The 144,179-nt window shown below is 40.7% G+C and overlaps 1 protein-coding gene across 3 annotated transcripts; it reads right to left on the bottom strand.

The window, feature by feature from the left end:
• Positions 1-34,605: 34,605 nt before the first annotated feature.
• On the bottom strand, positions 34,606-137,442 carry traf3ip2a (TRAF3 interacting protein 2a). 3 transcript variants are annotated; one of them, XM_079831517.1, is made up of 10 exons: positions 137,214-137,442; positions 136,887-136,936; positions 122,279-122,806; positions 109,542-109,659; positions 96,660-96,829; positions 96,079-96,167; positions 95,894-95,962; positions 92,350-92,454; positions 37,440-37,514; positions 34,606-36,813 (listed from the first exon to the last, which is right to left on the bottom strand). In XM_079831517.1, exons 2-10 carry the CDS (start codon positions 136,900-136,902, stop codon positions 36,667-36,669), a joined length of 1,317 nt encoding a protein of 438 aa, XP_079687643.1. In that variant the 5' UTR covers positions 136,903-136,936; positions 137,214-137,442; the 3' UTR covers positions 34,606-36,666. The 3 variants fall into 3 exon arrangements, with proteins under 3 accessions (XP_079687643.1, XP_079687645.1, XP_079687644.1); XM_079831519.1 differs by having other exon boundaries at positions 96,115-96,167; positions 137,214-137,286; XM_079831518.1 differs by lacking the exon at positions 136,887-136,936 and having other exon boundaries at positions 137,214-137,290.
• Between the last annotated feature and the right edge of the window lie 6,737 nt (positions 137,443-144,179).

The raw sequence follows: 144,179 nt of genomic DNA, 5'->3' as shown, positions 1-144,179 counted from the left end.
ATTTTCTGGACTCTCTAGATCAATAATTATCGAAAAAAAGTTGAACTTTGGCATTTGCGTGGCTGTAACAGGGTCATTTAGAAAAGGGGCGTGGCAAAATACACTAAAAAGCCTATAAATCCCAAATGAAAACTCAGAACTTCACCAAAATTGATAAGCATATGTGTCAGAACATGATGAGGAAGCATGCAGAGTTTCATGGAGATCGGAGAATAGGTGGCGCTATAACTGGCAAAAAGCCTTCATTCTTATTAGGGGTTCAAGCATGAAATGCTGAAACCCTATTGTAATTGTAAGGATTCGTAAAACGCATCGTGCAGGCCAAACCGTAAGGCCTAGAGACATGAAACCTGGCCAGATGGTAGGCCTCAGTTTGGGGACAACCTATCAGAGTATGACCCCGAATGGCCCATAGGTGGCGCTACAGCAACCAACAGTTCAAAATTGCTCATAACTCTTAGACTGTTTGTCCCAGGATCAAGTGCCTTATATCCTAGGAATCCTTGGCTCAGGGCGGACAAAATGGCTATCTCCGATTTTGATGTAGGCAGGGAAAATTTTCTGCTATGTCGAATTTTGTCCAAAACCTACTTTTGCGAACTAGTCCCTGGTTTTTCGCCCGATCGGAACCAAACCAGTCTAGAACAATTTTCTGGACTCTCTAGATCAATAATTATCGAAAAAAAGTTGAACTTTGGCATTTGCGTGGCTGTAACAGGGTCATTTAGAAAAGGGGCGTGGCAAAATACACTAAAAAGCCTATAAATCCCAAATGAAAACTCAGAACTTCACCAAAATTGATAAGCATATGTGTCAGAACATGATGAGGAAGCATGCAGAGTTTCATGGAGATCGGAGAATAGGTGGCGCTATAACTGGCAAAAAGCCTTCATTCTTATTAGGGGTTCAAGCATGAAATGCTGAAACCCTATTGTAATTGTAAGGATTCGTAAAACGCATCGTGCAGGCCAAACCGTAAGGCCTAGAGACATGAAACCTGGCCAGATGGTAGGCCTCAGTTTGGGGACAACCTATCAGAGTATGACCCCGAATGGCCCATAGGTGGCGCTACAGCAACCAAAAGTTCAAAATTGCTCATAACTCTTAGACTGTTTGTCCCAGGATCAAGTGCCTTATATCCTAGGAATCCTTGGCTCAGGGCGGACAAAATGGCTATCTCCGATTTTGATGTAGGCAGGGAAAATTTTCTGCTATGTCGAATTTTGTCCAAAACCTACTTTTGCGAACTAGTCCCTGGTTTTTCGCCCGATCGGAACCAAACCAGTCTAGAACAATTTTCTGGACTCTCTAGATCAATAATTATCGAAAAAAAGTTGAACTTTGGCATTTGCGTGGCTGTAACAGGGTCATTTAGAAAAGGGGCGTGGCAAAATACACTAAAAAGCCTATAAATCCCAAATGAAAACTCAGAACTTCACCAAAATTGATAAGCATATGTGTCAGAACATGATGAGGAAGCATGCAGAGTTTCATGGAGATCGGAGAATAGGTGGCGCTATAACTGGCAAAAAGCCTTCATTCTTATTAGGGGTTCAAGCATGAAATGCTGAAACCCTATTGTAATTGTAAGGATTCGTAAAACGCATCGTGCAGGCCAAACCGTAAGGCCTAGAGACATGAAACCTGGCCAGATGGTAGGCCTCAGTTTGGGGACAACCTATCAGAGTATGACCCCGAATGGCCCATAGGTGGCGCTACAGCAACCAAAAGTTCAAAATTGCTCATAACTCTTAGACTGTTTGTCCCAGGATCAAGTGCCTTATATCCTAGGAATCCTTGGCTCAGGGCGGACAAAATGGCTATCTCCGATTTTGATGTAGGCAGGGAAAATTTTCTGCTATGTCGAATTTTGTCCAAAACCTACTTTTGCGAACTAGTCCCTGGTTTTTCGCCCGATCGGAACCAAACCAGTCTAGAACAATTTTCTGGACTCTCTAGATCAATAATTATCGAAAAAAAGTTGAACTTTGGCATTTGCGTGGCTGTAACAGGGTCATTTAGAAAAGGGGCGTGGCAAAATACACTAAAAAGCCTATAAATCCCAAATGAAAACTCAGAACTTCACCAAAATTGATAAGCATATGTGTCAGAACATGATGAGGAAGCATGCAGAGTTTCATGGAGATCGGAGAATAGGTGGCGCTATAACTGGCAAAAAGCCTTCATTCTTATTAGGGGTTCAAGCATGAAATGCTGAAACCCTATTGTAATTGTAAGGATTCGTAAAACGCATCGTGCAGGCCAAACCGTAAGGCCTAGAGACATGAAACCTGGCCAGATGGTAGGCCTCAGTTTGGGGACAACCTATCAGAGTATGACCCCGAATGGCCCATAGGTGGCGCTACAGCAACCAAAAGTTCAAAATTGCTCATAACTCTTAGACTGTTTCTCCCAGGATCAAGTGCCTTATATCCTAGGAATCCTTGGCTCAGGGCGGACAAAATGGCTATCTCCGATTTTGATGTAGGCAGGGAAAATTTTCTGCTATGTCGAATTTTGTCCAAAACCTACTTTTGCGAACTAGTCCCTGGTTTTTCGCCCGATCGGAACCAAACCAGTCTAGAACAATTTTCTGGACTCTCTAGATCAATAATTATCGAAAAAAAGTTGAACTTTGGCATTTGCGTGGCTGTAACAGGGTCATTTAGAAAAGGGGCGTGGCAAAATACACTAAAAAGCCTATAAATCCCAAATGAAAACTCAGAACTTCACCAAAATTGATAAGCATATGTGTCAGAACATGATGAGGAAGCATGCAGAGTTTCATGGAGATCGGAGAATAGGTGGCGCTATAACTGGCAAAAAGCCTTCATTCTTATTAGGGGTTCAAGCATGAAATGCTGAAACCCTATTGTAATTGTAAGGATTCGTAAAACGCATCGTGCAGGCCAAACCGTAAGGCCTAGAGACATGAAACCTGGCCAGATGGTAGGCCTCAGTTTGGGGACAACCTATCAGAGTATGACCCCGAATGGCCCATAGGTGGCGCTACAGCAACCAAAAGTTCAAAATTGCTCATAACTCTTAGACTGTTTGTCCCAGGATCAAGTGCCTTATATCCTAGGAATCCTTGGCTCAGGGCGGACAAAATGGCTATCTCCGATTTTGATGTAGGCAGGGAAAATTTTCTGCTATGTCGAATTTTGTCCAAAACCTACTTTTGCGAACTAGTCCCTGGTTTTTCGCCCGATCGGAACCAAACCAGTCTAGAACAATTTTCTGGACTCTCTAGATCAATAATTATCGAAAAAAAGTTGAACTTTGGCATTTGCGTGGCTGTAACAGGGTCATTTAGAAAAGGGGCGTGGCAAAATACACTAAAAAGCCTATAAATCCCAAATGAAAACTCAGAACTTCACCAAAATTGATAAGCATATGTGTCAGAACATGATGAGGAAGCATGCAGAGTTTCATGGAGATCGGAGAATAGGTGGCGCTATAACTGGCAAAAAGCCTTCATTCTTATTAGGGGTTCAAGCATGAAATGCTGAAACCCTATTGTAATTGTAAGGATTCGTAAAACGCATCGTGCAGGCCAAACCGTAAGGCCTAGAGACATGAAACCTGGCCAGATGGTAGGCCTCAGTTTGGGGACAACCTATCAGAGTATGACCCCGAATGGCCCATAGGTGGCGCTACAGCAACCAAAAGTTCAAAATTGCTCATAACTCTTAGACTGTTTCTCCCAGGATCAAGTGCCTTATATCCTAGGAATCCTTGGCTCAGGGCGGACAAAATGGCTATCTCCGATTTTGATGTAGGCAGGGAAAATTTTCTGCTATGTCGAATTTTGTCCAAAACCTACTTTTGCGAACTAGTCCCTGGTTTTTCGCCCGATCGGAACCAAACCAGTCTAGAACAATTTTCTGGACTCTCTAGATCAATAATTATCGAAAAAAAGTTGAACTTTGGCATTTGCGTGGCTGTAACAGGGTCATTTAGAAAAGGGGCGTGGCAAAATACACTAAAAAGCCTATAAATCCCAAATGAAAACTCAGAACTTCACCAAAATTGATAAGCATATGTGTCAGAACATGATGAGGAAGCATGCAGAGTTTCATGGAGATCGGAGAATAGGTGGCGCTATAACTGGCAAAAAGCCTTCATTCTTATTAGGGGTTCAAGCATGAAATGCTGAAACCCTATTGTAATTGTAAGGATTCGTAAAACGCATCGTGCAGGCCAAACCGTAAGGCCTAGAGACATGAAACCTGGCCAGATGGTAGGCCTCAGTTTGGGGACAACCTATCAGAGTATGACCCCGAATGGCCCATAGGTGGCGCTACAGCAACCAAAAGTTCAAAATTGCTCATAACTCTTAGACTGTTTGTCCCAGGATCAAGTGTCTTATATCCTAGGAATCCTTGGCTCAGGGCGGACAAAATGGCTATCTCCGATTTTGATGTAGGCAGGGAAAATTTTCTGCTATGTCGAATTTTGTCCAAAACCTACTTTTGCGAACTAGTCCCTGGTTTTTCGCCCGATCGGAACCAAACCAGTCTAGAACAATTTTCTGGACTCTCTAGATCAATAATTATTGAAAAAAAGTTGAACTTTGGCATTTGCGTGGCTGTAACAGGGTCATTTAGAAAAGGGGCGTGGCAAAATACACTAAAAAGCCTATAAATCCCAAATGAAAACTCAGAACTTCACCAAAATTGATAAGCATATGTGTCAGAACATGATGAGGAAGCATGCAGAGTTTCATGGAGATCGGAGAATAGGTGGCGCTATAACTGGCAAAAAGCCTTCATTCTTATTAGGGGTTCAAGCATGAAATGCTGAAACCCTATTGTAATTGTAAGGATTCGTAAAACGCATCGTGCAGGCCAAACCGTAAGGCCTAGAGACATGAAACCTGGCCAGATGGTAGGCCTCAGTTTGGGGACAACCTATCAGAGTATGACCCCGAATGGCCCATAGGTGGCGCTACAGCAACCAAAAGTTCAAAATTGCTCATAACTCTTAGACTGTTTGTCCCAGGATCAAGTGCCTTATATCCTAGGAATCCTTGGCTCAGGGCGGACAAAATGGCTATCTCCGATTTTGATGTAGGCAGGGAAAATTTTCTGCTATGTCGAATTTTGTCCAAAACCTACTTTTGCGAACTAGTCCCTGGTTTTTTGCCCGATCGGAACCAAACCAGTCTAGAACAATTTTCTGGACTCTCTAGATCAATAATTATCGAAAAAAAGTTGAACTTTGGCATTTGCGTGGCTGTAACAGGGTCATTTAGAAAAGGGGCGTGGCAAAATACACTAAAAAGCCTATAAATCCCAAATGAAAACTCAGAACTTCACCAAAATTGATAAGCATATGTGTCAGAACATGATGAGGAAGCATGCAGAGTTTCATGGAGATCGGAGAATAGGTGGCGCTATAACTGGCAAAAAGCCTTCATTCTTATTAGGGGTTCAAGCATGAAATGCTGAAACCCTATTGTAATTGTAAGGATTCGTAAAACGCATCGTGCAGGCCAAACCGTAAGGCCTAGAGACATGAAACCTGGCCAGATGGTAGGCCTCAGTTTGGGGACAACCTATCAGAGTATGACCCCGAATGGCCCATAGGTGGCGCTACAGCAACCAAAAGTTCAAAATTGCTCATAACTCTTAGACTGTTTGTCCCAGGATCAAGTGCCTTATATCCTAGGAATCCTTGGCTCAGGGCGGACAAAATGGCTATCTCCGATTTTGATGTAGGCAGGGAAAATTTTCTGCTATGTCGAATTTTGTCCAAAACCTACTTTTGCGAACTAGTCCCTGGTTTTTCGCCCGATCGGAACCAAACCAGTCTAGAACAATTTTCTGGACTCTCTAGATCAATAATTATTGAAAAAAAGTTGAACTTTGGCATTTGCGTGGCTGTAACAGGGTCATTTAGAAAAGGGGCGTGGCAAAATACACTAAAAAGCCTATAAATCCCAAATGAAAACTCAGAACTTCACCAAAATTGATAAGCATATGTGTCAGAACATGATGAGGAAGCATGCAGAGTTTCATGGAGATCGGAGAATAGGTGGCGCTATAACTGGCAAAAAGCCTTCATTCTTATTAGGGGTTCAAGCATGAAATGCTGAAACCCTATTGTAATTGTAAGGATTCGTAAAACGCATCGTGCAGGCCAAACCGTAAGGCCTAGAGACATGAAACCTGGCCAGATGGTAGGCCTCAGTTTGGGGACAACCTATCAGAGTATGACCCCGAATGGCCCATAGGTGGCGCTACAGCAACCAAAAGTTCAAAATTGCTCATAACTCTTAGACTGTTTCTCCCAGGATCAAGTGCCTTATATCCTAGGAATCCTTGGCTCAGGGCGGACAAAATGGCTATCTCCGATTTTGATGTAGGCAGGGAAAATTTTCTGCTATGTCGAATTTTGTCCAAAACCTACTTTTGCGAACTAGTCCCTGGTTTTTCGCCCGATCGGAACCAAACCAGTCTAGAACAATTTTCTGGACTCTCTAGATCAATAATTATCGAAAAAAAGTTGAACTTTGGCATTTGCGTGGCTGTAACAGGGTCATTTAGAAAAGGGGCGTGGCAAAATACACTAAAAAGCCTATAAATCCCAAATGAAAACTCAGAACTTCACCAAAATTGATAAGCATATGTGTCAGAACATGATGAGGAAGCATGCAGAGTTTCATGGAGATCGGAGAATAGGTGGCGCTATAACTGGCAAAAAGCCTTCATTCTTATTAGGGGTTCAAGCATGAAATGCTGAAACCCTATTGTAATTGTAAGGATTCGTAAAACGCATCGTGCAGGCCAAACCGTAAGGCCTAGAGACATGAAACCTGGCCAGATGGTAGGCCTCAGTTTGGGGACAACCTATCAGAGTATGACCCCGAATGGCCCATAGGTGGCGCTACAGCAACCAACAGTTCAAAATTGCTCATAACTCTTAGACTGTTTGTCCCAGGATCAAGTGCCTTATATCCTAGGAATCCTTGGCTCAGGGCGGACAAAATGGCTATCTCCGATTTTGATGTAGGCAGGGAAAATTTTCTGCTATGTCGAATTTTGTCCAAAACCTACTTTTGCGAACTAGTCCCTGGTTTTTCGCCCGATCGGAACCAAACCAGTCTAGAACAATTTTCTGGACTCTCTAGATCAATAATTATCGAAAAAAAGTTGAACTTTGGCATTTGCGTGGCTGTAACAGGGTCATTTAGAAAAGGGGCGTGGCAAAATACACTAAAAAGCCTATAAATCCCAAATGAAAACTCAGAACTTCACCAAAATTGATAAGCATATGTGTCAGAACATGATGAGGAAGCATGCAGAGTTTCATGGAGATCGGAGAATAGGTGGCGCTATAACTGGCAAAAAGCCTTCATTCTTATTAGGGGTTCAAGCATGAAATGCTGAAACCCTATTGTAATTGTAAGGATTCGTAAAACGCATCGTGCAGGCCAAACCGTAAGGCCTAGAGACATGAAACCTGGCCAGATGGTAGGCCTCAGTTTGGGGACAACCTATCAGAGTATGACCCCGAATGGCCCATAGGTGGCGCTACAGCAACCAAAAGTTCAAAATTGCTCATAACTCTTAGACTGTTTGTCCCAGGATCAAGTGCCTTATATCCTAGGAATCCTTGGCTCAGGGCGGACAAAATGGCTATCTCCGATTTTGATGTAGGCAGGGAAAATTTTCTGCTATGTCGAATTTTGTCCAAAACCTACTTTTGCGAACTAGTCCCTGGTTTTTCGCCCGATCGGAACCAAACCAGTCTAGAACAATTTTCTGGACTCTCTAGATCAATAATTATCGAAAAAAAGTTGAACTTTGGCATTTGCGTGGCTGTAACAGGGTCATTTAGAAAAGGGGCGTGGCAAAATACACTAAAAAGCCTATAAATCCCAAATGAAAACTCAGAACTTCACCAAAATTGATAAGCATATGTGTCAGAACATGATGAGGAAGCATGCAGAGTTTCATGGAGATCGGAGAATAGGTGGCGCTATAACTGGCAAAAAGCCTTCATTCTTATTAGGGGTTCAAGCATGAAATGCTGAAACCCTATTGTAATTGTAAGGATTCGTAAAACGCATCGTGCAGGCCAAACCGTAAGGCCTAGAGACATGAAACCTGGCCAGATGGTAGGCCTCAGTTTGGGGACAACCTATCAGAGTATGACCCCGAATGGCCCATAGGTGGCGCTACAGCAACCAACAGTTCAAAATTGCTCATAACTCTTAGACTGTTTGTCCCAGGATCAAGTGCCTTATATCCTAGGAATCCTTGGCTCAGGGCGGACAAAATGGCTATCTCCGATTTTGATGTAGGCAGGGAAAATTTTCTGCTATGTCGAATTTTGTCCAAAACCTACTTTTGCGAACTAGTCCCTGGTTTTTCGCCCGATCGGAACCAAACCAGTCTAGAACAATTTTCTGGACTCTCTAGATCAATAATTATCGAAAAAAAGTTGAACTTTGGCATTTGCGTGGCTGTAACAGGGTCATTTAGAAAAGGGGCGTGGCAAAATACACTAAAAAGCCTATAAATCCCAAATGAAAACTCAGAACTTCACCAAAATTGATAAGCATATGTGTCAGAACATGATGAGGAAGCATGCAGAGTTTCATGGAGATCGGAGAATAGGTGGCGCTATAACTGGCAAAAAGCCTTCATTCTTATTAGGGGTTCAAGCATGAAATGCTGAAACCCTATTGTAATTGTAAGGATTCGTAAAACGCATCGTGCAGGCCAAACCGTAAGGCCTAGAGACATGAAACCTGGCCAGATGGTAGGCCTCAGTTTGGGGACAACCTATCAGAGTATGACCCCGAATGGCCCATAGGTGGCGCTACAGCAACCAAAAGTTCAAAATTGCTCATAACTCTTAGACTGTTTGTCCCAGGATCAAGTGCCTTATATCCTAGGAATCCTTGGCTCAGGGCGGACAAAATGGCTATCTCCGATTTTGATGTAGGCAGGGAAAATTTTCTGCTATGTCGAATTTTGTCCAAAACCTACTTTTGCGAACTAGTCCCTGGTTTTTCGCCCGATCGGAACCAAACCAGTCTAGAACAATTTTCTGGACTCTCTAGATCAATAATTATCGAAAAAAAGTTGAACTTTGGCATTTGCGTGGCTGTAACAGGGTCATTTAGAAAAGGGGCGTGGCAAAATACACTAAAAAGCCTATAAATCCCAAATGAAAACTCAGAACTTCACCAAAATTGATAAGCATATGTGTCAGAACATGATGAGGAAGCATGCAGAGTTTCATGGAGATCGGAGAATAGGTGGCGCTATAACTGGCAAAAAGCCTTCATTCTTATTAGGGGTTCAAGCATGAAATGCTGAAACCCTATTGTAATTGTAAGGATTCGTAAAACGCATCGTGCAGGCCAAACCGTAAGGCCTAGAGACATGAAACCTGGCCAGATGGTAGGCCTCAGTTTGGGGACAACCTATCAGAGTATGACCCCGAATGGCCCATAGGTGGCGCTACAGCAACCAAAAGTTCAAAATTGCTCATAACTCTTAGACTGTTTGTCCCAGGATCAAGTGCCTTATATCCTAGGAATCCTTGGCTCAGGGCGGACAAAATGGCTATCTCCGATTTTGATGTAGGCAGGGAAAATTTTCTGCTATGTCGAATTTTGTCCAAAACCTACTTTTGCGAACTAGTCCCTGGTTTTTCGCCCGATCGGAACCAAACCAGTCTAGAACAATTTTCTGGACTCTCTAGATCAATAATTATCGAAAAAAAGTTGAACTTTGGCATTTGCGTGGCTGTAACAGGGTCATTTAGAAAAGGGGCGTGGCAAAATACACTAAAAAGCCTATAAATCCCAAATGAAAACTCAGAACTTCACCAAAATTGATAAGCATATGTGTCAGAACATGATGAGGAAGCATGCAGAGTTTCATGGAGATCGGAGAATAGGTGGCGCTATAACTGGCAAAAAGCCTTCATTCTTATTAGGGGTTCAAGCATGAAATGCTGAAACCCTATTGTAATTGTAAGGATTCGTAAAACGCATCGTGCAGGCCAAACCGTAAGGCCTAGAGACATGAAACCTGGCCAGATGGTAGGCCTCAGTTTGGGGACAACCTATCAGAGTATGACCCCGAATGGCCCATAGGTGGCGCTACAGCAACCAAAAGTTCAAAATTGCTCATAACTCTTAGACTGTTTGTCCCAGGATCAAGTGCCTTATATCCTAGGAATCCTTGGCTCAGGGCGGACAAAATGGCTATCTCCGATTTTGATGTAGGCAGGGAAAATTTTCTGCTATGTCGAATTTTGTCCAAAACCTACTTTTGCGAACTAGTCCCTGGTTTTTCGCCCGATCGGAACCAAACCAGTCTAGAACAATTTTCTGGACTCTCTAGATCAATAATTATCGAAAAAAAGTTGAACTTTGGCATTTGCGTGGCTGTAACAGGGTCATTTAGAAAAGGGGCGTGGCAAAATACACTAAAAAGCCTATAAATCCCAAATGAAAACTCAGAACTTCACCAAAATTGATAAGCATATGTGTCAGAACATGATGAGGAAGCATGCAGAGTTTCATGGAGATCGGAGAATAGGTGGCGCTATAACTGGCAAAAAGCCTTCATTCTTATTAGGGGTTCAAGCATGAAATGCTGAAACCCTATTGTAATTGTAAGGATTCGTAAAACGCATCGTGCAGGCCAAACCGTAAGGCCTAGAGACATGAAACCTGGCCAGATGGTAGGCCTCAGTTTGGGGACAACCTATCAGAGTATGACCCCGAATGGCCCATAGGTGGCGCTACAGCAACCAAAAGTTCAAAATTGCTCATAACTCTTAGACTGTTTCTCCCAGGATCAAGTGCCTTATATCCTAGGAATCCTTGGCTCAGGGCGGACAAAATGGCTATCTCCGATTTTGATGTAGGCAGGGAAAATTTTCTGCTATGTCGAATTTTGTCCAAAACCTACTTTTGCGAACTAGTCCCTGGTTTTTCGCCCGATCGGAACCAAACCAGTCTAGAACAATTTTCTGGACTCTCTAGATCAATAATTATCGAAAAAAAGTTGAACTTTGGCATTTGCGTGGCTGTAACAGGGTCATTTAGAAAAGGGGCGTGGCAAAATACACTAAAAAGCCTATAAATCCCAAATGAAAACTCAGAACTTCACCAAAATTGATAAGCATATGTGTCAGAACATGATGAGGAAGCATGCAGAGTTTCATGGAGATCGGAGAATAGGTGGCGCTATAACTGGCAAAAAGCCTTCATTCTTATTAGGGGTTCAAGCATGAAATGCTGAAACCCTATTGTAATTGTAAGGATTCGTAAAACGCATCGTGCAGGCCAAACCGTAAGGCCTAGAGACATGAAACCTGGCCAGATGGTAGGCCTCAGTTTGGGGACAACCTATCAGAGTATGACCCCGAATGGCCCATAGGTGGCGCTACAGCAACCAAAAGTTCAAAATTGCTCATAACTCTTAGACTGTTTGTCCCAGGATCAAGTGTCTTATATCCTAGGAATCCTTGGCTCAGGGCGGACAAAATGGCTATCTCCGATTTGCTCGCCCTTCAGGCGCCAATTTCGAGTAAATTGCATTTATTTGAAAAACCTATTTTTGCTGACTTCTCCTAGATTTTTGGCCCGATTGGAACCAAACCACTGCAAGACTATTCTCTGGGGTCTGTCAATCAATAATCATCCAAAAAATTTAAAATTTCAATTAACGGTCGATAAGGGGAACCAAAATCTCTGATGGCACTTGGGCCATTTTTACTAAAAGGGTTATAAATTGTGAACGGAAAGAGATTTTTTTGCTAAACTTGGGATACATGTTCATGAGCTCATTTTGTGGTCACGTGAAAAAAATCGCAACAATTGGCCACTAGGTGGCACTTTAAAACGGTTATAACTTGTGAACGGAAAGAGATATTTTCGCAAAACTTGGGACACATGTTCATGAGCTCATTTTGTGGTCACGTGAAAAAAATCATGAAAATTGGCCACTTGGTGGCGCTATAAAATGGTTATAAATTGTGAACGGAAAGAGATATTTTCGCTAAACTTGGGACACATGTTTATAAACTCAATCTGAGTGACATGAAAAATATCGTGACAAATAGCCACTTGGTGACGCTATAACTGCAAAAAATCATGAAAATAGATACAAGCGCACCCAACTGTTAGTCTACTGAAAATTGGCATGCAGTGTCTTTGTCCAGGGTGCCATAATAGTCTATGAGAACATTGGTGTATCTAAAAAAACTGAGAATACGTCATTGGCACAATGCCTTGAAGGAGCCTTAGAAGTTTCAAGCCCGTGTTTTTTTCACAGGAGTGGCCTCCTTAGAATCCTTGCCGAGTCCAACAATACCAAACATGCCAGGTTTCGCTTTATGGTTTTTGTAAGTGTCATTTAGAGCTTTAAAAAATGTTGGTTATCTTCAAAGCCGTTAGTCTGTTCGAGACAACAACAAAAAAACAAAGTAAATTTGAAAACATAGGTAAATAGCTAAACAATAACGCCAAAATGTTAAAATTATGATAGGAACTGACAAAAAAATTTATTAAATCCAATCAATTTCACCCATGGATCATTTTGATGCTCTCACATGTTTGAAACGAACAATGATGGGACTGGTAGAATCCCCGTCCATACTGTCAATGACCGTTCGCAAAGACCCGCCCACTTTAGTTACTGTTGCTATGTCTGACAAGCGACGCCACTCTCACACCACACCAAGTTCTCACGCAGTGAAAAATAAATAGCGGATCAGAGAAAAGACTGCGCGCTGACAGACAAGTACTTTTGATATGAAACAAAGTCTCACCTATCAAATGTAGTCATTTTTAGAGACATTTAAACAATAAATACCATTTTGTGACTCTTTAATGTGTCTGATAGATCGCTGTAGACTCGAGACTCAGTTAAAGCTGCTTGTGAACCGATCATCTCTTCCTTCTAGTTAATTTATATCATTAAAATAAACATGAATGAACATAAAAGGAATGTTGTTTTAAAGTGCTAAGACGTCAGTACACTTTGTTTTTCAAATTTAAATCCTCCTATGTTAATCTACTAACTTTCCTGACTGCTTTGTTGGACAAAATGGCGGATTATGATTAGTCAGATCGCCTGTCAATCAAACTCCCTGCGAAGTGTCAATTGAGAATAGGCTTGTTTGAGATGAGCAAAATCTGTGCAGAACCGATCACCGGTGATCAGCGCGAGATGCATGCTGGTTACAAATGTGTCCGAGTGCGGTCCGCCTTGCTCTGATGTCATGCTGACGTATGTCAAAAATATCTTGCGAGCGCAAGGCGCACGTGTCAGATTCTGCAGTCGCGCGCAGTTGCTCTCCACCGACTGCGCTGATCAAAAGCATGATGGGAAACGACTTGCTGACGACAGCTTAATGCTCATTGGTTTAAACAACTGTGATGTATTGTTCTCTTTTAAAATGTTTGATTTTAAAACTCTAATATCATGTTTTATGTGTATATGTTGTTTGTGAATATTCCCAATCTATCTGACAGTGCGATCTCTTTGGGTAATGCAATTTATTTTTTATAAAAAAATAAAATAAATAAAAAAAACATGTATGTATTAAAGAAAGAAATATTGATAAACATGTATTTGGAATGGAATTAAATAACAAGTACTTTGGGTGTCTTGTTCATTTTATTTATTTTCATATAAAAGCAACATAACTTGAATTTCATCCAGTTTATTAGCAAAACTGTGCACGAGCATGAATCGCGTGAATCCCGCGATATCCATCTTTGATTTCGCAGGTGTCAGATCCACTGTGAGTAGAGAGAACTGTCCGGCTTGCCTGCGCTTTTTTCACTCCTCCCCTCACTGCAGCCGCCTACTCTCGCATACATTTCAGGCGAGGCAAGGCGCATCTCAAACAAGCCTATTGCCTGTGCGCACAATCCTGATCTAATCAACACATAGGAAAGCCCGGAAAATCCCACTATAATGTAAGAGAGCATCTTTTTTATGTATTTGGACCTAGGCCTAACAATGTTTTATAGTGCGCTGTCCCCATTGTTTTTTTGTTGTTTTTTTGTTTTGTTTTTGGTGAGCGTAGGCTACTCATGATTTTGTTAGTAATCTCATCTCTTATATGCTGTGTATGATCATATCCTGCCCTATTCATGGTAGCCTACTCGCGGACATTGCGTCATCAATTGCGTCATCAAGGGGCCCGCCTTGATAATCCTACTTAAGGGTCCGGTGTTGGCTCGTTCGTTACGCCACTGAATATAATTGTCTAAACTCCTTATTAAAATTACATATTTACAACAAATCTGACACATATATACAGTATGGGCACACTTTGAGTACTACTAATAAAAGTGGTGGAGATCAGGCAAGACTATAAGAAGACTCAGGCAAAAGGTGCTATAACTGTAAAAACGCTTTAAAACCATATATTTCCTATGGTAAACTGCCTGTGTAGGCTGTAAATCGACTTTTTCATCTATGATGGCAGTTGTTAAATGCTTGCTAAATAAAACTTAATGTCTTTTGATGCTTGTGTGTTTAAAGGCCTTAAAGGCCTTAACTGCTTGAACCCCGATAAATGCTGCTTGCAGCTTTAATTATTATTATTATTCTGCCGTAAAACGCATCGTGCAGCCCAAACCGTAAGTGCTGGAGCTTTGAAACTTTGTCAGATGGTAGTACAAAAATCGAGGAGAGGTTATCAAATTATGAGCCAGATTGGCCTATAGGTGGCGCTATAGCAATCAATTGCGCGAAACTGCTCATAACTCCTAAACCGTATGTCGTAGACTCAATTGTCTTATATCATTGGAAAGGTGAGTCCCTGACGAACAAAACGTATATCTCCGATTTCATTTCCGTCATAATAGATTTTCCGCCATTTTGAATTTTGTCAAAAAACTACTTTTGCGAACTAGTCCCTGGATTTTTGCCCGATCGGAACCAAACCAGTGCAGAAATGTTCTCTGGAGTCTGAATATCAATAATTATCGAAAAAAAGTATAAATTTCGCTTCAAGGTCGCAAAGGGGCGGAAAACGAATGTTGTGGGAGGAGCCTATTTTACTAAAATGGCTATAACTCAAGAACAAAACGAGATATCTTTACCAAACTTGGTACACGTATGTATGGGCTAAGTCTTTGGTCACGATAAAACAATCGCGACGATTGACCACTTGGTGGCGCTATAACACGAAAAAAACATGAAAATGGCTATAACCACCCGACCGCTAGTCCGATTGACTTGAAAATTGGTATGCAGTGTTTTGGTCCAAGGTACCATATATGTCTATGAGGACATTGGCATATCTCAAAAAACATGGCTGCTATCGGCTAATGAAGTTTGAGCACCTCTAAGACAAGGTTAACGGAGGCCGATCGGAATGAAACTTGGTGGGCATCTTTGACTCATGGCCCTAGAGGTCTGTAAGAATTTTGAAAGAAATCGGCCACTAGTTGGCGCTAACGAGTTTTATGGCTCTGTAATCACGTGGTGTTGCACACATCAACCAAATATACACATCATATGATAGGTCTCCTCATGTTGAACAACTTTGCCTCTAGAAGCATTGCTGTCAATCAAACCGTTCATTAAATATCCGCGATTATGTTTCAAACCTACTTTTGCGAACTAGTCCCTGGATTTTTGCCCGATGGGAACCAAACCAGTCTAGAACAATTCTCTGGACTCTCTAGATCAATAATTATCGAAAAAAAGTTGAACTTTTGCATTTAGATGGCTATAACAGGGTCATTTAGAAGAGGAGCTTAGCAAAATACACTCAAAAGGCTATAAATCCTAAAGGAAAACTCAAAACTTCACGAAAAATGTTAAGTATATGTATCATAACATGCTGAAGAATCCTGTAAAGTTTCATGGAGATCGGACCATAGGTGGCGCTATAACTGTTAAAACGCTTTGAAAACCATGTATTCCCTATGGTGAAATGCCTGTATTGGCTGCAAATGGTATTTTCCATCTCTGTAATCAGGTGGGGTTAAAAACATCCACATAATATGCATAAATTATGATAGATCTCCTCATACTGAACAACTTTGCTTCAAGAACCAATACTGTCAATCAAATCGTTATTTAAACATTCACAATTATGTTAATAACCTCATTTTGCAATCTAGTCCTAGATTTTTTTGCCCGATCGGAACCAAACCACTGTAGTACGATTCTCTGGACTCTTTAGAGCAATAATTATTTAAAATAAAGTTAAACTATTGCATCTGAATGGCTATAACATTATTTCAAGGTGTGGCCTTGGCCAAGTGTCCCCAAATGCCTATATCTATTCAATGAATGCTCAGATATTCTTAAAAACAAGTCAGAACATGTGTACTATGCCTCTAAACAAGCATGAAACATTTCAGACAGATAGGACAATATTTGCCTCTATAACAGTTAAAAAGCTGAAAATTATGAAAATAATGGTATATTAAGCCAATAAGTGGTTGTTTGCTGCCCCCCGCTGTTCATTTTATTGTACTACACTCTAATATTGATCTACAAGTCATATTCAGCTTAAAATAATTCACTATTTTAACATTTGCAATCACATTTAGTTAAAATTAATCTATTAAGTATTACTATTGACAATTGTCACATTGAGAAATGTGAATCTTGAAGGAGACTTGCAGGAAACATTTTGTTTAATGCAACATCATATAGTTAAAATGTCTGTATCTACAACAAAATGTGTGTGTGTAGTCCTATGTTTCTGAATACATTTTTAAAAATCTGATTAATAGTTACAAAGAGCTATGTTAAATGATTATAGACCATAGCATTAAAAAAGTGTGTGTGTGTGTGTGTGTGTGTCTGGCCTTGACCAAGTGTCCCCAAATGCCTATATCTATTCAATGAATGCTCAGATATTCTTAAAAACAAGTCAGAACATGTGTACTATGCCTCTAAACAAGCATGAACATTTTCAGAAAGATCGGACATTATTTGCCTCTATAACAGTTAAAAAGGTGAAAATTACAGGGTTCATATGACAATAATGGTATATTAAGCCAAAAAGTGGTCGTTTGCTGCCCCCCGCTGTTCATTTTATTGTTCTGCACTCTAATATTGATCTATAAGTCATATTCAGACTTTAAAAAAATCACTATTTTAACATTTACAATCACATTTAGTCTAAATTAATCTATTAAGTATGACTATTGACAATTGTCACATTGAGAAATGTGAATCTTGAAGGAGACTTGCAGGAAACATTTTGTTTACTGCAACATAAAGTTCAAATGTCTGTATCTACAACAAAATGTGTGTGGGTGGTCCTATGTTTCTGAATACATTTTTAATAATCTGATTAATAGTTACAAAGAGTTATGTGAAATGATTATAGACCATAGAATTAAAAAAGTGTGTGTGTGTGTGTGTGTGTGTGTGTGTGTGTGTTTGTGTGTGTATAAGCATGCAGAATGGAATTAACATGGAAGACCAATTTGATATATAAGTGATTTTATAATGTCTATTGCAAAGCAACTGTGAAAAGACTTTATTAATAAGTAGAATGTCCAGCAGAGGGCAGAAGAAGACCACTTATTGACTCACTTTCCTTTTAAAGTTAATAATTTTCAACAGTGACAAAAGCAATTACTATTATAACATACTCATATTTTGTCAGATTTTATCTCTTCATTTGTACTGTCACTTCACATAATTACTAGCAATGTGGTAAATCATGGTAAATCACATTAGAATCATGGTTAATCATAGTAAATAATACTAGAACGGGGTGTATTTCACAAAAAAATGTGACATGCTCATAGACCATTAAAATATATTTTCACAATAACATATTACAAAAACATTGTGTGTGTGTGTGTGTGTGTGTGTGTGTGTGTGTGTGTGTGTGTGAAAGCATGCATAATGTAACAACTGGTTTGAAGCCTGTTTCAGAGTCTATTTTACTAAAAGGGCTATAACTCAGGAACGAAATGAGATATCTTCACCAAACTTGGTACACATGTGTATGGGCTGAGTCTTTGGTCACGGTACAAAGAATTGTGAGGATTGAACACTTGGTGGTGCTATAACATGAAGGAAACATGAAAAGGGCTATAACCACCTGACTGCTAGTCCGATTGACTTGAAAGTTGGTATGCAGTGTCTTGGTCCAAGGTACCATGCATGTCTGTGAGGAAATTGGCGAAGCTCAAAAAACATGGCCGCCATTGGCCAATGAAATTTGAGCACCTATTAGACAAGGTTAACAGGATCGGAACAAAACTTGGTGAGCATGTTTGACTCATGGTCCTAGAGGTCTGTAATAATTTTTTAAGAAATTGGCCACTAGTAGGCGCCAACGAATTTTATGGCTCTGTAATCACGTGATGTTTCACAAATTCCCACAATATTGATATAATTTGATAGATCTCCTCAAACTGAACAACTTTGCCTCTAGAAACATTGCTGTCAATCAAATCGTTCATTTAATATTCAAAATTATGTTAAAAACCTACTTTTGCAAACTAGTCCCGTTTTTTTTGCCCGATCGGAACCAAACCAGTCTAGGACAATTCTCTGGACTCTCTAGATTAATAATTATCAAAAAAGTTGAACTTTTGCATTTGGATGGCTATAACAGGGTCATTTAGAAAAGAGGCGTGGCAAAATACACTCAAAAGCCTATAAATTCTAAGGGAAAGCTCAAAACTTCACGAAAATTGGTGGGCACATGTAACATTAGATCCTTAACAAGCATTAAACGTTTTATAGAGATCGGACCATAGGTGGCGCTATAACTGTTAAAAACCTTTTAAAACCATGTTTCCTATGGTAAATTGCCTGTAAATTGACTTTTCCATCTATTATTTCAGTGTTTAAAATCTTGCTAAATAAAATGTAATGTCTTTTGATGCTTGTGTGCTTAAAGGCCTTAAAGGCTTGAACCCCGCTAAATGCTGCTCGCAGCTTTAATTTTTATTATTATTGCTGTTTTGGAATTACTAACCTGGTTTTCATTGCTATCACTACTGCTATAGTTAAATCAATTGATTATTTCCAATTCCCCCCTAATCTTTTCATGTGTTTTTAATGCACCACAACGTAGAAGAAAAAAAAAAAAAACCCATAATATATATATTTTTATATATATATATATATATATATATATATATATATATATATATATATATATATATATATATATATATATATATATATATATATATATATATATATATTATATTATTATTATTATTATTATTTTTTTTTTCTTCTACGTTGTGGTGCATTAAAAACACATGAAAAGATTAGGGGGAATTGGAAATAATCAATATATATATATATATATATATATATATATATATATATATATAGGAGTAAATAGGGACTGAAGAGATGTGGAGGAGGGTTACCTTATATTCTCTTATTATATTATCTTCTATTATTAACTTACTATCTAAAATGAATTTATCTATAGAAAGTGGTGACAATGGTAATCATTACATAGGATTATATTTTTTTTTTTACTAATACAATGATGGCAGTATGATGGTAGTGAGGAGTGGTGGTGGTGATGGTAATGAAGATGGTAATAAATAATTAATGGTTACTTTGCTTATGCACACACACACACACACACACACACACACACACACACACACACACACACACACACACACACACACACACACACACACACACACACACACACACACACACTCACATTCACCCACACACCTATACATTTACACATTTTTATTTCACTTCTGGAATTATGGAATTACTAGATTGTTTGTTACTGCACTATTTTGGTCTGTATGTCTGTCTGTTAAAAAAAAGAAAAAGAAATGTTGGGAGTGTATAGTACTGAATACTGTATAAATCTGATGGGGTGTGAAAATTAGACAACCATTTTGCTTATCAGAGACATGAAAGCAACAGCGTAGAGTAGAAATGATTTCACTTGCTTTAAAATTCTCATTGGTTGCCTATGCAGTAAGAGAGGAAATTTTATTTCGGTACTCAAAAGAGGTCTGTAAATTAAAACCCTAAATTCTGAGGAAAAATGTCCAGTTACATTTGTTTATTTGCTTTGCTGCAACAACACAACAAAGGGAAAAAACAAATGGTCACGTTAACTTGTGAATGAAATCTTGTGAGTAGATGAGCTAAAATATCATTGAAAAGATCTTACTGAAATCCTTTGTGTGTAAAATGTGAAGGTGGACAAAACTGGTTCAGGTCTGATGTCACAATTATAAATGTCTTATAAAATATAGCGTTTTACTTTTTTTACTTTTACTCTGATTTGTAATCGCTGCACTTTTGTGTGTTTATAAGTGTCTCAAAAGAGAAAATTAACAGACCAAAGAGAATCTTTGTCTTTCTCCATCAGACCTGTGGTTGTCAAACCTTCCTTTTCATATGCAAATAGATTCTCCAAAGAATGCAATTGATAATTTCTCAGCACAAAACAAGAAAATTGTGCCCAATTCTATATTGTGTAGTCACAAAAATCTTTAAATTGAGCAATGATTTGACCCGTGCTCTCAGTGTTTGCAGTTTATTGAACGTCGACAGCAACTAAGTTTATAACTGGTTTCCAGTTTGGTCTTGTTGCGGTGCACACAATTGTAGTGGACAGCACATTCCAGGGCCCAGTTTATAGCCGGGCCACTCTCTGTCCATAACAGTGGACAAACGTTTGCTACATTTTGATTGGATCTTGGTAGACTGAGACAAACAAACTGTCCAACGCCATCAGATAAGATGCTATGACAACATCCAGACACCTCTTAGAGGCCAAAAAGACCAGCTCTTGTACCAAGCCCAGGAAGGACAAGACATCTCATTGGCCCACATGCAGTTTCTGGCCTTCACCCACATCCCTAATGTCCTGGTCTATGACTGCCATAAAAATTCCACAGGACCTCAGCTTTCTTAGTGGGTGAAAGAAAGACCAAAATGATCTATCCAAATCCAGTCATAAATATGTTTGGAAACCTTAAGACTGATGTAAACTACACACATCCATTTCGTACTTATTCAGAGAAATAAGTATTCTCAGTGACAGCTATTTGTAATCCAACATCTTACACAGAATCAGCTGTTCATGAACAAATGAATGAACAGTTAAATCTTTTCCCATCATGTTTGGTTTCTATTTGTTTAGAATATTGCCAAGGGTATTCTGATGGTGGTTTGGAAAGTGAGAAATGCATTGGTAAACTTTAAAGACACTTTAAAGACTTCTAACTGTGTACAGTATGCAAATGAGTTCCACAGGAGAAAGGAGGTTGAGTCTCACTGTGGACCCCCTATGATGCCAACAGCCAATCACAACACTGGAATGGAGAAGCGCCAAATTGCAATCTCCTCCTATTCGGAAAAGGATAAAGGTACCCTTTCAACAGACACACCTTGTTCTGAGTCTCCCCAGCAAGGATGAGACTGTAACAGTTCACCACGTTCTGAGTTTCTCCAGCGAGGATGAGACTGTGACAGAGCAACCAAGTTCTGAGCCTCTGGTTCATCCAGAGAGACAACAAAAGATCTGAGGATCTGAGTCTACAGCTGGTGAGGAAAGAGACATTACCACTACGTTCAGAGTTTTAGTCCAGCGAGACGACTACAGCACGTCCAGAGTCTCCATGCCAGAGAGACAAAAGGGGATTGACCAAGTCCTGAGTGTCTGACCCACAGAGTCAGAAGACACACAGAGACATTTGCAACAAGGTTAAGCTCAGGAGAGCAAACCTTCACTTTGAGGTTCCTTCGTCTGCGTGTTCCAGATTAAGGACCTTCTGCACCTACTTCAGGGCCTCATCTGCGTGTTCCAGATTTTAGGACCCTTTGGTGCTCCAGGAGATCAGCATCCCACAAATCTTCGTGTTCGAAGCTGTTGAAACAGATTCCAGCTCCTTTCCCACTGCATTGTTACCCAGCACAACCAGTGGAAGAAGTTACCTCCATCTGTCTGCTTACTCGACCAAGTGGAACGTAAATATCACTTAACCAAACCTCTTTCCAGAAACCTTGGCATTGTTGTATATTATCAGTATATGATTTTCTAATTTACATTAGAGGTAACTTAACTGATGCTAGTTGATAACAAATAATCTTTCGTTTATTTGTTTGATGCATAAAAAGGTTCTTCACCTTAGTTTCAGAGAAACCACAGTTTATCTTTCCATAAGATAACGCAACTCTTCCATAGCCACACTCAACTTAATCACATGTATTTTATGCATCTTATGCACTTTATTCCTTTATCATTCATTGTATTCACTTAGTAGTTGTGTTAGTTATTCTTGTTTATCTTTTGTTAATAAAATCTATTTTATTACAATTGTGTCTTACTTGTGCTGATAATACAGAAAAGGCTCTACAAGTTAGAAATCTCACCAATCTTTCAGATAAATCAGCTGACCAACTCTCCCCTCTTTACATTCAATCTAAAATGATTGAACCGCCTCCCGTTTGGAGTGTTCTCATAGGGCCAAAGACCTTGACTAGTGTCCCAAACTAAGAGAGGGGGAAGGTGGTCATCTGATGTACTCATAACCACACCTTAAGTGACATGTGATCCAAAAATCACAACGTCAGCGGTGACGTGAGTACCAATCACTACCTTACTTAACGTCCTTGGATGGACGAAGGTAAAATCACTACATAATTGGCGTCCCTTGACTGGGCCCAGAAGTGAAATTATTACATAATTGGCGTCCCTGGGTGGGCCCAAAAGTGAAATTATTACACAATGATCAGGCCCGCACAGCAGTAGCTGCAGGGCCAATCAAAAGATCAGTGAGATGATAAAAAATTATTCTGGACAAATGACTCTCTTGAGACCAGCAAATACAATTATTTTTAAAATTCATACTATTTTAATATAATATGATTTATATTATGATCACATTATAATGTAAATTATATTATAATGGCCAGGAATGGTTTTTAATCTCATGATGATTCAGCATTATTTAGCAGAGGAAAGAATGTTGGGAAAGTATGAGAAGGGTTAGAAGGTAGAAAGATAGGATGTGCAAGTAGGGAACAAGACGGCAAGAGCACTATTAGTGTTGAAATGATGGGAAGGAGAATATAGATGGTTAAAGAAAGAACTGTTAAGGAAGAAAATTTAAATGGAAAACATAAAGAGAGAACGTCTTTACCTTCTATTTGTGCAAGAATTTAAAAGAGAAAAATTACAACGCCCAGTTAAATGATTAACCTGATTGCTGGAACTTGAATAGGCTGGATTCAGTCAAGGCCTAACAATTTACATTTCTGTCAGGGTTTGTTGAAGGGAAAGGAGCGAGGACTCAGAGATGCAGAAACATGGGCTTTTTAATGATAATAATAAAATAAAACAAGACAAAACAAACTACCCCGAGGGGGCGGGGTGGGGCGGGGCGGGGCTTGGCTGGGCTTGGGCTTGGCTTGAGCAGGGAAACATGAGGTACAATCGACAATGATTCCACACAGGACTGCAAACACAAGGATATTAAATAGAGAACAAACAAAAGAGGGTAACGAGGGAAGACAGGTGGGGCAAATGAACCAATAATCAGGAAACAAGGTGGGCGGGGTTAGACAATAGACATGAGCACATGGCACAAAGAAACACTTGACAAGACATGCTCACACCAAACATGACATGAACATGCAGCTAATAAGAATGTCTTGGTTACGTATCTAACCCTCGTTCCCTGAGGAGGGAACGGAGACGTACGTTAGTGACTAACGAATTGGGGTTTTGCTTAGAAGCCAATCATCTTCGAGAATTTAACAACGCCCAATGGCAGTGCCAATGCCATGGGCATGCAGAATTTGCATGCGTAACTCCACCCCACCGTGTGGGTATATAAGGAAGTACGCTGGCAACATCGTATTATGTTACTGCTGCGGAGCCAAGACTGAACTCCGCGTTCCAGCAGCACAGCTGATGTGGCAACGGAACGTATGTCTCCATTCCCTCCTCAGGGAACGAGGGTTACATACGTAACCAAGACGTTCCCTTTCGTTCAGTCACTACGACGTACGTTAGTGACTAACGAATGGGGGTTCCAATATAACAACGCCACTCAGCTGTCTTCCAGTGCCCTGCGTAAGTGTGAGATCCCGCTGTATAGAGCCGAAGGACTCCCACTTATCACAGGAATACCAAGGTACACTGGGAAGAATATTCCAGTGGAGATATGCCAAGAGTGCCTACCCGTAGGGAGGACTTAGAGAGTACGCATATGACCCGCTAAGGGCTGCATATGGAAGAACTCTAGGGTACCAGCCGAAGGTGGATTTTTAACCCTAGGGGTGGCAGGGGCTTGCCAAGGGAAAGACACCTGCTCACTGAGGAGGCTTACGGTGGAATACTCGTGTGGGGGTCGCCGGAGGGGAACCATGCACACGGGGCACCTGGCCGGACATGAGGGTCAGGGCTCGAAAGGGCAGACTGAACTGATGTCGGCGTAGACAGTGCTGGAGGAACTCAGGGCTCTCGGGAGCTCACCTGAGGAGAATATCGCACGTATCCAGTCCGTGGAGTGGAATGGCGAGCAAGCGAAGACACCTGAGCCTGGTCCATTACCGGCCACTAGTAGAGGCGAGTACATAGCCGGACATGGCTCCACTCGGAGATTGTAGAATCTGGCAAATGTGTTAGGTGTCGCCCAGCCTGCAGCTCTGCAGATGTCTGTTAGCGAGGCGCCATGCGCTAGATCCCAAGAGGAGGCCACACTCCGGGTGGAGTGTGCCCTCACACCAAGGGGACATGGTCGACCTTGCTGCTGGTAAGCCAAAACAATGGTGTCCACTATCCAGTGAGACAACCTCTGCTTTGAGAGAGCTCTTCCCTTCCGCTCTCCACCATAACAGACAAAGAGCTGGTCTGAGGTCCTGAAACACTGCGTCATGTCAACGTAAGCGCGGAGAGCGCGTACTGGACAGAGCAATGCCAAGGCTGGGTCTGCCTCCTCCAAAGGCAGCGCTTGCAGGTTCACCACCTGGTCTCTAAATGGGGTGGTAGGAACCTTGGGCACATATCCATGCCGGGGTCTCAGGATCAAGTGAGAGTTAGCCGGCCCGAAATCTAGGCACGCTTCGTCAACCGAAAATGCCTGCAGGTCCCCAACCCTCTTAACGGAGGCCAATGCGATCAGCAGTGCCGTCTTCATTGACAGGAACTTAATATCAACCGACCGCAAAGGCTCAAAGGGAGGCCTCTGCAGAGCACTTAAGACTACTGAGAGGTCCCAAGAGGGAACGAGAGGAGAGCGAGGAGGATTCAGTCTCCTCGCCCCCCTCAGGAACCTGATGATCAGGTCGTGCTGACTTACCTTTTTGTCCCCCAAGAGATTGTGGTGGGCAGATATTGCAGCCACATACACTTTAAGGGTGGAGGGAGACAGCCTTTGCTCCAACCCCTCTTGGAGAAACAAGAGCACGGACCCGATCGGGCATTTCCAGGGGTCTTCTTGGTGGGAAAAGCACCAGGTGACGAAGAGGTTCCACTTCAACGCATAGGCATGCCGAGTGGACTCTGCCCTAGCGGAAGTGATGGTGGCGACCACCGCAGGTGCCACGCGGGTGCCATAGGGTGCCCCGTCTCTGAGTAAGGAGGTCCGGTCTCAGAGGAATAGGCCAGGGAGGGGCTTGTCGCAAGGAGTAGCAGTTCTGAGAACCAGGTCTGGCCGTGCCAATACAGGGCGACCAACATGACCTGCTCCTTGTCCTCCCTGATCTTGTACAGTACCTGTGCGAGAAGGCTCAACGGGGGGGAACGCATATAGCAGCCATATCACCCTGTAGCCAGAGACTGGTTTCCCACTGAAGCTAAGCAGGGCTGAGCCTGGTTAGTACCTGGATGGGAGACCAAATTGGGAAAACTAGGTAGCTGCTGGTAGAGGTGTTAGTGAGGCCAACAGGGGGTGCTCACCCTGTGGTCTGTGTGGGTCCTAACGCCCCAGTATAGTGATGGGGACACTATACTGTAACAAGCACCGTCCTTCGGATGAGACGTTAAACCGAGGTCCTGACTCTCTGTGGTCATTAAAAATCCCAGGATGTCCTTCGATAAAGAGTAGGGGTGTAACCCCGGCATCCTGGCCAAAAAAATGTGCCCAATGGCCCCTGTCCATCATGGCCTCCTAATCATCCCCATATATATATATGATTGGTATCATCCCTCAGTCTCCTCTCCACCAATCAGCTGGTGTGTGGTGGGCGTACTGGTGCAATATGGCTGCCGTCGCATCATCCAGGTGGATGCTGCACATTAGTGGTGGTTGAGGAGATTCCCCCCTTCTATGTAAAAGCGCTTTGAGTGAGTGCCTAGAAAAGCGCTATATAAATGTAATTAATTATTATTATTATTATATAAGCGTAGGCCCCGCGGCTAGCTGTGCGCCAGTGCATCCGTGCCGAGCGTGCCCTCGGTCAGGGAATAATACAGGCTGCAATGGGAAGAGTCGTGGGAGGCAAACAGATCTACCTGTGCGTCGCCGAACTGTTCCCAAATCAGCTGGACCGTCTGGGGATGGAGTCTCCATTCTCCAGGAAGTGGCTGAACCCGTGAGAGCTCGTCGGCTGCACGGTTCAGGTCTCCCAGGATGTGGACAGCACGAAGGGACTTCAGGTGCTTCTGACTCCATAGAACGAGATGGCGGGCGAGTTGAGACATACGGCGGAGCGTAGACCGCCCTGGTGGTTGATGTACGCTACTGGCTGTGTTGTCTGTCCGGACTAGTACATGTTGACCCCTCAGCAACGCTAGGAAGCGGTGAAGGGCGAACCGTACTGCCAGCAACTTGAGGCAATTGACATGCAGAAGGTGCTGGGGTCCCCAGCCCGTGGAGGAGGCATCTGTTGAGACAACAATATGCCTGGAAACTCGTCCTAAGAGCCCCCGGCCCGTAGAAATGAGGTTCGGCCACGGGGTGAGGGTCTGCAGGCAGGCCCGAGTCACTGGGACCCGGAGCATGCCCGAATGCCATGCCCATCTCGGGACTCGATCGCGAAGCCAAAGCTGAAGCGGTCTCATATGAACAATCCGAGCGGCGTTACCGCGGCTGCGGATGCCATATGCCCCAGGAGCCTCTGAAATAACTTCAGTGGAACCGCACTCTTGCTCTCGAACTAACGAAGGCAGGTCAGCAGTGACTGTGCGCCCTTGCTGGTAAGCAGCACGCACATGGTGACCGAGTCGGAAACCATACTGAGAAAAGAGATCCTCTGCACGGGGCAGAGTTGCTCTTCTCCCAGTTAACCCGAAGGCCCAGACGGGCTAAGTGCCGGAGCACTTGGACTCTGTGTTCACACACCTGCTCTCGAGAGTGACCCAGTATGAGCCAGTCGTCGAGGTAGTCCAGGATGCGAACCCCGTGCAGCCTGAGGGGCGCAAGGGCTGCCTCGATAGACTACGTGGAGTCACGAGGGGACAGAGCTGAACCGAATGGAAGGACTGCGTACTGAATGTCTGCCCCTCGAAGCAAACCGTAGGAATGGTCCGCATCGAGGAAGGAGACATGGAAGTAAGCGTCCTTCAGGTTGATCGCTGCAACCAATCTACCGGACGAACGCGTCTGAGGAGGCGTTTGCTACCAACATCCTGAACGGAAGCCTGTGAAGGGATCGGTTCAGGACGGGCAGGTCCAGGATTGGCCGTAACCCACCGGTTTCCTAGGGTACAATGAAGTAAGGGCTGAGGAAGACGGACTTCATTTCGGGTGGAGGGACAGGCTCGATCGCACCCTTCGCCAGTAGGGTGGCAACATCCGCACGCATGACTGGGGCCTTTTATGGGGAAGCGGGGAGGAGCCTGTGCGAACTGAATCGCGTAGCTGAGCCTGATGGCCTTCGCGACCCAGCGGAGAGTCCCTGAAGCTGTAGCCAGGCTCCCAGGAACTGACCAGCGGGGTCACTCGAACCCCAGACGTACCCCGAGTGGGGCAGCGAGGCAGCGTGACTGGCCCAGACGTGGGAGGCGTAGCGTCCCGGTGTGGGGGCACAGTCAGCAGCTGCGTCCTGACAGAGGAGACCAGGGAAGGACGCATGTTCCACTGGGGTCTGCTCTGAGAGGAGGCTGGCGACAGAGAGGGATGAGAGCGGCGCGGCCCGGGGGGTGGCACACACTGCCATCACCGGTCTCTGGGACCTCAGAGATGGGGACACCAGTCCTTTCCAAGTGGGAGGCGTAGCGTCCCGGTGTGGGGGCACAGTCAGCAGCTGCGTCCTGACAGAGGAGACCAGGGAAGGACGCACGTTCCACTAGGGTCTGAAAAACCGCCCTCAGGTCACCCTGGCCACCAGCCAAAGTACCACCTCTCTTGGAGACGGTAGATTGGGGTGTGGCAGAGGGGACTCTCTCTCCTCACGGAGATCACGGAGTCTCGACCGCGACTTCGTGATTGTCACGTTCCCGCATTGGGAACATGACACATCTACAAACACTGCCCGAACGTGCTGAAGCCCAAACACATCGAGCAGTGAATGTGCCCATAGACAGCAACGGAGATCGATCGCACCCGGAAGTGCACAGGCGATCCGTCTTGAAAAAGACGTGCCACGTGCAAGCTCTTTTTGTGAGAGGAAAGCTCTGCAGAGTGCCGAAGCGCCCAGGGCAACACACACACAGCTGTTGCAGATCACTGCACAGATCAGCAGGCAGGCAATGTGAGATCGCTGGAACGCGCTGTCACACCAACACCCTGGAGAACCGCTCGTCTCGAAGACTGAAGAGAGAACTTCAGGATTCAGGCTTGTAGGAGTGAAGAGATGCTCTTGGCTCCAAAGCAGAAACATAATGCGATGTTGCCAGCGTACTTCCTTATATACCCACACGGCGGGGCGGAGTTACGCATGCAAATTCCGCATGCCCATGGTATTGGCACTGCCATTGGGCGTTGTTAAATTCTCGAAGATTATTGGCTTCTAAGCGAAACCCCCATTCGTTAGTCACTAACGTACGTCGTAGTGACTGAACGAAAGGGAACTAATCAGCTGCATGTTCACATAAAACATGACAACATGAAAGCACGCAGCCAGTGGAAAAACACCAGCCACGTGCTACACAACATTAGACAAAACATAACAGGAAAGCACGCGGCCGATGTAAACAGGAACCGCGTGCAACACAGAACACAACACACACGGACAAAAGAGCGCACACTCACACGACAAGACAGAGAAAAAAAATGCGGAGCATGAATGTCCGAATCCCAACACAAAACGGAAACCCAAACTAGACCGAAGTGCTGGGATCCGAACACCACGCCCTGCACACAACTCACAAGGACAGAAGAGCACGCAGCTCGAGCATGCTCAAAGCTGCACGCTCACACAAGACAAACAATACAGGAGTGTCAGGGCTCTGTCACAAACCAAGAGTAAACTAGACCAAAGTGACAGAACCCTGACACATTTCACTGATCTGCAACCCAATGAGAAAGGAGAGGTACAAGTTTTCCATCGCAATGAAACTACAAACAAAGTGCCGCAAGTGTTAGCAAATTCCTCTCTGTGAGCGTCAGATTACATGGGACTTGATTGGGGAAGTTATTTTACTGGGAATGTAATGAAAGTTGTGTGTTATGTTAACTTAAGGTATTCACTCTACAGGGTTACACACCACAGAGATACAAATTGTCAAGAGTTTAAATGGCACCATAAATACCAGGTGACCTGATGCTCTGAACAAAGATCTGGCTTGTATAAACAGCATCATTTAAAGAGATTGCACCCAGGGGACCTGGGTGTGATAATGATCACAAGACAGCAGATTGTGTAAACTGCAACAGCAACTTAAGGTGCAGCTGGTCTGACTGCATTTACACACAGTCAGATCTGACCATTATGAATCAGTTTATTTGACCTTTTTCTTTACAGAAACATGATCATGATTGTAAACTAAAACAAATTGTATCTGGCATAAAACCTTAACAGGTTAAAGCCATCTACAACAACTATCTGGCTAAGTCAAGTCAAGTCAACCTTATTTATATAGCGCTTTTATCAATGCAGATTGTTTCAAAGAAGCTTTACAGTGTTAAACAGGAAAATAATGCAACATAATTTTATTCAGCCGTATAGCCATTCTGGAGAAAACGGTGATGTCATCAGTTCATTTCAATTATCATACAGTGACAGTCAGGGCTTTAGATCAGTAATTTAGTTTATATGGTTAATTTAGTTTAATAATTAGATTTATTTGGATATTTAGTTGAAAAATTTAGAAAAATTAAGTGTCCCCAATGGCTAAGACCATTAAAGAAAAAATAAGATTGCACCATCTATCTTAGTGTGTTTGTTTTCCTTTCAGGCTAATGGCTGCCACCCTTCAGACCCAGATTCCACAAGGGTCTGAAGCTCAGGACACACACACAACTTAACATGTAGGAGATGGGAGTGAAGAGACTTCATGAAGCCATTCACACCTCACAGCACACATAGTAACATGGCTTCCCAGTATAAAAACTGGAAAAAAATTATACAACACAGATTATGGTAGGATAGACACCACCCATCTCCTATACACATACACACATACACAACACAGACCCTTAATTCTATCACTGCACAACATATTTTTCCTGGCATAGATCATGGGACTATCCAGGCCAAAATGTATTCGCATAATGCAAATTTATCATACACTGTTAATCTTCATACATACAGGACAAAATAAATTATTTTCATAATTCCCTTTTTAGTTGTGTTGAACAATTTTACGGCTTACAGCCATGTCAACTTCCTGTATGTAAACACTGCAAGATGCATAAAACATGTGCATGGCTTTGTCACACATTAATTGATTGACAATTAATTGATCAGTGAACTGATGGACAAAATGTTTAATATGTCCAGTCCTTAGTATTGTTGAAAACTGGAAGGGCCCCTAGTTTCCAACATATGACTAACGACAATAAAAAATATATCTAAAGAGTTAGATCTGGACTGCAGGCATTTCTAAATGAATGAAACAATTCTCAGTCAGACCTGCATCATTGAGTGTGACTCCGCCTGTGCATCAAATGCGCAGAAGATGAGTGCCAAAGTTTAACTAGAGATTTTAAATCTCTTTTTCTGTAAATCTCATTCTCTAAGTAATCTGATTGAAACATAAGAATTCAATGATGATTTGCATTTTAAACAACTGATTCAATTGTGTATTTCGATGTTTAATTATGTGGTGTATTTTAATTATGCATACTGCTGGTAAATATACTGTTATATTGACGTTTTGATACACTTCCTTTAATTCATCCAGACCATATTTAAATTCCACTTCCATATCACAAGTGGTAGTGAAGAATCTGGCGATCAAATGAGACCTACTTTGAACATTGGACGTTGGTATGCTGTTATTTTTTTTTATTATTATTATTTTATGTGTATTGTTATTGGATCATTTCTATCTATCTATCTATCTATCTATCTATCTATCTATCTATCTATCTATCTATCTATCTATCTATCTATCTATCTATCTATCTATCTATCTATCCATCCATCCATCCATCCATCCATCCATCCATCCATCCATCCATCCATCCATCCATCCATCCATCCATCCATCCATCCATCCATCCATCCATCCATCCATCCATCCATCCATCCATCCATCCATCCATCCATCCATCCATCCATCCATCCATCCATCCATCCATCCATCCATATCTACATACTTTAACTGATTACAAATTCAACATATACAAATATGAAAGAGACAACATTTAGACATTTATTTTAAGATTTTTATATTCCACCTTAATGCATGTTTTTTTTTTTTTTAAAGGGAAACACATCGGCTCTTGAACAACTGTAAATCATTGATAATTACATAATTTACAAAACAATCTAGTGAATGATATGTCAACAACAATTGATAAGGTCTTAGAATGTGTGACTGTTGAAGTTAAAATTGAAAAACAAAAAAATGTAACTGTTAGTTGTACATATAGGACTCCTGGTTCACCACTTGAAACATTCAATGAATTTATATCAGACTTGTATCAAAGGTAAAGTGGAAACAGGACCTATATTGTCTGTGGGGACTTTAATGTTGACCTGCTTAATCCGGGAGAACATAAAGGGACCACAGATTTTATTAACACCTTCTATAATATTACATTATTTCCAGTAATAGTAAAACCAAGTAGGATAACAACATCATCAGCAATATTAATAGATAATATTTTCACTAATGAAATGGATCAAGTAGAAGCAGGTCTCTTAATAACTGACATTAGTGACCATCTACCTGTTTTTGCAAATTTTCCAAAATGTACTTAAAGTCAATTCTAGGTCAACATATGAGTCCAGAATTGTGAGACATAGAACACCAGAAGCAATAGAAATATTTAAAGAGGAACTGAGCAGGCAAAATTGGGATGAGGTCTATGGTTATGAAAACCCAAATGAGGCTTATGATATTTTTCTGGAAAAAAATATAAAAAATCTATGATAAATGCTGTCCACTTAAAGTAATTAAAGTTAATCATAAAATACAGAAACCTTGGTTTACTAAAGGCATTATAAAAGCATTTAAGAAGACAAATATATTGTATAGAACATTTTTGAAATTTAGAACAATAGATGATGAAAATAAATATAAAGAATATAAGAATAAATTGGTAAGTATAATTAGAAACAGTCAAAAAGAAAATATACAAGGAACATGGAAAGTGCTAAATAGTTTAATACATAAAAGAAAATATAAGGGGGAGTATCCAAATCATTTTCTTAAAGATAATAGAATTATAAAAAAAATATTAATGAAATTGTAAATACGTTTAATGATTATTTTGTCAAAATTGGTTATAATTTAGCTAATAAAATGGTGCATCCACAAAATAAATCCATAAACATCGATTCTATCCACAAGAGTTCAAACTCATTTTTTTATGCCCAACCAACGAAAACGAACAAAATCGGTAGATAAAAATGGGTTGGACATGTGTATAGTTAAGAAAATAATGTATAATATTGTTCAGCCTTTTACTTTCATTTGCAACCAGTCATTCAAAACTGGTATCTTTCCAAATGAAATGAAAATAGCCAAAGTTCTCCCGCTACACAAAGATGGTGACAAGCAATTGTTTTCTAATTATAGACCCATTTCTTTGCTTTCTCAATTTTTCAAAATATTAGAAAAGTTATTTGTTAAAAGGCTGGATAATTATATAGAATTAAATAATATTTTAACAGAACAACAATTTGGTTTTAGAGCACAGAGGTCCACAACAATGGCAGTTGTTAATTTAGTTGAAAATATTACACAAGCAATGAATAAAAAACAAATGAACAAAACACATCCCAAAAACAGAAGGCCTTCGATACAATAGATCACAATATCTTATTACGTAAATTGCAAAATTATGGTTTCAGGGGGATAGCACATTCTTGGGTTGAAAATTATTTAACAGTGTCAGTATGTACATATAAATGGTGTAGAGTCTAATTAGCAGAGAATAAGTTGTGGAGTTCCGCAAGGTTCGGTGTTGGGACCTAAGTTATTTTTGCTTTATATTAATGAGATTTGTAAGGTATCTGATGTACTCAATTATGTCTTGTTTGCTGACGACACCAATGTTTATTGCTCAGGTCAAAATCTGGAAGAGTTAGTAATGGTAGTGGAGAGAGAACTGTACAAACTAAAGAGCTGGTTCAACTCAAATAAATTATCTCTGAATTTATCTAAAACAAAATTCATGGTATTTGGTAATAAAATGATAGATAATGATATTAAAATTAAAATTGATAATAATATAATAGAAAGAGTTAATTACATTAAGTTCTTTGGAGTGATTATAGATCATAAAAATGCATGGATATACCATATACAAAATGTCCAAAAGAAAATATCAAAAACAATTACAATTTTATATAAATTGCAATATATTTTGAACAAAAGTGCATTATATATATTGTACAGTACTCTCATCACTCCATATTTAACATATGGAATAGAAATCTGGGGAAATACATATAAATCTAGAACTACGCCAGTTTTTCTACTACAAAAAAGGCCATCAGATAAATTACACATTCTCCATATAATACCCCAACGAATTCCTTGTTTATCCAGTTGAAAACATTAAAATTCTACGACTTGGTAGATTTGTACACTACTAAACTTGTGTATAAGGCAAGACAACACTCCCTCCCTCATTCCTTACAAGCTATGTTCAGCTTGAGAGACAGTAATTACGACCTTAGAGGGACATGTATGTTTGATATACCATATTGTAGAACTCATTTAAGAAGAAACTGCCCATCAAATAAAGGTGGTTAGCTTTGGAATAGCTTCCCTGATGATTTAAAAAAGGTTAATTAATTAATACAGTTTAAAATACTTTATAAAGGATTGGTAATGAAAAGATATACTGAATAGTGATGATGCTAATAATAGTAGTACTAGTGATGATGGTAATGATGACAGTGTTGGTAGTGGTAATGGTAATAATGATAATAATAATAATAATAATATTAATAATAATGCATGTTTTTTTAAATACACATTGAGAATTTCCTATTTTTGGAAATTGCTGGTGGTGCTTGTGTGGAGTTAAGGGTAGGCATCATAAGCTTTAGCTTCAGCCTACACCTTTCGGTCAATAAGAATGTAAACATTTTTGTTTATTTTAATTTTTTTATGGTTATGTATGGGTGCTTGTATATACATAATTGTATGTACATACCTGTATGCTTTCCTGTGTAACATGATTGCAAATGGAATTTTGCTTGTTGACCAATAAATAAATAAATAAAAATAAATAAAACAGATTTTGTGGCTCAGATAAGGTCCAGTCTGGTTTATTCTGTGCTCTTGGCTGACGTGGCATTGCTATGGCCTGCTTGTGACCCAGATCTGGCAAACAGTAGTGGACGACTCAAGGGCCGTCATTCCAGGGCCAGATCATCATTCCGCATGTGCCAGATGTGGGCCGGATCTGACACAATGTTGCTATGTGGGTTGGTTTGTGAAGTAGCTTCGCATGTTCGTTTCACCCACTGTCGTGTCACCCACCTCTTCCTGCAGAGTTGAATGCAGTGCTTCAAACAGCAACACAAATTGTAAATTTCATCAAGACTTGTCCCATAAAATCAAGATTATTTGGCCTGTTGTGCAAAGAAATGGGGTCAGAATATGAATCGTTACTTTTGCACATGAAGGTAAGGTGGCTCTCCAGAGGGAAAGTACTGCAGTGGATATTTTCATTGAGTGACGAACTAAACTAATTATTTTACTGACCGAAAGTGGCTCACAGATCTATATATATATATATTTAACCCTAAAAAGTTTGGCAATGCGTGTTACAACAAAGCCTGATGAATAAGCATGATACTCAACAAAAAAAAACAACATATGCATATATTGTATTGTCAACGTTAATGTGATGCACCGCTCCAAAAAAGTAAAAACGTGTCTATTATACGGGGACCACAAGCACTGTTATTGGTCTGCTGGAACCCCTCCCTCAGGGGTTACACATGCTCCCTCTGAATGAGTAATTGCAAGTCGATGCGGAAAACGAGGCAGAAGTATAAACGAAAACTGACGCGTAGCCTACGGCGCAGGTCCGACGCAGAAGTATAAATCAGCCTTAAGGATTAATCTATATTTAATTTATAATTTATGCAGTGTAGACTGTTAGATAACTATTAAATTTCTATATATGTCCTACTTGTTAGACAGGTAGGAAGGGCACAGGTAAATATGAAATTTATTGTGGGTTTATGTGAGGATTTTTTCAAGTTCACTTAAATTAAAAGTTGTTATAGTTTTTTAAGCCTAATAAACATTAACAAAATTTGTTAGCTTTCAATTAAACTGTAATGTTGAATGGCTATAATTATTTTTTGCCAGTGAAACTTAATTTATAAAAAGATGCCATTAAACAAAAGATTAACGATGCATTTATTTTCACAGGCTTTTTTGTTCATATTTACAAAGGGTACCCACAATTTTGTCCATGCATCAGACTTTTATGACTCATATATGCAATTCATTGCAAATCAATGATAACTGAGAGATGGACAAATTAATGTGTCTATACCAGACAAAAGCAAACAGAACCCATTAATATCAGTGATGCTGTCTACACTGGATGCGTCGCGATACGACAAATTCAGTAAACTGACACCCTGTTTTATTTCTGACATACTCCTAGAGCTCTTTCACAAAGGACAATTTTACTTGCAACATTCGGTTTGTTGCGTCCAGTGTAGACAAATTTAACAAGGTATATCTCACCATCAGATTAAAAGTACAACGGTGGGTAATGAAGAGAGATCACAGTCTGATGTGTGCCTCAAAATATTAGCTTCCGAGTAAATTAAGATGCCACTCATAAAAGACTTCACATCACAAACACAAAGAGAAGCCCATTGAAGTTGATTAGTTGTAGTACTGTACTAGTGACAATGTTTCAAAAATAGGATTTAGCAAGTAAGCTCATGTCTGAGGGTGTCTTTATGTAGGTGCACGTACACGTTTAGGAAAAAGTTTAGGAACCACTGTAATCCAGTAAAATTACACTGCAGTAATGAGAATCACTATTGAGAATTAAGTTCAGTTTTTTTGCTGCAATATCTTTGAGGGACAATTTCCTTAATTCTCATGAAAAAAATGGTCCTAAAATAGGCTTTTCTATTTTTTCCTTTTGATTTTGGGGTGAAACATGATTTGGACATGCTGTAATGAGATAAACTCTTATAGGGGTTTGATAGTGAGCATCAGCTCTTTGCCCAGCGGAGGGACAATGTATTTTTCTTCTCTGAGTAAACGCAGCAACAGGTCCTTAGCATCCTCGGGCCACCGGTACAGACGAGTGCTCTGCAGCCACAGCGGAACATGACTCTACAGAAAAAGCAACAGATTTTAAACTTGATAGTTTTTATGTATGTACACCGGTCAAGCATAACATTATGACCACCTAATATTCCTAATATTGTGTTGTTCCCCTTTTTCTGCCAAAACAGCCTTGACCCGTCGAGGCATGGACTCCACTAGACCCCTGAAGGTGTGCTGTGGTATGTGGCACCAAGATGTTAGCAACAGATCCTTTAAGTCCTTTAAGGCTTGCCTTCTTCCCATAGTGCATCCTGGTTCCTTCCTTGGACCACTTTTAATACTGACCACTGCAGACTGGGAGAGCTGCAGTACACCCCACAAGAGCTGCAGTTTCGGAGATGCTCTGACCCAGTCATCAAGCCATCACAATTTGGCCCTTGTCAAACTTGCTCAAATCCTTATGCTTGCCCATTTTTCCTGCTACTAACAGATCAACTTTGAGGGCAAAATGTTCAGTTGCTGCCTAACATATCACACCCACTAACAGGTGACATGATGAAGAGATAATCAGTGTTATTCACTCCACCATAATGTCATAATGTTATGCTTGATCGGTCTATGTATTTATTTACTTTCTAAAAATGTATTGCATTTCATGAACATATCACATAAGTTTTTTTTTGGAGACTTACTTGGTTAGCTTTGGGAAACAGCACTGGTACCAATCTGAAGTTCAGACATCTTTGCAAAATGAATTCATTTTGGATCTGAAAAAAAGGAAACAATCAAAAACATGCAGAGCTAACCCAAAGAGGAAGAACATTTATATATAACATTTATATATACAGTATATACACACACTCACCTAAAGGATTATTAAGAACACCATACTAATACTGTGTTTGACCCCCTTTCGCCTTCAGAACTGCCTTAAGTCTACGTGGCATTGATTCAACAAGGTGCTGAAAGCATTCTTTAGAAATGTTGGCCCATATTGATAGGATAGCATCTTGCAGTTGATGGAGATTTGTGGGATGCACATCCAGGGCACAAAGCTCCCGTTCCACCACATCCCAAAGATGCTCTATTCGGTTGAGATCTGGTGACTGTGGGGGCCATTTTAGTACAGTGAACTCATTGTCATGTTCAAGAAACCAATTTGAAATGATTCGAGCTTTGTGACATAGTGCATTATCCTGCTGGAAGTAGCCATCAGAGGATGGGTACATGGTGGTCATAAAGGGATGGACATGGTCAGAAACAATGCTCAGGTAGGCCGTGGCATTTAAACGATGCCCAATTGGCACTAAGGGACCTAAAGTGTGCCAAGAAAACATCCCCCACACCATTACACCACCACCACCACCAGCCTGCACAGTGGTAACAAGGCATGATGGATCCATGTTCTCATTCTGTTTACGCCAAATTCTGACTCTACCATCTGAATGTCTCAACAGAAATCGAGACTCATCAGACCAGGCAACATTTTTCCAGTCTTCAACTGTCCAATTTTGGTGAGCTTGTGCAAATTGTAGCCTCTTTTTCCTATTTGTAGTGGAGATGAGTGGTACCCGACGAGGTCTTCTGCTGTTGTAGCCCGTCCGCCTCAAGGTTGTGTGTGTTGTGGCTTCACAAATGCTTTGCTGCATACCTAGGTTGTAACGAGTGGTTATTTCAGTCAAAGTTGCTCTTCTATCAGCTTGAATCAGTCGGCCCATTCTTCTCTGACCTCTAGCATCAACAAGGCATTTTCGCCCACAGGACTGCCGCATACTGGATGTTTTTCCCTTTTCACACCATTCTTTGTAAACCCTAGAAATGGTTGTGCATGAAAGTAACTGAGCAGATTGTGAAATACTCAGACCGGCCCGTCTGGCACCAACAACCATGCCATGCTCAAAATTGCTTAAAATCACCTTTCTTTCCCATTCTGACATTCAGTTTGGAGTTCAGGAGATTGTCTTGACCAGGACCACACCCCTAAATGCATTGAAGCAACTGCCATGTGATTGGTTGATTAGATAATTGCGTTAATGAGAAATTGAACAGGTGTTCCTAATAATCCTTTAGGTGAGGGTATATATATATATATATATATATATATATATATATATATATATATATATATATATATATATATATATATATATATATATATATGAAGACTTCAGATGCAAAAGCCTCTAAGTCCGTCTGACGTTTTTCTTTAAAATAAGCATTTTTGTCAGGCTTCTATGTATAGGTTTCTACCTAAGTACCGGTACTTCAGAATGGGCTGAGGCTGGGATTTAGTGGGTTTGAAGTGAATTGTGGTTTTAGAAGTTTGCTGATCCGTGTCCTAGATATTTGACACCAGGGGGACACACAAGCTGTGTGTTTACTGCCTGGGAGAAGAGCATGCACAGTCAGTTCTTGAGGGAGCTGCCTATGCAAATTGTGAGCATTTTCCCTCGAGAACGCTCTGTTCTTGTCTGGCTCTCTTCTCGAGGGAGTCCAGCATCTGGGACTGATAGTGTGGGTCCCGCTCGTGCTGAGGCAGAGCGCGCATCATGGGGTCCCTAGATGGAGCTCGCCAAACGTCTTGAGAGGGGTGTAATCCTCTCAGATGATCCGGCGGCTGATGAGGATGAGCTGCTGTGGGAGGAGGCAGATATTTCCTCCAGCCCAGCAGCGAGTGCTCTTATGGATGAGCAGGAGATGGCTGTTGAGGGTGGTGAAAGCCAGGTGTATTCTGAATCCTCTTAGCCACCCTGCCCTGTGTATAGGGAGCTGGTAGAGGTAATGGAACGTGCTGCAGACAGACTGCAGCTGCCGTGGCAGCGCGTTAGAGGAGAGATCACTCGTGGCCAGCTTGACGATCAATTTCTCTACGGCCATAATCCTTCAGTGAGCCTTCCATTCCTTCCTGATCTGCACAAGGAGGTCGAAAGGGCATGGAAGAGCCCATATTCGGCCCGTATTCACAGACATCAGCGGGCTAACTTCGGTGATGTCGAGGGGATAGGGAAGTAAGGGTATGTGTCTCGCATCTGGGCAGGCATCGACACCGAGAGCTGGGCCTGGGCCCATGATGAGTGGAAACAATATTCTGACGGCCCACCTGGGCTTGACTAGTGAAAGTGCCCCTTTCAGGCTGGTAAGGGTGATAAACCTCATGTTTATAAAAATGAGTTGGTGAGTCTTCACTCTGCATGCCGCAGGATGTGCTGTGTAGGTCTCCTTTTTCATTTATATGGAAATAAAAATAATGCTGCAGACCTCCGTTCCTTGTGTAGAGTTAGGGGAATGGTGTGTTCAAAAAAGAGAGAGAGAGAGAGAGAGAGAGAGAAAGGAATATTAGGGCCCTGAAGTTCCCCTGCTAGATGGCTAGAACAATAGAAGCACCAGTAATGGACTTCGTATGTGAGTATGAGTTGGCTTTTCCTTTGGTGAATTCACTGGTTGGGCCACCGCTCATTTTTTGCTGTGTGCAATGATTAGGCTTCCTCTCAGTGTGACAGTAGTTTTGAGGCCACCGTTCATTCCTACTGGCATGTAGGCGTCCTCCCTGACGAAGGGTGACTATTTTTGTGTTTGAACCGTTTTTTTTCCCAAAGCTTCTGGCACCTGCGTCCATCTGCCACGAATGAACTGCAAATGCTTTAAAGAACAGTGAAGACGAGCAGAAATTAGATCTACAGCTCTCTACGTCAGTCACGGTCGCTAGGAAAATGGGTGAAACTCAAACAAACACACATTTTTATCAAATCATACATCATTAATAGCGGTTCACTTCCGCGATTTAGTGTGATTGCATTCACATCACCAGCGAACCGTACCGGAGTTCACATGAACCGAACCCCAGACCACCTTTTCAAGCAGACACCTTTTCGGAAGACAGCATTCACATTATCCAAACGAACCGAACTCTGACGTCAATCGAACCCGGGTGCGCACAAAAAGTGCTAGTGTGAAAGCACCCTAAGAGTAGGTTTGATGCAGCCGCATTACATCTGCGTATTTTGAGGAAGTATTGAATAAAAAATACTCCTCTGTTTAGAAATTTGACACAGACATATGAGAATCTATCAATAAAAGCCCTGAGGGATGTTGATTTGTCGCGAGTCTTCGTGACGAGAATAGAGGAGTTTTTTTATGAATGAGAGCAGCTGAGGCTCATATTACAATCAAACTGTACCGACACGGTTTTCATATTCATAACTCCTGACACATATTAACAAATTACTGTCACTATAAGACTTTGAGAATAAAACAGAGGTAAAAAATGGAAGCTTGACTCTTAGATCTTTTAAATGATGTATAGTTTGTCCCTTGTAATTACTTACATCTGACAGTCATTTGAGCTAATTTAAACAAATAAAGCTTAAGGACGAATGCACCCTCAATCCGGTTAAGAGGTTATTCCTCCTCTGCTGAGACCTTAAGAGATTTTATCTTCAGTTGATTTCATCTAAGGCTGTGGCTGAAGTCGGTTGTAGTTCTTGTGTTTCTTTTTCCTTCAGTGATTCTGCTCATTATCATCAGGTGTTCATCACTAATGATCAATCATCACTTAATTATCTTATTCACTTCAACTGCTTCAATGGTACTTTAACTTAGTAGTGAGCACACGCACAAACACTAAGAAGTGTTACTTTAACATGTGCGTTTTGCTATGTACTATTACATAAATCTTACCCATTTCATTCACATATGACTGGCATATAAATCACATTAAGTTTATTAATACAATTATATACATCTTAACTTTTTCATTTATGTATGACTTAAATATGAATCACATTAAGTTTATTAATTTGTTTGTGTTAAAACTTTGTAATCCAAATGCATGGAAAATGTATGAAATTCAAATACATAAATCTTATGTTTAGACATGAATTTATATTACATATTACAGTATACTGTAATTTAGTATACTGTAATTTATTGGCAATTTTAGTTTCCAGGTAAATACTGTAATTGAGTGAAATTACAAAAAAATGCTGTAAAATATATTTACAGGATTTTATTGGCAACTTTATTGCCAGGTAAATGAGTATGTGAAGTAAATACTACAGAAAATCAAATGTAATTTCTACATCAAAAAGTTAGTTCAGGCGAGAATAAAAAAAAACTAAGTAAATTCTATATTAGTACTCTATTTAGGCTTGTAGAAATTAGAGCGTAAATATCAACTATATAAAATTAAGTAAAACTACTCAACTTTCTGATACTAGTATTACCATCATGCACTAATTAATAAGGTTGATTTTTTTTGTGTGTTTTTCCAGCTGTATTATCATTGCTTTTATTGTTAGGTTTAGTAACTTGTGATTTTGTGACATCTGAAGTTCATTTTCTACTCAAAACGACACATTCAAATCGATCTATCGAATGTTACCGTCATTGTGTATTGTGTACCAAGTATTGAAGTCTCTGTGTTCATGGGCTGCATTATTTTCTTCTATTATATTGATATGGTGTCTACCTGATATCTATTGTATTATTTACTTAGATGTTTCAAAGTAAACTATTTACTCAATTACTTCATGAATGTTAAGTTCAATAGTAAGCAGATTTTATTTGATAACAATGGGTTAATAAAGAGCAGTAGCAGTGATATTTACTCAAAATGTGTTACTTAGCGATGGCAAAATGAGGCTTCCTGAACCACTGAGACCTCGCAGCCCATTGCTTCACCAAATGGTTAACCTCTTAACCTGCACCCCTATTTTTGAGAATTTTTTGAAAACGACATGCAGCTCTTAAACCCTATGGTCTATATTCATAAATCTGGTCTTATTTTAAACTAGACACTTGAAATGTTGCTACCCAAAAGTCATAATAACTCAAAGTAATATGGGAACAGAGTAATATACATGTAAATATACATGTAAGTGACTCACTTTTCTTTCTTTCTTTTTTTTTTCACTTAGGGAATTTTTTTTGAGAATGTAATGTTAAGAGCCTGAAAATAACTTAAATATAAAACTGAATGTCTAATCAAGTCATGATTCAAATATGAGGATTATTCTCTCAGTAATGTAGCTTCTGTAAGCTTTTATGTCAAGAAAAGTCTAGGCGTCCTTTCAAAAAGGCCATTTATTTCAGAACATTTGCAAATGTAAAGAGTAGTTTTTCATTCAAATAAATCAGCAATAAACTGCGAATTATAATGGATAAACAGTTACTGAAAAACTAAAGCAACTATTTACAGAAAATATAGCTGCAAGCAGCCATTATCGGGGCCAAGCGCAAAAAAGAAGACAAGACATGCCAAAATTGCTGGCAATGTCAGATCAACTGCAGCAATGAGCAATCAAAGACCTATTAAGGTGATTTTAGGCAAAATAGCTGTAAAATGATAAATACAGTCAATAATAATGATTTAATGATTTATCACTTTCAACCAATAGGTGGCACAGTTACGAAATTGATGTGGTGTGGTCAGAATAAGGGAACAATGACATGCAAAGATTGGTGTCAATATATCAAAGCAGGGTGTCAATATAGTGTCAATATGTCATTGCAGAGATTTAGCCTCAAGAGGCCTTTTCATTATAAGTATGGACCACATGGCGGTGCTGTTTTGAAACCGTTTAAGCAGCTTAAAGGCATGGTGCTGATGGCCAATTTCAAGTTTCGTAATGATACACCAATTCATTTGTGAAGCATAGCATTTTATATCATAAAACTGCATTGTAGTCAATGGGAATTTCATGTTTTGTTCTATTATAGCGCCACCAAGTGGCACAATCCTATAATTTTTTTATGTGTCCTTGGAGTGAGCCCATACATGTCTGTGTCAATTTTGGTGAAAATATCTTGTTTAGTTTTGGAGTTATATACATTTATATGAAAAAACACATAAAAAATGACTGACACCTGACTTTGATTGGATTTTACACCCCCTTACTATCAATATTTTGACATTTGGTTAGTAGCGTATAGCTATCGACCTATGTTTTCGAACTTCTGATGCTGGTTTCGTCTCGATCGGACTAGCGGTTTCGAAGATATCAGCTAATGTTTTTAAAGTGCTAAATTACAACGCTGCACAAATAATACGCCGAAACCTGGCAAGTCTGGTATCGTTGGACTCTGCGAGGATTCAGGACACAAAAAAAGTTACTCTCATGAAAATAAGTCAATCTCACCTAAAGTTATAAGCATTTGAAAAAAAAAATTATCCACTAGGTGGCGCTGTTTCGAAACTTCTTGGGCTCATTCAGGGCACCGTGTTGATGACCCAAACCGAGTTTCGTAACAATCCGTTCATGTGTTCATAAAATACAGCATTTTAGCACTTAATTCAAAATGGCCGAAAGCCAAAATGGCCGATATGGTAAAATTGAATATCAGACGACTCGGCATGCCGTCCTGAATCTAACGAGAACACTTTTATGATTTTTGGACAAACGGTTCAAAAGTTTTAAGCAAAAACAGCCATTTTTTGTATCTCCAGACCAGTAGGTGGCGCTGCGCCGAGACGCTGCATGTTACTTCATGTTATGCTTGTGATGACATGTACCAAGTTTGGTTTGAATACGATAAAGCATTGCGGAGATATTGCCTTAAGTGTGTTTTTGCAACCGCTACGCAAAATTTGTTTGCGCGTTTATCGCAAATGATTTGACGAATCAACTTGATTTGCGAGATTTTTTGTCAGCATGGTCTGAAGATGATCTGGTTCAATTTTCGTGCAAATCGGATGAACCGTCTAGGACGAGTTCGTAAAAGTAGGTTTTTCGGAAAATTAAAAATGGCGGGAAAATTTTATGACGGAAAATGACGTCATATGGTGCAATCAAATCGTTTTGAGCCAAGGAATCAGAGGAATAAAGAATTTTGTTTCTAGCCCTTATTGTTCAAAAGTTATTAGCATAAACATGAGTCAAATTTTGGACTGATGGTGGCGCTAGAGGGATTGAGTTAGAGACTCCAAATTTGCTATGGTGACTTTTCAGACTGTCCTCTATGAGTGTGCCAAATTTCACAACTTTTTACCATACGGTTCTATGGGCTGCCATAGACTTCGTGGCGGAAGAAGAAGAAGAAGATGAAATATATCTGCAAGCAGCAATACCGGGGCCAAGCGCAAAGAAGAAGACAAGACATGCCAAAATGGCTGGCAGTGTCAGATCAACTGGAGCAATAAGCAATTAATCACTTTTTAAGATGATTTTAGGCAAAATGGCTGATACATTATATAAAGATTCACTGATAATATAAGTTAATGGTTTATCACTTTTGACCAATAGGTGGCACAGTTACAAAATTGATGTGGTGTGGTCAGAATAAGCGAACAATGACACATGCAAAGTTTGATGCCAATATGTCAAAGCATTGCAGAGATACAGCCTCAAGAGTCATTTTGGCATCATGCCTCAACTTCGTCGCTGCGGTTTACAAAAACGGTTTCATCTATTGATGCAAAATCCCTAACTTTTTGTTGACACAGTCTGAAAATGATACGATTCGATTTTGGTGGAAATTGGACAACCGGTCTAGGATGAGTTTGAAAAAGTAGATTTTGATCAAATAAGAACATTGAGGACAGTATGTTTGACCAAATATGGCAAAATTAGTATCTATATTCTTGGCATGAGCCAATAAATGTATTTTGACCCGTTTCATTAAACTAGGCTAATTTAATCAAAAGTTATTAGCATTTTTGTAAATTTTGTTATAACCTTTGACCACAAGGTGGCACTACCCCAAAACTTTTTGAGTACCTTCAAAGCATGGTGCGGAAGACCCATACCAAGTTGCGTAACGATAGACTAATGCGTTTGTAAAATATAGTATTTTAGCACATAATTCAAAATGGCCGAGAGCCAAAATTGCCGATATGGTAAAATTGAAAATCAGACAACTCTGAATACCGTCCTGAATCTAACGAGACAACTTTTATGATTTTTGGACAAACGGTTCAAAACTTATAAGCAAAAATAGCCATTTTTTTGTATCTCCGGACAAGTAGGTGGCGCTGCACCGAAACGCTGCAAGTTGCCTCAAGTCATGCTTGTGATGACATGTACCAAGTTTGGATTGAACACGATAAAGCGTTGCGGAGATATAGCCTTATGAGTGTTTTTGCAACCGCTACGTAAAATTTGTGTGCACGTTTATCAAAAACGATTTGACGAATCAACTTGATTTGCAAGATTTTTTGTCAGCATGGTCTGAAGATGATCTGGTTCAATTTTCGTGCAAATCGGACAAACCGTCTAGGACGAGTTCGCAAAAGTAGGTTTTTTGGAAAATTAAAAATGGCGGGAAAATTATCATGACCGAAAATGACGTCATAGGGTGCAATTGAATCGGCATGAGCCAATTAATGTATTATGACCAGTTTCATTATACTAAGCTAATTAAATCAAAAGTTATTAGCATTTTTGTCAAGTTTGTTATAACTTTTGACCACAAGGTGGCACTGCCCCAAAACTTTTTGAGTACCTTCAGGGCACGGAGTGGAAGTCACATACCGAGTTTAGTAACAATACACTAATGCATTTGTAAAATATAGCATTTTAGCACATAATTCAAAATGGCTGACAGCCAAAATGGCCGATATGGTAAAATTGAATATCAGACAACTCGGCATGTCGTCTTGAATCTAACGAGACCAGTAGGTGGCGCTGCGCCGACACACTGCATGTTGCCTCAAGTCATGCTTGTGATGACAAGTACCAAGTTTGGTTTGAATACGATAAAGCATTGCGGAGATATTGCCTTAAGAGTGCTTTTGCAACCGCTACGTAAAATTTGTTTGCGCGTTTATCGCAAATGATTTGACGAATCAACTTGATTTGCAAGATTTTTTATCAGCATGGTCTGAAGATGATCTGGTTCAATTTTCGTGCAAATCGGATGAACCGTCTAGGACGAGTTCGCAAAAGTAGGTTTTTCGGAAAATTTAAAATGGCGGGAAAATTTTTATGACGGAAAATGACGTCATAGGGTGCAATCGAATTGTCTTAAGCCAAGAAATCAGAGGAAAAAAGAAATTTGTTTCTAGCCCTTATGGTTAAAAAGTTATTAGCATAAACATGAGTCAAATTTTGGACTGATGGTGGCGCTAGAGGGATTGAGTTAGAGACTCCAAATTTGCTATGGTGACTTTTCAGACTGTCCTCTATGAGTGTGCCAAATTTCACAACTTTTTACCATACGGTTCTATGGGCTGCCATAGACTTCGTGGCGGAAGAAGAAGAAGAAGAAGATGAATAAATATAGCTGCAAGCAGCAATACCGGGGCCAAGCGCAAAGAAGAAGACAAGACATGCCAAAATGGCTGGCAGTGTCAGATCAACTGGAGCAATGAGCAATTAATCACGTTTTAAGATGATTTTAAGCAAAAGGCTGAAAATGCATTGTAGTCTGAGAGTGTCAGACCAACTGCAACAATTAACAATTATACAGTTTAAGAAGATTAGGCAAAATGGCTGAAATATCATATATTGAGTCACTGATAATGTAAGTTAATGGTTTATCACTTTTGAGCAATAGGTGGCACAGATACGAAATTGATGTGGTGTGGTGAGAATAAGCGAACAATGACACATGCAAAGTTTGATGCCAATATGTCAAAGCATTGCAGAGATACAGCCTCAAGAGTAATTTTGGCATAATGGCTCAACTTCGTCGCTGCGGTTTACAAAAACGGTTTCATCTATTGATGCAAAATCCCTAACTTTTTGTTGACACAGTCTGAAGATGATACGATTCGATTTTGGTGGAAATTGGACAAACGGTCTAGGATGAGTTTGAAAAAGTAGGTTTTGATCAAATAAAAACATTGAGGACAGGATGTTTGACCAAATATGGAAAAATTAGTATCTCTGTTCTCGGCATGAGCCAATGACTGTATTATGACCAGTTTCATTAAACTAGGCTAATTTAATCAAAAGTTATTAGCATGTTTGTAAATTTTGTTATAACCTCTGACCACAAGGTGGCACTGCCCCAAAACGTTTTGAGTACCTTCAAAGCATGGTGCGGAAGACATGATTTTTGGACAAACAGTTCAAAAGTTATAAGCAAAAATAGCCATTTTTTGTATCTCCGGACCAGTAGGTGGCGCTGCGCCGAAACGCTGCATGTTGCTTCAGGTCATGCTTGTGATGACATATACCAAGATTGGTTTGAATACGATAAAGCGTTGTGGAGATATAGGCTTATGAGTGTTTTTGCAACCGCTACGCAAAATTTGTGTGCGCGTTTATCAAAAACGATTTGACAAATCAACTTGATTTGCAAGATTTTTTGTCAGCATGGTCTGAAGATGATCTGGTTCAATTTTCGTGCAAATCGGACAAACCGTCTAGGACGAGTTCGTAAAAGTAGGTTTTTTGGAAAATTAAAAATGGCGGGGAAATTATCATGACCGAAAATGACATCATAGGTTGCAATTGAATCGGCATGAGCCAATGACTCTATTATGACCAGTTTCAATATACTAGGCTAATTTAATCAAAAGTTATTAGCATTTTTGTCAAGTTTGTTATATCTTTTGACCACAAGGTGGCACTGCCCTAAAACTTTTTGTGTACCTTCAGGGCATAGCAAGGAAGTCACATACCGAATTTAGTAACAATATACTAATGCATTTGTAAAATATAGCATTTTTTGACAAAATTCAAAATGGCCGACAGCCAAAATGGCCGATATGGTAAAATTGAATATCAGACGACTCGGAATGCCGTCCTGAATGTAACGAGACCACTTTTATGATTTTTGGACAAACAGTTCAGAAGTTATAAGCAAAAATAGCAATTTTTCGTATCTCCGGACCAGTAGGTGGCGCTGCGCCGAAACGCTGTATGTTGCCTCAAGTCATGCTTGTGATGACATGTACCAAGTTTGGTTTTAATACGATAAAGCGTTGCGGAGATATTGCCTTAAGAGTGTTTTTGCAACCGCTACATAAAATTTGTTTGCGCGTGTATCGCAAATGATTTGACGAATCAACTTGATTTGCAAGATTTTTTGTTAGCATGGTCTGAAGATGATCTGGTTCAATTTTCGTGCAAATCGGATGAACCGTCTAGGACGAGTTCGTAAAAGTAGGTTTTTCGGAAAATTCAAAATGGCGGGAAATTTTTTATTTTATAACTTTCCCGCAAACGGTTCTATGGGCTGCCGTAGACTCCCATGGCGGAAGAAGAAGAAGAAGAAATATAGCTGCAAGCAGCCATTATCGGGGCCAAGCGCAAAGAAGAAGACAAGACATGCCAAAATGGCTGGCAATGTCAGATCAACTGCAGCAATGAGCATTTAAAGACCTATTAAGGTGATATTAGGCAAAAAATGCTGTAAAATGATAAATACAGTCAATAATAATTATTTAATGATTTATCACTTTCAACCAATAGGTGGCACGGTTACGAAATTGATGTGGTGTGGCCAGAATAAGGGAACAATGACACATGCAAAGATTGGTATCAATATATCAAAGTAGAGTGTCAATATAGTGTCAATATGTCATTGCAGAGATATAGCCTCAAGAGGCCATTTCATTATAAGTATGGACCACATGGCGGTGCTGTTTTGAAACCTTTTAAGTAGCTTAAAGGCATGGTGCTGATGGCACATACCAAGTTTCGTAATGATACAACAATTCATTTGTAAAGCATAGCATTTTATATCATAATACTGTATTGTAGTCAATGGGAATTTCATGTTTTGTTCTATTATAGCGCCACCAAGTGGCACAATCCTACCATTTTTTTGTGTGTCCTTGGAGTGAGCCCATACATGTCTGTGTCAATGTTGGGGAAAATATCTCTTTTAGTTTTGGAGTTATAGACATTTATATGAAAAAACACATGAAAAATGACTGACACCTGACTTTGATTGGATTTTACACCCCCTTACTATCAATATTTTGACATTTGGGCATTAATGTATAGCTATCGACCTATGTTTTCGAACTTCTGAAGCTGGATTCGTCTCAATGGGAGTAGCGGTTTCGAAGATATCAGCTAATGTTTTTTAAGCGCTAAATTGCAATGCTGCACAGACCATATGCCGAAACCTGGCAAATCTGGTATCGTTGGACTCGGCAAGGATTCAGGAGACCAAAAAAGTGACTCCCATGAAAATAAGTCAATCTTACCCAAAGTTATAGCCATTTGAAAAAAAAAATTCTGCACTAGGTGGCGCTGTTTCGAAACTTCTCAGGCTCCTTCAGGGCATCGTGCTGATGACCCATACCGAGTTTCGTAACAATCCGTTCATGAGTTCATAAAATACAGCATTTTAGCACATAATTCAAAATGGCCGACAGCCAAAATGGCCGATATGGTAAAATTGGATATCAAACGACTCTGCATACCGTCCTGAATCTAACAAGACCCCTTTTATGATTTTTGGACAAACAGTTCAGAAGTTATAAGCATAAATAGCAATTTTTCGTATCTCCGGACCAGTAGGTGGCGCTGCACCGAAACGCTGCATGTTGCCTCAAGTCATGCTTGTGATGACATGCACCAAGATTGGTTTGAATACGATAAAGCGTTGCGGAGATATTGCCTTGAATGTGTTTTCGCAAGCATTACGTAAAATTTGTTTGCATGTTTATCGAAAACGATTTGACGAATCCACTTGAATTCCATGTTTTTTTGTCAGCATGGTCTGAAGATGATCTGGTTAAATTTTCGTGCAAATTGGATGAACCGTCTAGGACGAGTTCGCAAAAGTAGGTTTGTCGGAAAATTCAAAATGGCGGGAAAATTTTCATGACGCAAAATGACGTCATAGGGTGCAATCGAATCGTATTGAGCCAAGGAATCATAGGAAAAAAGAATTTTGTTTCTAGCCTTTATGGTTCAAAAGTTATTAGCAAAAACATGAGTCAAACTTTGAACAGGTGGTGGCGCTAGAGGGATTGAGTTAGAGACTCAAAATTTGCTATGTTGAAATTTCAGACTGTCCTCTATGAATGTGCCAAATTTCATAACTTTCCCGCAAACGGTTCTATGGGCTGCCATAGACTCCCATGGCGGAAGAAGAAGAAGAATAATAATAATAGGAACGCTAACGGTTTCAATAGGTGCCTTCGCACCTTCGGTGCTTGGCCCCTAATAATAATAGGAACGCTAATGGTTTCAATAGGTGCCTTCGCACCTTCGGTGCTTGGCCCCTAATAATAAATATAGCTGCAAGCAGCAATACCGGGGCCAAGCGCAAAGAAGAAGACAAGACATGCCAAAAATGCTGGCAATGTCAGATCAACGGCAGCAATGAGCAATTAAAGACCTGTTAAGGTGATTTTAGGCAAAATAGCTGTAAAATGATAAATACAGTCAATAATAATGATTTAATGATTTATCACTTTCAACCAATAGGTGGCACAGTTACGAAATTGATGTGGTGTGGTCAGAATAAGGGAACAATGACACATGCAAAGATTGGTGTCAATATATCAAAGCAGAGTGTCAATATAGTGTCAATATGTCATTGCAGAGATATAGCCTCAAGAGGCCTTTTCATTATGAGTATGGACCACATGGCGGTGCTGTTTTGAAACCGTTTAAGCAGCTTAAAGGCATGGTGCTGATGGCCAATTTCAAGTTTCGTAATTATACACCAATTCATTTGTGAAGCATAGCATTTTATATCATAAAACTGCATTGTAGTCAATGGGAATTTCATGTTTTGTTCTATTATAGCGCCACCAAGTGGCACAATCCTATCATTTTTTTATGTGTTCTTGGAGTGAGCCTTATACATGTCTGTGTCAATTTTGGTGAAAATATCTTGTTTAGTTTTGGAGTTATATACATTTATATGAAAAAACACATGAAAAATGACTGACACCTGACTTTGATTGGATTTTACACCGCCTTACTATCAATATTTTGACATTTGGGAATTATCATATTACTATCGACCTGTGTTTCCGAACTTCTGATGCTGGTTTCGTCTCGATCGGACTGGCGGTTTCGAAGATATCAGCTAATGTTTTTTAAGTGCTAAATTACTATGCTGCACAAATAATAAGCCGAAACCTGGCAAGTCTGGTATCGTTGGACTCGGCGAGGATTCAGGAGACAAAAAAAGTTACTCTCATGAAAATAAGTCAATCTCACCTAAAGTTATAAGCATTTGAAAAAAAAAATTCTCCACTAGGTGGCGCTGTTTCGAAACTTCTTGGGCTCATTCAGGGCACCGTGTTGATGACCCAAACCGAGTTTCGTAACAATCCGTTCATGTGTTCATAAAATACAGCATTTTAGCACATAATTCAAAATGGCCAACAGCCAAAATGGCCGATATGGTAAAATTGAATATCAGACGACTCGGCATGCCGTCCTGAATGTAACGAGACCACTTTTATGATTTTTGGACAAACAGTTCAGAAGTTATAAGCAAAAATAGCCATTTTTCGTATCTCCGGACCAGTTGGTGGCGCTGCGCCGAAACACTGCTTGTCGCCTCATGTCATGCTTGTGATGAGATGTACCAAGTTTGGTTTGAACACGATAAAGCGTTTCGGAGATATAGCCTTAAGTGTGTTTTTGCAACCGCTACGTAAAATTTGTTTGCACGTTTATCGAAAATGATTTGACGAATCAACTTGATTTGCAAGATTTTTTGTCAGCATGGTCTGAAGATGATCTGGTTCAATTTTCGTGCAAATCGGATGAACCGTCTAGGACGAGTTCGTAAAAGTAGGTTTTTTGGAAAATTAAAAATGGCGGGAAAATTTTTATGACGGAAAATGACGTCATAGGGTGCAATCGAATCGTATTGAGCCAAGGAATCAGAGGAAAAAAGAATTTTGTTTCCAACCCTTATGGTTCAAAAGTTATTAGCATAAACATGAGTCAAATTTTGGACTGATGGTGGCGCTAGAGGGATTGATTTAGAGACTCCAAATTTGCTATGGTGACTTTTCAGACTGTCCTCTATGAGTGTGCCAAATTTCACAACTTTTTAACATACGGTTCTATGGGCTGCCATAGACTTCGTGGCGGAAGAAGAAGAAGAAGAAGAAGATGAATAAATATAGCTGCAAGCAGCAATACCGGGGCCAAGCGCAAAGAAGAAGACAAGACATGCCAAAATGGCTGGCAGTGTCAGATCAACTGGAGCAATGAGCAATTAATCACATTTTAAGATGATTTTAGGCAAAAGGCTGAAAAACGCATTGTAGTCTGAGAGTGTCAGACCAACTGCAACAATTAACAATTATACAGTTTAAGAAGATTAGGCAAAATGGCTGAAATATCATATATTGAGTCACTGATAATGTAAGTTAATGGTTTATCACTTTTGACCAATAGGTGGCACAGATACGAAATTGATGTGGTGTGGTCAGAATAAGGGAACAATGACACATGCAAAGTTTGATGCCAATATGTCAAAGCATTGCAGAGATACAGCCTCAAGAGTAATTTTGGCATAATGGCTCAACTTCGTCGCTGCGGTTTACAAAAACGGTTTCATCTATTGATGCAAAATCCCTAACTTTTTGTTGACACAGTCTGAAGATGATACGATTCGATTTTGGTGGAAATTGGACAAACGGTCTAGGATGAGTTTGAAAAAGTAGGTTTTGATCAAATAAGAACATTGAGGACAGGATGTTTGACCAAATATGGAAAAATTTGTATCTCTGTTCTCGGCATGAGCCAATGACTGTATTATGACCAGTTTCATTAAACTAGGCTAATTTAATCAAAAGTTATTAGCATGTTTGTAAATTTTGTTATAACCTCTGACCACAAGGTGGCACTGCCCCAAAACGTTTTGAGTACCTTCAAAGCATGGTGCGGAAGACATGATTTTTGGACAAACAGTTCAAAAGTTATAAGCAAAAATAGCCATTTTTTGTATCTCCGGACCAGTAGGTGGCGCTGCGCCGAAACGCTGCATGTTGCTTCAGGTCATGCTTGTGATGACATATACCAAGATTGGTTTGAATACGATAAAGCGTTGTGGAGATATAGGCTTATGAGTGTTTTTGCAAACGCTACGCAAAATTTGTGTGCGCGTTTATCGAAAACGATTTGACAAATCAACTTGATTTGCAAGATTTTTTGTCAGCATGGTCTGAAGATGATCTGGTTCAATTTTCGTGCAAATCGGACAAACCGTCTAGGACGAGTTCGTAAAAGTAGGTTTTTTGGAAAATTAAAAATGGCGGGGAAATTATCATGACCGAAAATGACATCATAGGTTGCAATTGAATCGGCATGAGCCAATGACTCTATTATGACCAGTTTCAATATACTAGGCTAATTTAATTAAAAGTTATTAGCATTTTTGTCAAGTTTGTTATATCTTTTGACCACAAGGTGGCACTGCCCTAAAACTTTTTGAGTACCTTCAGGGCATAGCAAGGAAGTCACATACCAAGTTTAGTAACAATATACTAATGCATTTGTAAAATATCGCATTTTTTGACAAAATTCAAAATGGCCGACAGCCAAAATGGCCGATATGGTAAAATTGAATATCAGACGACTCGGCATGCCGTCCTGAATGTAACGAGACCACTTTTATGATTTTTGGACAAACAGTTCAGAAGTTATAAGCAAAAATAGCAATTTTTCGTATCTCCGGACCAGTAGGTGGCGCTGCGCCGAAACGCTGTATGTTGCCTCAAGTCATGCTTGTGATGACATGTACCAAGTTTGGTTTAAATACGATAAAGCGTTGCGGAGATATTGCCTTAAGAGTGTTTTTGCAACCGCTACGTAAAATTTGTTTGCGCGTTTATCGCAAATGATTTGACGAATCAACTTGATTTGCAAGGTTTTTTTGTCAGCATGGTCTGAAGATGATCTGGATCAATTTTCGTGCAAATCGGATGAACCGTCTAGGACGAGTTCGTAAAAGTAGGTTTTTCGGAAAATTAAAAATGGCGGGAAAATTTTTATGACGGAAAATGACGTCATAGGGTGCAATCGAATCGCCTTGAGCCAAGGAATCAGAGGAAAAAAGAATTTTGTTTCTAGCCCTTATGGTTCAAAAGTTATTAGCATAAACATGAGTCAAATTTTGGACTGATGGTGGCGCTAGAGGGATTGAGTTTGAGACTCCAAATTTGCTACGGTGACATTTCAGACTGTCCTCTATTAGTGTGCCAAATTTCACAACTTTTTACCATACGGTTCTATGGGCTGCCATAGACTTCGTGGCGGAAGAAGAAGAAGAAGAAGATGAATAAATATAGCTGCAAGCAGCAATACCGGGGCCAAGCGCAAAGAAGAAGACAAGACATGCCAAAATGGCTGGCAGTGTCAGATCAACTGGAGCAATGAGCAATTAATCACGTTTTAAGATGATTTTAAGCAAAAGGCTGAAAATGCATTGTAGTCTGAGAGTGTCAGACCAACTGCAACAATTAACAATTATACAGTTTAAGAAGATTAGGCAAAATGGCTGAAATATCATATATAGAGTCACTGATAATATAAGTTAATGGTTTATCACTTTTGACCAATAGGTGGCACAGATACGAAATTGATGTGGTGTGGTCAGAATAACGGAACAATGACACATGCAAAGTTTGATGCCAATATGTCAAAGCATTGCAGAGATACAGCCTCAAGAGTAATTTTGGCATAATGGCTCAACTTCGTCGCTGCGGTTTACAAAAACGGTTTCATCTATTGATGCAAAATCCCTAACTTTTTGTTGACACAGTCTGAAGATGATACGATTCGATTTTGGTGGAAATTGTGGTCTAGGATGAGTTTGAAAAAGTAGCTTTTGATCAAATAAGAACATTGAGTACAGGATGTTTGACCAAATATGGAAAAATTAGTATCTCTGTTCTCGGCATGAGCCAATGACTGTATTATGACCAGTTTCATTAAACTAGGCTAATTTAATCAAAAGTTATTAGCATGTTTGTAAATTTTGTTATAACCTCTGACCACAAGGTGGCACTGCCCCAAAACGTTTTGAGTACCTTCAAAGCATGGTGCGGAAGACATGATTTTTGGACAAACAGTTCAAAAGTTATAAGCAAAAATAGCCATTTTTTGTATCTCCGGACCAGTAGGTGGCGCTGCGCCGAAACGCTGCATGTTGCTTCAGGTCATGCTTGTGATGACATATACCAAGATTGGTTTGAATACGATAAAGCGTTGTGGAGATATAGGCTTATGAGTGTTTTTGCAACCGCTACGCAAAATTTGTGTGCGCGTTTATCAAAAACGATTTGACAAATCAACTTGATTTCCAAGATTTTTTGTCAGCATGGTCTGAAGATGATATGGTTCAATTTCTGTGCAAATCGGACAAACCGTCTAGGACGAGTTCGCAAAAGTAGGTTTTTTGGAAAATTAAAAATGGCGGGGAAATTATCATGACCGAAAATGACATCATAGGGTGCAATTGAATCGGCATGAGCCAATGACTCTATTATGACCAGTTTCAATATACTAGGCTAATTTAATCAAAAGTTATTAGCATTTTTGTCAAGTTTGTTATATCTTTTGACCACAAGGTGGCACTGCCCTAAAACTTTTTGAGTACCTTCAAGGCATAGCAAGGAAGTCACATACCGAGTTTAGTAACAATATACTAATGCATTTGTAAAATATAGCATTTTTTGACAAAATTCAAAATGGCCGACAGCCAAAATGGCCGATATGGTAAAATTGAATATCAGACGACTCGGCATGCCGTCCTGAATGTAACGAGACCACTTTTATGATTTTTGGACAAACAGTTCAGAAGTTATAAGCAAAAATTGCAATTTTTCGTATCTCCGGACCAGTAGGTGGCACTGCGCCGAAACGCTGTATGTTGCCTCAAGTCATGCTTGTGATGACATGTACCAAGTTTGGTTTGAATACGATAAAGCGTTGCGGAGATATTGCCTTAAGAGTGTTTTTGCAACCGCTACGTAAAATTTGTTTGCGCGTTTATCGCAAATGATTTGACGAATCAACTTGATTTGCAAGATTTTTTGTCAGCATGGTCTAAAGATGATCTGGTTCAATTTTCGTGCAAATCGGATGAACCGTCTAGGACGAGTTCGTAAAAGTAGGTTTTTCGGAAAATTAAAAATGGCGGGAAAATTTTTATGACGGAAAATGACGTCATAGGGTGCAATGGAATCGTCTTGAGCCAAGGAATCAGAGGAAAAAAGAATTTTGTTTCTAGCCCTTATGGTTCAAAAGTTATTAGCATAAACATGAGTCAGATTTTGGACTGATGGTGGCGCTAGAGGGATTGAGTTTGAGACTCCAAATTTGCTACGGTGACATTTCAGACTGTCCTCTATTAGTGTGCCAAATTTCACAACTTTTTACCATACGGTTCTATGGGCTGCCATAGACTTCGTGGCGGAAGAAGAAGAAGAAGAAGAAGAAGATGAATAATAATAATAAGAACGGGAACGGTTTCATTAGGTGCCTTCGCACCTTCGGTGCTTGGCCCCTAATAATAATAATAGGAACGGGAACGGTTTCAATAGGTGCCTTCGCACCTTCGGTGCTTGGCCCCTAATAATAAGAACGGGAACGGTTTCAAAAGGTGCCTTCGCACCTTCGGTGCTTGGCCCCTAATAAATATAGCTGCAAGCAGCAATACCGGGGCCAAGCGCAAAGAAGAAGACAAGACATGCCAAAATGGCTGGCAGTGTCAGATCAACTGGAACAATGAGCAATTAATCACGTTTTAAGATGATTTTAAGCAAAAGGCTGAAAATGCATTGTAGTCTGAGAGTGTCAGACCAACTGCAACAATTAACAATTATACAGTTTAAGAAGATTAGGCAAAATGGCTGAAATATCATATATTGAGTCACTGATAATGTAAGTTAATGGTTTATCACTTTTGACCAATAGGTGGCACAGATAAGAAATTGATGTGGTGTGGTCAGAATAAGGGAACAATGACACATGCAAAGTTTGATGCCAATATGTCAAAGCATTGCAGAGATACAGCCTCAAGAGTAATTTTGGCATAATGGCTCAACTTCGTCGCTGCGGTTTACAAAAACGGTTTCATCTATTGATGCAAAATCCCTAACTTTTTGTTGACACAGTCTGAAGATGATACGATTAGATTTTGGTGGAAATTGGACAAACGGTCTAGGAAGAGTTTGAAAAAGTATGTTTTGATCAAATAAGAACATTGAGGACAGGATGTTTGACCAAATATGGAAAAATTAGTATCTCTGTTCTCGGCATGAGCCAATGACTGTATTATGACCAGTTTCATTAAACTAGGCTAATTTAATCAAAAGTTATTAGCATGTTTGTAAATTTTGTTATAACATCTGACCACAAGGTGGCACTGCCCCAAAACGTTTTGAGTACCTTCAAAGCATGGTGCGGAAGACATGATTTTTGGACAAACAGTTCAAAAGTTATAAGCAAAAATAGCCATTTTTTGTATCTCCGGACCAGTAGGTGGCGCTGCGCCGAAACGCTGCATGTTGCTTCAGGTCATGCTTGTGATGACATATACCAAGATTGGTTTGATTACGATAAAGCGTTGTGGAGATATGAAGCTTATGCGCAAGTTCTGGCAGGAAGATGCAATGTTACGTCACTTATCACATTCAGACCTATCCAATCAAGTCATAATTCTCAGAGTATAAAAGATCGGTAATTAACACATGTCTGAGTTCACAGATGCTGACGCCAGCATTGCAGTTGACGATCCGGACGTTCCGTGGCGGTCGATCGCTGGTCCTAATGTGCAATACAGTGGCATTCAAAGTCCATGTCAGCCTATCATTCTGTTCATTGGGCTGTCGCGGCAACAGACACGCGTTTAGATGCGGAACAATCACTTTCAATGGAGGACTATCTGGGCATGTTATCAAAGACATGGACGATCTTCATCACCATTCTGGCTTCATCACTTCATCACCATTCATCACAGTGATATGTATATGATTATGCATTTCCGATATCGATCGGGTGTAGTATTTTTCTCTTTCTCAAATTGTCGCAAGCATGCGTGCACGAGACGCGCACCTGCTTGTGCGTTGCTCGTTATCGCTTGCTCGTGTTGTAAACTATCCACAGTGCCTCGTAAATGATTCGCATGACACCGGTTACCGTTAACGATTGTATTTTGTTTAGAAAAGCTGAAACCGAACAGCTGGCACAGCATATTAGCCTCTATCAATCTCCCCACGAATGCAAGGGATCCAACACGGGTTTTAAAGCGACATGCACCCATTAATCGGGGCTTCATGATTAACAGAAGTTAAGCTGAAATCGCGATGGGTTCAGTGTTATCAGATCGCTAAAGTTGAATTAACTATGCTAATTTGCTCAGCATATATTTTTAAGTACAGCACCGACATCAGTGCTTGATCCGTCTCATTCAATGGTGCTATTCATCTTGCAAGCGCTGTGAGTTCGTCACATACAAAATGCAATTGAAACTGACACCATAGTTTCAAGCTTAGAAGTGTTATGGGCCTGTCATCCAGCAGAGTACATATTTTGCTCAAACATACAGGGCACCCAGTGTTGAAATGGCTTCCCAGATAGCAAATATGCCGGCTCCTCGCACTGGTGTCGTCCGTGTTCTCAACCCAACACCGATGCATTTTCAATCATATTTCCCAGTCAACTATATGTCGATGATTTTTCAACAACAGGTCGTTGCCCAGTCAACTATAAATCAATGACTTTTCAACACATTGGCAATCGCTCGGTAAACCAAATATCAATGCTTAATCAATCATAAAGATAACTATAGATCAATGTTGTTCCAATATTGTTGCCATCAACATTAATAACGTCAGGTTTCATCGATATGGCAATGGTGATTCAACATTTATTTTGCATTGAAATTTCGATATCAACCATAATGATGATTCAGATGGAAAATCAATATTTATTCAATGTTGGCTTGCTGTCTGGGTTCCTTGTGTGATTCAACATGGCTTCCTTTACCATGAGGAAGAACCGTAGCGTTCTGTGCTCTTATAAAGGTGCCGTTGCTTATTGCTTTATAAATATGCGCTTCATATTAATAAATTAGTTCATTAAAGCAAACATGTATAGTAATTGTGCTTTTGTCTTTGCGTTACTCCAGTTAATATGACTCTATTTGTGTTCTATTCCGCTACTGATATCTGGATGCCTCTGTCTATTTTTAGGAACTTTAGAATTTAGTGCTATGTCTCATTCGGTCCTTCTGTACTACGACGCCATGGTTACAATTATGAATTAAACAAAGTGTATCTCGCTAGTACTCAAAGCACCATATGTCAAGTAAGGTTTGCTTAATAAACAAGGTTTGACTGGATATTCAATAGCAGTAATTTAATTCCGTACTCAATCCGACCCATTTCTAATAAAGATTGCATCTTGTACAGCAACTAAATCGCAGCACGGGAATACAATTATTCAAATCTTTTATGAATATAGTAAGTGAGCAGAGTGCGTTTCCTTTATAAATGCATGAAACCATCAAATGCTTCAGTTCAACTAAACTCGGACACTAGTGGAAACCGTTTCGGTCAATCTGACTAAACCAAATCATGCATCTATAGCATGTTCTACTCTTTGTTGGTCAAACGTGTGCACTAGAAGGCAGAATTGGTCAGTGAACAAGCGCTGAGCCATTCTATCCTGATTGTGTATGTGTCGTGTTGGCTCCTCCAATTGGCCATTGCATTCAAGCGCTCCACAGACATTTACATTTACGCATTTGGCAGACGCTTTGGTTCAGGGCGACTTGCATTGTATTTAGGGTGCACATTTGGTATTTTGTCGGATCTTGCTTTCCCTGGGAGTCGAACCCATGGCTTGGCGTTGCTGGTGCTACGCTCTACCGTTTGAGCTTCAGGAAAGACGTGTCTGTGATTGGCTACGCTCGCATTGTAAACACCAACATTTGTCAGTCTATCGAGACTAACACAATATACGGGGAGTAAATATAGTGTGACTGTTTGACAAAGTCTGCACATGCGTACTGATTTCTGCAAATTACGAGCTCTCTCGCAGTGAGCTTTTTGTATTTCTCGTCACCAAAGCTGGCACACACGGTGCGGCTTATAATCATTGTGAATCGTTGCTTTTCAGACTGTGATCCTGATGTCACACTGTGGGAACTCCGCTGCATTAATGTCAGACTGCATGATAATCAAACGCACAAGAATTTGTCTGGAGGTTACATCAACCCACTCACATTTGTTTAATTTACTTCAGGTTACAATTTTATCATGGCTGTTGGTGAGTATGTCAAACATGTTATCAAAGACACAAGATTTTAACCTATGGTCAAAAGAATTTAGGATTGCGATATTTGTCTCAGACTGCCAAACGTGGATAGAAAAAAAAATAAAAAAAATAAATAAATAATCATCATACAGTGTGAACTTGGCTCAGGTTATCAAACGATGACTCTCACATTGATTACTGTTTTTCATTGATTCGGTTGCTTTGCAGGGTTCTATAGCCAGCTATGGTTTATTAGCTAGTAAAGCGTCTTCTAAAACATTCTTATCCTTCTGCAAGGGCATTTGTTTGGTTTTCAATTGTCAGTTATGTATTTGTCATGCGGTTCTGGTTTATTTTCTTCTGCGGGTTCTCTCAACAGGTTCTGATGGTTAGATGGTGTTCTATCTAGCTGTGAGCTGGAGTCACGCCCAATGGTTTCGAATCCTCCAACTGCAGATGCTAAGAACTGCAGTTCCCCAACTCCTCTATGCCTAGGTCACTCTTTGGATTGGGGCTGCTACGAACGCAGCTCAATGCGTGGAGTCCGCATACTCTATCAAGGTGCCGTGTACATGGTCATCCTCCGCATTATAGTACAAGCAAGATCTGACTCAAACACTCAGCAACTTCAAGTAATAATTTTCATGCAAATACTGGCGGTGGCATGTTTTCTCCTTCATTACTACTCATCAATCCTGTTTTCGTCAGTCTCTATGCCTTTCATGAATTTCTCTGTGGCCTAACGTGGTCTCTGTCCAGGTGGCCTATTGTAGCCTTCATCTCTGTGGCCTACTGCGGCTTCATCAGCGTGGCCTTCGTCTCGGTAAAAGAGGATATTTCTAAGCACATCCCTGCACCCCTAATCATTCTGCAATTTTTATATTCCCCAACGCTCTCCCATATCAAGGTGGTTAACTCGCCTAGAGACAGAACTACAGACCATCTCCTCAGTATACCGGACATTCATTCAGGGTTATGTGCTGCTACAACAGCAACTGAACGCAGGATCGTTTGGTGGTCAAGATGGTCGTCAGCATTCTAATATTATAGAATGAGCAAACCTTCAGGTAATCTAAGATTGCCTACGTGTCTTGACAAGCATCAGGTAAGTTACAGTTTATCATTTAACTCCTAATACTTTTTCATGGGGTCTATCGAGACCAACTCATGCACCCACGCTGTCTTCTCTTCACTATGGGCTATTGCAGCCTTCTCTGCGCACCGGCTTCTCATTCTCAGTCGCCGTGTCTTTCTTGTACCCTCTCCTATCAAGGCTGTATACACGACCTAACGTGGCAGTCCATACAGCCTACGCAACTTTTCGTACCCCGGCCTCTCGTGGCAGTATATACGACCTAACGTGGCAGTCATACAGCCTACGCGGCTTTTCGTACTCCGGCCTATTGAGGCAGTATACACGGCTAACATGGCAATCATACAGCCTACGCAGCTCTCTGTACCATAGCCTATTGAGGCAGTGAATATATGGCCAACGCGGCAGAACATACAGCCTACGTGGCTTTTCGTACCCCGGCCTATTGAGGCAGTGATTTTATGGCCAACGTGGCAGAACATACAGCCTACGTGGCTTTTCGTACCCCGGCCTATTGAGGCAGTGAATATATGGCCAACGTGGCAGAACATGCAGCCTACGCATCTTTTCGTACCCCGGCCTATTGAGGCAGTTAATATATGGTCAACGTGGCAGTTCATACAGCCTACGTGGCTTTTGCAGTAGCATAACAATTCCCTCTGTTTATTGGTCAACACCTATGTCAATATCCATATCTATCGCATGTTCAATGTCCATATCCTAAGTAATTCTCATGCAAATACTGGTGGTGGTGTCACAGCGTCACATTCTCAGATTATTACTCATGCCGTTTGTCAGTCTCTATAGCTCTTATTCTTCGTCAATTGCCTAACGTGGCCTTTGTCTCCAGGTGGCCTAACGTGGCCTTCGTTTACATGCGGCCTAACGTGGCCTTCGTCTCCAGGTGGCCTAACGTGGCCTTCGTTTGCATGCGGCCTAACGTGGCCTTCGTTTACATGCGGCCTAACGTGGCCTTCGTTTACATGCGGCCTAACGTGGCCTTCGTTTACATGCGGCCTAATGTGGCCTTCGTCTCCAGGTGGCCTAACGTGGCCTTCGTTTGCATGCGGCCTAACGTGGCCTTCGTTTGCATGCGGCCTAACGTGGCCTTCGTCTACATGCGGCCTAACGTGGCCTTCGTCTCCAGGTGGCTTAACGTGGCCTTCGTCTACATGCGGCCTAACGTGGCCTTCGTCTCCAGGTGGCTTAACGTGGCCTTCGTCTACATGCGGCCTAACGTGGCCTTCGTCTCCAAAAAAAAAAAAGAAAAAAAAAAGCGGCCGTTCAAGGCTTTCGTCTCTACCTGGCTGATCAAGACCCGTCTGTGGCCGTTCAAGGCTTTCGTCTCTACCTGGCTGATCAAGACCCGTCTGTGGCCGTTCAAGGCTTTCGTCTCTACCTGGCTGATCAAGGCCCGCCTGCGGCCGTTCAAGGCTTTTGTCTCTACCTGGCTGATCAAGGCCTGTCTGCGGCCGTTCAAGGCTTTTGTCTCTACCTGGCTGATCAAGGCCCATCTGTGGCCGTTCAAGGAATCGCAGCATTTACGACGGGCGAGTATACAATTCTTTTACAATTTTTGGGGGTGAGTAGGTCCCGTCCTGGAGGAACTAATTTCCTCCACCAATTTTTGGGGGTCGGCTGCTCCCCTGCCTTCATCTTCAGGCAGGAAATGCAGAGTCCGTTACCCTCGTGACGAGCGCTATGGACGGGGCCTACGCCAAAGAACCTCTAATTAATACTTGCTGGTCTGCTAATAAACTTGTGGTGTTATCATACTTTATCTGGTCTCCCGAGTCTTCATGGTAGAAATAGGCTTATGAGTGTTTTTGCAACCGCTACGTAAAATTTGTTTGCGCGTTTATCGCAAATGATTTGACGAATCAACTTGATTTGCAAGATTTTTTGTCAGCATGGTCTGAAGATGATCTGGTTCAATTTTCGTGCAAATCGGATGAACCGTCTAGGACGAGTTCGTAAAAGTAGGTTTTTCGGAAAATTAAAAATGGCGGGAAAAGTTTTATGACGGAAAACGTCATATGGTGCAATCGAATCGTCTTGAGCCAAGGAATCAGAGGAAAAAATAATTTTGTTTCTAGCCCTTATGGTTCAAAAGTTATTAGCATAAACATGAGTCAAATTTTGGACTGATGGTGGCGCTAGAGGGATTGAGTTTGAGACTCCAAATTTGCTACGGTGACATTTCAGAATGTCCTCTATTAGTGTGCCAAATTTCACAACTTTTTACCATACGGTTCTATGGGCTGCCATAGACTTCGTGGCGGAAGAAGAAGAAGAAGAAGAAGAAGAAGAAGATGAATAATAATAATAAGAACGGGAACGGTTTCAATAGGTGCCTTCGCACCTTCGGTGCTTGGCCCCTAATAATAATAAGAACGGGAACGGTTTCAATAGGTGCTTGGCCCCTAAAAATAAGAACGGGAACGGTTTCAATAGGTGCCTTCGCACCTTCGGTGCTTGGCCCCTAATAATAATAATAATAGGAACGGGAACGGTTTCAATAGGTGCCTTCGCACCTTCGGTGCTTGGCCCCTAATAATAATAATAAGAACGGGAACGGTTTCAATAGGTGCCTTCGCACCTTCGGTGCTTGGCCCCTAATAATAATAGGAACGGGAACGGTTTCAATAGGTGCCTTCGCACCTTCGGTGCTTGGCCCCTAATAATAATAATAATAGGAACGGGAACGGTTTCAATAGGTGCCTTCGCACCTTCGGTGCTTGGCCCCTAATAATAAGAACGGGAACGGTTTCAATAGGTGCCTTCGCACCTTCGGTGCTTGGCCCCTAAATATAGCTGCAAGCAGCAATACCGGGGCCAAGCGCAAAGAAGAAGACAAGACATGCCAAAAATGCTGGCAATGTCAGATCAACGGCAGCAATGAGCAATTAAAGACCTATTAAGGTGATTTTAGGCAAAATAGCTGTAAAATGATAAATACAGTCAATAATAATGATTTAATGATTTATCACTTTCAACCAATAGGTGGCACAGTTACGAAATTGATGTGATGTGGTCAGAATAAGGGAACAATGACACATGCAAAGTTTGGTGTCAATATATCAAAGCAGAGTGTCAATATAGTGTCAATATGTCATTGCAGAGATATAGCCTCAAGAGGCCTTTTCATTATAAGTATGGACCACATGGCGGTGCTGTTTTGAAACCTTTTAAGTAGCATAAAGGCATGGTGTTGATGGCACAAACCAAGTTTCGTAATGATACACCAATTCATTTGTAAAGTATAGCATTTTATATCATAATTCTGCATTGTAGTAAATGGAAATTTCATGTTTTGTTCTATTATAGTGCCACCAAGAGGCACAATCCTACCATTTTTTTTATGTGTCCTCGGAGTGAGCCCATACATGTGTGTGTCGATTTTGGTGAAAATATCTCATTTTGTTTTGGAGTTATAGACATTTATATGAAAAAACACATGAAAAATGACTGACACCTGACTTTGATTGGATTTTACTCCCCCTTACTGTCAATATTTTGACATTTGGTATTAACACTTGGCTATCGACCTATGTTTCAGAACTTCTGACGTTGGTTTCGTCTTGGTCAGTCTAGCAGTTTCGAAGATATCCTCTAACGTTTTTTTAGCGCTAAGTTACCACGCTGCCCAAACAATGCGCAAAACCTGGCAAGTCTGGTATTGTTGGACTTGGCAAGGATTCAGGAGACAAAAAAAGTTACTCCTATGAAAACAAGTTAACCACACCCAAAGTTATAAGCATTTGAGGGGGGGAAATCTCCACTAGGTGGCGCTGTTTCAAAACTACTCAGGCTACCTCAGGGCATCGTGGTGATGACCCATACCGAGTTTTGTCAAGCCTATGTCAACCTAAAATGTATTACTGAGACCACAAAATATGGCGGAAAATGAATACTTAAACAATAATACTTAAACAATAGGCTTAAACAATAATATTTTATACAGACTAAACATGCTCACACACACAAACACACATTTTGTTGTAGATACAGATATGTGAAATATATGGTGGAAACTAAATGTTTACTGCAAGTCTTTTTCAGGTTTCACATTACTCATCATGTGGCACAATTGTCAATACCAATACTTCAATAGAAAGGAAGTGATGCATTTTACAAAATGTGATTGTAAATGTTTTAATAGTGATTTTATAATGTCTAAATATGAATTACAGATCAATATTAGGGAGTAGTATGAGCACAAATTGATGACAATAACTTAGTAGAAGCTGTATCGTTAGATTTTAGCTCAGCATTTTATGTAATGGATCATAAATTATTGCTGGATAAATTGAAATGTCAGAAATGTACTTCTTACTGTGTGCATTGGTTTAAAAGTTATCTGTTTAATACGTGACAATGTTTATGTTATTATGGAAGTTATTCAGATTTAAAAGAGCAATGTGGTGTTCCTCAAGGAAGTTGTTTAGGACTATTATTACCATCATTATTTTACAAATGATCTTCCTCCTGTTTTAAACTGTGCACAGAATGTCATGTATTTTGTTTTGAAAACCACTGGACAACAATGGACTATAATATCTGGAGGAATGAAAATATTGAATGATTTACTATCAGATATTACACATTTTAAGAAGTAAAATTAGTTTTTAAAGGAAGGAACATTTAATGGGATTTGTATGTTTCATTTTATTGTTGTTGATTTAATTAGGGCCCGAGCACCGATGGCGGTCTACATGCCAATATTTAGTCAGTTATAGTGCCACCTGTGGGCAAAAGTAAACTGTGATTAACTCCTCATTAAGACTGAACCAGAATCATATTTGGTCAGTCTAATCTTAAGCCTTAGTGATGTTAAATTTCAAAGATCTTGAGTTTTGTTGAACAACGTGTCTGTGGCATCCTGACAAAGTCTAATGTTTCTGCAAAATTTTTGTTAGTCATAGTGCCACCAGCTGGTCAAGTCAAGTCACCTTTATTTAAATAGCGCTTTCAACAAGTCCAATTGTTTCAAAGCAGCTTCACAGTGTTAACTATCCAACTATCTAACTATCCAGCTAATACTTTTCATATAGTGTCAATGCGGGCAGAACGGTAATATAGTTGAAATGTAGGTGTCCCCAACTGAGCAAGCCAAAGGCAACAGTGGCAAGGAACCAAAACTGCTTCAGAGCCAGAAAGGAGAAAAAAAAAACCTTGGGAGAACAGTGTATGATTATAATTCTGGCAACATTACAGTTCAGAAGTCATATTAGATAAATAGATATTCGTAAGATTATTCGATAGATTGGAGTCGTCGTGCTGGGGACGGGTTTATACCTCCTATTTTTATATACTTAAATGCATATTGGCTACCATGCTCTGTGTTCCTAAAGCCCCAAGGTGGTGGTGGCACAGGTGCGAGATCCCTTTCATTGCTCTTGCAGCTTTAATGTAGTTTTGTAGTTTTTACTTTCTGTGACCTCATGAAGTGTAGTCACTGCCTAGGTACTGGCTAATGGGGATCCAAATAAACAAATAAACTTAGATCATAGATCGGAAAGAGCATTCACAGCAATACAGGCAATTTAACTATGGAAAAATATGTTTTTTTTTTGACAGTTATAACACATCTCTGCTTTTTTTTTTTTTTTAGGTGTCCTCAAATTGTGCCCATAAATATATGTGTCAAATTTGTTGTAAATATCTCATTTTATTTTAAAGTTATAGCCAATTAATATTTATGAGTGAATGGGCTGCATTGATTGGATTTTTTTTTTTTGCCACTTCCTTCCAAAATATTGGCTTTGGGTCATTATTGTTTAGCTATTGACCTATGTTTCCGAATTTCCTGTTGTGGTTTTTTGATTGGACTAACTGTCTCGGAGACATTCGCAAAGGTTTTTTTAGGTGCTAAAGTACACCTTTTCACAAACCATAAGGTGAAACCTAGCATGTTTGGTATAATTGGACTCGGCATGGATTCAGGAGTCTAAGGATGTGAATGCTGTGAAAAACGCTAGCTTGAAATTTCTCAGAGTTTTTTTTAGATACACCAGTGTCCTCATAGACTATCATGGCACCCTGGACGAAGACAATGAATGCCCATTTTCATCTGACTAATGTTTGGGTGCATATGTTGCCATTTTCATGTGTTTTCCCCTGTTATAGCACCACTAAGTGGTCAATTGTTGTGATTTTTTTCATGTGATCTCAGACTGAGCTCACACACATGTGACCTGCATTTGGTGAAAATATCTCATTCCGTTCACAAGTTATAACCATTTTAGTAAAATAGGTCCCAGTCACATCAAACATTTTGGCTCCCCTTAGTAACTATGAATCAAAATGTTTTTTTTTTTTTTATAATTATTGATATTCACTCTCCAGAGAAAATTTCTGCAGTGGTTTGGTTCCGATGAGGCAAATAACCTGGGAGTAAATTGCAAAAGTAGGTTTTACAAAAAACAAAAATTATCTCGAATTTGGCGCCTGAAGGGCGAGCAAATCCGAGGCATGCATTTTGTCCGTCTTGAGCCAAGGATCCCAGCGATATAAGGCGCTTGAGGCTACGCCTTACGGTTGAGGAGTTATGAGCCGTTTCGTACTTTTGATCGCCGTTTCGTACTTTTAATCACTGTAGCGCCCCCGTCAGGCCGATCGGGGCGAGCTTCGGTGACGTCAGTAGTCGTTGTGAGTACTACCAGCCCTGCAAGTTTCAAGTCTCTACGACTTACGGTTTGGTCTGCCCGATCAGTTTTAGCTGGAGAATGATGCATCATGGGAAAATTAACAGTTACAATAGGGTTTCAGCCTGACACCTGACTTTGATTGGATTTTACTACCCCTTACTATCAATATTTTGACATTTGGGCTCACGATCGTGCCTAACGACCTATGTTTACGAACTTCTGACGCTGGTTTCGTCTCGATCGGACTAGCGGTTTGGAAGATATCGGCAAAAAAGTTTTAAGCGCTAAATTACAACGGTGCACAAACTATACGGCGAAACCTGGCAAGTGTGGTATCGTTGGACTTGGCAACGATTCATGAGTCTAATGAGATGAGTCTCGTGAAAATAAGTCAACCCCACCCAAAGTTCTGAGCATTTAAAAAAAAAAAACTCCACTAGGTGGCGCGGTTTTGAAACTTGTCAGGCTACTTTGGGGTATCGTGGTGATGACCCATACCGAGTTTCGTAACAATCCGTTCATGCGTTGATAAAATACAGCATTTTAGCACATAATTCAAGATGGCCGACAGCCAAAATGGCCGATATGGTAAAATTGGATATCCGTCGACTCGGCATGACGTCCCGAATCTAACGAGGCCCCTTTTATGATATTTGGACAAACGGTTCAGCAAAGAAAAGCTAAAATAGCCCTTTTTCGTATCTCCAGACCAGTAGGTGGCACTGTGCCGAAACGCTGCATGTAGCCTGTAGGTCATGCTTGTGATGACATGTACCAAGTTTGGTTTGAACACGATAAAGCGTTGCGGAGATATTGCCTTAAGTGTGTTTTTGCAAACGTTATGTAAAATGTGTTCGTGCGTTTATCGAAAACGATTAGACGAATCAACTTGATTTGCAAGATTTTTTGTCAATATTGTCTGAAGATGAATTGGTTCAATTTTCGTGCAAATTGGATGAATTCGCAAAAGTAGGTTTTTCGGTTAATTGAAAATGGCGGGAAATATCCAAGACGGAAAATGATGTCATAGAGTGCAATCGAATTGGCATGAGCTCAGAAATTAGAGGAAAAAAGAATTTCGTTTCTAGCCCTTACGGTTCAAAAGTTATTAGCATAAACATGAGTACACATTTGGACAGGTGGTGGCGCTAGAGGGATTGAGATAGAGACACCAAAATTGCCATGGTGACATACCAGACCGTCCTCTATTAGTGTGCCAAATTTCACAACTTTTTACCATACGGTTCTATGGGCTGCCATAGACTCCCATGGTGGAAGAAAAAAAGACGGGAACAGTTTCAATAGGTGCCTTCGCACCTTTGGTGCTTGGCCCCTAATAAATATAGCTGCAAGCAGCAATACCGGGGCCAAGCGCAAAGAAGAAGACAAGACATGCCAAAAATGCTGGCAATGTCAGATCAACGGCAGCAATGAGCAATTAAAGACCTATTAAGGTGATTTTAGGCAAAATAGCTGTAAAATGATAAATACAGTCAATAATAATGATTTAATGATTTATCACTTTCAACCAATAGGGGGCACAGTTACAAAATTGATGTGGTGTGGTCAGAATAAGGGAACAATGACACATGCAAAGATTGGTGTCAATATATCAAAGCAGAGTGTCAATATAGTGTCAATATATCATTGCAGAGATATAGCCTCAAGAGGCCTTTTCATTATAAGTATGGACCACATGGCGGTGCTGTTTTGAAACCGTTTAAGCAGCTTAAAGGCATGGTGCTGATGGCCAATTTCAAGTTTCGTAATGATACACCAATTCATTTGTGAAGCATAGCATTTTATATCATAAAACTGCATTGTAGTCAATGGGAATTTCATGTTTTGTTCTATTATAGCACCACCAAGTGGCACAATCCTATCATTTTTTTATGTGTCCTTGGAGTGAGCCCATACATGTCTGTGTCAATTTTGGTGAAAATATCTTGTTTAGTTTTGGAGTTATATACATTTATATGAAAAAACACATGAAAAATGACTGACACCTGACTTTGATTGGATTTTACACCCCCTTACTATCAATATTTTGACATTTGGGCATTATCATATAGCTATCGACCTATGTTTCCGAACTTCTGATGCTGGTTTCGTCTCGATCGGACTAGCGGTTTCGAAGATATCAGCTAATGTTTTTAAAGTGCTAAATTACTACGCTGCACAAATAATACGCCGAAACCTGGCAAGTCTGGTATCGTTGGACTCGGCGAGGATTCAGGAGACAAAAAAAGTTACTCTCATGAAAATAAGTCAATCTCACCTAAACTTATAAGCATTTGAAAAAAAAAATTCTCCACTAGGTGGCGCTGTTTCGAAACTTCTTGGGCTCATTCAGGGCACCGTGTTGATGACCCAAACCGAGTTTCGTAACAATCCGTTCATGTGTTCATAAAATACAGCTTTTTAGCACATAATTCAAAATGGCCGACAGCCAAAATGGTCGATATGGTAAAATTGAATATCAGACGACTCGGCATGCCGTCCTGAATGTAACGAGACCACTTTTATGATTTTTGGACAAACAGTTCAGATGTTATTAGCAAAAATAGCAATTTTTCGTATCTCCGGACCAGTAGGTGGCGCTGCGCTGAAACGCTGTATGTTGCCTCAAGTCATGCTTGTGATGACATGTACCAAGTTTGGTTTGAATACAATAAAGCGTTGCGGAGATATTGCCTTAAGTGTGTTTTTGCAACCGCTACGTAAAATTTGTTTGCGCGTTTATCGCAAATGATTTGACGAATCAACTTGATTTGCAAGATTTTTTGTCAGCATGGTCTGAAGATTATTTGGTTCAATTTTTGTGCAAATCGGATGAACCGTCTAGGACGAGTTCGTAAAAGTAGGTTTTTTGAAAAATTAAAAATGGCGGGAACATTTTTATGACGGAAAATGACGTCATATGGTGCAATCGAATCGACTTGAGCCAAGGAATCGGAGGAAAAGAATTTTGTTTCTAGCCCTTATGGTTCAAAAGTTATTAGCATAAACATGAGTCAAATTTTGGACTGATGGTGGCGCTAGAGGGATTGAGTTAGAGACTCCAAATTTGCTATGGTGACTTTTCAGACTGTCCTCTATGAGTGTGCCAAATTTCCGTACGGTTCTATGGGCTGCCATAGACTTCGTGGTGGAAGAAGAAGAAGAAGATGAATAATAATAATAATAGGAACGGGAACGGTTTCAATAGGTGCCTTCGCACCTTCGGTGCTTGGCCCCTAATTACAAAGTGTAAAAAACTAATTTAGCTGATAAGAAGTGTCAGTCAGAGTCTGCGCGCTCCACTGCAGTTTCTGTCCTAAACACTAGCAGGCGCCATAGACAGCGTGCCGGTGTTATGAAAGCGTAAGCACTAGTAGTATTCACCAAATCCTACTTACATAAACTGCGTAAGATAATGTCTTTTGATTGGTTACTAAGTCCATCAATCAAAACTTTGTTGGAAAGGCATTGGCTAGGCACCGAATGCCTTTATCCAACGAAAACCATGGGCGCAATGATTGACAGCTCACCAAGCCTGTAAGGCGCTTCCTCTATATGATGCATCACAGGAGAGACTCTGATTGAAGGAGAGAGACGAGGGAGGATTCAGATTACGTGGAAGAGACTATTCTTGCAGGGGGAGTTTGCCAGAAACGGATTAGAATCGATATTTCATTGAAAATGGACATGATTGATTACGCTAACTCAAAACTCTGTTTTTTCCCTATTTTTTCGTTGTTTTGGATTAAAAAGTGGGATGCATTTTGAAGAGTGGACCCTTACACGGAGATGTATGCGGGTGTTTATTGGATTCGTCCGATCTGATCTGAACGTCAGGAGATGAAAGATGAGTACCGCTAATATTATGCTAATGTTTACATGGCCGGTCCTTTAGCATTTCATTTAACCCTTTCCTCTCTGGTGTATTTATTGCAAAAACAAGTTCAGAACATGAATCTTGAGTGTTTTAGCTTTCAAATGATGCATAGTTTGTGATAGTTGATTGAATATTTTGTATAAAACAAAAGTAAATAAAAGTACAGACAAATAAAAGTACAGACTTCCGTCAACCTCCCCGCCCACGAACTGGTGCGGGTTCAGAAGTTAATTACCTGAAGCTTCATTCATCATTGCTCACTAGTGACACCTAGCTACTGTACAAAGAAATAGCAGACAAATCCATTAATCCTGAGCCAATGACCTGAGCAGACATTTGTCCATTGCCTGGGTATAAAATAAAATATCTTTCTCTGTCTGACTTTACTTACACAAAGACAACTGTCAGACACTGTTAATTAATTATTTATTTATACTGTGATCAACCTATCCAGCAGATGCCAAAGGACACCTAATAATAGAGAAAAAAACTTTATTAGAGAAAAACTATCTAACCTAATGGTAATAATGTATACTGTAGTATAATAGTATAATGTAATAATATAGCCCTAACACATATGAACCACAATGACATGACTCTATAACTCTCTGACACTCACACTTCTACTACTCCTGACACTTCTTTGAAACGCCACAACAACCACAAGGTGGCGCGAGTTTCGAACCCGAAGCGACACTCAGACCAAACCGATGACGTATTCCACACAAACCGAGGCCTCGTTTGTCATTGGTCATGTGATTTCTCTGTTAACAACACAAGCCTCGAATTGGGGCTTCATCTGGCGCGCCCATTTATTCTCAACACAAGCTCCGACGCCTCGGTTCAAATGTCCCATCACTAGTGTTAGTGCAAATTGTTACGAGGATTTTATCAAGTAAATCCTACAAGTAATTTTTTTCAGTGTGTACTGTACTTTAATAAAATTACAAAATATTGCTGTAAAATAAACTACAAGTTTAAATAAATGTTACTGTTAAAAAAACTACAAATTACTGTATTTCACATACAACAATCAACTGTAAATTGCTTTGCAGTACTATTCTGTAATCAATTTTACAGCAATTAACAATATTTTATTGGCAGTAAATTCCTGTAAATTCTACAGTACATTTTTTAATGATGTTTTATTAACCCCTAGAAGTCTGAGCTCTTTTGGGGCCCTTTAGAAGTTTTGACATGCTCTGACATTTGTGCTTTTTTCAGTTGCTTATAAACATATTAATGGCAAAAGTGTAATTACACTGTATTCAACATAAACTGGGCTACCATAATATCTAAGCAACATGTATGTACATGCTTGTATTTTTGAGAGAAAAATGTTTATGCGTGGTGTTTGAAAAAACAAAAATATTTGTTTTAAAATTAAGGCCTCAAAACACACAATAGATATGTGTCCACAATATTTTTGACTAATGAGTGTTGTTGCCTAGAGTTTTTGCTTCAAACTGATGTGAGAATCATTGACCCTACTCATTCACATAAAACAATATATTAATTCACATTTTGTAAGACATTTTTCTTTACAAAGGCAGTATGCGAGGAGGCGTGAAAGATCATGAATAATGCTGGGTATCACACCTGAGAGAAAAAAGAACACATAATGGGCCGCATAATGACCTGCATAATGAATGAGCTTCAGGTATGTGACTGAGAGGGAGCAACAGGACAAAGGAAATATATTTTTTGTAGTTTATTTAGAATGTAGTCAACAAAGGCCTATTATATTTTAAATTATCAAAAGATTTGACTACACTGCAAAAAAAATGCTCTTCTTATTTAGTATTTATTCTTGTTTCCAGTCCAAATATTTACATTTCTTAAATCAAGATTAATTTACTAGATAAGTAAACATTTTCTGCGGGGTAAAATCTAAATGAAGTGAGTTTTTGCTTAAAACAAGCTAAATTATCTGCCAAAACAAGAAACAAGAAACAAGATTTCAATCAGAAATGTTTTTGAAAGAAGTCTAAAAAAACTGTCATATTGTGACACTGAACCCAATTCAGTATTCAGTAAATGTAATGATGAATGTTATAAGTAAAATATATGGGATTTAAAACAACATAATGCAATGCAATTATGATTTCAAATAGTATATGGTGACTTCAGGTTGATTGGGACACTTTTCCCAGTCATTTCAATGGCAAACCTTTTCTGAATCATTTGATTTTGTAAACTATCATACACACAATACTCAAATATAATTTCGAGCTTCAGTTCATTTATTAGACATGCGTGCAATGCATGATCACCAGCGCTAAGGCTGTTGTCTGTTATATTGGCTTCTTATTAAATAAGAAGCAAATATATTAAATAACATTTATTAAAATTAAGATACAATTTATACTAAATTAAAACAAGCCAAATAAATCTTGTCTAAACAGTCTTGCATCTATGATGTACATTTTATGTTGCAGCAGGATTCATTTTTAAATGGTCTCTTTGCGTTTAATATTCACAGATGCTAATAGAATAAACTTAGCCTACCACAATCAGCTGCTGAATCCTTTGCTCTGAACAGAACATGAACAGCTTTCCATGAGGAGAATTATTCCAGGATTATTCCTCAACACGTCTCAAAACGATGTAGCTGAATTGTAGCGCTTCACTTGAAGTGTTTGTTTGGGTTGATGTGTGGGTGTTGACGCATGGTATTTGAATCTCAAAGAGCGCACGCTCTGTGGGCGTGGTCGCATTACCAGATAATGAAGAGGCTCGCGAACGACTGACATCTCTCTGTTTTCAAACAGATTACATAAACACTGAATATTTGTTTTCAATTTGATTTCCATTATTTAAAACCTGACATTTTAACGTTTCTTTAGACATATGTCTCATGTTTGTGTGATAAGTTTTCACTAAGCTACAGGTCATTTTCTGAAGAGAATCAGATTAGACATTATTTACAGAGAGGCATCATGTTTGTTTTCTTTATTTTGCAAAAAGCACAAATTTGTTTTTATTGTGACTGTACACACACACACACAAAAGAAACTTAACAGATTATAATGATGTATAACACTTGCCTGAATGATAAAAAACGACAGCGTTATTTGAGTCTCTTTGACAATGATAAGAAAAAAAGCGAGTCGATCGCGCTGACTCAAGGGGGTTAACAAGCTTCGGGAGGAGCACGTTCAGATAATTGACACAAGTGGAGAAGACTCAGCTAATCAACAATAAGAGGCATATATACGCAGCAGTCTTACCTCCGTTTATTGGCAGTTTATCAGCACGGACAGCATTTTCGGCAGTTTGCCCCTCCTGCCCACTCACGCTGTATGCATGGCTCCACACGCCGCTTGAAGCAATTCTACAATGCTAAAATCTTTTCCTTATAAATTTCTAAGCTACCTAAAAAAAACCTTTCGGCCGCTTCCATCAGCATTCACAGTAAAATAATTTCTGTTTTTCCAGAGATGTAATTGTGTCCTTGCCACGATTCACAATTGCGATTCTGTCTTCTAACAATTCTAATCGATTCACAAACTTCAATAATCGATGTACTAAAGGCATGTTAATACATGGTGTTTTTGGAACCATGACGACAGAGTCAACTGTGAGAGCAGCGCTTGGACAGTGTAAAGAGTGCACACCGCACAGACTTGCAACAGGGAAAACTACATCAGTTCCTGTCTTAAGATAATGTATGGCACACATCAAGCTTTTCTTGCGATCTTGCCGCCTCTATGTGTACTACAGACAGATAATTTTTCACACACTAGAAGTGCATCATCATGGACACCATGCCGTGGTGATGAACAATAAATATACTTGCTGGTAAAGCGAATGAACGTATTGTGAGGCTAAATCACTAAAATAATGGCAATACAACAGCGCATATTACGCCAAACAATCAGCCACTAGTTGGAACCAGCTGATAATCAATGCCTTTGATTCAAAACTTCTCAACTTGACGCTCACATAAGCTCGGTCACACAGGGCTCGACACAGTGAGACCATACTCACATTTGCTATATATCTATATAAATAGATGTGTACTACTGTACAATGTATTTTGGAGCACCCGTTTTCTTAAATGTAACATCAATACCTTACAGTAGGGCAGGCTATATTGAATAACAAGCGTATCAATGATTATTGTAAGCCATCTTATATTTTGGGGATGGCAAAACATATTAGGGGTGGTTAATCTGTCTGATTTCACGATTCGATTCGATTACGATTATTGAAGTCCCGATTCGATTACAGTCGATTTTCGATTATTAACGATTCTCGATTAGCGATTATTGATTTTCCATTTCACAACAGTAAACGAAAATACACTACAAAGTGATTGCAGTATAAAAAAAAAGTCAGCTACTGAATTACTTAACTCTTTTATTGAGTAACAACAACTCAAAGCACTTGTCGTGTAGTTACACAGAAATGAATACATCACATTGTGTTGTGACTCATCAAGTTGAACTAAACAATAACAAATAAATGAAAGGCTTATTTCCTTTAGGAAGTAGATCAGAACCAACATACTGTAGAATTTGGACAATTTTCTTCTAGAAAGACAACGTGTTCAGGTGGAAGAAGACTGCAGGTTGCAGTCGAAACATGTCAAGGTAAAGAAGAAGTTTTTTCTCCACCTAAACACCTTGTCTTTCTAGAAGAAAACTGTCCAATTTAATCATTAAGAAGACAAAATGAACATTTTTGAACAACTTACTGTAGCTTCAGCTTATATACTGTACTGTAGAACACAGTGACAAAATATCAAGAGTGTGCGTGATGGATGCGGTGCGCGCGTGGACCGCTCGAGCTCCTCTCGTTCGTTTCCTGACGTGAGAAAGACAAAAGGGGAAAAAACAACAGAAGAAAAACGGGTTCGTGTCGGAGGAGTGCCGAGGCCCGTTCGGTTCCGTGAGCGGGAGCCGCGGGTCGGTGCAGCGGAGCGCGGGACTCGAGCCCGGGGAGATCAGACGGGCCTGTCCGGTAAACACATCCCGTTATCAGACATCTGTGCTGCTTTAGTGTGGCGTTGTGTGTGTTTCCAGCATCAGTCCGGCTGTGTGTGTGTGTGTGTGATCCGCTCATCGAGTCCTCAGGATCACCTTTATTCCCGCGAATGTGCGTGTCGATGTGTGTCGCGCTCGCTCATCTAACGCGCTCATAAATCTGCGGATTGAAGGCGTTTATTCAGTGTTTGTGCGCGAATCGGAGCCGTGCTAACGCGCTTATGCTAATGTGCCTGAGCTCCAGAGGTCAGGTTTCAGGTTTAGATAAATAAAAAAAATCGATTTTTGAAAATTTAATTATTGATTCATACTCGTCCATAACATACTTGCGATTAATCGATTTTTTTCACCACCCCTAAAACATATATCATGATACTGCAAACTTCAAAGGCTATGATTTCATTAAATACATGTGAGCGCCCACGTTTCAAAATCTGAATGTGGCGCTGTTGTGAGTTCTAGGGGCTTGCAAAACAATGCTTCAGAATGCTTCAGTTCATTTATGTCAAGCAAATTCTTATGAACAATGACAACATACAAAATACAGTTGTAAGACTGTATATTTTATCTCCCTCATATGAATTTGAATGAGAATCCTGCAATTAGGGCTGTCACAATATCAGATTTTTCACACCACGGTTATTGTGGCCAAAAAAATTCACAAAATCAATATATCGCGATATCTATAGAAACCTTGGGGGAGAAAGTTATGAAATGAATTGGTAACACTTTACAATAAGGTTGTATTCGTTGACATTAGTTAATGCATTAGTTAACGAACTAACCATGAACAACCGTTGTTCAGCATTAGTTAATCTTCTTTGTTAATGTTAGTTATTATAGAGCTGTTCATGGTTTGTTCATGTTAGTTCACAGTGCATTTTAGCAAGATTTTAATAATGCATTAGTAAATGTTGAAATTAACATTAACAAAGATTAATAAGTGCAGTTCATTATTAGTACATGTTAACTAATGTAGCTAATGTTAATTAAGGAACCTTATTGTAAAGTGTTACCAATTAATTTTTACTTTGTTTATTTAGTTTTATTTTTTACCCAACAAACATAATTGGATAATGATAAACAGGGTAATACTCTGTTACTGATAAATTGTCTTTGAAGCTCCCTATAAAATTACAAGAGAGAAAATACTGTCAAGTTCAACAGTATGATGATGAATAAATATAAACATAAATGTTACTGGCCATGACTAGATTGCAAATACAAATACAAGATTAGATGATATTAGATGATTAGATGATTAGATGATATTTGATGCCAACTTAACATTTGACCATCAGGTTCGTAACACAGTAAAAGCATCATTTTTCCATCTGAAAAACATTGCAAAAATACGTCCAATGTTGACTTTCTCTGTGGCAGAACAGTTAATCAACACTTTTGTTTTTTCACGTATTGATTACTGTAATGCATTGCTGGCTGGAGTTTCTAAAGCTACCCTGAGCAAATTACAGTTGGTACAAAATTCAGCTGCTAGAATTCTAACTAGGACCAGTGCAAGGGAGCATATCACTCCAATCCTTGAAAAATTGCACTGGCTACCTGTTAGTTTTCGTATTGATTTTAAAATTCTAATGCTCACGTATAAGGCCTTGAATAATTTGGCCCCTCAATATTTGTGTGAGCTTTTAACCCTCTATACGCCAACACGTGCTCTACGCTCCTCTGAAGCTGGTCTTTTAAATGTCCAAACAACACGGCTGAAAACTATGGGTGATCGGGCTTTTTCTTCTTTGGCTCCTAAGTTGTGGAATTCCCTGCCCTCTGAGATTAGGAATGCAGAATCCCTTAGTGTTTTTAAATCTTTACTTAAAACATATTATTTTAGGATAGCTTTTATGTGATTCATTTGTCTATTTTGTTTATTTTTTTCTGCCTGCAATGTTATGTGTTTTTTAATTCATATTTTTATGTAAAGTGCTTTGAGATGTAACATTTAAAGGCGCTATATAAAATAAAGTTTATTATTATTATTATTATTAGACATAATTCATTAATTAAAAGAAACTATGAGACCGCGACCGTCGACTGGCTCTCTGACCGCCGAGTTCCTTTAGCGCAGCTGCAAGAGTTAGGCTATGGCCTTTTTACACCTGCTCACTTCATTCGTTTTCTCTGATCATATATCTATCATATTGTGAAGAGATCAGGAGTAAATGTCTTCCGAAATTCTTTCGAGGCGGATTTAAATCCGATCACTCAGATGATCCACCGCTCCCACCACGCGCTGCGCGCAGGGCACCGAGTGCTGAGGGGGCACTACAAGAAGATGCAAGAAAAGACACAAACGGCCGCCAGTGAAACTGAAAGTAGCTCAAGGCTCAGAATCAGATGCTCAAAAACACAATAATCTCCACTAAAACGAATGAGACTAAATGCTCTTACCAGTGCTTAGGTCGCTCGTTCTCCTATTACGGCCTTTGATCTTGAAATGAGCCGATAAATAAAATACATCTGTTGCTTTCGTTGTCGTGAACTGAATTTGCACAGCCTATAGAGTGGAAATTGAAGATTGGATTTATATTCATTTTGCGGAGAGGTATAAGGTAAGACAATGCATGTTTTTATTTTTATAGTTTAGATTGTGTAGCCCGTTTCGTTTGCAGGCGCCGTTGCGTGCGAGCCTGCCTCAGCTTTTCAAAAATGCGTTTTTACTGTGGTGGTGATAGTAAACATATAAACTTACATTGTGATATGCATGAAGTGTTTTATATATATATGGATTTTATTATAGGCAAGACAAGTTTTGAGAGGATAAATTGATCAAACATGCGGTTAACTCACTGTCGGCCGCTGGCCGCTTGGTCATTAGGAAAAAAACTAAAACTTTAATTTAACTAACGAAAATTGCCCCAAACATTTTTTCTAAATTAACTTAATAAAGAAACGAAACGAAATATAACAAATTTGACATTACAAACAAAGCTGAACTATTTTTATGGCTGCAACAGTGTGTAATAGAGAGGGAGGAAAAAACACGGCTACAGTCAGACTCGGGACACTGGAGTATTTACGCGTCATGTTATCATACCAGTCCTGTTCATTTTCAATATTGTGGTTATCGCCAATACCGGTATATTGCCACACCCTTAATTAACACAATGTTGATATTTCGTGCTTTGAATATCACGGTTATCGTCAATACCGGTATATTGCGACACCCCTACCTGCAATAATAAGGCATAGCAGTTTCAAAATAAGATTCCCATTTGGTTATACAAATGTACCTTTTTTCCACCACAGCAGTGATGTTCCCTCTGCTCCCGCAGGAGCTCAGTTTCTCTGGATTATTTTCTCCACTGCCACAGCAGTGCAGTTCCCTCTGCTCCCGCAGGAGCTCAGTTTCTCTGGCTAATTTTCTCCACTGCCACAGCAGTGCTTATCCTTCAGCTCCCGCAGAAGCTCAGTTTCTCTGGCTAATTTCTCCACTGCCAAAGCAGTACTTTTCCTTTTGCTCCTGCAGGAGCTGAGTTTCTCCGGCTAATTTTCTCCACTGCCAAAGCAGTGATGTTCCCTCTGCTCCGTCAGGAGCTGAGTTTCTCTGGCTAATTTTCTCCACTGCCAAAGCAGTGATGTTCCCTCTGCTCTGTCAGGAGCTGAGTTTCTCTGGCAAATTTTCTCCACTGCCAAAGCAGTGCTGTTCCTTCTGCTCCTGCAGGAGCTGAGTTTCTCTGGCTAATTTTCACCACTGCCAAAGCAGTGATTTTCCCTCTGCTCCGTCAGGAGCTGAGTTTCTCAGGCTAACCTTTTCTCCACTGCCGCAGCAGTGATGTTCCCTCCCAGAAACCTCCAATCCTACGTGACTGCCTGGAGATGTTTTAAAGCATTCCACTTCTCTTATAAACATGCCGTTCCCAGATTTTTCTCTCCTTTCAATCACCTCATTTATTTCCTACCTTAATACCGTTAACACTCTCGAGTCGGCGGTCACACCGTCGCGATCGGCTCTCTTTTTTTCTTATCAGTGCCAAAGAGACTCAAATAACTCATCATTCAGGCAAGTGTTATACATCATTATAATTTGTTAAGTTTCTATTTTATTTTGTGTACAGTCACAATAAAAACAAAATGTTTAGCTTTTTTTTGCAAAATAAAGAAAACAAACATGATGGGCTGGTTGTAAGGTAGGCTTTATTCTGTTAAGTTTATTCTGTTAGCATCTGTGAATATGAAACGCACAAAGAAAAATATGAATATGAATATGAATCCTGCTGCATGTCATACACGCAAGACTGTTTAGACTGTTTAGAAGATTTATTTGGCCTGTTTAGGACAGATTATAATGTGTTTATTGTAAAAGAGCCTAGTGTCACAGCAATAAAGCTTTTATTCACAAATGTCTGCTCAGATGCTATAAATATAGTACCAGTCAAACATATTTTTCTTCATATTGATGTTTAAATATTATAGCCTAATGTTATTTTTATTAATATTTTTTAATATCGAGTTTTGTTTTGTAGAAAGTTAATTTTTTTGTTTTGTAGAAAGTGAATTGCTTTCTTTAAAGTGAATTTCGTTTTGTATAAATTGTATCTTAATTTTAATTATTTATTATTAAAAATTTTTTAGCATGGGACTACTTTCAAATCACTTTCAAAGCATTCAATCAAAAAAATGCTCTTCTTAGTAATTTGTGTCTTGTATCTAGTTTAAATATTTAAACATTCTTAAATCAAGATGCATTTACTAGATAAGTAAAATTTTCAACTAAATAAGAAAAACATTTTTTCAGTGTAGTCAAATCTTTTGATCATTTAAAATATAATAGGCCTTTGTTGACTACATTCTAAATAAATGATCCTGGAGTTTTGTTTTGTAGAAAGTGATTTTGTTTGTTTATTTTGTAGAAAGTGTATCTTAATTTGAATTATTTATTATTTAATTTATTAGCATGAGACTACTTTCAAAATAAAAAAAAAGTAAAAAAAAGAGTAGAAAAAAATGCTCTTAATAATTTTTGTCTTGTTTCTAGTCTAAATATTTAAACATTCTTAAATCAAGATGCATTTAATAGATAAGTATAATATACATATAATAATATAATGTCCTTTGTCCTGCTGCTGTCACATAGGTACCTGAAGCTCATTCCTTATGCAGCTCATTCCTTATGCAGCTCATTATGCGGGCTATTGTGGTCTTTTGTCCTCTGTGGTACTCATCATTATTCATTAGATATCACACCTCCTCGCATACAGGCTTTGTGAAGAAAACTGTCTTACAAATTTTAAATCAGTGTATTGTTTTATGTGAATGAGTACACCCATTTTTCAAAAGTCTTGTGAACACATATCTATTGTGTGTTTTGAGGCCTTAATTTTTTTTCCATTTTTTTTTTCAAAAACCATGCATACAATTTTTTCTCTCAAAAATACAAGCATGTACATACATGTTGTTCACATATTATGGTAGCCCAGTTTGGGCTGAATACAGTGTAATTACACTTTTGCCATTAATGTGTTTATAAGCAACTGAAAAAAAACACAAATGTCAGAGCATGTCAAAACTTCTAAAGGGCCCCAAAACAGCTCAGACTCCTAGGGGTTAAGGGCCTCCAAATCGGGTCCATCAAAGGTTACTTGAGAGGCATTCAGTTTGCTACAAATTGATGTACGGCGCTCCCTCCCCCAAGATAAACAATTCACAAACCTCCCTCCTGATCAAAGGGATTCAAAGATCCCAGCCCACCCATCCCAACACCAGACAATATATATATATACAGAGATATATATAGAGATGGCGCCGCCGTGTTCGGTCGCCGTTCAGGTCGCTCCGCTAAGACTTTGCTTTTATTTATTATTCTACTCTCTTTTACTCTCTATTTTTTCCAACGGATCATCTGCTTTGATCTGTTACGACAGCAAAACACTTCTGGAATTTGGTTACCGCTACACTGACCTGTTTCAGGACACTTTCTCCAATCTTCCACCTGAGATTCGCCGGGACGCCGAGTTGAACAATGGCCACTCGAGTCGACGGCGAAGATTCAAAAAACACCGCGGGAAACGCGCTGGGATCCGCAACAGACTGAGAAAAAGAGCATTCAGTCCTCCTCTCCCGAGCATTTTGCTCGCAAATGTCCAATCCTTGGAGAATAAGATGGACGATCTTAGAGCCAGGATAAGTTTTCAACGGGACATGAGAGACTGCAACATCTATTGTCTGTCCGAAACATGGCTCACGCCAGCGGTCCCGGATACAGCCGTGACGCCGTCCGAGAACTTCTCTGTTTTTCGGATGGACAGAACAGCCGAGACCGGGAAATCTAAAGGCGGTGGAGTGTGTTTCATGATAAACAAGAAATGGTGCGATCCTAGGAACATCTCCATTCTTTCGCGATCCTGCTCGCCTCACTTGGAACATTTAACTATCATTTGCCGGCCTTTCTACCTGCCGAGGGAGTTTTCCTCGGTCATCGCCACTGCCGTTTATATTCCACCACAGGCAGACACGGGGCTGGCTTTATCTGCCCTCCATGATGTGACCAGCGGCTTCATAAACAAACACCCCGACGCTGCTTTCATCGTCGCGGGTGATTTTAACAAAGCAAACCTAAAGAAAGTATTGCCAAACTTTCACCAGCATGTCTCCTGTCCCACACGAGGAGCAAACACACTGGATCATTGCTACTCTCCGTTTAAGAACGCCTACAAAGCTCGGTCACAGCCAGCTTTTGGCAAATCGGACCATGCCGCCATTTTTCTCACACCGGAATATAAACAAAGGCTCGTTCAAGAGCCCCCGGTGAGGAGGGAAGTCAAACGCTGGTCATCCCATTCAGAGATCACGCTACAGGCAGCTCTTGATGACGTCGACTGGGACATGTTCCGCGCGAGTTCTGAAGACGTCAGCGAGTTCACAGAAGTGGCGCTCTGCTTTATTAACACACTGACAGAGCAAGCCACACAAACAATAACTATAACGTCCTTCCCTAATCAGAAACCGTGGGTGGACAGTTCAATTCGCACTGCAGTAAACTCGCGCACTACCGCTTACAATGCCGGTCTCCTAACGGGGGATATGAGGGAGTACAAAGCTTCATGTTACGCCCTCCGGCGCGCCGTTAAAGCCGCAAAACTCCGCTATAAAGACAGAGTGGAATCTCATTTCCAACTCAACGACTCCCGGCGGATGTGGCAGGGACTAAGGACCATCTGTGCTTTTGGAACTAAATCCTCTGCAGAGGTGAGAGCTGATCCGTTGCTGGTGAACGAGTTAAACTCTTTCTACGCTCGCTTTGATGGTAATCGCGGCAGCGCGACTCCGGCGAGTGACGCGTCAGAGAGAGTCCCTCAGAGCAGCAACGGTCACGTGATCTCTGTCTCGGAGGACGAGGTTCGGAGGGCACTCAAACGTGTGGATGTCAGGAAAGCTGCTGGGCCGGATGGTATTTCAGGTCGTGTTCTGCGGTCCTGTGCTGATCAGCTCGCAGGGCTCTTTACATCCATATTTAACGAGTCCCTTGCTACATCTGTTGTCCCCACCTCCTTCAAACGATCCTCCATCATCCCTGTACCTAAGATCAGTAAACCCTCTTGCCTAAATGACTATCGTCCAGTGGCTCTCACATCTTTAGTCATGAAGGTCTTTGAGAGACTCATTAAAAACAACATTTGCTCCTCCATTCCTGACACTTTGGACCCTCTTCAGTTTGCCTATCGTCCCAATAGATCGACTGAAGATGCCATCTCTCACGTCCTTCACTCCTGCCTCACTCACATCGACAGCAAAAGTGGGAACTATGTCAGGCTGCTATTTATTGACTATAGCTCAGCCTTTAACACCATAGTTCCCATTAAGCTAACACACAAACTCCTGGATCTAGGCCTGAATTCTTCTCTCTGCCTCTGGATAGAAGATTTCCTCACTGGCAGACCCCAGGCGGTGAGAGTAGGCCCGTTCACCTCCACCTCCATCACCCTGAGTGTTGGAGCTCCACAGGGCTGTGTGCTGAGTCCCCTGCTCTACTCTCTCTACACCCATGACTGTTTGTCCACACACAGCTCCACCTCGATCATCAAGTTTGCTGATGATACTGTTGTCCTGGGTCTCATCTCCAACAACAATGAGACGGCATACTTGGACGAAGTGGAGCAACTGACATCATGGTGCCAGGACAACTGTCTCTCTCTGAATGTTAACAAGACCAAAGAACTGATTGTGAACTTCAGGAAGAGACAGCATCGGTCATACTCTCCTCTCATGATCAGCGGGACACCGGTAGAGAGAGTGAGCAGCTTCAAATACCTGGGTGTGAACATCTCCGAGGATCTGACCTGGACTACACACATCCAGACACAGGTGAAAAAAGCCAGGCAAAGACTGTACCACCTGCGCCAGCTGAGGAAATTCAGGGTTTCACCAGCCATCCTGAAAACTTTCTATCGAGGGGCGATAGAAAGTGTCCTGACTCAGTGCATCACAGCGTGGTACGGGAACAGCACCAGTCACGATTGCAAAGCCCTGCAAAGAGTGGTGCGCTTATCCGAGCGCATCTCAGGCTCAGCTCTCCCGTCTCTGCAGGACATCTACACCAAACGCTGCAGAGGTAGAGCTACCAAAATCATCAGAGACATAAATCACCCTGCAAACTCTCACTTCACCCTGCTGCCATCTGGTAAGCGCTTCCGTAGCCTGATGGCAAAGACTGAAAGACTCAGGAGGAGTTTCTTCCCCCAGGCCATCAGACTCCTGAACTCAGTCACGTGACTTCACTTCACCCCGCACACGCATAAACATCCAGTTTAAACATTAACATTCACATACTGCCATTGCACTGCACTTTACGTTCCTATTGTTACTGTGTAACAACCTGTAATAAACCTGTTTGCACATCATACTCCTGTTTGCACATTATACCCCGATTTGCAATTATACCTATTGCATGCACATCATACTTCTCTATATATAAATATATATATATATTTTATGTTAACCACTTATTTTTAAGTCTACAGTTTATCTCACTTATCATATCCACTTACTTTATATTTTATATTTTTATTTTATTTTTATCTTATTTCCTATTTTTATCTTACTTGATTTATTTATAACTCTACTTATGTTAATACTTTTTATTCTAATTTTATTCTATTTCTATTTTAATTTCCCTTGTGTTCTTGTAACTGTTATTTGCACTGTCCATGGAGCGGACCTGTTTACATTTCACTGCCAGTTGTATATTGTGTATATAACTGTGTATGTGACAAATAAAACTCTTGAATCTTGAATCTTGACAACCTATAATGCTAGATATCCTCACCAAATGTATTAACGCCCTCCGCACAGGCTACCGGCCCCTCAATACTGCCCGAACACTCAACGGCATGTTTATCCTAGCCTTTTTTGGTTTTCTTAGATGCTCTGAACTCACTATCAAATTCGACCCAAAAAAATCCACCCCACCATCTCAGACTTATCAGTACTAGATGGGGAAACAATCTCATATTTGATTAAGCAGAGTAAGACTGATCAAACCAAAAAAGGTAATTGTATCTACATTTTTAACCTCTCATTGCCAATCCAACCATAGCAGTCAGTTCTGACATATCTTCAATGGGGAAGTTCTCAGGCCAAATCACCCCTGGAACACAGATTAATCCAACAAACCTGTGACACGTCTTGGTTCCAGAAACACCTCAAATCCGTTCTCCAACAGTCAGGCGTCCCAGCAAAGAATTTCTCAAGCCACTCTTTCCGTATCAGGGCAGCAACCTCAGCAGCTCAAAAAAGGCCTCTCCCAACAGCAGATCCAAGCCCTCGGGAGATGGTCCTCAGATGCTTTTTTAAGCTATATCAGGACCAACCGGTTCCACATAAAAAAAAAAAAAAAGCCCACCTCATCGATTAAAACCCTCCGGGTTGTCCACCGGGTTTTTTTTCTTTCCATCCAGCGAGCAATGGTCTCCCAACGGACGCAGTGAGAAATCTCCTAGTCAAGCACTCATGCTTTCTCTTTCTCGCTAATAGACACGCAGCGGCCCATTTGAAATTCATCCTCGGGCCGCATTTGGCCCGCGGGCCGGACTTTGGACACCCCTGTCCTATGCTCTTTAGCCTTTGGGGGGGTACTCTGTGTTCGGGCCCAATTCCGAAGCTCGAAGCCCACCAAACCCTCATCGATTAAAACCCTCCGGGTTGTCCACCGGGGTTTTTTTCTTTCCATCCAGCGAGCATTGGTCTCCCAACGGACGCAGTGAGAAATCTCCTAGTCAAGCACTCATGCTTTCTCTTTCATGTTCTCAGTGTTTCAGCAAGAAAATGGAAAGTTTCCACGCAGCGAGAAAATGGAAAGTTTTAACGCAGTGAGAAAGTTGAAAGTTTCCACGCAGTGAGAAAGTGGAACGTTTTCACAAATCTCCCGATCAAGTACTCATGTTTCTCTTTTCCTGTTTTGTCTTTCCGGTGGTCTCCCCTGTATGAGACAGCAAACTGCTCCCATCAAGATACGGTGTGATCCCTCCCTCCCATTCGCGAGCCAGCCGGGCCTGTCCACCCGGCGCCATGAGCCGCTCTCACGGGCCCTCCTGGTCAAGCAACCAGGCCCCTTCTCAAAATGCCAGCCCGCCAAGCTCGGCACTCCTTTGGGGAGTATTTAGTCAGGCGGATGTCCTATATGCTCTTTAGCCTTTGGGGGGTACTCTGTGTTCGGGCCCAATTCCGAGCTCGCAGCCCTCCCCCCGAACAGCACGCCAAATACGCATTTAAATTTACTCTCTATAAATTATATGTAAGTGTGAACTTGTGAAATTATGTTTTATTAACAAGGTTCGGGAGGAGCATGTTCAGATAATTGACACAAGTGGAGAGCACTCAGCTAATCCACAATAAGAGGTATATATACACAGCAGTCTTACCTCCGTTTATTGACAGTTTATTGACAGCATCCCTCCACCACCCCTTCTACACACTTTTAGTTCTAACCACTTACATACACAGGGGGTACTCTGGGTTCGGGCCAAATTCGAGCTCGAAGCCCTTCCCCCGGACAGCACGCCAAATATTCATTTAAATTTACTCTCTATAAATTATATGTAAGTGTGAACTCGTGAACAGTGTGTGTGTGTGTGCGTCACATAGACACAACACTCACAGACAGCATATTCTCTTTTGTCTTGTCCATATTGAATTTGAATTTGTCTTGTCAAATTCAAACAAGAGAGCCAATCAAACCCTTCAGAATAGCATTACTTTTCTTAATGGCAGGAGGCATTGTGCACATCAAAAACAGGAAAAGTAATTCCGTTAATTCCAGCAATGCAGCACAGTTAAAATTTGGGTGAACCAAGTTCAAGTCCAGGCTCGTACCTTCCCTGATCCTGCCCCCCCCTCTCTCTCCCACTTGACTTCCTGTTAGTTCTCTCTACCATCATATCTTAATAAAGGCAAAAACGGCAAAACAGAAATGTTAAAAAAGTTGCTAAACATGACAATGTTTTGCTATCCAATTAAAATGAAGAGCCGCCTTATTTGATCAGTTATTGTGATTTATGAGTGCTGTACATGACTGCTGCACTTGTGATAAAGCGCATGTTAGAGTGACAGAGAAAATTATCAGAGAGCCCCTCCCGCTCGCGTGTGCAAAAATGTTGACCTTATGCATCTCGCTGCATTACCGAACAAAATGTATTTCCACCGTTACTGAGCAACAGCATTTTAGAGGTTTTTTTTAGTTTGCCCAAAATTAACTGGAGACACCGTCCAAGGCCCCAAGCCCCACCCTTTTCAACGTAATTGCGTATTAAGTGACGTCACGAACGTGCATCAAAGAACAGAGAAAGGCGAGCATTTGTGTAAAATAAAACTTTTTTATTTAAATTTTAATGACCGATCGTTTCACTAGATAAGACCCTTATTCATTGTCTGGTCTCGTTTTGTATCATTTAAAGCCCTTTGAATCTGCACTGAAACGGTCATTTGGACCTTGAACTGTTGAACTGGTGCCCATTGAAGTCCATTATATGGAGAAAAATCCTGGAATGTTTTCATAAAAAAACCTTAATTTCTTTTCGACTGAAGAAAGAAAGATCTTGGATGACATGGAGGTGAGTAAATTATCAGCATAAGTTTATTTAAAAGTGAACTAATCCTTTAAAAATTCCCAAACTTCCTTACAAACAAGCGCATAGTCAGTTTTTTTTTAACTCTTAAAGTTAGCTACATGATGCATTTCTGGTCTCAAATTGTAGCTTTTTATTTCTTGCAATTTATAATTTATTGGAATTTCTGTCATGATGGTTATTTTCCATAACATGTGCTAATAATAAAAAGTAGTGCTTTAAACAAACTTTATCCGTATGATGGGGAAAATCACTTCGATAAAGCAAAGATACCTACAATAACAACATAGTTACGTGACAAAAGAACGATTGTGAATGACTCGAACCCGAAGACTCGAGACGTGAACTAATCAATTCTGTATCCAGTACCGACTGCATAGCCTTATAGCTTATGTAGTTGTCACGTGATGAACAAATGACTTGAATCCGAGACTCGAGATGTGAACTAATCAATTCTGAATCCGGTACTACAGACTGTATGGCAAAGATACCTACAATAACAACATAGTTACGGGACAAAAGAACAAACGCGAAGGACTCGAACCCGAAGACTTGAGATGTGAACTAATCAATTCTGTATCCGTTACCGACTGCATCGCCTTATAGCTTATGTGGTTGTCACGTGATGAACGAACAACTCAAACCCGAGATGTGAACTAATCAATTCTGTATCCGGTACTACAGACTGTATAGCTCAGTTTATGGGGATGTCACGTAATGAACGGACAAATTGACAAATTGCAATCTCCTCCTCATCGGAAAAGCATAAAGGTACCTATTCTGCCCTCATAGCACGTGACTGTTTTCCAGTAGACAGATAGCAAACATTTAGAATAAAGTCCCAAGGCCTACTTTTCTTGGTTATTATTCTTTACTGTAAAACTGCAAATACAGAAAAATAAAATATGTAAATAAACATTACAGGAAAACATGAATGCAATATTACTGTTCAATCAGTCAATTGTTAGCTCTTATTTGCAACTATTGTCTTCAATCACAGTGTACAAAGTTTTAACATTTAAAGGCAGTTAAATCACTTGTTACAATCAAAGATCCATAACAACTTGATTAAATTCATAAATTATTTACAGTCAAATGTTTTCTGAGGATAAACTGTTAAAAGATTGCATATATGAGCTGTGCTGCGTCAACTTCGTCTTTCTCTCCTTTCTGCGCGTTCTGGAGCATGCGCACTTCAGTGATATCAGATCGCGATTTCAAAATAAAAGTCCCGGGGAAATAATTCACAATATATACAAATAAAATAGTAAAATAATACACAAAAAATAAATTGATTTCTAAGAGCAACACAGTACCCTTTCAACAGACACTCCTTGTTCTGAGTCTATCCGGCAAGGATGAGACTGAAACAGATCACCAAATTCTGAGTCTGTCCTGCGAGGATGAGACTGTGACAGAACAACCAAGTTCTGAGTCTGTCCTGCGAGGATGGGACTGACAGAACAACCAAGTTTTGAATCTGTCCTGGAAGGATGAGACATAACAGATACACCGTAACATTCTGAGCCTCTGGTTAATCCAGAGTGACAACAAAAGAAACAAGGATCTGACTCTACAGCTTGTGAGGCAGCAACAGATACGACCACATTCTGAGCCTCCAGCCTGTGAGGAAAGATACATTAACAAACATTACGTTCAGAGTTTTAGTCCAGTGAGACAGTGACGACTACAGCATGTCTTGAGTCTCCATGCCAGAAAGACAAAAGCGGATTCACCAAGTCTTGAGTGTCTGGCCCGGAGAGGCAGAAGACACAGAGACATTTGCAACAAGGTTAAGCTCAGGAGAGCAAAACCTTCACTTCAAGGTTTCTTCGTCTGCGTGTTCCAGATTAAGGACCTTCTGCACCTACTTCAGGGCCTCATCTGCGTGTTCCAGATTTTAGGACCCTTTGGTGCTCCAGGAGATCAGCATCCCATAGATCTTCGTGTTCAAGGCTGTTGAAACGGATTCCAGCTCCTTTCCCCACTGCATTGTCTCCCAGCACAACCAGTGGAAGAAGTCACCGCCATCGGACTGCTTACTCAACCACGTGGAACGTAAATATCACTTAACCAAACCTCTTTCTAGAGACCGTGGCATTATTGTATATTATCAGTATATGGTTTTCTAATTTACATTAGAGTAAATATAACTGATGCTAGTTAATAACAAATAATCTTTTGTTTATTTGTTTGATGCATAATAAGGTTCTTTACCTTAGTTTTAGAGAAACAACAGTTTATCTTTCTATAAGATAACGCAACTCTTCCATAGCCACACTCAACTTAATCACATGTATTTTATGCATCTTATACACTTTATTCCTTTGTCATTCATTGTATTCATTTAGTAGTTGTGTTAGTTATTCTTGTTTATCTTTGTTAATACAATTTATTTTATAACTCTACAAGTTAGAAATCTCACCAATCTTTCAGATAAATGAGCTGACCAACTCTCCCCACTTTACATTCAATCTAAAATGGACAACCTCCTGTTTGGAGTGTTCTCATACAGCCAAGGTAAAAGACCTTGACTAGTGTCTCAAACAAAGAGAGGGGGAAGGTGGTCATCTGATGTACTCATAACCACACCTTAAGTGACGTGTGATCCAAAAACCACAACGTCAGCAGTGACATGAGTACCAATCTCTACCTTACTTAGCGTCCTTGGATGGACGAAAGTAAAATCACTACATTATCAATAAAATAAATGTAAGAAGCTTTCACACAGATCTATATAGAAGGATCAGAAAAAACAACTGTCAACCATCTCTCACCTGAGTGTGTATGTATTTGGTGTGTAGTCCATGTTGATCAGATCCTTCTCCTTCAACATCTGTCTTATACTTTGGACTGATCACTACAATGATTAGCACTGACTTCTGCAAAAAAATAAATAAAAATTAATAATCAGATTACAGCAGAAAGCAGAGAAAATAAACATATAAACCTTTTCTCAATTTAACTACAGCCCAAGACTGTGACTAATACTAGATTTAGTGTTATTCAAGGAATCAATTTAAAATGACTAATTAAACACCTTAACTTTAGTTTTTTTTTTTATGTTTTAAAATCTAACTAAAGTACCCAGAGGTAAGAACTCAACTATTAAACAAAAAGTCAATTAAAGATGAAGTACCAGGGGTAGAGTTATGACTGATGTTTAAAGAAAAATAGCAATGTCTTGATAGTATTAAAAGTCACAGTATTTACACTTTTTGGAAGAAACAATCTATGAATGTTTACTGTCACAGAGACAAACTCTGTGATCCCCTCTTCCGGCCACCAGAGGGCTCCATCAACAGAGTACTGACTTTCTTACACCCACACTACATTTCCCATCAGCCCGTACCAGGCACTAATCAGCCGTTCCAACTGTAGCCTATCCGCTGGCCTATTTAAGCTGACTCTTCCCCTTTCTCCACTGCAAAGTTTTGTTCTGCCCCGTGAACAACTCTGAGCATTTTTTCCCTGTTTTTTCCTGTTGTGACTCCATTGTTTATCTCGTCTACGACTCTCTGCTGCCTGCCTTTTGGACTCTCTGCTCTGTCTCGGACTTGTGTTGGTTCTCTGCCTGCCCTGACCCTTTGCCTGCTCATTGACCACAATTGTGTGCACACCATTTTGCTGTGTTTACTGGTGCTAGACTATTGCCTGTGTGACTACGGTATTAATAAAGCTTGTTTATGGATCCAACTTCGAGTGATTTGCCATTACAGAAAACTTTGCCACCCCCGCGATCCAGCGGCATTTACCCATCTGACGTCAGTACTGTCTGCCCAGGCTAGTCAACTCGCAGCACACCAGCATCAGCTGAATTGCCTGACATCGCTCACAGAGGAGCTAGTAAAGGCACTCCAGAATCTCCACAGCTCCCCATCAGAGCTTGCAACACCGTAGAGTGCCGCCATTACACAAGTGAGCCCCCGTATAGTGTTCCTTGATAAGTTTGACAGAGACCCGCCGAAATGTAAGGGATTAATCCTTCAATGCTCGCTGTTTGTGGAGCAACAACCCACACTATATTCCACTGAGGCTGGTAAGATCGCTTTTGTGTGCTTTTTACTCACTGGCAAGGCGTTAGAATGGATTACAGCTGTGTGGAGAGAGGGAGGGACGGCTTTCCCGTCTTTTGATATTTTCCTGCAATGATTTTTTGAGGTCTTTGATCATCCCAAGGAGGGCAATAGTGCGGGCGAGCATCTATGCTTGTACTGTGGACCACCTGGTCATCTACGAATCTCCTGTCCTTCACGGCCAAACCCTGAATCCCAGAAGTCAATGAGTTTTGCCACTGACGCTTTAAATCCAGACCTGTGTGTTACTCTACCCATCACTAGCATAGCCAATAGCCGAAAAATCTCCACTACTGCTTTATTGGATTCAGGAACAGCTGGAAACTTTATGTCCAAAGAGTTTTCTCAACTTAACAACATTGCTCTCATTTGCTGCTCTTCTTCCCTAAGAGTGGAAGCGATAAATGGATGTCCACTGGGCTCCGGACAGGTGTCATTCATCACACAAGAACTGTTGATGCACACTGGTATACTCCATTCGGAGAAGATTCAATTCTACATCTTGACTACACCACACACACCTGTCATCCTTGGTTTACCCTGGCTTCGCCTCCTGGAAAGATGGTCAGATCGCCCAGTGGAACAGGCCCTGTTACCCCGAATGTCTCGCTCACATCTCACCCCTGGCTGTCCGGTCCATTACTGTCAACCTCAACCTCCCTGTCGAATCGAATATGCAGACCTGTCAGTGACCTTCAGTAAGGCCAAAGCGTCCAAACTGCCTCCGCACAGGACCTGCGATTGCGCCAAACCCTCCCTGGTTCTACCCCTCCTAAAGGTTGCATATTTCCCCTCTCTCAGCCTGAATCAGAAGCCATGAAAAGATACATAGAGGAAGAATTAGCCAAAGACTTCATTCAGCCTTCGACGTCTCCTGCGTCTGCTGAATTCTTTTTCATCCAGATGAAGGATGGAGATCTTCGGCCATGCATTGATTATCGTGGTCTGAACGAAATAACTGTCAAGTTCCGATTTCCCCTACCTCTGGTCCCTGCAGCTCTGGAACAGCCCCGAACGGCCAAGTACTACACCAAACTTGATCTATGCAGTAGATCATACAATGTCATTCGCATACAAGAGGGGGATGAATGGAAGACAGTCTTTTCTACGATCACTGGGCACTATGAGTATCTGGTCATGCCCTTCGGCCTGGTCAACCGTCCTTCTGTCTTCCAATCTTTCATCAATGACGTATTCAGAGATATGCTCCATCAAACTGTCATTGTCTGAAAAGAACAGAATATCGTCAATGTATACACTTACGAGGAACGCATCCAACATCCCAGGTACGTGGGTCCATTCCAAATTGTCCGACAAATCACACCTGTTTCTTTCCGCCTTGCCTTGCCTAACCATTATCGTATGTCTCCCACTTTCCATGTCTCTGCTCAAGCCCGCTGTTGGTCCGAATGAGGAGGAGGTGTCCGGTGATCAGTGCCCCCTACCCATCATGGTGGTGGACGAGGAGGTGTACCAGCTTCGAGAACTGCTGAAACTCCAGATGCAGAGGAAGAACTCTCCAGTATTTGGTCGATTGGGAGGGGTAAGGCCCGGAGGAGCAGTCATGGGTCAATGCAGATGACATTATCGACCCCAACCTTCAACCGGAAGAGTTCCGCCGTACCCATCCGGATAGGCCGGCCCCTCGACCATGTGGGAGGCCTCAACATTGCCTGCCTCCTCGCGCCAGGAGCCACTCGCAGGGAGGGGGCTCTGTCACAGAGACGAACTCCGTGATCCCCTCTTCCGACCACCAGAGAGCTCCATCACCAGAGTATTGACCTTCTTACACCCACACTACATTTCTCATCAGCCCCGTACCTGGCACTGATCAGCTGTTCCAGCTGTAGCCTATCCGCTGGCCTATTTAAGCTGACTCTTCCCCTTTCCCCACTGCAAAGTTTTGTTGTGCCCTGTGAACAACTTTTTCCCTGTTTTTTGCCTACCGGTTGTGACCCCGTTGTCTCGGACTTGTGTTTGTTCTCTGCCTGCCCTGACCCTTTGCCTGCTCATTTACCAAGATTGTGTGCACTCCATTTTGCTGTGTTTACTGGTGCTTGACTACGGTATTAATAAAGTTTGCTTATGAATCCCACTTTGAGTGACATGCCGTTACACTTACAGTATTTACATATTAAGCTGTTTTTCTTTTTATATAACACACATCACTTTATGCAAAAAATTATTAACTTCAGCTCTTTTTCTGCCATTGTAATAATAATAATAATGATACATAAATTCTTACATTTTTTAAAAAACTGTCCATCCATTTGTTGATGTCCATTTCTCTAACTCTGTCTTCAAATATATCAATCTAAAAAAAAATAGAAAAAAATATTCTTTGTTTAACATATCTAGTATAAACATGTGACAAACAATAAATGTTTAAATAATTGACACTGTAAATAAGCAAAAAGTAAACAATCTTACAGCCGGTCTGAATCCTTGATTATTCAAAAAACTCACAAAGGGCATCAACTCTGCAGCAGTGTCCACAGAGTACGTTATGAAAACATCTCCTGAAATTCATAAAAGTTATATAGGTTTCCAGAATTCAAGGTCTGAAAATCTTCTTTGAAGTCTTTGAAACAAGGCCGTAACCATGTCTTAGACATTGTTTTTTTGTGTGGGAAAGGTTGGGGGTATTGGTCTTATTGGTTTATTTAAATGAATTAAATTATTAAAGGATTAAAAGGGATTTAAGGAAATTATTAAAAAGAAATAAGAACAATAAAAGTTCCAGTTCTATTGTAGTTATGAAGTAAACTATTTGCAAATATATTTTTTAAAAATATGCACAAATTTACTTTCATTTTCATCTGCCTAATATGTAAAAATGCAAAAAGTTTCCTGTCACGTCAAATTCAGTTATGATTTACATAAATAATGCTATATTTTCAATTCAAAATGGTGAAATTTCATAAATATATATATTTTTTGTGCCCCCCTCAAATGACTTGTCCCCCTCAATGTCTATGGTGGTTACGGCCCTGCTTTGAAACAACACTCACTGCAGTCATCAGGAAGACTGATGTTACGCTTCAGGGTTTGAAGGTGGCCGACAGCAGCTGGTTGGGACGGCTGGACACACACTTCTGACATGAGCTCTTTCACAGGGGCTGTGCTCTGATGGGATGTGACTTGAGGGCGCCTCTCAACAGCTGCTTGTTTAGGGATGGGCCTCCAAAGAAAAGCAAAAGATATTATGTTTAGATATATATTACAGAGCAAGTCAGTTCAGGGTGTGTCATAACCATAGGCGTAAATCGTGGGGGGTTGGGGGGGTTCAGGACCCACCCCATCTGAGGGTGTTTTAAAAGCACACTCTATACTTGGAAACACATGTAATTTAACCTGTCCTCAGCATGTGGTCACAATGTAAAACTGCCAAATTAAGTGTTTAAAAATGCAACAAATAAAAAAAAAATACACAGTTACATTAAAAGGCAGAAATCTTTAATATATCAAACATTACAAAAAGTAGATATTTAATTATATTTTCTATTTAAAAAAAATAGCTATAAAAGTTGTGTCCTCACTTTGTGTCAACTCAATCAGGATTAACTCTGAGGAGCATTTGCTATTTCCTGCTCATTGTGGATCTCACAGTAGGACGCATAGTCCTGGGCTGCGTTCAGCCCCGACAAAACACTGCAAAACGTTTTTTTAAACGGAAATGGTGCTGCGTTGAACACCCTGTTCTGATGACGCAAGAGTTGCAACTATGTCAGCTGAGAAGGCCATTCCAAGGTGTTCTTTTTGAGGAATTTTCAGAGCCTGATGAAATCGATTTAAATACAGGTTTAATTCTGCAAAATACATGCAATCACTGCCCTTGCCGTTCAGACTAAAAGAGAACATCCCCATCCCATTTATTTAACTTTATCTCCTGGTAATCAATTCTAATTTAAATCATTTTATTTCTAGTTCTTACTTTTTTAATACCTTGTATTTTCTTTCTCATTTTTATGTAAAGCACTTAATTAACATATATGAAATTTGGTATATAAATAAACTTGCCTTGCAATGAAGCTAAAAATATAAATAAATGCATCATGTTCACTATAAAAAAAAATTTTTTTTTGAAAAATTTTGAAAATGTATCATTACATATTGGTCCAATAAATGACTTCCAAATAATTATCCCCATGCAAAAAGATGCAATTGAACTAATCATAGCTTAAGGTCTTCACTCAAAATTAAAATTGTATATTCACCGAACATATTTAATTGTGCTCAGTCAATCTATAAAGTCGAAGGGAAAAATCCATGTTGGACGAACAAGTCCTACGTCCGAAAAAATGTTAACGCATGCGCAAAATGCGCTTGAGGAAAACCGTTCGTGTGGAGATTTCAATGGAGCGAGGGAGCGCGAGCAGACTGCAGAGCCAAACCAGCCGGTGCTGAAGACCAAAACAAACATTCCCAAGAGAATAGAGATATTCATCGTCACAAGACGTTGGTGAGTATTGAGCACTGAAATTATTCTCCAGAGTTTTGCTTCATGACCCGTTATGAAGTTTAAAAGACATTTGTATAATCACGAGTTCATGCATTCATTGGTTTCGTGAGTGCGTTCTCGTTTACCACATAATTGTCTAATGGTAGCCAATAGTTTTATTTTCCTCATGTCTTATATGTCTAAAATAATAGGTAATAAGTAAATTAAGTCATTTGTGTGTGATATGTGCGGCATGCGACTGTTGAACACGGTGCCGTTAGATTGCGTTTGGCGTCGGCCTCTTTCAGGGCTTAAGTTATTGCCTTTTAATATCACACGTCAAGCTCGTGATTTTCTTATTCGTCCATTCATTCAGCTCATCCTCGATATATAATGAAGAACTTCTGTTTTGTCATTTGCCAGATGTGATGCAGGGAAACTTTGCCATTAATGTTAGTTTTTATTTTTATTTGCAGTTTTTTAGCCTATGCAGTGCCGCATTTTCTTCATCACGTTAAACATCCTGTTATGCAGAAGACTTCTTGAATATTCAGAGTTTTTCCTTATTGAAAATAATGTATTTTCACCAAATATCCTGTGTTGGAATTGATTTGTTAATAAAGTAATGTGATAAAATGTCAACCCTGTGGTCGGTGTTCATTTTGCTTAATATATTTTAATATGTTTTTGGTCATTTTTGTCTTTTGGGACAGTGAGAAATAAACAATTTCACAGTTTCACTGTAAAACATTTCTCCAATTTAAAATTGACTGGTCACATCTAAATGTTTTAGTTGGCCAAATTGAATTTCTGTGAATTAAATTGTATCAATTCACAGAAATTCAATTTGGCCAACTGAAAATTTTAGATGTGACCAGTCACTAGAAAATTTTAAATTGGAGAGGCCTGACATTTTTTACAGTGTTGGTAAATTAAATTTTTCCATTGGCTCAACATATTATTTCTAATTGAGCCCATGTTAACAGACTGTTGCCACAAAGATAAAATTCAATTCACAGAAATTCTGAAAAATGTAGATATGATCGGTAACTCGAAAATGTTGAATTTGAGAGGCCTTAAATTTTTTACAGTGTTGATATATATATATTTTAACTATAAAACTAATACGACAAACATGTCTTCTAATATCTTCAATTGTTGCGTATACCGAGCTGTAGGACACATTTGTAAACAACTTTATTTGGACCCTTTGTGCGAACTGTCTCTTTAACACCGCGTGGTTTATATACATGTTGCTGCTGATTGGGCAGACATCTTTGACACACCCACCAAACAAGGGAAAATGCATCTCAAACCCATTGCACATCGTTTCCAGGAAACATGACTTTCAACCGGAAACCGTAGCAAAACGTTGCGCACCGGTTTGAGCTTTGAACATGCCCCTGGTGTAACAGACACGGCAGGCTCCACCGTCACCCAATCAAAGCGCACTCCTTGACCCGAATACTGATCACGCACACCTGCACCCCATCAGCACAAAAGACACAATCACTCACACAGTCTTCGTCCAGTCTCATTAGCATCATGTACTGACCTGTATGCTCACCTCTAAGACTGCTCAAGCCACTTACCTGTCTCCAGTGTGTCTCCTAATCTCCGTCGTTGTCCTTCGTCTTGTGTGAGTTTACTTGAGTCTTCTCCGCACCAGTCTGTCTCCAGCCCGCTACCACTGCAAAGAACAAGGACAGTATCACTCAGTCATCCACATCTGTCTCCTAGCAATTCCACGTTCACTCACCTGCACTGCAGTTCACTCTTCTGGTTGTTCAATATACATCCGTTACCTGCATCCCTTTGTCTCTGTCCTTCTGTATTGTAACAGAAGACCGGACCAAAACCGCTGAACACCAGAATGAGCACCCCAGATCCATTTCAAGAGCACGTGGGCGCGGTACGCCAATCACTTACCACGAATCCACCAGCGACCACCTTCGTCAACACCGCCATCTCTCCTTCACCTCCTGTGTACGCCAGTCCCATGGCCAAACCGGCGCCCTTCTCTGGTTCGGCGGAGGATTGCAACGGATTCATTCTGCAATGTTCGCTGGTCCTGGAGATGCAACCGCACATGATGACCACGCTAAGGTAGCGTTTATCATTTCCCAGTTAAACGGCAAGGCGCTTTGCTGGGCTGAAACTCTTTGGACCCAGAATAATCCCATTACTCAGTCACTCACCAGTTTCTTCTCCCACTTCAAAGAGGTTTTCGGGAAACCTGCCTGGGATTATTCGATTGGTGAGCAATTGTACCATTTAAAACAATGCTCTATGACTGTGAATGAATATGCTCTTCAGTTCAGAACACTCGCTGCCGCCAGTGGATGGAACGAACAGTCCCTGTTAACCTTTCATCGGCAAGGATTGGATCCACGAGTGTGGTTGCATCTCGCTGCAAACAAGGATTCCGTCAGGCTCGAACGCTTCATCCAACTCTCCATTCGCTTCGCCACTCGTATGCAGTTGTGTCTCGAAGAACACCAGGGCCAGCTGCTATTTGCACTACCCCTCTGCCGACCAGAATCCATCAGTCCTCCAGAACCAGCCCACGAACCTATGCAACTGGAGAACTTGTGTCTGACACTTACTGAATGGCAGAGGCGGCTGACCCAGAGTCTATGCTTATATTGTGGTTTATCTGGGCATTTCATCTCAGCATGCCCAGTTCGTCCTCCTCGTCCCATGGTGAGTGCCATTCTTCCTTCAATAAATAAGAGTAAACCACTCACCACTATTGTAAACCTTACTGCTGCCGGTATTTCCATTCCAGTTTGTGCCCTCCTCGACTCTGGGTCAGCCGGCAACTTCATCTCTGGCGCCCTCTGCCTTTAGCTCAAGCTCAAGACAACAGCCACGCCGTCCGTCTACCTGATCCACTCGATAACTGGAAGACCCCTCAGCCGAAGACAAGTGCATTTCAGTGTCGGTCCAGTACAGCTTCAAGTGGGTATCCTTCAAATTGAACAACAACATCTGCTGGTTCTGGAGGAATCCACCGCTGACGTGGTCCTAGGGCACCCATGGTTGGAGCAGCATAACCCAGTCATCTGGAAGACCGGCGAGATCTTGAAGTGGGGCGACAGCTGCTTTCCGAACTGTTTCTCTGCTTTCCCTGTTCCATGCTCTCCACCTCCCGAAGATCTGTCTGCGCCACATCCATCGAAAGCCCAGTAGAGAAGCGTTCGGTGGAAATCCTTTCATGTTATGCCCCCTTCAGCGACGTCTTCTGCCCCAAGCAAGCCTCCAAGCTGCCTCCACACCGGCCATGGGACTGTGCCATCGATCTGCTTCCGGGTGAGTCAGTGCCCCGTGAGAGGATTTACCCCCTGTCTCTACCGGAGGAGAAGGCCATGGAGGAATACATCAAGGAGGCTCTAGAGCAAGGTTACATCCGCCTGTCTACTTCCCCTGCTGTGTCTAGCTTCTTCTTCGTGGCAAAGAAGGACTGAGGATTGCGGCCTTTCATAGACTACGGAGCACTCAACAAGATCATCGTAAAATCCTTCTCTTTGAAATCCTTCTCGTGAAATTCCTCTCGTCCCAGCAGTGCTTGAACATCTCCGTGGTGCCACTGTATTCAAGTTGGACCTCCGCAGCACGTATAACCTCATCTGGATACGTGAGGGGGATGAGTGGAAGACAGCCTTTGTGACCCCTACTGGACACTACGAGTACCTTGTCATGCCGTATGGACTGGCCAACCCTCCTTATTCCAGGATTTCATCCATGAGGTGCTCTGGGAGTTTCTCCACAAGTTCGTGCTGGTATACATTGACGACATCCTGATATACTCCCGGAGCATGGCCGAACATCGCCACCACGTTGCGGAGGTCCTGATATGCCTGAGAGAGTTCCATCTATTCCTTAAAAGCGGAGAAATGCTCGTTCCATCAACCCTCAGTGCAGTTCCTTGGCTACAACATTGACAGCAGTGGCATCCGAATGGACGAGGGGAAGGTGGATGCCATCAGGAACTGGCCCACACCCACCACCGTCAAATAACTCCAGAGATTCCTAGGATTTGCCAATTTCTACCGCCGTTTCATCCAAGACTATAGTATAATTTCCAGTCCACTTACCCACCTACTGCGTAACAAGCCCAATTCTCTGTCCTGGACCCCAGCCACCACCCAAGCCAAGTCTCTTTCCTGAACCCCAGCCACCACCCAAGCCTTCAAAACCCTAAAAGAAGCCTTCACCACGGCTCCCCTCCTTGTGCATCCAGACCCTGAGAAACCCTTCATCATTGAGGTCGATGCCTCGACCACCGGAGTGGGAGCGGTTTTGTCCCAGCAGCAGGGGACCCCAAGTAGACTCCATTCACGTGCCTTCTTCTCCCGCAAACCTTGAAGAGTGGAGGCATTGGATGGAGGGTGCTCAGCATCCGTTCCTGGTTCTAACTGACCCCAAGAATCTGGAGTATCTCAGAGACGCCAAGCGACTAAACCGATGACAGGCGCGTTGGGCATTGTTCTTTACCCGCTTCCATTTCACCATTTCCTATCGTTCTGAATCAAAGAATATTAAGGCGGACGCCTTATCCCATCTCTACAGTCCTGAAGAAAATGCCAAAAGATCAGAGCCCATTTTGCCTGAAAAACTCTTTGTGAGTCCCATCGTCTGGTCAGAAGAAACCATCCCCTCCTCCAATTCCTCCACCAACGCTCTGCCGGGTTATCTGCCAGGTTTGGACACGGCGCACTCCTCTTATCCACACATCCCACACGTCATTGGGCACTGGCCACCCTGGGGTCAATGAAACTCTCTCGCTGCTAAAGGAGCGCATCTGGTGGCCGAACATGGCAGCTGACGTATATCTAAGGGTCCTCGGAATCTTCTCTCAGGAAAACTCCATCCTCTGCCCGTTCCCAACAGACCCTGGTCACACCTAGGAGTAGACTTCAATACCGACCTCCCTGCTTCTGATAAACGTACCTGCATATTAGTGATAATTGACAGATTCTCTAAGTCATGTCGTCTGATCTCCTCCTTGAACTGCCACCTTAACGTGGTGGAGGGGTTTGAGTACCCGAATGAACCTAGGAGCTATGTTGTCCGGGGCTATATGCCCCTGGTAGGGTCTCCCAAGGCAAACAGGTCCTAGGGGACGGGTCAGACTAAGAGCAGTTCAAAAAACCCTTATGACGACAAGGAAAACGAGGACCGTGACGTCGCCCGGTACGGCGCAGCCGGGGCCCCACCCTGGAGCCAGGCCTGGGGTTGGGGCTCGTATGCGAGTGCCTGGTGGCCGGGCCTTCCCCCACGGGGTCCGGCCGGGCTCAGCCCGAAGGAGCGACGTGGGGACACCTTCCCGTGGGCCCACCACTCACAGGAGGGACCGTAAGGGGCCGGTGCGGAGAAGATCGGGCAGCAGTCGAAGGCAGGAGCCTAGACAACCCGATCCCTGGACACGGAAACTGGCTCTTGGGACATGGAATGTCACCTCACTGGCGGGGAAGGAGCCTGAGATTGTGCGTGAGGTTGAGAGGTTCCGACGAGAGATAGTTGGAATCACCTCTACGCACGGCTTGGGCTCTGGAACCACACTCCTCGAGAGAGGATGGACTCTTCACCACTCTGGAGTTGCCCATGGTGAGAGGCGGCGGGCTGGTGTGGGTTTGCTTATACCCCCCCAGCTCTGCCGCCATGTGTTGGAGTTTACCCCGGTGAACGAGAGGGTCGTTTCCCTGCGGCTTCGGCTCAGGGATAGGTCTCTCACTGTTGTTTGTGCCTACGGGCCGAACGGCAGTGCAGAGTACCCGGCCTTTTTGGTGTCCCTGGGAGGGGTGCTGGAAAGTGCTCCGACTGGGGACTCCGTCGTTCTACTGGGGGACTTCAACGCCCACGTGGGCAATGACAGTGACACCTGGAGGGGCGTGATTGGGAGGAACGGCCCCCCTGATCTGAACCCGAGTGGTGTTCAGTTATTGGACTTCTGTGCTAGTCAAGGTTTGTCCATAACGAACACCATGTTCAGGCATAAGAGTGTCCATCAGTGCACATGGCACCAGGACACTCTAGGTCGTAGGTCAATGATCGACTTTGTGGTCGTTTCATCTGACCTGCGGCCGTATGTCTTGGACACTCGGGTGAAGAGAAGGGCGGAGCTGTCAACTGATCACCACCTGGGGGTGAGTTGGATCCGATGGCGGGGGAGGAAGCTGGACAGACCCGGTAGACCCAAGCGTACTGTAAGGGTCCGATGGGAATGTTTGGCCGAGCCCCCTGTCAGAGAGATCTTCAACTCCCACTTCCGGCAGAACTTCGACCGGATCCCGAGGGAGGCTGGAGATATTGAGTCCGAATGGACCATGCAATCCCCGAACTCAGTGGTGGACACCGGAAGTAAGGGATGCCGTCAAGCTGAAGAAGGAGTCCTATCGGGCCTGGTTGGCTTGTGGGACTCCTGAGGCAGCTGACATGTACCGGCAGGCTAAGCGGACTGCAGCCCGGGTGGTTGTGGAGGCAAAAACTCGGGCCTGGGAGGAGTTCGGTGAGGCCATGGAAAAGGACTATCGGCTGGCCTCGAAGAGATTCTGGCAAACCGTCCGGCGCCTCAGGAGGGGGAAGCAGTGCCCTACCAACGCTGTTTACAGTGGCGATGGGCGGCTGTTGACCTCAACTGGGGATATCGTCGGACGGTGGAAGGAATACTTTGAGGATCTCCTCAATCCTGCCATCACGCCTTCCATTGAGGAAGCAGAGGCTGGGGGCTCAGAGGAGGACTCGTCCATCACCCGGGCTGAAGTCACCGAGGTGGTCAAGAAACTCCTCGGTGGCAAGGCACCGGGGGTGGATGAGATCCGCCCTGAGTACCTCAAGTCTCTGGATGTTGTGGGGCTGTCTTGGCTGACACGCCTCTGCAACATCGCGTGGCGGTCGGGGACAGTGCCTCTGGGATGCCAGACCGGGGTTGTGGTCCCTCTTTTTAAGAAGGGGGACCGGAGGGTGTGTTCCAACTACAGGGGGATCACACTTCTCAGCCTCCCCGGGAAAGTCTATGCCAGGGTACTGGAGAGGAGAATACGGCCGATAGTAGAACCTCGTATTCAGGAGGAACAGTCTGGTTTTCGTCCGGGCCGTGGTACACTGGACCAGCTCTATACCCTCTACAGGGTGCTGGAGGGTTCATGGGAGTTTGCCCAACCAGTCCACATGTGTTTTGTGGATTTGGAGAAGGCATTCGACTGTGTCCCTCGCGGCATCCTGTGGAGGGTGCTCGGGGAGTATGGGGTCCGGGGTCCTTTGCTAATGGCTGTCCGGTCCCTGTACGACCAAAGCAGGAGTTTGGTCCGCATTGCCGGCAGTAAGTCAGACTTGTTCCCGGTGCATGTTGGACTCCGGCAGGGCTGCCCTTTGTCGCCGGTTCTGTTCATAATTTTTATGGACAGAATTTCTAGGCGCAGCCAGGGGCCGGAGGGTGTCAGGTTTGGGGACCACACGGTTTCGTCTCTGCTCTTTGCGGATGACGTTGTCGTGTTGGCCCCTTCTAACCAGGACCTTCAGCATGCACTGGGACGGTTTGCAGCCGAGTGTGAAGCGGCTGGGATGAGGATCAGCACCTCCAAATCCGAGGCCATGGTCCTCAGTCGGAAAAGGGTGGTTTGCCCTCTTCAGGTTGGTGGAGAGTTCCTGCCTCAAGTGGAGGAGTTCAAGTATCTAGGGGTCTTGTTCACGAGTGAGGGGAGGATGGAACGGGAGATTGACAAACGGATCGGTGCAGCTTCTGCAGTAATGCGGTCGATGTACCGGTCTGTTGTGGTGAAGAAAGAGCTAAGCCGTAAGGCGAAGCTCCCGATTTACCGGTCAATCTACGTTCCTACTCTCACCTATGGTCATGAGCTTTGGGTCATGACCGAAAGGACAAGATCCCGGATACAGGCGGCCGAAATGAGTTTTCTCCGCAGGGTGGCTGGGCGCTCCCTTAGAGATAGGGTGAGGAGCTCAGTCACTCGGGAGGAACTCGGAGTAGAGCCGCTGCTCCTCCACATCGAGAGGGGTCAGTTGAGGTGGCTCGGGCATCTGTTCCGGATGCCTCCTGAGCGCCTTCCCGGGAAGGTGTTTCGGGCATGTCCAACCGGGAGGAGGCCCCGGGGAAGACCTAGGACACGCTGGAGGGACTATGTCTTCCGGCTGGCCTGGGAACGCCTCGGTGTCCCCCCGGAAGAGCTGGAGGAAGTGTCTAGGGAGAGGGAAGTCTGGGCATCTCTGCTTAGACTGCTGCCCCCGCGACCCGGCCCTGGATAAAGCGGAAGAAGATGGATGGATGGATGTCGTCTGATTCCTTTGGAGGGATTGCCCACAGCCATGGAGACTGCTGAACTTATGTTCAACCATATCTTCAGATATTACAGGATTCCCGAGGGCATTGTGTCAGATAGAGGGCCACAATTTATCTCCAGGGTATGAAAAGCCTTCTTCTCACTCCAAGGTGTGACCGTCAGCCTCTCCTCTGGATACCATCCGCAGTCGAACGGGAAGACCCACCACCGGACTCGCACCCTTCCAGTGTGTCAGGGGAACCATCAGGATGTGCCAGCGGTCGACCACTGGTTCCGAGAGAGCGAGAGGGTCTGGGACTCCGCACACCACCAGCTTCAACGGAATTTCTAGGAATTTCTAGAATTTTCCCTGTGCAGACACAGAATGACAGCCGACCTTCAACTTTCCAATGCCCCAGCATACCAACCAGGACAGAAGGTCTGGCTGTCCACCAGGGTCATCAGGCTGCGTCTGCCTTGCCGGAAACTGAGTCCCAGATTCATTGGCCCCTTTCCCATCGTCAAGCAGATCAACCCTGTCACCTATCAACTTCAGTTACCCCCTCAGTACAGAATTCATCCCACCTTCCATGTCTCTTTGTTGAAGCCTCATCACCCCTCTGTTTCTGTCTCCACAGAGCCTGGCGCAGCCGCTGAAACCCCCCTTCCTCTCATCCTAGAAGATGGTGCTGCCTACCAGGTACATGACATCTTGAACTCCCGACGCCGTGGTGGTCTCCTGGAATACCTCGTGGACTGGGAGGGCTACGGTCCCAAGGAATGCTCATGGGTACCACCATGACGTCGGGGTCCTTGGCCCTCAGGAGCGGCCCGTGGAGGGGGGGAGGGGTAATGTTCGCACGTGACGTCGGGGTCCTTGGACCTCAGGAGCGGCCTGTGGAGGGGGGAGGGGTAATGTTACAGACACGCCAGGCTCCACCGTCACCCAATCACAGCGCACTCCTTCACCCGAATACTGATCACGCACACCTGCACCCCCATCAGCACAGCAATCACCAGCAGCACAAAAGACACACTCACTCACACAGTCTTCATCTGGTCTCGTTAGCATCAAGTGACCTGTATACTCACCTCTAGGACTGCTCAAGCCACTTACCTGTCTCCAGTGTGTCTCCTTATCTCCTTCGTTGTCCTTCGTCTCGTGTGAGTTCTCCTGAGTCTTCTCCGCTCCAGTCTGTCTCCAGCCCGCTACCTCTGCAAAGAACAAGGACAGTATCACTGAGTCATCCACATCTGTCTCCTGGCAATTCCACGTTCACTCACCTGCACTGCCGTTCACTCTTCTGGTTGTTCAATAAACATCCGTTACCTGCATCCCTTTGTCTCTGTCCCTTCTGTGCTGTAACACCTGGAAGTTTTATATTTTTTTATATTTTAAACAAACAATATTTAAGTCTCTGTGGTCACAGCCTTAACATATCAACTCCGTCATCGCAGTGTAAAAGTTTCTGTAAATAGTTGTGGGATAAATCTGGCCATTTTTATATGTTTATTAAAACAGCTAAAAACTAAATTGCTCCATTGTACAACACATGATTAAGGTTGAATTTTTATTTTATTTTGTCAACTTCCTCAGACATCAACTCCGTCAGGTTTTGTCTGATATTTGACAAATGCTTTCAAAAAGTCTGTATAATGTGATTTAATAAGTTTTTTGCATATGGGGAATTCTTCTAATGCGGTTTCATGGTTCTATTTACATATATATATATATATATATATTTGGCCTCAGCTCAACATTTGTCAACACTGTCAGTATTTGTCAACTTCGTCAGTATTTGTCAACTCCATCAGTATTTTACACTGTCAATTTTGAAAGAAATGTCTTAACATTTTTACACAATAAATTGAAAAAAGAATAAAACATCAATGGAACTATGATGATATGTCTTAATTACCTAAGAACTTTGGTGATATATGTTTAATATTAAAAGGAGGGAGGATAATTAAGGAATTTAGAAACTGGGTTGTTCATAATAGTGTGAAAACAAACAAAAAATAAACAGAGATGTATTTTATGATTTAGATTTAGATTTTAGATTTAGATTTTTAGATTTTACATAGTTAGCATGCTTTTTAGTGTGTCTGACAGAGTTGACACAAATTAAGTAATGGACTAAATAAATATAATTTTTTAGCAAAAATATTGAGAAAAAAACCTGTTCCCTTACATGGTTTATTATCTGAGACCAATTTTTAATAATGTAGTGTTAGTTTTTATTTGTTAACATCTAAAACATGTTTTGTCCAGTGATATACTTAAAATAGTTGTTTAAGTAGTAAAACAATACAAACACAAACAGGGCAAAAGTTTTTCAGTAGTTGTGGAACTCCAGTAAGTAGGCTGTTAAGGCTATTTTATTTGCTTTAAACATCAGATGAAGTGATTATTTTCTCTTTAAAACAGACAATGCAGAGTTATTAATAAATTAGCAATGACAAAAATGACAATGTATTTTTCCATGAGTCTGATATATTTGCGATTTATTGTTTGGTAGATTGTTGTAAGTCACCCTCTACAACGAACACGGCGATAAGCCTCTGTGTGAACTGATATTAGGCTAATATTGTAGGTCTATTGCCGTGTTTGGTTTTGCTCAATATGTGGAAGAAAAAAGATCATTTAACTTATATTTAAACAACAATTGCTTTGCGTTGTTGGCCAGATTAAATGACAGAGGAATTAAAAATGGACATGAGATCATTTTTCAGTGCACCAAAACGCCACACATATCCTTACAAGTACAATTTTGGCTGTACTATTTGTGTCCCCTTCAAAAAATGTATGTTTATTGCCAAGTTTGATGATTGCACTTAACTTAAAATATTATTTATTTATTTTATTGCTTATGTTATTGCAATGCTGTGGTTGTCTCTATGAGTTATAGCATGTACATTTAGAGTGCATTTGGTACTTCACTCTAAAAAATGCTGGGTTGTTTCAACTAATTTTTGGGTCAAATATGGACACAGCCATCTGTTGGGTTTAAAATTGTAATTTAATTGTAAAAAAATTATTGAATACAAATTTTATTCAATTAGTTTTGTCAAGATATGACTACTTTAATTTTTGTTGTTTAACTAAAATTGATTGGTAGTTGGCACATAATGTATTGTAAAAATAAAAATAAAATAAAAAATGAAGTAGTTACCTGTTCTGAGCAAAATACCTTGCATACTCAGGTAGGGGTTGATACAGCGGATAGTTGGGCTGTGGATGATTTGCAGGCTGCTTATGCCAGTGATATAAAACCTCTGGTGGGTATTCATCTATAAAGACAATACATATGACCATACATGGTATTTAATGGCAAACACATAATTAAATTTCTACACAATTAATAAACAATCTAGACAAAAGTTAAATAGAAATAGAGAAAGGAAAACTAAAATAATTAGGGAAAAAAACATTTCATAAGGCATGCCTTTAGATTCAATTTTATTTAACCATTAAACGGATTTGGGTGATGGATGATATCTGATGAAAACAAAATGCTTATGATCTCCATGCAAAGCAGAAAGTTTTAAAGGGGTCATGACATACCCTTTTTTATTAGAATATGTTCCTTTAAGTTTACTTATAATGTTAGTAAAGTTTATTTGCAGTCAAATATTTCCTTATATTTGCAAAACATGAATATCCCCCACCTCATTCTGTCCCCAGTGTTTTCTCTTCGCCGCTCTCTGTCTCAACTGCCGTATGTGTGTGCGTAACAGTTCACTAGTTACTCAAGTCCATGCAAATGATGAGTTAGACTAACTGTCCTGAGTACGCTGCTTTATTGATCCCTTCGACATGACTTTCAATGTTGCAGTGAACATAAATACTCGGGTCATTTCAACAGAATATAACAAAAACAAAGAAGATACACTCACCTAAAGGATTATTAGGAACACCTGTTCAATTTCTCATTAATGCAATTATCTAATCAACCAATCACATGGCAGTTGCTTCAATGCATTTAGGGGTGTGGTCCTGGTCAAGACAATCTCCTGAACTCCAAACTGAATGTCAGAATGTGAAAGAAAGGTGATTTAAGCAATTTTGAGCGTGGCACGTTCGAAAAAAAGACAAAAAAAAATCAATAAAAAAGAAATCAAAAGAAATGCAAAAAAAGAGGAAGAGAAAGAGAAAAAAAAAATCAGAGTAACAATTGATTTCAAGCTTAATTGTAATTCAACATGGATATGAGTGAGCCAAAAGTCCAACTTGGAGCATCAGCTGCCCCAGACCCCCCACAATGGCTACAGGCTGTGCTATCACAACAAAATAAGCAACTCCAACATGCCATTTCACCACTGCTCCAAAGATTGGAAGAGACAGAGGCTAGTTTATTTGCTCTCATGCAGCAGCCCCATACCAGCAAGGTAACACATGGTCCTCCCCCACATGAAGACACTACCACACTTGCAGCTGCACCTGATATAACACTTATGATGGACAGAGATGGCACAGGGCCTTCGGATGCTGAATGGCTTTTTGCTGCTGAACTCGCAGTCATTGATAGACATGTACGAAGCCCAACTAGTCCAACTTCCTCCACACCTGGCCCTGATGTAAGACCCAGAAGCCATACTATCAAGATCACCAGTGAGAGTGCCCCTGATTACCACCTGAGGGCACTCCACCACGGACTGTCACTCCATCAAGGACTACATCTCCTATAATCCTTTGCTCGGACTCATCAGCACTCATTGTTTGCACCTGTGTCACATTTACCTCATTACCTCAGCCTATATATACCATGTTCACTCAGTTATTCACTGCGAAGTCTTGTTTTTTGTAATACTGCATTTTTGAGCATTCTCCCTGGTTTCTTGTCTCTTGGTCATGGATTACTTGCCTGTTCTGTTGATTACCCTTTTGCCTGTCTCTCCTGCCTTGTTTGCCTGTTTGGACTGCTTGCCTGTGTATGACCTTTTGCCTGTTTTTGACTACGATTGTGGATTATCCTTTAATAAAGCTGCGTTTGGTTTCTCAGCCTTTGTGTCTCGGAGCAGTTACGTTACAGAAGACTTCGCCATACAATGAATCCAAACGCAGCTTTATTAAAGGATAATCCACAATCGTAGTCAAAAACAGGCAAAAGGCCTGTAGAGCCTGTTAGCCTGGCTGATGGAGTGTCTTCAGGCAGCATCATGTATAACATTGAACAGAGGATCCCTGTCAGGCTGTACAATGTTACAGCTTACAGTAGACCCTTATTACGGGGAGTCTGTTTGGGTGTGGTCATCGAAGCATATCCTTGCGCTCAAGAGGAGGGAGAGAGAGCCGACTCAGCTCCAGTTGATGGTCAGTTGTATGCAAAAGGTGGGGATTCAATGCCACAAGACCCTGACAATGAGCCTCCAGGTGAGCACAACATAAGAAGGGTGTCGTCACCAAACGCTACTTCCAGAACACCTAAGACAGTTGTTTCCTTCTGCAAGCGAAACGCTCACTGAACAGCAACAGGAGATGTTAGTGGCTCTGTTGAGTGAACACCAAGAAGTTTTTGCAGCAACTGATGATGATCTTGGGAAGTTCTCTGCTCTGCAGCACAGCATAGACACAGGAATGTCGAAGCCTGTGTACGACGTACACCTTTAGGGTTCAGGAATGAGGAGGAAACACATCTCAAGAAAATGCTCGATTCAGATATTGTTGTCCCCTCTAGCTCAGAATGGACATCCTCTATTGTTCTCATAAGGAAAAAGGATGGGGGTGTCCGCTGGTGCATAGATTATCGCCAGCTTAATAATCTGACCATGAAGGACCCATATCACCTACCAAAAATAGAGGAATGCCTGGATGTGCTGAGTGGTGCAAAGACATTCTCGACACCTGACCTACAGTCAGGATATTGGCAGATTGAAATTAATCAAAAAGACAGATCCAAGACTGCTTTTGTGAAGAGGTATGGACTGTATGAGTACACCAGAATGCCATTTGGATTATGTAACGCACTCAGCACATTCCAGAGGGCCATGGAGCTGGTTCTACGAGGGTTGCAGTGGGACACTTTGCTGATATACCTGGATGACATAATAATCTTCAGTGAAGATGTGGAACAGTGTATTGAGCGCCTTGCAGAGGTTGCAGGAATATGGACTGAAGCTGAAGCCCTCAAAATGCCAGCTGCTAAGAGATAAAGTCCTGTTTCTTGGTCACGTTGTGAGCGGCGAAGGAATTAAGACCAATCCAGCCCTCATTAATGACGTTAAGGACTGGAAGACCCCAACCAGCGTCCAGGAACTCCAGTCTTTCCTGGGTCTCTGCAACTATTACAGGAGGTTTGTTGCCAAGTTTGCTGAAATCACTACACCCTTGACAATGCTACTCAAGAAAGGGACTCCATTCTCCTGGGAAGAAGAGCAGCAAAAGGCCTTCGAACACCTTAAAAGGAGTCTCACAACTGCACCCATCTTGGTGTTCCCAGTTACATCAGGACAGTTTGTCCTGGACACCGATGTATCCAACCAGAGCATTGGAGCAGTGCTTTCACAGTTACAGTGGGGGGAAGAGAAAGTTCTCATTTGCCAGCTGTCTCCTCACACCAGCTCACCAGGGGTACTGTGTCACACCTAAGGAACTCCTAGCAGTTGTCAGATTCACAAGACAGTTCCGCCACTATTTGCTGGGGTCTAACTTCATACTCAGGACGGATCACAGCAGTCTAACGTGGCTATACAGGTTTGAAGATGTTGATGATGTTATCCCCTTGGGGGTAAGGCGCACACACTCTCTTAACTGTCAGAATGAGGATGGTTGTCACTCCCAGTCATGTTAATGAAGTAGATGATGACAACCCAGGTCCTTCCTCAAACTGGCTGCAGCCCCAGGGCCTTGAACATCTCAGGGAAGAACAGTTAGCTGACCCAGACCTTTCAGTTCTCCATAAATGGATGTCTGATGGTTCTTTGCCTGTTAAGGAAGAGGTCATGATGCAGAGCCCTGCGGTTCGCAAGTATTGGCTGTGTTAGTCTCAAGTGGATATGTGAGAAGGGATCCTCTATTACTGTTGGGATGATGTCACTGGAGGTATGTCGACTCTGCGCTTACTTGTTCCCGTTTCCCTAAAGAATGAGGTTCTCCAAGCCTGTCACAATCCAGCACAAGCGGGTCATGCAGGGGAGGAAAAGACTCATGCGCCTCCGCAGGTATTACCACTGGAACAATATGGGGAACGATGCATGTCAACCCTCCTGCAGATGATACGGTGTTACATGGACCAAAGTCCACGGAATTGGGATGAACATCTTCCCTTACTCACTGCGGCATACAGGAGCACTGTGCATTCAGCGACAGGCTTCACACCAAATCAGCTGATGCTGAGGCGAGAAGTTTGTCAGCCACATGACATCTGGTTAAGGACAGCTGAGGTTACCAGGGAAGCTAAAGGTCCGTCTGAGTTTGTCCAGGAACTTCAAGCTAACTTGCAGCAGGCTCATCAAGTGGCGCACAAGAAATTACACTCCGCTCAGACTCGCCAGAAGAAAGTCTATGACTTACGAGCCAGAGAGAAGTCCTATCAAGTAGGTGAACTTGTTTTAGTGAGGGTCAGTAGCAGGAGAAAGGGCTACAGTCCAAAACTACAAGCCCCGTGGCAAGGGCCATTCATCGTCACAGCATGCCTTGGACCGGTGCTCTATCGAGTCATGGACAGGCGGAGTGAGAAAGTACTGCATCATGATCGCTTACAACCCTATCTAAGTGACCACATACCTGCCTAGATGCAGCGTCTGCGGCACAAATACACCTGCACCGAGGAAGGCTCACTGGTTCCAATAGCTGCTCAGGTACCTGTAGCCACAGAGGCAGAAGCGCAAAACCCTTCACTCACTGACAACCCTGTGTCAGAAGAGCCTCCAACCCTTCTTGTAATGGACTGTAACTGTGATCCTGATTAGTGGTCGACTGATTCATCGGTTTTGCCATTAAACGGCACCAATAGCTGATTGGTGGAACAATCGGTTATCAGCAAAAATCCATACCGATAGTTTTTCCGTGTTGCGTCCGTTGCTGGAGCAGCTGAGACGGATGCGCTGTTATTACACAGTACAAGAGCTCTGAGAAGGGTCTGATGGTATTATATAGCATGAGAGCGGCCTCTAGAGACGAAATAAAAACTCACTGATGCCTTGTGTTTACATTCACACGTGAGGCTGCTCGTTGCACGGAAAGCACATGCTGCACAGAGAGCACTGACACATCAGATGCGCATTTAAAACACGACAGTGAAACGGTATGAATACAAAGCACTACAGTACTTGTTGCCAAATAATTATAAACAGGGCTTGACATTAACTTTTTTGCTCACCAGCCACTGTGGCTAGTGGTTTTCAAAAGTTACTAGCCACTCAGCATTTTCACTGGCCACAATTTTACTGCTTGGAAATTACATTTTATATGATTAAATATGACTTTGGCATGCTTAAATTACTTGATTTTGAGTAATTTTACTTGATTTAGAAGATTTAAAACCCTTTCAAACTTTCAATGCAGAGTGACCACCCAGATCAAGACTACAGTGTAATAAAAGAACAAAGAAGCAAATTACAAAAACAATAGTACATTTCTCTAAAAAATATACAGTAGGTTTATTTAATATGTATGCATTTATTTAACTCCTGTAGTTGTTTGATTAACATTAATGACATTGTAACGAGTATGAATAAAGTGTGGCCCCTTTAAAGGGTTAGTTCACCCAAAAATGAAAATTATGTCATTAATTACTCACCCTCATGTCGTTCGACACCCGTAAGACCTCCGTTCATCTTCGGAACACAAATGAAGATATTTTTGTTGAAAGCTGATGGCTGAGAAAGGCTTCAGATAGGCCTCCATTGGCATTCAGTACATTTACACTCACAAGACCCATAAAAGGCACTTAAAACTTCGTTACAAAGTCCATCTCACCACAGTGGCTCTACAATAATTTTACGATGCGACGACAATAGTATTTGTGCGCAAAAAAAAAATCAAAATAACGCCTTTATCCAACTTGTTCTTGTCTTCCGTGTAGGCCTCCACGACGCATGCGCGAGAATATGACGCAGATCCGGCGTTCGGACACATGACCCAGAAGCGATTTGTTTACAAGCAGAGGAAGACGCGCGTATCTAAGCTGTTGGATTCTACATTGATCGTGCTTTAGATCTCGGCGTAGTGCTCAAATGGGGCTAAAGTGTGCATTCCATGGATTCCCGAACGCCGGCGCTACGTCATATTCTCACGCATGCGTCGTGGAGGCACACATGGAAGACAAGAAGAGGTTGAATAAAGTCGTTATTTTGATTTTTTCTTGCGCACAAAAACTATTGTCGTCGCTTCGTAAAATTATTGTAGAGCCACTGTGGTGAGATGGACTTTGTAACAACGTTTTAAGTGCCTTTTATGGGTCTTGTGAGTGTAAATGTACTGAATGTCAATGGAGACCTATCTGAAGCCTTTCTCAGCCATCAGCTTTCAACAAAAATATCTTCATTTGTGTTCCGAAGATGAACGGAGGTCTAACGGATGTCGAACGACATGAGGGTGAGTAATTAATTACATAATTTTCATTTTTGGGTGAACTAACCCTTTAAGAGTGCGCGCACTATTTTTTACCGGTCCAATCAGCGAACAGAGATTTTAAGTTGTGTTTTGTTTACGTTTTGTTATGTTTGTTAGGTAGTTGTCCGTGAGGGGCTGCCGCTAAGTTGAGTTTCATTTTGTGTTTATTATTTGATTAAAAGTTGTTAAACGTTCGCCGGTTCCCGCCTCCTTCTTCCCTGAACAAACGAACTCCGTTACACGGAGCAAGAACAATCACTGCTGAGTTTTGTTGGTGGCCAAGATTTTGTGGTCCGGGAAAAGTATTTTTCAGCTCGCTCCGTTAGTGGTGAAGGAGTTGGCTGAAGCCGTATATCCTTTTTAGACCCCTGCAGAGCACCATGCGGTTGCGTGCGCTGTAATTTGGATGCATTTCTAGACTTGTATTTCTTTAAATGCTGGCAAGTGTTTAAAGAGCAAAATATTTCATCACCATTCAAAAAAGAAAAGCACGTAAACATTTGAACATTTGTTATTTACGGCAGCATTTATTCTTATCATACCAAGCATATGACATTTTATTTACAGCATATATAATCATGTTATGATTGCACGAGATATGCACCACGAGAGCAGCGCGTTCCAATCACAAAACTCTCCTCTCCACCGTGAAAAAATAACAATCCGAATGCACGAGGTTTTATCACTGACACTGAGGTGGTGTGCACAGTTAATGTGAGAATCAAAGGAGAACGGCGCGTGACATACGTCACGACAAAACGTTAGCGATTGGTTAGGCAGATCCAGAGTGACTCTTGGCAGATCCAATAGTTTTAAACTTCAACAGAGTACCCGCCTTCAAGGAAGTAAACGCTTGTCAATGGAGAGTAGCCAGACTCTATGTACAAATTAAATGTACGAGAGTCTGGTAAGACCAGGCTAGTTATTACCCACCTGTTTACGTACACTTAAACCATAACTGACTGTGTTCATGCGAGATACTCCACACGACAGAAATTGACATCTGTGTGCTTCTGAGCGCTTCTGTTGTGTGTCATTCCGCGATTCTGCCTATCCCGCCTTCACTAACTGCAAGTTAATCGATAAAGAAGTGTAATTGAATTGTAAATTTGCAATTTTGTGAATTGTAATATTTTGTGATACAACGGTCTTGGCATTTAATTTGGCTGTAGGCTGAAATTATATTTTCAACCCGCCAAAGTGGCTAGTGGGAGTGGCTGCCTTACCCGCCACAGCTTAAATCTACCCGCATTTGGTGGGTTGGCGGGTATTAATGTCAAGCCCTGATTATAAAGAAATTAATTTCTTGACTAGATGCTGCATTAACAGGTAAATAACAGCAGTATGTATGTTTGTCAATGAGGCTGAGAGGACGCTAACATTAGCAGTACCACAAGCAGTTTAAACAATGTGATAAAAACATACGCAAGTCCGACCCAAATGTTGCATCTATAAAATTAGCGAGAAAACAAACTGTATCATCATGCTGCCGACAGAAACATAAACAAAGCAGAAGTGCATTCGTTTTTTATGAGATAATCTCAGAAAAAAAGCAGACTGTTTGGATTTGTATGAAATGGTAACACTACAATAAGATTCCATTTGTAACATTAACTAAGGTTAATAAATGCTGTGGAAGTATTGTTCATTGTTAGTATGTTCATTTCAACATTAAATTGAGTTTGAATTTTTATTTTTATCTGTTAACCTTGGTTAATGCACTATGAACTAACATGAATGATCAAGGTACAATTTAATTGCTCATATTAATACATGCTGTAAAAATGTATGCATAATGTATATAATTCATGTAAGATAATACATCCTTGTTGCATAGGGACTTGCATAGTGACTTGCATAGTGTTACCAATGAAATGTACATGCATGTTTCTAGGTTATAGGTAAAGAAACAAATTTGACCTGTAATATTTTAATGTTTAAATTATTTTCTGAAGAATTTGTTCTGTTAGAACTTCTCATTTTAATATTCATATTTATATGTTTTTAATTTAGCACATTTTCATGGATCAGTACTGTTTTTTTATTTCTTGTAATACAGTTCAGCACTGTTTTACTTATGTTTTTTTTTTAATCCAGTATCCATTTTACAAATTATCGGTCGATTAATCGGTTATCGGCAAGTGCGGTCCAACCTAGTTATTGGTAAAATCCACTATCGGTCGACCTCTAATCCTAATCCCTGTGGAAATGAGGGAACGAAGACAAAAAGAGGGCGATGGCAATGGATGCAGAATCTGCCCTAGTGCCTATGCTAATAAGTATTTAAAAAAGGCCTACATTTATTTCATACTAACTATACTACAGACCCATTAATATATTTACTGACATATCGCTTGAGACTGATATAAATATTATAATTAAACTTTATTTGAAGTTCTTTATTGCACAATGTATATTTCTAAATATTAAGCCTAAAAAGTGTTTAATGTCACTATTACTAAGGATAGTATGATCACTGTATAATTTAAATGCAAGATATTTAAAGTGTACCTAAAGTATACTTAAAATAATTCCACTTTAGCACAATCAAATATACTTAAGTATATCTTTAGTTGGACCTCAGCACTATTTATGGATAAATGAAAGCTTTAGCATAAGTTCTGCCGGGAAGACTTAATTGTCACGTCAATTCAACTTTTTATCTATCCAATCACATTCTAATACTTGGGTATAAAAGATCGGTAACTACTCATGTCTGAGTTCGCAGATGCTGACGCTCCAAATCACCGCCATCCTCCCCACCACCTCCAAGTCAAATCCTTCCCTACATCCACCCCACCACCACCACCAGGATGGTCCCTTCCATACCTCACGGTGGGGTCGGCTGCGCCTCTGCCTTTGTCTTCAGGCAGGATATGCAGAGTCCGGACCCTCAGATTGCGAGCTACGGACGGGGCCTATGCCAAAGTACTTTATTGCTTGCTGGGTTGTTAATAAATGGATAATTGTCACAGTATTTATTCTCCCGAGTCTTTCTGGTAGAACTAAAGTGTATTAAATACAAAATTACTTAGTTCCAATTTAGCACATTTTAAGTATAACAATTTAGTATACTAAAAGTACAATTTCAGGGTTTTCCTCCTCTAGGAGACACAACATATATGAGGTTACATGAACTAGTAGTTTGCTCATAAGATATGCATAAAACAAAATACCATACAAGAGATGCTTTACAAGACGGTTATATTCAAACACACAATGGGCCCTATTTTAATGATCTGAAACGCAAGTGTCAAAACGCGAAGCGCAAGTAACTTTGTGGGCGGGTCTCGGCGCTGTTGCTATTTTCCCGGCGGGATAAATGGCTCTTGCGCCCGGCGCAAATCTAAAATGGGTTGGTCTGAAGTAGCTTCATTATTCATAGGTGTGGTTTGGGCGTAACGTGAATAAACCAATCCGAGCGTCATCCAACATTCCCTTTAAAAGCAGGTGCGCAAGTTCCATTATGGATTGCTATTATTATGGCGTATTTACCAGGCGCACGCCAGGAGCGGTTCACAGCCGAGGAGACTGATGTTCTTGTAAGAGCAGTGAAAAACAGAGAAGTGAAGTTGTCATGTTGTACATTATGGTAAAGGTGATTTCACAGTCTTTTTTTTCTTTCAGTTTTTTCAGTTTTTCAGTCGATTTTTTTTCCTGGTTCTTGACGGACAAACCAATTTGTCAGATGTCCTTATATACATATGTCTTGCCACTATTGGGCAAACAGGTCTTATCCTTAATTATTACAATTAGCCTGAATCATTTGTAAGCTAGATTTATGCCTATTTTTTCACATCTTCGTGGCACACCACAATGATTTCCGTCATCTCATGTGTTAATATTTTTTTAGTGTAACAATTTATGATTTGCAAAAATAACTGTTGCATCTGTGTAGATTACATGAGCAAAGTGTATGCGCGTTGTGCACGCTATACATTATGGTCAAGCATGCGCCCTTAAAATAACATAATGAACAACGCGCAACGCGCCACTGACTTTAGACTAGGTTTTTTCTGGTCAGTGGCGCAATTGTTTAATGGAACAGCAAAATAGCACCAGGGATTGTTTGCGCCGGAACACGCCTCCTTTTTTGCGCTGAACCGCCCAGGGAGCGCAAGTTCATTCACTAGTTTAGCGACGTGCTTCTGTGGAGGGAAAAGCGCGCTTTGCGCGGGTGCAAAATAGGAATGACACATGCGTCGGTGTACAAAGTCAATTGCGCTGGGTGCAAGATAGGGCCCAATGTCCTGGGGTGCATGTTAATTTATAGAATGGTTTGTCAATAACTTGAGGCAAAAGCGTGTGTATTTACAGGCTTTGTGTCTTAAATGTGGCCTTTTCAATCCCCCTCCTTTCCAATCATTATTCCTCCTCACTGTGGTAGACATTTGCATCTGGCCGCCTCCACAACAACACATGATGATTACTTTACCTTGGTACTTCCATAACCCATCTAACCCAATTTTTCCCTAGTGAAAAATAAATATACTAAAATGTATTTGAAATACATTTATTTTATGCTAAAAATACTACAAATATATTTATATTTATGTACTTAATATAAATACCATGAAATTGTACTTAAGAAAGTATAAAATAAGTTGTTTTAGCAGCTTGGTTTCTCTGGCTCTTTTTGGAGTGAGGAGGAATTTTTGAGGTACCTACAGTATTTTAATACAACCCCAAATCAGAAAAAGTTGGGACAGTATGGAAAACGCAAATAAATAAATAAAGAAGTGATTTCTAAATTTACTTTGACTTGTATTTCATTGCAGACAATATGAACACAAAATATTTTTTGTTTTATGTTTTGTCTGGTCAACTTCATGTCATTTGTAAATATGCATCCTTTCCTGTCATTCAGACCTGCAACACATTTCAAAAAAAGTTGGGACAGTAAAGCATTTACCACTTTGTAATGTTGCCATTCCTTTTCACAACACTTAAAAGACGTTTAGGGACTGAAGACACCAAGTGATGAAGTGTTTCAGGTGTAATTTTGTCCCATTCTTCCTGCAAACAAGTCTTAAAGTGGGCAACAGTACAGGGTCTTTGTTGTCGCATTTTGCGCTTCAAAATGCGCCACACATTCTCTATTGGAGACAGGTCGGGACTGCAGGCAGGCCAGTCAGGTACCCGTACCCTCTTCCTCCGCAGCCAGGACTTTGTAATGTGTGCAGAATGTGGTTTTGCATTGTCTTGTTGAAATATGCATGGACGTCCCTGGAAAAGATGTCTTCTTGAAGGCAGCATATTATGCTCCAAAATCTCTATGTACATTAATGGTGCCTTCACAGAAGTGCAAGTTACCTTTGCCAAGGGCACTGACACAACCCCATACCATGACAGACCCTGGCTTTTGGACTTGTTGCTGGTAACAGTCTAGATGATCCTTTTCTTCTTTGGTCCGGAGCACACAGCGTCCATTCCTCCCAAAAAATACTGATTCATCTGACCACAGTACACGTTTCCACTGTGTGATGGTCCATCCCAGATGCCTCCGAGCCCAGAGAAGTCGACGGCGCTTCTGGACACTGTTAACATAAGGCTTCCTTTTGGCACAGTACAGTTTTAACTGGCATTTGTGGATGTAACTACGTATTGTGGTACTTGACAAAGGTTTGCCAAAGTAGTCCTGAGCCCATGTGGTGATTTTGCTTATAGATGAATGACGATTCTTGATGCAGTGCCGCCTGAGGGATCGGAGATCACGGTTGTTCAGCTTAGGCTTGCGCCCTTGTCCTTTACGCACTGAAATTCCTCCAGATTTCTTGAATCTTATAATTATGTTATGCACTGTTGAATGTGAAATATCCAAATCGCTTCCTATCTTTCTTTGAGGAACATTGTTTTTAAACATTTCAATAATTTTCTCACGTATTTGTTGGCAAACTGGCGATCCTCGGCCTATCTTTGCTCCTAAAGGATTAGACCTTTCTTGGATGTTGCTTTTGTACCAAATCATAATTACAATCACCTGTTGACATCACCTGTTTTAAATCACATCATTATTTAACCATTTTACCTCATTACTAGCCCTAAATTGCTCCTGTCCCAACTTTTTTTGAAATGTGTTGCAGGTCTGAATGACAGGAAAGATGCATATTTACAAATGACATGAAGTTGACCAGACAAAACTTGAAATATTTTGTGTTCATATTGTCTGCAATGAAATACAAGTCAAAGTAAATTTAGAAATCAATTCTTTTTTTATTTATTTGCGTTTTCCATACTGTCCCAATTTTTTCTGATTTGGGGTTGTAATACAATGACCAATTGTATGCCAAAAAATTAAAGAACATTTTATTCCTCATATCATGACCCCTTAAATCATTCAAATAACAGACATACCGTAAAATCCTGGCTGTTTTGTTGGAGAATATCTGCAGAAATTCTCACCCAGGTCCGAGCGAAGAGGACTTGGCTTTTCTAGACTCTCCTCATCCTCACTCACAGGGTTCCGGGCATGTGAATATGGGACAGGGGAATTCAAGTGGTTTTGAATGTTGATGCCTGAGAAATCTTCACTCAGATCTTCTATGTGGGCTCTACAGTCTCTCTGAAGGTGTCTTCCTGAACTTTGAGGCAAGTAGAGACTGGGCAGGCCTGCAGGACTTGCTGTGTGTTGTGAATCACTTATAGAGAGTTTGGTGAAGGGACTAACCCTTAAAATTTGAGGAGTACGCCCACAGCAACCATCTAGGTAATCCAGCCTGCTTACATCACGAACACACATCTCAGGACTGAATCTACCACTTTTGCCTCCTTCTTTAGGGTTGTGGGACTGGCACTGCTGGCATGTAGGCCAGACCAGATTGAGAGAAGACGAGGTCATAGACTCATCAGTCTCTATAGGCATACTAAGATGTGGGCAGAAATCTGAGAAAACAATTGGACAAATGGAGAAAAAAGAGAAAGGTTTATGTTTGGTGCATGATAGACGCAAGCAATAATGTCATCTTTGGTTGATTCAGACAATTAACTTTTAGAGGCATTGACTTATTTAATTGGTTTAATTAAAAAGTACTGTTATGCAGTGGTTCTCAACTGGTGGCATCATGGCCTAAGAAGGTTACATGTCTGTTCTAGTGTCACAGAAAGCAGGGACAAACAAGGCTAAATAATACACAGCCTGCCATATAATGATACACTGTTAAAATTGCACAATAAATTGGCTTATCAACTTTAAATGCTCCCCATACCTTTTGTTGGTAACTTCAAAGAATGTTTACATTTCACCAACAAATTGTAGAAACAGTAAAACATAATTCTGTAATTAAAATGTAGATCTAAAACTACCTTGTGTAATTTAAATATTTTTACAATTATGTATTATTTGAGTGTTGATTATTAAATTAATTTGAATAATTAATTGATTATCAAATAAACTTTATTTTTTCAGCCATCTGCATCCTGAATTTTATTTTCAGTGCATCACTAATATAAGGACTGAGACAAATCAGACACAATTATTTGTTATATTTAACAAATAATCCTTGAAACTCTCTCTGTGGTCTTTAAAACCATTCTCCCCCCAACATACCACTAAGGAGGGCCTCAGTTACCATGGATACCAACTGATCAAGACGTTTATTGCAGTAAAAAAATGTGGCCACGTGGAAAAGAAAAAGGCCACATTTAAGACACAAAGCCTGTAAATACACACGCTTTTGCCTCAAGTTATTGACAAACCATTCTATAAATTAACATGCACCCCAGGACATTGTGTGTATGAATATAACCGTCTTGTAAAGCATCTCTTGTATGGTATTTTGTTTTATGCATATCTTATGAGCAAACTACTAGTTCATGTAACCTCATATATGTTGTGTCTCCTATCAAACTGATGCTCGGTTCACGACTTACACTTTCGTGTATGTCACTTCCACATAGGTGGCAGAGTGTGTTTGTTGTATTAAACGGAGTATAAATGGGAACAAACCCAGTTTTATCATGCTTGAAACAAAGAGCCATACAATCTCCCACAGAAAACAATCCCATTGGTCGAGTCGACCATAGAGGGCATGACTTCTCGCAGACCTTAAAGAGAGACGAACAGATCCGCCTCTCTCTCTTTCTCTTGCTGGACCGATGACCGACACATCACCTAGCGGCTGTCTCTCAGCTGGCCAAGCAGGCCAGGCTGGCAGGCCTACACACACATCAAGCCATGTATGTGAGACAGGAAACCCAATCGCAGCACATGGTCACAGGCCGGCTGGCCCAACACCCCAAGTCATGTGCAACTTCCTTGACCTCGATGGAATCGAAATAACTGCAAGTGCATTGTATCTTTTTCAGTCAACAAAGAAGAAATTGATTGCAACTTCAACACCATCAGACCGAACTGTCAAGACTTTCTCCTGTGATTTCACATCGGATCTCTTCAACAGCTCAGGCTAAATGCAAGTAACATACGATATCCAAATCACTGTGTAGTTAATAAGAGGCGCATGGGCGGCTGAATATGCGCATGCACAGGTTGTGAGCGCGTTGTTTGTGTTTGAGCTCCGTCAAATTGATTCATAATCCTTGATTTTCTTCTTAGCACTCGCTTACAAACGAATACTTTCTATTATTTACAGCGTGTGAACATATCTCCGATACGATTATCTATAAAAAACAATCGGATTGCTTTGATATCGCTACTTATATCCGAACTTCCGCTACTAGCCGTAGCCCGCTAGCCTTGCACGCGTGGTAACTTGTTTAACGTTACACCCGGTAACCACTGATACCTACAATTCGCCATCGTAGCACATCTGCTACAATGGTGAATAACTCGGATGTGTGTCTAATGTTACCTTTGAGTGCAGGTGAGGACACGTTCGAGCTGCATTCGGTGCAGTTGGAGTTGGAGTCGTTGGAGAAGCAGATTTGCGGCCTTCTAGACAGACAAGCTGTGCTGAGAAAGCGGCGAACAACGCTTGAAACATCGCGAGCCGATGCTCTCAAGTCAGTGGATAGTAATCTTTTGACTCCGACCTCGTCTACTCCGCGTGTTTCTCTGCACAGGACCCAAGCACCCAGGACGCGATCATCATCCCTGGTTTCGTTCACTCCGGCACCGACACAGCACCATGGACCCTGGGTGTTTCCACAGCGGAATACGCGAGCCAGGACCAGAGCTAGGACCTCTCCGCCCCTCCCGGTCTTCGAGATCTCCACCCGGAACCGCTTCTCCCCTCTTCGCGAGACGGAACGCGACGCTGTGGTCATCGGTACTTCCATCGTCCGGCATGTCCACACTACCTCAGGTAAAGGCAAGGTTATCACTCACTGCTTTCCTGGTGCTCGTGTTCTCGATGTCGCTGCGCAGGTTCCCGAGATCCTGAACGGCGACGAGCGCATCGGAGCTGTCGTGCTGCACGCGGGAACGAACGACACCAGGCTGCGGCAGACAGAGGTTCTGAAGAAGGACTACAGGAGTCTGATCGAGACGGTGCGCAGAACATCGCCTGAAGCAACGATCGTCGTTTCTGGACCGCTTCCCACGTACCGACTAGGACATGAAAAGTTCAGTAGATTATTTGCTCTAAATGAATGGTTAATGTCATGGTGTAATGAACAGAAGCTGCTCTTTGTAAATAATTGGAATCCGTTTTGGGAGCGACCTAGGCTCTTCCGTCCTGATGGCCTTCACCCCAGCAGAATCGGAGCGGCTCTTCTGTCGGACAACATCTCCAGAGCGCTGCACACCATCATATGACTAGTAAGTCAAAGTCCAAATCACAGTATTTGCTGTCCTAACTTAATTGACATAAGTACCAATGTAGAATACATTGTATTATATATTATATTTGTATTATATACAAATATTATATAGAAACTGTGTCTATTCCTCGTTTAGTGAGGTCAAACATTAAATCTACTGTAGGATCTAGGAAAAATCTAATTGTGATTAAACCAGAAAATCGCAATATTAGTGAACAAAAACAATTTCTTAAACTAGGTCTTCTAAACATTAGATCGCTCACACCTAAGGCGGTTATTGTAAATGAAATGGTCACAGATAATAGTTTCGATGTACTTTGCCTTACTGAAACCTGGCTTAAGCCAAATGATTATTTTGGTTTTAATGAGTCTACTCCACCAGGATACTGTTGTAAGCATGAGCCCCGTCTGATTGGTCGTGGCGGGAGTGTTGCAACAATCTATAGAGATATTCTTAATGTTACCCAGAAAACAGGTCAAAGGTTTAATTCGTTTGAAGTACTAGTGCTAAATGTTACGCTCTTAGATGTAAGAAAGAAATCCGTATTATCTCTAGCCTTGGCTACTGTATATAGACCTCCAGGGCCCTATGCTGATTTCCTAAAAGAGTTTGCAGACTTTCTCTCAGATCTATTGGTCAATGTCGATAAAGCATTAATTGTTGGAGATTTTAACATACACGTAGATAACACAAATGATGCGTTAGGGGCTGCGTTTACAGATCTATTAAATTCCTTTGGGGTCAAGCAAAACGTCACTGGTCCCACTCATCGTCTTAATCACACACTAGATTTAATTATATCACATGGAACCAACCCAACCGATATAGATATTATACCGCAAAGTGATGATGTCACTGACCATTACATGGTAACTTGCCTACTGCTGAAATCTGTCATGTTTCGCCACGTTATCGACCAGGCAGAACAATCCTTCCAACCACTATAGATAGATTCTCAAATACCTTACCTGATCTGTCTCAGCTGCTAAGTGAACCCAAAAAACAGATGAACTAGAGGAAATGACTAGCAGAATGAGCACCATTTTCTCTAGTACATTAGAAATTGTGGTACCAATTAGATTAAAAAAGGTTAAAGAGAAAACTAAAGCACCATGGTACAACAGTACTACACATGTTATCAAGAGAGAAACTCGTAACTTAGAGCGTAAATGGAAACAAACTAATTTAGAGGTCTTTAGAATCGCGTGGAAAGATAGTATGTCACGTTATAAAAAGGCCCTAAAAGCAGCCAAGGCTGAGCATCTCCGCAAACTAATAGAAAATAACCAAAATAATCCAAGGTTTTTATTTAACACTGTGGCTAGACTAACAAATAAACAAGCATCGCCTGAGCAAAATATTCCGTTACAGTTTAGTAGTAATGATTTTATGAATTTCTTCACTGAGAAAATAGAAAGCATCAGAAACAAAATTGTAAATGTACAATCTTTAATGATGTCTTATGATTCAACCGCAATTATCGCCCCTCAAGAACTACTACACCGCTTTACAACTATAGGACAGGAAGAGCTAAATAAACTTATCATTGCATCTAAACCAACAACTTGTTTATTAGATCCAATACCCACTAAACTACTGAAAGAGTTGTTACCTGTAGTGGAAGAGCATCTTCTCAATTTACATTGAGACCTGTTTACATTTCACTGCCAGTTGTATATTGTGTATATAACTGTGTATGTGACAAATAAAACTCTTGAATCTTGAATCTTGAATATTATGAACTCGTCTTTATCTTTAGGTCATGTTCCAAGAATATTCAAGTTGGCAGTCATAAAACCTCTCATTAAGAAGCCACAATTAGATCATAATAACCTAGCAAATTACAGACCAATTTCAAATCTTCCATTCATGTCTAAAATACTAGAAAAAGTTGTGTCCGCTCAATTGTGCTCTTTCTTGCAAGAAATCAATCAGGATTCAGGCTGCATCACAGCACAGAAACCGCGCTCGTTAAAATCACAAATGATTTACTTCTAGCTTCTGACCAAGGCTGTATCTCAATACTAGTTCTACTTGATCTTAGTGCTGCGTTCGATACTATAGATCATAAAATACTATTAGATCGACTTCAAAATTACACTGGTGTTCAGGGACAGGCATTAAACTGGTTTAGATCGTATTTATCAGACCGCTACCATTTTGTCTGTCTAAATGGGGAAAAATCAAAGATAACGTCAGTAGACTATGGGGTGCCGCAAGGATCCGTGCTAGGCCCTCTGCTATTCTCAATATATATGCTGCCACTTGGTAATATTATAAGAAAACATGGAATTAATTTCCACTGTTATGCTGATGACACTCAATTATATATTTCATCACGACCAGATGAAAACGCTAAATTATCTAAACTGACAGCGTGTGTTGAAGATATTAAACACTGGATGACGTGTAATTTTCTGCTATTAAATTCAGATAAAACGGAGGTATTACTTATTGGTCCAAAAAACTGCCCACAAAACCTCTCACAATACAACTTTAACTTGGAAGGATGTCCTGTCACTTTATCCACTACAGTAAAAGACCTGGGTGTTATATTAGACCGCAACTTGTCTTTCGAAAATCATATTTCATATGTTACAAGAACGGCATTTTTCCACCTTAGAAACATTGCTAAGCTACGTAACATGCTATCTATTTCTGATGCAGAAAAGTTAGTTCATGCATTCATGACCTCGAGACTAGATTACTGTAATGCTTTATTAGCTGGTTGTCCTGCATCATCAATAAACAAGCTACAGTTAGTCCAAAACGCAGCTGCTAGAGTTCTTACTAGGTCAAGAAAATATGATCATATAACACCAATTCTATCATCTCTACACTGGTTACCTATTAAGTTCCGTATCAATTACAAATTATTGCTACTGACCTATAAAGCCCTAAATGGTTTAGCTCCAGTGTATTTAACGGATCTTCTATCGCCCTACAATCCATCGCGCTCTTTAAGATCACTAAACTCGAGGCTTCTGGTCATTCCTAGGATATCTAAGTCCACTAAAGGAGGGAGGGCATTTTCACATTTAGCTCCTAAACTCTGGAATAATCTTCCTGATATTGTTCGAGGTTCAGACTCGCTGTCTCAGTTTAAAACTAGATTAAAGACGCATCTCTTTAGCCAAGCATTCACATTATAAATACGTTTTATACTACAGTTAAATCGGATCAAAAGCATTAGTATTCAGAACAGCAGCTATGCTAATTATTTCCCATCTGCTTTTCTGTTGTTATCTCGGGACACTAGTCCCGAGGTAACTAGTTCGTCAGCTCCAGTTTGTATCCAGCCTCTCATGGAGACTTCAGATGCCCCGACACCTGTGATGCGACGACTCGACGCCTGTGAAGAGACAACTCAACGCCAGCGTTGTTATGGCCTAAAATAATACATGATTGATTAACTTATTCTAACATTTTTCTTTAACATTCTCTTTCTAACATTTTTCAATGTACATTTATGAAATGCACTCTCTGTAAAGCTGCTTTGAAACGATGTGTATTGTGAAAAGCGCTATACAAATAAATTTGAATTGAATTTAATTAATAAGAGCTACAAACCGCTTTGTTCAGACAAAGGAGCTTGTAGTCACTGATGGTTCTACCAGGTGTTTTCATTCCTCTGTCCTGACCCGGTTCTTCATTCTCTCACTTCCCATCTTACTATGTATGTGTGATGTGTATGTATGCTTTTATGTTAGTTTAGTCGTGTCTGTGATTTAGTTAATAAAATTTGTGCACAATATATATTTGGTTCTGACTCCCTGTCTGCAAACACATAGTCACTTAAATGATTTTGTTACACGCTCTAAGCGCTGTGTGCTAAGGAAAAAGATTTTTTTCTGTGGCCATGAAAATACCCTTTTCTTAGAATTAATTAATAATCAATACTAAGTTTTCACAGTAGAACTGATTGATTGAATGATTGTAATGTTAATGTAGCTACAACAAGTTAATCTCATTAACTGATTCAAATATACATAATTAATCATAATGAGTTATTAAATATTATTCATATTTCCCCTCTGAGCCAATTCGCTACACTCGTCTAAATGTATTTACACAGGAATTACAATAGCAGGAAACATGAATATACAGCATCTATGAATATATGAATATGATTATAGCTTAATTTAAAGAAATCATTTTTGTGGGTTAGATGAAGAAGAAATAAATATTGAAATTAACACAGGTTACCACTTTTTCCCTGTGTATGTTTTAGCGTGCCACCCTAGGATTTTTACTGTCCTCTTCTGGCCACCCCATTAAAAATGTCCTGAAGGCGACACTGATGTCACAACCACATAGCTGAATTAAAATAATGCACACTTTACATTTACAGAATGGAAGCACTGACATAAAGTAGAACAAGATTGCATATTTTTACACCTTGGATGTTTTACATGTTGAAATATGTTTTTTAAAAAGACATACTTGGGGCCCTATCTTGCACCCAGCGCAATTGACTTTGTACACCGACGCATGTGTCATTCCTATTTTGCACCCGCGCAAAGCGCGCTTTTCCCTCCACAGAAGCACGTCGCTAAACTAGTGAATGCACTTGCGCTCCCTGGGCGGGTCAGCGCAAAAAAGGAGGCGTGTTCCGGCGCAAACAATCCCTGGTGCTATTTTGCTGTTCCATTAAACAATTGCGCCACTGACCAGAAAAAACCTAGTCTAAAGTCAGTGGCGCGTTGCGCGTTGTTCATTATGCTATTTTAAGGGCGCATGCTTGACCATAATGTATAGCGTGCACAACGCGCATACACTTTGCTCATGTAATCTACACAGATGCAACAGTTATTTTTGCAAATCATAAATTGTTACACTAAAAAATATATATATAATATATATAATAAAAAAATAGGCATAAATCTAGCTTACAAATGATTCAGGCTAATTGTAATAATTAAGGATAAGACCTGTTTGCCCAATAGTGGCAAGACATATATGTATATAAGGACATCTGACAAATTGGTTTGTCCGTCAAGAACCAGGAACAAAAATCGACTGAAAAACTGAAAAAACTGAAAGACTGAAAAAAAAAAAAGACTGTGAAATCACCTTTACCATAATGTACAACATTACAACTTCACTTCTCTGTCTTTCACTGCTCTTACAAGAACATCAGTCTCCTCGGCTGTGAACTGCTCCTGGCGTGCGCCTGGTAAATACGCCATAATAATAGCAATCCATAATGGAACTTGCGCACCTGCTTTTAAAGGGAATGTTGGATGACGCTCGGATTGGTTTATTCGCGTTACGCCCAAACCACACCTATGAATAATGAAGCTACTTCAGACCAACCCATTTTAGATTTGCGCCGGGCGCAAGAGCCATTTATTCCGCCGGGAAAATAGCAACAGCGCCGAGACCCGCCCACAAAGTTACTTGCGCTTCGCGTTTTGACACTTGCGTTTCAGATCGTTAAAATAGGGCCCATAGAGTGTGACGTCATTAGCAGTGGGGATTTTTCAGTGACTTAATTGCAGGTTACATTGTTATTCCATTAGGTACAAGCAAGTCTTTATACAGAAGACTGTAACAGTGCAGCAAATAAGATTTACTTTCACTGTCACTTTAAATCGAAAAGGGTGGAGTAAATTAATTCGCGGAAATGTGTATATAAGAGCGAGGTCTATTTCACCTGAGAGTTGAAAGAAACGACACGTCAGTATTGTTTGTTGGTCTGCATAGCGAGGAGTTAATTGAGTTCATTGAGAGAAGTTGGTAACCATGGAAAGACGGAAGCTTGTTCATCTCACGCTGTCTGGTACGGCGCGGAGTCTGTGACTTCTGATGCGACGCACTTCTAAGATCGGCTGTTAACGAGACGAGTCCAAAGGCTGGTCCTTTTCATCCTGGAGCCTGATAAGGTCCCTCTAAACTCTCCCAGACAGCATGATAACATTGATACAATGTTGAGTTTTGATCCAAAACATTTATTTTGGTTGAGATTGACATTGCAATGTTTAAAGTGTGTTGGATCAGCATTGAAATTGTGATGAAAGTCGACAGCACACATGGGTGGAGACAGTGACATTGAACTAACAGTGATTTGTAGTCATGCAGGTGTATATCTGTGCAGAACACTAGTGGGTGTTTCCCAATCAGTGGGGCGTTTTCAAACCACGATGGGCATTTTTAATCGCTTTACTTGATTTGCTCTAATCCACTGGGGGCTTGGTTTAGGGGTGGGCCTTCATGGTTTTAGCAAGTATATTGAAAAATGGTTGAAAAACTTCTATTGTAGTTTGAAATTGGCCACTGATTGGTAAACACCCATTTTGTTTTAGCATGTGTACTTCTCAGTAGTTTAATTTATGTTTCTTCATTAGAGAGAAAGCACAGGTGCATCCTATACAGTCTTGTGTGTTGAACCACCTGACACACATGACTTCTCTTGTACAATTTCAAACAATGCTCCATCTACCTTATTATTTCTCTGATCTTTTATTTTGCGTGCTTGTTATTTGTGTTTGATTTGTATTTTTCCTGACTGTAATTAGAAACATTTTTCTACATTCTTAAAGAAAATGCATCTTGCTTTAGTAATGTTCATTGAGAAATTCCTGAATAAAATCATTTAACAGATTTCTTGAAGTGCAAGAGACATGAACATGAGTAGGAATGTCACACTGCACACATCACCCATGTCTTCATCCATCAGTGCTTGCAGGGCACATTGCTCCTTTAGGAGTGAAGGAAGATGAAGATGGACAATTTAAAAAATGAGAAGCACCTCCTGATAATGCTGACATTGATTATACATTTAGTTATTGTCGACAGCATAATCATCTGACCTGTGACTTATCTCCTGCTTCATTAATTACTAATCAGGTAATTATTCATATTCCTAAATCACTATTAAATTTAGATGTAACTGATCTCCATTCAGTTTAGCCTGTTTCCACTGAAACACAAATTATAAAAAAACAGAAAGTGACTGACATGGCTATTTTGTGATATTTAAAGAGATTATGGTCTACATAAGGTGAATATGCTGCTTTAAAGGGCTAGTTCACGCCAAAATGAAAATTGTGTCATCATTTACTCACCCTCAAGTTGTTCCATGTATGAGTGTCTTTCTTCTGCTGAACAGAAAAGAAGATATTTTAATGAATGTTGTTATACCAGACAGTTGATGGCAGCGATTGATATCCATTGTATTTTTTTATAGAAATCAATGGCTTCGGTCAACTGTCTGGTAACCACCATTCATTCAAATATCTTCTTTTGTGTTCTGCAGAAGAAAGACACATGTACAGGTTTGGAACAACTTGAGGGTGAGTAACGTCTCAGTTACGTATGGTAACCCTCGTTCCCTGAAGGAGTCACCGACGAATTGGTTAGTTATAAGTGAAGCTGGTAATGCTGTTTGTGGAGTTGTTTAACTGATTTGAATCATATAAATTGATAATGTTGTATGTGTATGCCATAGCAATCTAATAGTATTAGATTACTATTATAGCTAACTATTATAGCTGATAAATATTATAGTAACAATTATAGTAACTATTATAATTACATTTTTTAATTATTATAGTATTATATAATAGTTATAAAAAAGTTTAATAAATAAATGCAGCCTTTGTGAGTATAAGACACTTTAAAAGCATGTGGTGTGGTGTGGGGTGGGGTGGAGTGGGGGGGCTTGAAAATATTTTTCTTTGCAAAAGGGGGGCCCGGCAGAAAAAGTTTGGGAACCACTGTGTTACGTTAACTTAGCATGCTACTATAACAAAATTTCAATTCATTAACCCTATCAGTGTCATCCCCATCTCACAGTTTTGTCTGTGATGTCAAAAGTCATCCAACGGCACCATCTCATGATAGCATGCAAGGTATTAGGTATAGGTAACCATGCAAACCTACCTCTGCAAGCTTGAAATGGTCTATAGCAGAGGTTCTCAGCTCTTTCCCGCAGAGCTTAATTTACTTATTTTACAGATATTGATGACATTTTTGTCTGTTTTTATTAATGTTTAATACATTTCAATATTATCATCTTCCCATGAACTGTATAGTAATCATTAAGAAATAGAAATGCATAAAAACCAACCTATAGAATCTCCTCAATAAAATTGGGGTAACAATTTGCACTCAATTTGTTTTGGTAGTAGGGGTGTAACGGTACACGTATTCGTAACGAACCGTTACGGTACAGGGCTTTCGGTTCGGTGTGCGTGTGTACCGAACGGTTCCGAATACAATCTTTAACAGTTAACAGTTGGCTTGTTTTAAGCGCGGAACACACTTCAATCCTAGTTCCCACTCGAACATAAGTATTTAGTCCATTTTATCACGAAATTCAAACGATAAATGCCGGTTTGACGCTCTTTAATGTGAGGTGATCACTTTATAGGCGCGTCAATTCAATCGGCCGCGGCACGCGTGAGTGAATGCGATCAACTGTTCCAGAAGAATAAACATGAATTAATATTTTAAGGTATGTTGAGAATAACACTTACTGCAACGTATCATATGTCGTGTAATCGCTCAATCAGTGTTTCAATCGCGGAAAGACGTCAAACAGCTTAGCTTGTAAACAATGTCACGCAGCATTTACCTCAGAGTCAGAAGTCATTCAGAGTCCACAGCAGTTAATTCACTAGAGAAATCAACTCTTTCGCTAAATATATGCACTATATTAGCCTATATATATATATATATATATAAATTCTACTTAACCTGTTAGTGATGTCTTGATTATTTAATGTATGTTTATATAAATCTGTCATGAAAATGACAGTCACTGTGTATAAATGATTATATTTCAACAACGAACTGGAGAAAAAACATAATTTTATAATTATATTCAGGAGTTAAAGCAAAAACTGCCTTATGTGAAGTTTACATGTTTGCACACAATGTGTTATTTGAGTGTTGATTATCCTATATCTAAACATGGATATCAGCTGAATATAGGCTCAACGTTTGGGCTCTGTTGTTAACCTTTAATATTATAGTAATACTGTGCAAGTAAGGGCTACCTATATAGTTTACAGCATTATATTTAAAAAAAGCATTATATTTAAAAAACTTTTAGTTATAATTTAATTAATTTAAGGACAGACACAATTTTTTCAGTAAACCACTGTTTAAAAAAAAAAAAAAAGGAATTTTTAAAAAAACTGCTGTACCGAACCCGTACCGAACCGTGACTTCAAAACCGAGGTACGTACCGAACCGTCAGTTTTGTGTACCGTTACACCCCTATTGGGAAGATTTCATCCCATGTGTTGAATAAAAGCTAGCTTCCTAATTTTAACAGCTAGAACACACTAAAAGAAAGGTTAAAAGGCAATTATTTAGGCCTACGGGAAGTGAGTAACACAAAACCTTGATTGTTATTTCACACTTTAACCCTCACCTCCTCCTGTACCTCAAATCCTCAGGTCAGAATTACTCGAAGCCCTAAAATGATACTTATCATTTTTTTTGGTCCAGAAAGCTTATATCATTTCATTTTGATAATATTTTTCTATTTTTAATGCAAAATGTATTGCTTTTTTATTTTATTTACCTCTAAATTACTAGATTTTTTAAATGTTTAAATATTTTAAATATAAATAAGTAACCCTGTTAAATTATATTTTTAAACAGCTCAAAATATCTCACATTGGGTGTCTCTGCCAACCTCTTTCAAAAAAAAAAAACTTTTTCATGACTCTTGCCACAAGATATCAGCCTCAGACGTCTCAGCCTCAGACGTCACTTCAGAGCTGTGTTCAGCCCTGACAAAACGTTTTTTGAACGTTGAAACGGTGGTGGGTTGAACACCCTGTTCTGATGACGCAAGAATTGCAACTATGGCAGCTGAGAAGGCCATTCCTTGTATTCTGTTATTGCAGGGACATCGACTTTGGGGGTTGGTTAAAAAAACAAGTAAAACCTTGAAGAATATTTCTTTGAATATGCTGATATTCATTCAAAATAAAAGAAATGTTACAGCACCAAAAATGCTGTTATAATTTCACCATTCATTTTGCATTTGTGTGGGGGATTGGGCTGTGTGTGTGTGTGTGTGTGTGTGTGTGTGTGTAGTCTGAATCTCAACCGTTTTTAGTGTTGCTGTAACTGTTATTTGGCAGGCAGAGTGGTCATTTTTTAAATCACCGAAGGAAGTAATCTTATTATAGTATGGCTTCATGGGTCTTAAGTCAATAAAGATTAGTGACACTCCTGTTTGGTACTGTTATGGGTCGGCATAAAATCCATGCAGTGTAAAATATAGCCTATTAAATATAGTCAAAATCAGTTGTGAAACACTACATACAGGTCTGATTTCACCCCAAATCTGAAATGAATGTTTTTCATTAAAAAACAATTAAGCCTACTCTAACCAAAGGTTTTTTGTTTGTTTGTTTTTTTGCACCGTAACATTTTAATATGGATCAAGATTCAAGAATATTTTGCCACAAAATTCTCACCAATTCAAACCCATATAGTGTTTTAATGTTTTATTTTGAATGTTTAACATTTGTTTGTAATTCTTGTTATGCTCAGTTTTGATTCACAGAATATGAATCACATTTTCAATAAAATAAATCCTATTGTATAGGAATATGTTATTGTTATTGGTGAAATATGACCTGGACATGTTCTGGAAGGCTTGGTGATATTCATATAGTATAATACAGGCTTGGTGATGTGATACAGTGTGCAAAGAATAGTGTAAAACAAAGAATAGCGCACAAAAAATGCCTAGAACCATACTATTATTAATGTTATTTTAGCATAAAGGTTTACAAATATCTTATAAAATTCCTAATTGTTTGTAAATGGATATTTCACAACAGTGAAACAGCTGCTGAGATTTATCTTTGATGATTGCCTCACAATAATTATATCCTTCCACCACACAATGATGCACAAACATCAATATTCGACATACAAAACAACAATGGTGACACCCAACAACTGATAACTGATTGTTAATAATAATAATAATGATAAATTCTGAATATGACAAAATAAACAAACTAAACAAAAACCACAGCACAGATAAATCCAACAAGAATCCCAAAACTCCACAGCATCTATTCATGCCGAACTGCATGCTGGGTACCTTCATGTGCACTGTACATACAGTATGCCATTCCAATAGTGTGTTTAGATACAAAAGAAGTCCTACTGTGGAATTACTGTGAAAGTCATGCAATTATATATACTGTAATTTCACACTGACATTTTTAACAGTGTGTAAAACAAAGCTTTCAAAAACAGATTTACCTCGAAAAGATTCCATTGCTTTCCCCGTATTCTTGAATTCAGACTGATATCTGATGGGGTAAATACAAAACCACACAACACCGTGTAGAAAATTAGAGATGAATCAATATATGGCGTTAAGTAAAAACGTAGCTATAACTTAGCCTAGTTCGTGAGGCCTCGTGTGAGTCGAGTTGCAAACTCTGACCACTCTTTAATAATCCCAATAATCAAACCAATAGCTACTTTAAAGTCAAACACAACTTTTTATTTTAAATAGATCAAAAGTTTTCTCAAACATATGCATACATAGACTCGTTTATGATTACAGGTGTGTAGGTTTCTTACCTGTTCAGAGCCTGTACGTGTCTCTTCCTGGAGAGCGTCACACCTGCTTTCGGTTCGTTCAGGAAACATTCACTTCTATGGAAATTAGGGGAAGTCTACTCTCTCTTTATGCAAATATCGCGGAGCGAAAAGTCTGAGCCATCCAATCAAGTTATAGAACAACGGGACGATCTGAAATCCAACGAATAAAACTAAGCAGCTTTTCACCTTTCACCAGAGAAGCGTGTGCAAGCTATAATATATGAGAGAGAGAGAGAGAGAGAGAGAGAGAGAGAGAGAGAGAGAGAGAGAGAGAGAGAGAGAGAGAGAGAGAGAGAGAGAGAGAGAGAGAGAGAGAGAGAGAGAGAGAGAGAGAGAGAGAGAGAGAGAGAGAGAGAGAGAGAGTTGAACTATTGAAAATAGATGTTATGGGTAAATTCCACATAAATGTCAGCGAATGAAGACAACAACAACAACAACAACGATAGGCTACTAATACTTATAATCCTCTTTTTTACTTAGTCAGTTTGTGTAAATCCCCTTGCGGTTCAGAGTAACTGCTTTTAACACACCATGAGGTGCACGTTGTAACCAGGTTGTATATGACAGCTTAAAAGGTTATCTGATCTGATCTGATCTGATTAAAAAATATATTCAAGACAAACTAAAATAGTTTACAATTATAGTTAACAAAATACAATTATATAAAATGGCCCTTTTAATAATTAAAAATTGCACATTTATGAGTTTGACAATGAACAAACACAAGATTGAGAAACACACTCAAACATTCAGAAAAACTGAACAGCTGATGAGATGACAAATAGACCAGCCAGAACACATTTCTTTGAATAATAATTTCTGAACATTGGCTCAGTTTTTATTTACCTGTTAATTTACGGTGGCCGAGAAGTGCAAACCAAATTCACAATTACGAAAACAAAATAACAAATTCAAAAACAAAATAACAAATTCAAAAACAAAATAACAAATTATAAACGCAATGGAAAGTCTAAAAGCAAATTAACAAGTTAGAAAACACAATAACAATTCCGGAAACAAAATAACAAATCAGAAAACACAATGACAAATCTAAAAACAAAATAACAAATTGTGATATATCTATTTGGAATAACACTCGTGAGACCGCATGGCTGATTTCTCAGGTCACTCTTTACAGAGAGCAGCCGGACCCGGCGAGAGCAGCGTCCACGTGGGCCTTGCCCAGACAGATCACGCACCCGTCGTGGTTATCCTCCTAGTGCAGGTAAGTACTGCACACACAAGCGATATGTTTTTCTCAGTATTGTACAGAAAGGATACACCGTAGTGTTTCACCAAAGAGCGCAGGGGAATCGCTGGCGATTTGTGCGCGCTGAAAATACAGCAGGCCGCTGACTCTCGCAGGACGTCCGGGCTGGCTAGCTCGCTATTCCGCTGCAGGCTCGTCAATTCATGGTGAAGGTGGTGTAGTTCGAGTTTATCAGCGAGGACCGTAGATCGAAGGAGATTAATCTGATGTTTTTGACAGTTACAGCGTATTTTATATGCCCCTTTCGCGGCTCTTGCGCTCAGCTTCGCGGGCTTTTTGCCCATTGGTTCGCTCAGATTACGCTGTTCTGCCATTGGTTCATGCAGTTCCCACTGGCCAGCCAATAGCGTGCGCGATTTCTCGACACTGTTTTGACTGGGCAGTAGCACTGCGTGATTTTACAATTACCTACCCATGGCGTCTTCGACGCAGTACGAACTGACCGTTCGAAAGGGAACATTAGCGTAGGTGTCGCAGTTTTCAGCATATCAGAGGGAATGTTTGTCTTTCTGTTTCCAGGCTTTCTTCAGTAATTTCACAATCATTTTCAAATTATTCATAATACTCAAAATATATTTTTGAAACGTAGGCTTAGCCTACACATAGGCTTCATCATGCTAAAACTAACTTTCATATTCAAGTAGCCAATGGAAAGTGTCATATATGAAAATAAATATATAATTTGCTAGTTAGTTCACATGCATTATTTTACACACTGGTAATCAAAAGTTTGAAATAATTAAGACTTTTTTAAATGTTTTTGAAAGAAGAAGGCTGAATTTATTTGATCAAAAATACAGTAAAACCCCAAATATTAAGAAATATTAATACAATTTCCAATAGGCTTTATGATGCCAATAGGGTTGGGTATCGTTTGGGTTTTTTTCGATTCCGGTGCCAAACCGATACTTTTAAAATGGTTCCGGTGCCTAAACGGTCCGTGTAACGCTTCACAATTCAATTTTCAGACCATATCGTGCAAAAGCAAAAAATAAAATATTGAAACAAACGTCCATTTTTTCCATTTTCTCGGTTACTTCATCAGTGGATTTTTGCCATTTTCTCTCCTTTTTTCAAATTTCCTTTTGCTAAATTATGACTTAAGAAATTATCTTTTGAATAAATTGAAATCTAACCGATTTTATTTTCCTTCTATTCCCCCCCCCCCCCCCCAATTTACGTGGACTGTGCCATATAGCGGGGGGAGGTCGCGGACTGTTTTACATCGTTTATGTAGGCTATAGCCTGCGTGCACGTTGAGAAGTAACTTATAGTTTAAAAGGCTAACACAGAGGACGCCATAGTTTTTATTGTTAATAACTGTGCTAAATGTAGAATTCTGGTCTGGCCATCGGGAGCAGCGGGCAAACCGGTGGCCTGGCTACTTATTTCGCCCGCTGCTTTGTATTTATCTATACTTATGTGTTATTAGTGCTCGCACGAACACACACATACACACACACACGTGCACGCATGCACATACACACACACACACACACACACACCTACTTTATTATATTGATGCATGCCTCGATGTACCCGAATGATTTAAGGACTCGCCATTTGATAATTAACCGATACAAATTATGAATCCGCTACTCTTGACTTGCAGCATATCATTATATAGCCTACATATACATAGGCATATCAAAGCCTATCATTCTCGGCTGGCTTGTAATGAATCGAGTTAATGACTGCTAAATTTAAGGGCAAGAGAAGATGTGAGAAGCAGTATATTCAATGAAAAGTTCAATGTTGCCGTGGAAACGAAGAATGATGATGATCACTAAGTCAAAACATCGGCAAAGGAGTTTATTTAGGCCCAAATATTTTGTATGTTTTCATGTAGGCTAGGCTAAGATGTGAATAAAAGCTAACAAAAATTTGCTGAACTTTATAACTTTAACAAAATTATAAAGAAAGAAAAAGTGAAAAGACAGTCACAGACATAGGCTACCAATTCAGATAGATTTTAAACATTTTGCCTTATGTAAATATTACGGTGACGCATTGCTGCCACATACATATTATTTTTTTTCACACAATTATGTCATGATAACGAGATCTTATGCAAAAGAGACTACTGTCTCAATGTGACTACCCTGGTAAAACAAAGGATAAATAAATAAAAAAATCTTATGTCGTTAAAACGACATCTTTTCTCGTAATAACAAGATTTTATGTCGTAAAAACAACAATTTTCTCATTAAAACAACGTATTTTCTCCTAATAAGGTGTTGTATAGTGATGTGTGTATATATGTCTCTATCCACATTAGAGAATGTATTTAGCCCATGCCTTTGTCACACTTGTTTGAAAGCATAAAAATATCTCATCCGCTCCCTGTATCAGTAGCAGTGCCCATAGCACGAAATTGTTGCAATTTATTGATTGAAGCCTGCAGTTCATAACAGCCATGGGTAGCAGGTGCCATGGATCACTAATGATAAGCGTGTAACTTTAACCTAGTAATGATGGACCCCGGTGCAGCCACAAATATCATAACTGTCTATAATGGGCCTAATGTAATTAAGACATATATTAAAAAAATGTATTAAAAACAGAAAGACGCTATTTCAGCCTTAGGCTACTCAAAGGCCGCGGAAACATGGCCAGTGGGTTCGTTACACATGTCAATCCATTCCCGGCGTTCTTGGTTTGCTTCTTATGTATTAAATATACAGGCAATTAGATGAACCTTGATCAAAATTAAAATACAATTGATAGAAAACGAAATTCACTTCAAAGAAATGATTTCTGCAAAACAACACTCAACAAAAATCATGTCTGACCCCACTCCATGTTTCCAGACATATTGCGCGTCTTATAGCCTATCTTACTCATGCCGACAAAAGCGCACGCAAATTCTTTAATATTTTTCATTTTTGCAGTTTTTTTTACCACTTCGTTATTTTGGCTCGGAATTTCGTTTGTTGAAAATATGAACTGAATTTAGAAATTAAATTTGAAATTAAAAACTTTGCGTTAATAAACAAAATACATTTTTGAAGCGTTTGGAGTGGAGTAGGCTAAATGCAAAACGTAGTCTATTTAGATTCATAGTTAGGCTATATGTTTAAATATTAGCCTATTGTATTATTGTTTTAATTTCATATGTTGATGATGAAAAGTGAGCAGCATGAGAAAGATATAGGCTATAAGACGTGCAATATGTCTGGAGACATGGAGTGGGGTCAGACATGATTTTTATTGAGTGTTGTTTTGCAGAAATCATTTCTTTAAAGTGAATTTCTTTTTCTATAAATTGTATTTTAATTTTGATCAAGGTTTCATAAACTAATGGCCTGTATATTTAATACATAAGAAGCAAAATAAGAATGCGGGGAATGGATTGCGTAAAGAACCCACTGGCCATGTTTCCGCGGCCTTTGAGTAAGGCTGAATGCGTCTTTCTTTCTAGAATATACAGTGAGGAAAATAAGTATTTGAACACCCTGCTATTTTGCAAGTTCTCCCACTTGGAAATCATGGAGGGGTCTGAAATTGTCATCGTAGGTGCATGTCCACTGTGTGAGACATAATCTAAAAAAAAAAAATCCAGAAATCACAATATATGATTTTTTAACTATTTATTTATATGATACAGCTGCAAATAAGTATTTGAACACCTGTCTATCAGCTAGAATTCTGACCCTCAAAGACCTGTTAGTCTGCCTTTAAAATGTCCACCTCCACTTCATTTATTATCCTAAATTAGATGCACCTGTTTGAGGTCGTTAGCTGCATAAAGACACCTGTCCACCCCATACAATCAGTAAGAATCCAACTACTAACATGGCCAAGACCAAAGAGCTGTCCAAAGACGCTAGAGACAAAATTGAACACCTCCACAAGGCTGGAAATTGCCAAGCAGCTTGGTGAAAAAAGGTCCACTGTTGGAGCAATCATTAGAAAATGGAAGAAGCTAAACATGACTGTCAATCTCCCTCGGACTGGAGCTCCATGCAAGATCTCACCTCGTGGGGTCTCAGTGATCCCAAGAAAGGTGAGAAATCAGCCCAGAACTACACGGGAGGAGCTGGTCAATGACCTGAAAAGAGCTGGGACCACCGTTTCCAAGGTTACTGTTGGTAATACACTAAGACGTCATGGTTTGAAATCATGCATGGCACGGAAGGTTCCCCTGCTTAAACCAGCACATGTCCAGGCCCGTCTTAAGTTTGCCAATGACCATTTGGATGATCCAGAGCAGTCATAGGAAAAAGTCATGTGGTCAGATGAGACCAAAATAGAACTTTTTGGTCATAATTCCACTTCATGTGTTTGGAGGAAGAAGAATGATGAGTACCATCCCAAGAACACCATCCCTACTGTGAAGCATGGGGGGGGGGGGGGGTAGCATCATGCTTTGGGGGTGTTTTTCTGCACATGGGACAGGGCGACTGCACTGATTTGAGGAGAGGATGACCGGGGCCATGTATTGCGAGATTTTGGGGAACAACCTCCTTCCCTCAGTTAGAGCATTGAAGATGGGTCGAGGCTGGGTCTTCCAACATGACAATGACCCGAAGCACACAGCCAGGATAACCAAAAAGTGGCTCTGTAAGAAGCATATCAAGGTTCTGGCGTGGCCTAGCCAGTCTCCAGACCTAAACCCAATAGACAATCTCTGGAGGAGCTCAAACTCAGGCCAGAAACCTGACTGATCTAGAGAAGATCTGTATGGAGGAGTGGGCCAAAAACCCTCCTGCAGTGTGTGCAAACCTGGTGAAAAACTACAGGAAACGTTTGACCTCTGTAATTGCAAACAAAGGCTACTGTACCAAATATTAACATTGATTTTCTCTGGTGTTCAAATACTTATTTGCAGCTGTATCATACAAATAAATAGTTAAAAAAAATCATATATTGTGATTTCTGGATTATTATTTTTTTAGATTATGTCTCTCACAGTGGACATGCACCTACGATGACAATTTCAGACCCCTCCATGATTTCTAAGTGGGAGAACTTGCAAAATAGCAGGGTGTTCAAATACTTATTTTCCTCACTGTATGTATTACAGTATAACATACAATATATTACAGTAGGCCTATTTTAGATAGTTATGATATTTGTGCACCGGGGTCCGTGATTTCTAGGTTAAAGTTATGCCACTGATGCGAACATGAGCGGTCCATTGCACCTGTTACCCGTGGCTGTTATGAACTGCAGGCTACATCAATAAATTACGATACTTTCGTGCTATGGGCACTGCCACTGATACAGGCAGCGGAAGAGTCTATTTTACGCTGAGCTTGCTTCTGCTTTTCAGACATGGAAGTGTGACAAATGCACAGTGCCGCCGCTCCCATTACGCGCAACACGCGCTGCGCATAGGGCACCAAGTGCTCAGGGGGGCACCACAAGAAAATGCTCTCTCTCTTTTTTCACTTTTTCTTCTTGTAGAGTAGAAGAAGTTATTATTAATGTTTAAAATCTATCTGAATTGGTAGCCTATGTCTGTGACTGTCTTTTCACTTTTTCTTTCTTTATAATTTTGTTAAAGTTATAAAGTTCGGCAAATTTTTGTTAGCTTTTATTCACATCTTAGCCTAGCCTACATGCAAACATACAAAATATTTGGGCCTAAATAAACTCCTTTGCCGATGTTATTGTTTTCACTGAGTGATCATCATTCTTCGTTTCCACGGCAACATTGAACTTTTCATTGA

This window comes from Gobio gobio (assembly GCF_949357685.1).
Source record: "Gobio gobio genome assembly, chromosome: 12".
Taxonomy (NCBI): Eukaryota; Metazoa; Chordata; class Actinopteri; order Cypriniformes; family Gobionidae; genus Gobio; species Gobio gobio.
The sequence above is the reverse complement of the archived record's forward strand: the minus strand, read 5'-3'. Positions and strand labels throughout refer to the sequence as shown.

Coding starts and splice junctions, on each gene's coding strand:
- traf3ip2a (XM_079831517.1), bottom strand. Junction 96,830..109,541: donor AGGTATTTTGCTCAGAACAG/GTAACTACTTCA, acceptor TTTTCTTTGGAG/GCCCATCCCTAAACAAGCAG. Junction 92,455..95,893: donor TGGACAGTTTTTTAAAAAAT/GTAAGAATTTAT, acceptor ATTTTTTTGCAG/AAGTCAGTGCTAATCATTGT.